The 144179-nt window shown below is 39.3% G+C and overlaps 2 protein-coding genes across 2 annotated transcripts; one reads left to right on the top strand and one right to left on the bottom strand.

The window, feature by feature from the left end:
- The first annotated feature begins 33805 nt into the window (after window positions 1–33805).
- On the top strand, window positions 33806–76131 carry RASGRP3 (RAS guanyl releasing protein 3). The gene is made up of 17 exons (XM_065891742.1): window positions 33806–33855; window positions 36645–36836; window positions 37900–38002; window positions 39796–39858; window positions 40403–40534; window positions 41970–42117; window positions 43578–43751; window positions 44136–44252; window positions 46232–46507; window positions 53696–53773; window positions 57180–57293; window positions 63145–63260; window positions 65835–65982; window positions 70915–70951; window positions 73198–73323; window positions 73670–74034; window positions 75596–76131. Exons 2-17 carry the CDS (start codon window positions 36767–36769, stop codon window positions 75602–75604), a joined length of 2076 nt encoding a protein of 691 aa, XP_065747814.1. The 5' UTR covers window positions 33806–33855; window positions 36645–36766; the 3' UTR covers window positions 75605–76131.
- A 28857-nt stretch (window positions 76132–104988) lies between these two features.
- On the bottom strand, window positions 104989–120036 carry FAM98A (family with sequence similarity 98 member A). Its single transcript, XM_065891137.1, has 8 exons — window positions 119962–120036; window positions 116875–117023; window positions 114589–114723; window positions 110903–111087; window positions 109792–109872; window positions 109137–109253; window positions 106890–107057; window positions 104989–106794 (listed from the first exon to the last, which is right to left on the bottom strand). Exons 1-8 carry the CDS (start codon window positions 120012–120014, stop codon window positions 106129–106131), a joined length of 1554 nt encoding a protein of 517 aa, XP_065747209.1. The 5' UTR covers window positions 120015–120036; the 3' UTR covers window positions 104989–106128.
- Window positions 120037–144179: the final 24143 nt, after the last annotated feature.

Here is a 144179-nt window from a genome sequence, read left to right as displayed (position 1 = left end):
GGCCTCCTTTTCTGTTTCTGATTAATGATTGTCATATCAACATACAAGGAAAAAATGTTTATGAAGCTGACATGTATTTTAGCACATTGTATGTTGATGTCTTATTTCTGTTACTAACTTTGAACCCTTAAAAAGGGATACATTTTGAAGCTTGTAAAAAATTTTTCATTTGTACTTTGGGCTCTCACATGTTGTTAACAAGTGAATCCCCTGAAAGACTGGTAAGACTGAGGGGTTTTTAGTCCTTTGCTGTTATTCTAGAAAAAGAGTCTATCTTCAGTACGGAGGGAAACTTCTGGTTTGATTAACACTGTAAATAATTATGAGACAAAATCCAGATATGAAAAATTGCCCACACAGGCTCTTCTATTGAGTAAGATCTCACTTATTAAAAATCAAAGTTGAAAGTTTAACAGGCTCATTATGGTTCAGAAATCCCCTGGGACATTTTAACTTTTTAAAATCTTTTTTGGATGTTCAGTTTGCCCAAAGGGCTTACTCTCTCTGTCATATCTCCACTCTACCCTGCTTGGGCACTGATTTGGGGAAGTGTCACTCTTACTACACTAAGAGGTCAGATACCCGAGGTTAGATACCACCCAAAGTCAGATAGTTTAAGGGCTTTCTTTGGAGAGAGGGACGATTAGGAAGTGGAGGGTGGAGGGGTTGGGAAAAGCAGCCCAGGTGAGAAGCATGAATTCAACAAAGCATTCAGGACGGTTTGCCACTTTTGTGAGCAACACAGGAAACAGCAGGCTGGTCCCATTTCCTAGCATACCAAAGGGGGCAGCAGCACATCTGTAAAGTGCTTTGTAAATTTCTATAATTTCTGTTTCCACTCTCATTCCCTGGCTGGTAATTTCAACAGTGCCCCCAAATGTTGACACAATCCAACAGGTAACTATGCGGAAGTTTGGTCTTCAGCTGCCTGAAATCAGTTCCATTAGCTCTTTAGATAAAGCTGCGTTTTTGATATTCCTCATTAACCCCACACACATCTGGCCCTCAGCATCACTGGGCACAGCAGCCCTGTCCTTTGAAACTAAACCTAAGCATCCTTAGGCTGCTAGTCTGCCCTCCTCAGAAGAGTCCACTTAGTCTGTGGCTCTTCCAACAAACTGGAGGCTGGGATGCTGAGAAAACGAAACCAAGATGGAGCAAAGTAAGTGGCAGATTGATGTAGTCTAGGGGCACCTGGAAAGAAGAGCTGCTGCCACCTGCTGTACTGCCTGGGGTTCCTTCTTCCTGCTGTTCACGTGTCCCAATGAAAACCTGAGGGAGATAAGAGAGCAGACGGACTGCCAGCCCATCCCTCCCAACGCCCTCCCCAATACAAACACATCAACTTTCCACTTGCAGTGACCTGCTCTCCAGGGTGACCTAACAGCTGTTTGGGTTTTGTCACTAAAAGAAAACAAATTATGGAATGTACTGCTTTACAGGCTAATGAAAGGGCTGAGCCAGCACAAGGGTTACGAGAAGGTTTGTGAATTAGGAGAATAATGATCTTCAGTTTCTGACCTCCTGGCATGCAGCGGCATTTATCAGGAGGTGCATGTGACTGGTTAAGACACAGAGCCCCAGCATGAAGGAAACAGCTGCTCGCAGAGTGCTCTGGCACTTGGCAGCTGAACAGGCAGGGTGCTGATGTGAGGAATACCGCGCCCAACCGCCCCAGTAAGTAACTGGAGAACTTTCTTCTGTGTGCGTGTGCGTGTGCGTGCGTGTGTGTGTGCGTGCGTGTGCACACGTGTTTTGCAAGCCACTGACAATTTTTAATTTTTATTTCCTTCTGGCACTAAAGGAGGTATTTTATTTGTTCCTGTTCCTAATAACCATTTGTCTTTTTACTGATTTTTTTTTTTTTTTAGAAACTGTTCTTTTCAGCAATGTTGTTTTCTAACTTTCAGGATTAGTGAGGCGTATTGCTTGATTCCTATCTAGGAAACAGCGAGTTTATTTCCTGGTATTCGGAATTTTTATGGTCCACGGTGTTTAGGTTCAAAGCCAAGATTCAGGTTACGAAGTAGAGACTATGAAGCGAGTTGATGACTAGATTTGATTTTAGTCAGTTTTATCACTGAAACTTTTTTTTTTTAACCATTGAAAATGTTGTTTGAGAAATAGCTTGTGAATCAATTGTATGTCTGACTGGACCATTCCTAGTCAATTTTGAAGACTGTCTCATTTAACTATGTGTAAAAATCTGCAATACAGAAAGCTGACAAAATATTTAGATTAGCAATTATATTTAGAGTTTATGCTTTCTAATTCTTTGAAAGATATACTTTATAATTCTTTTCTTCTCATCTTCTTTACTTTACAGCTTTTCTAACTCACTTTCATCATTTTACAGCTAAAATTTTTAGTTGTCCCTGGTCTTCCTTCTTTTAGATACGGGAAAGTTCATGTTTTTATAATGTGCAGGGTCTTTCTTCCTTGTTTATGACCTGGATCATAAAAGTGTTGTCTGAAGCCAATTATCAACTCTAGGGTGTGTGTGTTGGGGGCTGTCCTGGCATCCAAAACTGAGAGGACTTGTTCTTTCTTTGGTTCATTCGGCAGTCATGGAGCTTTCTCTTGGGAAAGCAGCGAAGCAGGCACAACCCTGGAACAAAGCTGTTGTTCACAGGCTTTTGTCTTTCCATGGTTGTCACCAGACAGAATGTTTAAGAAGAAAGGAAAAGGGGAAAGGGAGAGGGCAGAGCCCTGCATCAATGATGTGAACCTCTGAAAGCGACAGGCCTCTGAATCAGACCAGTGGGGGCAGGTAACCAAACAAGTTCGTTTTTCCGGATTGCCTGGACATCAAAGAGGGGGGCAGAGAGTGGTGTTTTGATTTAAATTCTGACCAAGCAGTTATTTTGCTTGTGAGAAACCCAGGGCACCCTGAAGTGTGCTTGTTTCCCCAAGTGACTGACAGATGGTCACACAGGCTCAAGCTGTACAGTTTGCTTGCAATTTCTGCCTGCAACACGGAGGGAGCACTGCTCTCCCTGCACCCCTGCCACCTCTCCTCATATATGGAGGATGGATTGAAAATGACATGCTGGTTCTATCCAAGTTTCCCTCAGCATGGTTGGTCTTGAGTTGCCACATCAGCCAAAGATCTGGGATGGAAGCAGATTCAGATGCCTGGCTAGTCTGGCATTGGGAGGTTTTTCTCCTTCTTTCCCTTAAAACGTAGGATTCACAAAACCTAGAATGTCCAATGAGAAAATAATATTTGCAACTCTTGTTCCTCTTTATGCCAGTTGGGTGAGGTCCTTGGGTCAGCCTGTGGCCACGTGGCCAGTGAGTTCCCTGTCTGACTGCAGGGCACCGGCTGCCCAAGGGGCCATTCTTTAGGGAGTTTGCTTCTGGTATAGTTAGTTTCCCTTTTTCTGAAGGCTGATAGTGGAAAAGAACTCTCAGGTGAAATTGTGTCTCCAGAATCATAGAGTCACACACCATAAAACTGAGAGGGTCTTAATGGCAATCTGAGTATCCTTTGAATTATAAAGAGTGTTGCATTTTTGAAAGCCCACAGATTATTTTGAAAAACCCAATGATATCTTGACTTTCAAAATGTTAATATCAGAATAACAGAGATAATTATTTTACATGCAGATAGTATGTCCCTAGAACCAAAGCTTTTAATTCTAGGATAGGAATTATAGAACATGCAACTTAATACCTTCATTTCAAAGATGAGGAAGTTGTAGAACATTTTTCTGGGTCCCAGTGCTAGTGAGTGGTAGAGCTTGAAAAGAGCTCAAGGCTTCTGCTACTACTACCATCATAATATTAACACTAATAGTTATAACTTACACTTATTGTACACTTTGCCAAATGATGTGCTGTACAAGTGTTATTTATGTTCATATAATCCTCACAGCAAGTCTATGTGCTTTATATAATTATTACAGTTTTATAGCTAGAGAAACTGAAGTTCAGAGACTGTAGCCACTCAGCTATACATGACACAGGCAGAAGTGACACCGAGATCAGACTCCAGAATCTGCACACATTAAACAAATAAAAGTGGAGCTCATATGCTAATCTCACACATTGAAGCTTAAAAGCTCATGAAATGCAAATGAGACTATTTCAGCACAATACAATTAGACACACAATGTGTGTTACGGCCCTTTCGAACTCTCCATGGCGGGAAGGGTGAGGTTTCCCCTTGGGACAGTCCAAGCCCAGGCTATGTAGCAGCACTGACCGGCAGCGTGTTTTTCTCCGTGAGAGTAGTTCACTGATGGCCCTCACATTGGTCAGAACAGCAATTGAGAGCTTTTTTATTTCCCAAGAATGCACTGCTCTCGCTGCCCCTGCTGGCCTTTGCCTCGTTTTTTCCTGTCACTCCTTTCCTTTGGAGGACAGCCACTCCACCCATGCCCCACCCCAAACAGCTGGCTTAGTGGCGATAACACTAGTGTCAGTCCTGTTCATTGTGTGACTCAACCTGGAAGGTTGGTTGTCCAAAGAGGTTGTTGTTGTTTAGGACTTAGAAGCAATGCAATCCTTCTCTCTCTTTGCTCCGTTTGTTCCCGGCTGTGAGAGAGGGTCGCTGGCCAGGGGACTGGGGGTGGGGGGCGGGGGGCGGGGGAGAGGAGAGATGTGCTTTTTCTCTGCTGACTGGGAGGCTACCTGCACCTGCATTTGTCTGGGTGCACACTCCTCCCCCCACCTGCCCCATAGCTGAAGACTGACCTTCTCACTTGTGGGCCATGAACCTGTGGCTTGCCTGGGTCATCAACCAGAGACAGAGCCCTGAGAAAAACCTACTTCTCAAACTCTTCTAAAAATTTAATTTAACTCTCTGTATTCTTCCATGTGGTTAAATGTCAAAATGAGGGCTGGCGATGAGAAAGAGCACTGAGTAAGTAGCAGAAGGGTCTTTTGGTCAATCAGGAGGAAAGTTTAGTAAGCAGAGCATTCAGGCATGTCTTTGAGAAAGTCTTCAATGTTTTTTCAAGGCTGTTATAACAAGATTACACATTTTGAAGACCAAGCTCTTTGTAAAAAGAAGAGGGAATTTTTCATCTACTTCTCACCTGCCTGTTGCTTCTAAACCTAAGCCCAATTCAAGAGCAGCCAGCAATACAGTCTGCTAACCCAGAGCCACTGGAAATTACCTCCAATTCTTAGCAATTTGTGTGCTGTGGTGGGTGTTAATATGGGGACTCGTGAGATGGATTTAGAATCGCAGCAGAATCCACAAGTCATACTCCAGACCTGGTTTGAAGCAAAATAAAGTGATTATTTTCGTGGGATCTTTTATAAGGAAACAAATTTTGTGATGCAGTGCTTGTTTTATTTATTTATTTATTTATTGCCAGCTTGTGTTCCAAAGAACCTGTTCCCAAAGAGTTAACTTCCTTGGGTCCCACTTTCTCTTTGTATTGGTTGCTCAGGCGCCCCCCCTGGAGTTGCTTAGCTGTTTGTGTGTCACATTCCCATTGTTTTATGGATTTGAAAGTTTGGGTTTCTTGCTTTCAAATGATCACAGTAGGGTACCTCTGGAGTCTGCGGTGTGTATCTGAGTTCACTGTGCTTTCATCTTTTTTGAGCCCATCAACTCTATCGAGAAGACAAACTCCTGCATTTTTATGGAACTCTTCCAGTATTAGACACTTTTTTGCACGTTGCCACAATCCTATGAAAGAGAGGAGACACTGTTACCATTGCTTACAGTGAGGAAACTGAGAATGAGAGAAAGTGAGTGACTTATCCATGGTCATGGGACCAAGCCCAACTAAATCCCCAGTTTTCAAACTCTGAATAATATCCATGGAATTGATCTTTGTGATCATAGGGCTATGATTTGTGTTATCTTCTCATGGGTGAAAGGTAAATGGATGACTGATTCATGATGTGCCATCTCACATATGTCCATGATGATGTTTCCAAAGCCTTTGAATATTTGGCTTCAGAAACAGGGTCAGCTTAGTTACAGACACAATAATATTTGCTTTGGTAATATTTGTAAAGGAACTTAGTGGTCATTTTCCTACCCTGCAGATCCAATGTGGTTAAGTTGGAGTCATATCGACCTTGGCATGATGTAATATTCAGCTTTTAGAAGGGATCTTGTTGTTTTTTGAGATTAAAAAGTATAGTCTGAGGTCCACTATGCACTCCCCTTACCCAACAAAACCATCAGCATTCTTGGAAGTTCTGCCTGGTTATAGTACCCTTATTCCCATGGGAAAATAGTGTACTCTGACCACCAGGAAGAGAGTCCCTGCCACCATTTCCCTCTGCAAAGTTATCTGCCCACAACTGAGAGAGTCTTAGCTTGCTAGACTAGTTGAGAATCTTCACTACTAGTCAATTTTCTGTTATAGCCATCCAGTCCATTGTGTAACAGCATAATCAGTACATTGGCAAGGTCCTAAAACTGACAGGGTGTGTTGCTTGATAATTTTACAGGGCTTAGAGGCAGAGGATGGGGAAAACAAGTGAACAGCTTAATGACAATAACAGCTATTACATTTTTTCTTTCTAAAGTAGCTTTTTAAAAATATGCATGTGAAAAATATCCTTCTTCAAATTTAAAAACTCCTGCATAATATTTAATTCATAAAATGACTCGAAGAGCATTTTCCCTTAGTGATTACAGTGTAATAATCAGAACTTTATGCGCCTGTCGAGAAAAAAAAAAAAAAGAAAAGAAAAAGATGAAATAGTGGGTTAAAGGCTTACCTTCCTGTGTTATAGTCTGTGGAACCTGAAGTAATATAAACTTAATGCCCCTATTGTAAGTGGAAAATTCAACTCAATATATGAATGACTTACACTGCAAATATCCCAACATATTTTAGGTTTCTCTGTGATCAAACTGGTAATTTTGTTTTCTGAAGGCTTCTCTATTTGCCAGTTGCTGCCCTATCTTTGTACTTCACTTAGTGTTGGTTTAGGTGAACCTGTCCCTACCTCACAAAATGTTCCAAGACCCTTGCATAGATCATTATGCCATTGGCTTACTTTAGTATTATAAGCGTACTCAGAGTTTCGTCTTTGAATGTGTTCCAGGTACAATGTTTGATTGAGGACTAGTAAGGAGGGAAAATATCAACAACATGGAAAAATTAAGTTCATAGTTAATTACAGAATTTCATTTTAGTCACCACTTTGCTGATGCTTAAATGTTGCAAAAGTCACAGACAAGTAACTACATTGGAATGTGTCTAAGTGATTTTAATTGCTTCTCTTTTCCCCCTCTGAGGTATCTGTGGTAGAGACTTTAGCAATTGATAAGCTGGCTAAATGGAAGGAGAAGAACTCAGGCAAAGGGTCCATCAATCAGCCATGGAATCAGACTCCATAGTTTTTAAAAACAGAAAAGAAAAAGGGACTATTTAGTCACTCCTCTGATTTGTTTTGAGAAAGTAATATTTTTCCTTTCATCCAACAACTCAAAATGGGCTAAAAGACTCCTTAGAGTCTTTTACTTAAGTTCACTTTGGGAATGTTCCACCTAGGGATTCCTTTTTAGGAATTGACATACTGTAAAACCACCCTGGTTTTGCAGAACTCTTTAGACCTAGGATCAAGGAGCTAGGAAGGACTAATGTTGTTTTCCAGCCACACTAACAACTTGCCCTGTAACTATGAAGAATGAACGTTCCCAAATCTCTAGTTAATATAGATTTCTGAAGCTCATAAACTATGCAAGAATTTAAAACAGTCTTAAATAGAAGAACTGAGTATAATTTCCATATTTGGTTCTGGAAAACTAATACTATAAGTTCAATTTTACTAAACTTTGCATTCTGCTCCACTTAACAGTTCTGCTTTTTAGAAGCAGATAGAATTTCATTTATGCATGGAATGACTGCCATTCAAAATCCTATAAGTTGACAGAATATTTTAGAGATCACTATTTTTTTATGGCTAGGACAGGGCTCAATCTGAATGGTGGTGCTCGAGATTTCTCTGTGGTCTCTTTCTGTCCCCAGTCACATCACTCTGATTCTAAGATGAATCTGTCTATTTTCCTTCTGTAGTAGGCATTTAAACTGAATCTGCTGCTGGGAGAGGAAAGAAACTGGTGTTTATTTTTACAACACCCAGAGGCAGACACTACTGCTGACACTTACAGAAGAAAAACTAAATTTCAGGGAGAATGAGGGCCTTGCCCAAGGTCACAAGGCAGTGAGTAGTAAAGCCAGAATTGTGGCCCTGGTCTTCATAGAAGCAAAGAGCATGCCTTTTCTATTCTATCACACTGTCTATATCATTATGTTTATGTTAAAAACTGATGCTCACTATAGAAAAGGCAGCCATTCTGTGGAGTCCGGATTCTGCTGTTCTTGTCATGCCCAATGCATAGCGATTTCCATTTGAAGCATGCTGCAAGACAAAGAAACATCCTAGGAATCTGGATTCAAGATGGGATTCTGCAGTCTCATCCTGTTTCCATTGTTGAGGTGTACCCTCAACTGTGGTGCTCTGTACACTGGCCAGGGCACCCCTGCAGAGCTAAGCCTCTGGCAACACTCAAAAATTATTATACTGTCTCAGATGATGACAGGTATAAAAAAGGTCATGACTCTAGGACCTGGCTGATTAACCAGCAGTGACAGTTTGCTTTACATTATGTTTGGTTTTTACAAGAAATGACACAATATTGGCACCAGGATGGCAATTACATTCACTCCATGAATTGTTTCTTGGGGCCATAGTCACAAGTAGATAGAAGGGCTGAGCAGAACTTGAAGCAGGACCAGTGGAACATATTTCACCTAATTTTAATTCTCCATGTTTTAGAAGAAATACCTTCAAACTCTTTGGAAGATGCGAGACCTTTGATTGACTTAAGCCACTGATGGTGTTATTGTGTAATAATTAAGGCTTTATCTTTTTAGCTACAAGGATCACTGAGAAATGTGTCATGCATAAAATTCTGCAACTATTTGGAATACTGTCTCACATCAAGTTTGTGGAAGAGGCTAAAATATTTGAAAAATGGTTTAGCGTTGTAATCCTCATATTTGGAAACTTCACTCAACCAGAAGTTATCAAAACCTCACTAAGTACATTCTAGTTTATGGGACCTCTTACATGGAAGTCAGAATTCACATTTGGGTGACAAAAGTAAAAGAAAAATCCAAACTATATTTTCCTATGATTCATTTGGCAAGTATTTTTAAACATATGCTTTGCACTGCATATTGCACAAACATAAATAATGGCACAGACTTTACAGGACATTACCACTTAGTTAAGCACACTGATACTTAAAAACATTATTACATCAAACATCTTACAAATATTTTTCTATAAAAGAGGTTTGTACAGTGTTCTATAGATGTCTGGGGAAAGGAGATGACTATATTAGGGTGAGTCAGGGAAGGTTCCTTAGGGTTGGTGACATTTGAACTGGGTATAAAAGGATAAGTAGTCATTGTTCAAGAAGAAAAAACTATATTTTGAAAGATTCCTTTCCAGGAGTAACATGTAACTTGGTAGAGCTGAATCATAGGGTACATGTTGGAGGAGGAACTGGATAAAAGGCTCAAAGATAAGGAAGTTCCAGATGGTTAAGGGTACTGTTTGCCCTTCTGAAGCATTTAGATATTTTTGAGAACAATTTAAAGTTAAAAAATATTTTTATTATAGAAAATTTCCAACATACACAAAAGTAGGCAAAATTATATAATGAGACCCCATGTGTTCATTACCTGACCTTAACAATTTTCAATAGTCAATCTTGTTTCATTTACATCCCCACCCATATTCTCTCTGTCCCATATTAGTTTTGAAACAAATACCAGACATTTCATCATTCTACCTGTAAATATTTTAGTATACATTTCTAAAAGATAAGTTCTCTTTTGAAAAATCCATAGTACCATTAATAAATGTAAAATAATTAACAATAGTTCTTAATGATTATTGAAGCTTGTCAAGTAAAGGAGTGATATGAATATATTTGCATTTTGGAAAGAAAACTCTGGAGGCAATGAGGAAGACAGGTTGGAGAGAAAAAATGCCAAAGACCAATAGAGGACTCCAGAGATGAATATGAATCAAGCCAGTGGTGAGGATGGAAGAATTTTCAGAATGTTTAAAAAGTAAAGTTGATAGTTCTTGAGAGCAATTGGATATGCAGATGAAGGAGAGGAGGGAGTTGAGAAAATTTTAACTTGTGTTAAACTTGTGTTAACTTGGAGATTTTAAACTTGTGTGGTCAGCATATGAATATGCCAATAACTGATGTAGTGTAGGGATTCCATGAAAAGAAATTTAGCCTGATTCTTCATTAGCCAGAGACTATTGGAAACAAATCCAAAAATATTTTCTTATTACCCTCAAACAAAACTTTGAGACTTGGACTACTTGGAGTAAGTTTGATTGCTCCACCTTAAGAAAGTCATTAGCAAAAATTGGAAAACATCCAGAAAATAGCATCTAAAATTCTCCAGGGGAGAAAGGAGCCACTTGGACAGCCTCATAACTGACACCTCTTTGGTTTATATATGACTGATAGTTATAAAATCATAAAGGCTAATGAACATGACTTATTCACCAAATCCCCAAACACTAAAAGTTTGAAAGATGTGAATTTAAAATAATGGCAGGGCCCAACAGATAAAAATCCAGGACCAGATGGCTTTGCAGGTGAATTCCACCAAACATTTAAAGAGGAGTTAACACCTATCCCTCTCAAACTATTCCCAAAAATTGCAGAGGAAGGAATACTTCAGACTCATTCTATGAGGCCAGCATCATCATGATACCAAAACCAGACAAAGATACCACACACACACATACAAAATTACAGACCAGTATCACTGATGAACACAGATGCAAAAATCCTCAACAAAATATTAGCAAACCGAATCCAACAATACATTAAAAGGATCATACACCACAATCAAGTGGGATTTATCCTAGAGATGCAAGGGTTTTTCAATCTCTACAAATCAATCAATGTGATATACCACATTAACAAATTGAAGAATGAAAACCATATAATCATCTCTATAGATGAAGAAAAAGCTTTTGACAAATTTCAACATTGTTATGATTAAAAAAAAACTCTCCTGAAAGTGGGCATAGAAGGAACATACCTCAATAAAGGTCATCTAAACACCCATATATAACACACTTCAGCTAACATCATATTCCACAGTGAAAAGCTGAAAGCATTTCCTCTAAGATCAGGAACAAGACAAGGATGCCCACTCCAGCCAATTTTATTCAACATAGTATTGGAAATCCTAGCCATAGCATTCAGACAAGAAAAAGAAATAAAAGGAATCCAAATTGGAAAGGAAACAGTAAAACTGTCACTGTTTGCAGATGACATGATACCATACATAGAAAATCTAAAGATGCCACCAGAAAGCTACGAGAGCTCATCAATGAATTTGGTAAAGTTGCAGGATACAAAATTAATATACAGAAATCTGTTGCATTTCTATACAATAACAACAAGCTATCAGAAAGAAAAATTAAGGAAACAATTCCATTTAGCATCACATCAAAAAGAATAAAATACCTAGAATAAACCTACCTAAGGAGGTAAAAGACCTGCACTTGGAATACTATAAGACATGTCTGAAGGAAATCAAAGATGACACAAACAGATGGAAAGATATACAGTGTTCTTAGATTGGAAGAATTAATATTGTTAAAATGACCTTATTATCCAAGGCAATATACAGATTCAGTTCAATCCCTATCAAAATACCAATAGCACTTTTTTACAGAACTAAAACAAACAATTTAAAAATTTGTATGGAAACACAAAAGACTATTGGTGGGAATGTAAACTGGTACAGCCATTGTGGAAAACAGTATGGAGGTTTCTCAAAAAATTAAAAATAGAACTACTGTATGACCCAGCAATTCTACTCCTGGGTATATATCCAAAAAACACCCAAAAAACACTAATTAGAAAAGATACGTGCACCCCAATGTTCCTAGCAGCATTATTTACAATTGCCAAGACATGGAAGCAACCTAAGTGTCCATCTACAGATGAATGGATAAAGAAGATGGAATACTGCTCATGCATAAAAAAGAATGAAATTTTGCCATTTTGCAGCAACACAGATGGACTTGGAGGATATTATGCTAAGTGAAATAAGTCAGACAGATAAAGATATGATATCACTTATATGTGGAATCTAAAAAATACAACAAACTAGTGAATATAACAAAAAAGGAGCAGACTCAGAGATATAGAAAACAAACTAGTGGTTACCAATGGGGAGAGAGAAGCGGGGAGGGGCAATATAAGCTTAGGGGATTAACAGGTATAAACTATTATGTATAAAATAAGCTACAAGGATATATTGTACAACATGGGGAATAAAGCCAATATTTTTAATAACTATAAATAGAGTATAACCTTTAAAAAATTGTGATTCACTACATTGTACACCTGTCACATATAATATTATACACCAGCTATACTTCAATTTAAAAAAGATTAGTTGACTGTAAAAAACATAAAAATAAGATATAAAATAATGGAAGGAATTTTTCACACTTTATGATGAAAATGTTCAAAGAAGAAGAAGTTGAAAGAATTGTATAGTGAATATCCATCTACTGCCAATTCAATTTTACCATTAATAATTTACTATGTTTGTTCTTTCACATATCTATCCATTTATTCATTCCTCTATCCATCCATTGGTCCATATTTTTTTTCAGTATTAGTCGTAGACAGCAGTACACTCCATTCCTCAACATTTCATCATACATATCATTAACTGGAGTTCAATATTTGTTTATGCAGAATTTATATTTTACACGAGAGATTAAATTTATACATTTGTTTTGCCAAAAGGAAAGGCTGTGATTCTAGAAAGATTAACAAAATTCATGGCTGATTGTTACTGGGTCATTTATGAAAACGAAAAGCTGTTTGAGAACCTCTTGATCCTCAAAAGTTGTTGCCATATGGAGCAGACACACCCTCCCACAAAACAGCCTTTGAGGCACCGTCAAGTATTGACTTGGCCAAACTACCTGCCTCTCAGTAAATGTTAATTGGATTTGAATGTGAAAAAAATGAGACCCAGAAGCATAAGCTATTTGCCAGTAAGTGATAGAGCTGGTAGGAGAATAAATCACCTCTAATAGTTTCACATTGAGCATCACTCCCTGCCTGGAACAACTCTGCAGAGTAACAAGGGAACAGAGTGGATGATTTATAAGTAAAAACTGTAATACAGGCAATGCATTCTATATAGAATCATCCTGAGATTATTCAAGGGGAGCCAGTATTTGGACAATGGGAAAGGAAGTGAACTGTTCTCGCAAAATAAGATTCTTTATTCACATATTGAAAAAAAATACCTCTGTTCATAAATATTTATCCTCTGATATCATCCAAAAGGAGTTAAAACAGCTTATGATAAACAGCAAAAATAAAATAAAATGAAACTCCAAATAATTAACATAGGAATAAAACAAGCATCAAAATATGCCAGTTAGTAGAGTGAGGAACAAGTTTAGACTTAGAAAGCTTTGAAATGTTGTAAATTGAATCAAATTCTGACATGTTAAATCTTGCCAGTTGGTTTAAGAATTGAAACTCAAGCTGAGATGATGTCTAGAAGATGTGTTTGTTCAAATGTTTGTTGTTGCTGAAGATATCTAAGATTCATTTGAAAACTGAAAAATTCAAATAGTCAGACATTTGTCTACACAAAAAGCAGACATTCTGATACTAGAAAAAAATTTTAAATGTTTGATTGACTTTTTCAGTTTCCATTTTGATGTTATGACATCTGTCTATATCAATGGTTCTTAACTAGGAGCAGTTTTACCCTCCACGGGACATTAGGCGATGTCTGCCAGTTTAGGGCTGTCCCTATTGGGGGTGGGAGTGGAATGCTCCTGGCACCTCGTGAGTAGAGGCCAAAGATGCTGCTAAACATCCTACAATGCACAGGCTGGACCCCTGCAGCAAAGAATTATCTAGCTGAAGTATCAATCGTACCAAATTTGAGAAGCCCTGATCCATATGAGTCAGTTACAAATCTTACTCTAACATGCCTTCAAAAAACTTTAGATTATTTACAGACGACATTTCTTCTCCGTAACTGCTGTTGAACAGTAAGTAGTGACAACCTAATACTCTTAATGAAACGCTACTGCATCATCACCAGGGCAAAAATAAGATGCAAAATGACTAGTCATTCAGAATAAGGTTCACGAAAAGCCAAGGTGAGTGGTTCACAACACAAGCTGACAGCACTCTTTGGTGTGCAAGAGCATCAAATGTTGTCAGGCAAGAATACAGATATTTAACTAACAGTATTTTTACTGTTAGTTGTTAATAGTACAACAGCAGTATTCCAAAGAATTAGGGCCACATTATTTACTGGAGCAGGAAAAAGGATCATTAGATCCTAAGTCATGGGACGGTTCATCCTGGGACATCTCCCTCTGGGACTTGGGAAGTTCATTTCTCTCTTCATTTTCTCCTTTTCAAAAACTCAGGAAGGAGATCTGAGGGTATTGGAAGCAGGTAGATTAGATAAACTCCTGCTGCCAACCTGATGATTATATGCCTCTGATTGATGTTATTCTCCTTCCTCTTACCCTTACCAATTGTATATACTCTACCTGTGTTTGCAACCATGTTCTCCTTCTTTCTTCATTCTTGTTACAACTGGCACCCATGCCCTCATCTTCAATTATCTCTTCCTCCTTCTGAATCTTTAACGTCTTCCTCTCTACTAGATCATCCCCATCAGCATCCCGGTATGTTCCAGCAACTCTCATCTTATAAAAAACCCCCTGATCCCCACATCATCTGCCAATTTCTCTTCATTCTAATCCTAGACAAACTCAATAAACTCACATTCTACACATGCTGCCTTTGTTTCTTTATCCCCCATTCACTCTTCAACTTACACTAACGTGACTTCTGCCAACAGCTCCGCTAAAGCTGCTCTTGTCAGGGTTACCAGTGATCTCCTTGTAGCAAAAATTTTAAAGCAGATAGTTTTCCATCCTTCTCCTATTTGACCTCTCAGTAGCATTCAACATAGTTGATTGTTTTAACTTCCACGAGTATGTTCTTCTCTTGGCCTCATGGCACAAAATGATTTAAGTTTTCCTTCTACCCCTCTGACAACTGCTCCTTAAGATGCTTTGCTGCTTTGCCTCTTCTCTCTGACCTTTAGATGTTGGAATGCCTGAGGCTTAAGCCTGGACTCTTTCGTCCTTTCTCTTTATACTTTCTTCCTAAGGAATCTGAGCCATTCTTATGGCTTTAAATGCTATTCACATGGGGTTAACTCCGAATTTTAAATTCCATCTCAGAACTTTTCTTGGAGCTCCGTATTTGTATAAATAATAGCTTCCTGAGACCTGCACACAGGAGTTTCACAGGCGTGTTAACATTAAGGCATCTTAAGCATTGGATTTCTTCCAGTATACCCACTCTCTCCATCCAGTCAACCTTCTCCAACTTGGCAAATGTAATTATGATCCAGCCAGTTTCTCAAGCCTTTCTTTCCCTCACATCTTTCTCTAAATTAATCTCCGAGTTTTGGCTCTTGGCTTAAGTATTATCTTTTCAAAGAGATCTTTACTTATCACTCATCTAGAATAATCCCTCTTTTTCTCTAGCTTACCATCTGGTTTGGATTTTCATTCATAGCTTTTATAAAAATCTGTAATGATATGCCAACTTGTCTGTCTATTTGTTTGATGTTGGTTTCCCTCGGTAAATTGTACAGTCCACTGGACAGGGACCTGATCTGTTTTATTCACCACTGGATACCCTGGCCCTGGCATAGTGTCTGGAAGGTAGAGGTATGTGCTCAGTTGATATCTGTTGAAACAATAAAGGACTTGGGATTGGGATACTGAACATAAAACAGACTCCTTTTTTTTTTTTTCCTGAGAAGGTAAGAATCAGGTCCTTTGCTGTTAGAATTATATTTTTAATTATATTAAAAGGTAGCATTTAAACATCACCCAGAGGGGGGAAAAAAAGAGAAAAAAACAAGTTATTTAATAAATGCCTGTTGATTGATGGATAGATTAACCAATTGAATATTTACTTAATTCCTTTAATTCCCATTTAGTTATAACATAGAGATAATACTATTAATTCTCTTTTCCAGAATTATTTTATAGGGCAAAGTTAGATTATTGCCCTTTAATCTCCTTTGAAGAAAGACATTAAACACATACAAAGTCCCATTTGAGATGGTGCAGAGATTACACATACTATCAATTTCTTTAGTCTGAGAACTGCACTGCACTAATGTCTGAACTCCTGTGGTTTGTGAGCCAACAAAATGTCGTCAGTCTAAATCGTTATACGCCCTATTTGAAAGGACACCATTTGACAGTGTTTTTGTGGAGTGGCTAGAATTATATCATTGTCAATGCAGCCTCAGAGCACTCCTCTCAGCTGCCCTGCCCTGTGGGAAGTATCTTATGAAGCTGGTGGACCACACAGAACAGTGCCTACCCACCACTTCCCTGGCTGATGGCATCTGGCCAAGGTACTGAAGGGTAATGGAAGTGAACGAAGTGGTATGAAGGAAGCAACTTCACAGGGAGGAGTAGGGGTAGTATTTCTAGACCTTGACAGGGGCATAGATGCCTCTGCAAAAAGGAAACCCTATGTTTTTTAATTGGATATTAAGTCTAAGGTGGCTCATGGACTCTTGGGAGGGTGTGAAAATTTCTATATCTCAAATTTTTGTGACTCTAAAAAGCCAGTGGTGAGAATCAGGGAATAATGTTGTGTTTCCTCTCCTTCTGCATTAAGCAACTTTATCTGTTTTAAGATATAAAAAAAATGACATCAGATGGTGCCACCTCAGGGAATACGGATTTTCCTGTGTCTTCTGAAATCCTCTAAGGCAATCATTCTCTGTGTGTTTGGGCAGTGGTTCTTTAACTTTCATTGATCACAGGCCCCTTTGAGACCCTCTCTCCAGAAAGAAGCTCATGGGCACAAAAACAAAATTCTGCGTATGATGTCAGGGGTTTTACAAATCTCTGATTCTTGGTTAAAAGCCTTGGTGTGGACTGAATGGTGTGCTCCCAAATTCATATGTTAAAGCTTTAACTCTCAATGTAACTGTATTTGGAGATAGGGCCTATTAAAGGAGGTAATTAAGGTCAAATGAATCCTTAGGCATGGGGGCCTAATCCAATAGGGCTGTGCCCTTATAGGAAGAGACACCAGAGTTCTTGCTCTCCACCACGTGAGGACACAGCAAGAAGGCTGAAAGCCAGGAAGAGAGTCTCACCAGGTACTGAATTGGCAGCACCTTGATCTTGAACTTCCTAGCTTCTAGAACTATGAGAAATTTCTATTAAGCCACCCAGTCTGTGATATCTTGTCATAGCAGTAGGAGCAAACTAATACAAGTCTCTATCCTAGAAACTGCTCTTCCCCTCAAAGTAGCTATGTTTATGGTCACGGATTCATGAAGGAGTGGAGCTGGGGAAGGGGCTCCCCAGTGAGCAAACTCTGCGTGTGGGAGAACTGCGCTGAGGGGTGTGTGGGAGCCTGGAAGCACAGGGACAAGATCAGCTGGCAGCACCAGGCCTGGCTCTCTGTCTGCCCTGGGCTTCATGAGTCCACACTACAGAGCAAAGTATGAAGGCCATGCAGAAGGATGATGTGCTCCTATGCTGGGCTTGGACATTTTCTATAGGTTCTCCTTCATTTCACTGGGCAGTTTGTCCATCTGAGCCCAGAAGCCCCCTTGAATTTCTTTCAAATATTTAATAAGAGGCAGGTTCCTCCTGAATACAAAAATCCCTTTTTGTAAAGTAGAGAAATCCTTTCCCCTGGAGTTAAGATTGGAGCCACCTGAGCCAAAAACAAATTGCTGGGAATGTGGGAAGTATTTGCTCCATCATTATCCCTCTTGAAAAAGCTGCTGCTGTCTGATGTGAATGGAATTTGAGGACAAGGACAATGAGAGCTGCAATTCGTAGACTATTTGGTCCCCAACCTGGGAGAGCAGGAACAGAGTCTCAAAGCCCGTAGCGGTGTTGAAGAAGCGAGTTTAGACTGGGGGAGTGGAGCATGTGCAGCTCTTTTCTAGAAGACTTAAAAAGAGAAGTCAAGGTTTGAGTGACCAAAGGTAACCAAGAAAATATGTGGGGTTCCACGTGATAAGAGTAAATGACTGGACAGGGTTTAGGATCCAAGCATCAGAGCCAGAGAGCCAGATGTGCCAAGATGAATTTTGAGTTCCAAGGCTCTACCTTCTCATTTCACCTTCACTACACGTCTTTACTCATCTCAGAGGTACCCAGAACTGCTTCTGATGCCCAGCATCCACCAACCAGGGATTTAAAACCTCCGTTATCATTTTAGACCCCTGAATACAAAAATTATTTTGACGAAGGGAGATGATTAGGTTGGAATAGTTTTTGCAAAATCAGAGAGTCAAATTCCCTTGAAATCAGACCGGTGAACAGAAATTCCACATCATCAATGCTGATTCATTTCTCCATATCTAAATGGCAAAAGAGCTGCTTCGTATCAGAAAACTCACACTTCCTTAGGCAGACGCATTAGTTCAAAATCAGCCTCTGAAACATGTACTTTTTATGTCCCAGGGACCCCACCCAGTATGAGCCTGGATTCTATGGAAGCTCTACTGTGATGGCATATTTTCCTTTCTCCCATTAACTCACTGTTTAAACTTGGGCAAATTATGTTATCTTTTTGGTCCTGGGCTTTCCCTTTATAAAGTGAGGCTGTTAACCAGATAAACAAAAGGTCCCCTTGAAAAGTGGAAAAACATCTCTCTGTCTCTCCTGTACCACAAGCTGTTTTTCTATTAGAACTACAGAGTTTCTCTGAATAGACCAAAAAAAGCTCCATCAGAAGACTTGAATGAGCAAAATGATGAAATCAGGTGTTTAGAGGCTAATCCTTGCAGCTGCACTGACTAGTAAATAACCCTCCCCTGATTGCTGGTTTCTTTCTTTAGAATCGTAAACAACAACAAAGGAAGAATACCAGCTCAACTTGTATAGTCCCTAGTCCAAGTGACTCATTGTCTAAGTGCTGGAAATGATCTTGGGAATTATCCACAGGAAATTATCCTGAGAAGTCCATAGTACCTCTGAGTTACTTGAATCTGACAGGGAGGAATAAGCTGTCACTAATTGTAGTCAACAAATCCAAAGCAGCAGAGAGAGGAAGTGGGAGAGAGTGAAACTAGATACTTACTGTAGTGTGAGGAATCTGAAAATGTATTTGCCTCTAAGCATGAGTAGGTACATATTTTTTGTATAGCTATCCCAGTATACATTCTATTTTACCATAATCTTTCCAGAATCTACAAAGTAAAGTGTTGAGAGGGCATTGGCACCAAGTCCCATGCTCTTTGGGAATCGTTAGTGAACATCTGTTTTGTTGATTATGAGAACTTTTCTTCTTTCTTTTTTTTTTTTTTTTGGCTGTGCTGTGCAACTTGCAGGATCTTAGTTCCCCGACCAGGGATGGAGCCAGGGCCCCCTGCAGTGGAAGCATGGAGTGCTAACCACTGGACCACCACGGAATTCCCCAAGAACTTTTCTGTAAAAGAAAAACATAGAAATCTGTGGAAATTGCAAAAGTTGGAGGTCATCTGGACATTTTAAGCATATTATAAGTGGAAATTAATAAGAATTTATTAGCCTGACCAGCCTTGACAAATGTTATAGAAACCCTCAAACTTACTTTCTTGCTTGGGCAAGGGTTTGTCTTGCAGTTTGAACCTACTTTTTTAATGGAAATAGGCCAGAAGGCATAGTAGTGGGCTTGTGACTCTTCCTTGTCTAATCCAAAAATAGGAACATTGTGAAAAGTCCTCCTTAGCATCTGTGATGTCAGGGGGCAGCCTGGTGGGCCTGAGGTAGGGGTTTGCAAAGGCAAATGTTTGCAGGGCCAAGAAGATTCCAGAATAAGTGACGTGGATTAGGGATAAAAAGAATTATCTTTGGGACAAGTGATATTTCACTTTCCTCTTAAATGTACTAAAAAAGAAAAGGCACATAGTGGGATGATAAATGGCCATGACACTTGGCCGCAGATTGGGGAGACAATAGAGGGTAGTGGAGAATTTGGGGAACTGGGAGGCTGTTGCTACTCAGTTCCAAACACATGTTGCCTCGTGGGAATGCAGCCCTAAAGCCGGTAGATCTGATGTTTCCACAAGAATCTAGAAAACTGGATTGTTTTAAGTGGAAGTCTGGGTTTGTACATTTTTGCAACTTTTGTGAGAGCCAATCCTGTGTGAGCCTAACAAAAAAGTACATCTATGAGTTAGATCTCTGTTTAGGAGGTCAGTATTTTATAACCTGCAGACGCTGAGTGAGGAAGAACTTGTTAACATACACCATCTTCACTTTGGAGAAAAAGCTAACACTTGTGGTTTATTATTTGTATGTCTTTAAGTAGGCTTTCTCAGATAAAGGGAAAAATGCAAAAGAGAAGGGCATTTGAGAACAATGTTTATAATGTGTATACAGCCACTATACTTTCATATCTAATTGCTGTAACATCAGAGCTAGAGTCCTTGGGTTATTACAGAAATCACGGTTTTGTGTTAAGACCCACAAGCATATCTATGTGGGATGTTGCTGATGTCAAGCATGACATCTGTTCAGTCACCTTGGTGTGAATATGGTTCTCAATAAAAAAAAAACCCAAAAAACTCATTGGAAAGACTCAGGTTGTTCCATATTATAATGAAGAGATGGAGGTTTGGATACATTATAAAACAGATGTTTGGCACTTTATAGACAACACATTATTGAATTAAAAACTCCTTATCCAAAATCAAAATTAGATTTTAGGAAAGAACCTATAATTACTGAAAAACAGAAACACTTTTACAAAACCTGGACTCCTTTCACATTACTTTAGATGCATGATGGTACTATATGTTGGTCTTGAGCATTCTTTGATTTCTCAGTGAGATACTGCTTCAGATATTCCAGTACTTTTTGCCAGTCATTGAAGTTTTTATGGTGGGTTTTTGCCTTTATCACCCAAACCAAGTTTTACTACATTATTATGGAGTGGTAAGTTAATGATTGATTTAAACATTTTCTTTTGTATTTTTCTGTTTTTAAAATGCCATAACTAATTTGTGTTGCATTTAGTAGTGAGGAAGTATCTTTTTACCAAGTTCTTGGTGAATACCTTCAAGTTTTATGTGATTAATAGTTAAAGAGGATCTAAGGTAAATAAATAAATACATGTCCAATCTCCTGGACTAGAAATTAGAAGCAATTGTTGAAAAGAAGTCACTGAAGATAAGATATTGTGGTGAGATAAAGATTGGCAAGGGTATAAAACTGTGTGAACATGTAGACTTGTGAAATCCCCACAAATTACCACAGAAGCCGATGAGGTTCTTGTTCTAATTTTAGCACACAGCTCGGTTTCACTTACTATTTCAACTCTTCAACATCTTTCTTGTGACAAGTAGATCCATCAGCAAAACTTCTGGTGGAAATGTTTTTGTGTAATACCCACTCTCAAGAATTGTTTTTGAGGATATTATTAAGCTGACATGTATTTCCATTCTGCAGAGGAATGAATGCAGTGTCAGGACTGGGATCCCATTCATGACTCATTGGTACACACGAGATACTGCTGGCATTTCTATATGTATTTACTGAACTCTCCTGGTCTCTTTGGGGGCATGTATGTGTCTTTGTATCCCCTTAAGTACATATCTTATGTGCTTGATAAATATTTCTTTAAAAAAATAGACTGTAACTGACAATAAAAATATAATAGGTTGGGTTGTATGTCCAGAGACAACTAGGTCTATCCTTCCAAAATAATGAATATTAGAGTCGGTAGCTGATTACAGAATCTTCATTTAAAAAATTCTGGGGACTAAGCCACAGTTGGTAGAAATGGAATTTAAACTAGTTCTCATTTCATTACCCAAATTTCTGGCCTATGCTTCCTTTCCCCCTTTTATTCTTTCTCTCTCTCCCTTTCTCTTTTTCTTTCTTCCTTCCTTCTTCTCTTCCTCCTCCCCTCCTTCCTTCCCTCCCTTCTTTCTTTCCTTCCTTTCTCTCTCCTTATCACTCTCTCTCTTGCAAAATGTGTATATATAGGTAAGATATATGTGACTTACGAGTTTGAGAGAGATGACATATATAGGAATCATTTTATCCCATAAGTTGAAGGCAGTTTTTGGTTACTTGCCAGGAAAATAATAAAAGTAGTTAACATTTATGAGAATATACTATGTGCCAGTGAATAAGCACTTTAACTGTATTAACCCATTTATTTCTCATAACAACCCTCCAACAGAGATACTATTATCCTACCACATAGAGAAAGATACAGAGACAGAGTTTGCCAAAGGGCACACAGCTAGAAAGCACAAGAGTTGAATTAGATCCCAATTGTCTGGCTCTAGAATCCAGGCTCTTAACCATTAAGCTATACTCAGAAATTATTAAATTATTAAAATGTGTGAAGCCTACACAGACCCCCACAGGAAAAGGCTACATTGGATTATGTCACATAGACCATCACAGAGGCCTTTTTAATTAATTTTTATGGGAGTATGGTTGCTTTACAATGTTGGTTAATTTCTTGCTGTACAGCACAGTGAATCAATCATACATATACATATATCCACTCTTTTTAAGATTTTGTTCCCATTTTGGTCACTACAAAGCATTGAGTAGTGTTCCCTGTGCTATACAGTAGGTTCTCATTAGTTATCCATTTTACACAGAGTAGTGTATATATGTCAGTCCCAGTCTCCTAATTCATCCCACCAGAGGCTTTTAGTTCTGATCTTTAGAACATGGTAGTCTCTCTCCCTCTCTCTCTATGTTTGTTGAGTAAGTAAATAAACACATAGGTACTTTAAGTCCAGTTTTAAGACCTCACCGTTCTGTTGGCATTCCTGCTTTTCCACACCTATCTGCTTTTTTCAGTGTCATTTTCTTTGCAACATTTTCTTTTCAGTGTTCTTTTCTCTGCTCAGTGCAACCTCACTCATGCTTCAAGGCACAGCTCAATTCTGTGAGTCATAACTTGTTTTTACTTCTCTCATGACTCTTTCATAATGCCCTGTGTCATAATTTCTGTTCATGTGTGTCGCCTCTTTAGACCCTAAGGTCTCTGAGATCAAAATCTGTACCTGATATATACTTGTACCTCTGCCATGGTGTTAATCGCACTGACACAGAGATAAGTATTTATTAAATAGATGAGAAAATGACTGGAAGAAGTGTTTGGTGTATTTTTATTCTCTCTAACATAAATCTGTGCTACTACAAATCTGGAGGCATGTCTTGAAATTCCATTATGGACATGTTAATATAAAAGAAGTAAATTCATTCAATAATCATAAGAAAAAGTTTGAGACAAGAATAAGGTTAAAGATGAAAATTGGAGAAGAAACAAGTTTGAAGACCATGTTGGAAGAATAAGATGGCAGAGAAAGATAACCATATAAAGATAACAGACATACTTCGGTGTTGGGGGCTAGAACGACAAGAGACAGGGTCTAGTTCTTAAGAAACTACTGGGGAGACAGAACCATTCAGTAACGTAAATCATACAAAGCCTAAAGGAAGTCAATACGTTGAGTGCAAAAGTCTGCCTGGAAGAATTGGGAGGGAGGAGAAGAATTCAAGTAGGCATTTGAGAAGTGAGTATGTGATTGCCATGCAGACATACTTGGGGGAGGAGAGGCATTCTAAAAAAAAAGAAAGAATATGTGCAAAGCATGTCTTAGTTCAGCCTTCTATAACAACAGTATCATAGACTGGGTGGCTTAAAAAACAAACCACCTTCATGAGTTAATTACCTCCCAAAGACCCCATCTCCAAATAACATCACATTGGGGATTAGGGTTTCAACATATGAATATGCGGGGGACTCAAACATTCAGTCCCTATCACATGGGCACTATAAAAAAGAAGTTCATTTCACAGCAAAAGGTAAAGCGAGGGTGAAGAAAGAAGAGTGAGGGTATGGGTGGACAGAGTGAGGGTCATTCATGAAAGGCTTTGTACGCCAAGCAAAGACTTTAGATTGAGTCGATAGGGGATGGTGGAAGAATTTTGGATAGGGAAGTTATGTGATCAATCTGATAATTTGGAAAGATTGATTTGGCACCAATAGAGAGGAGAGATAAACAGGAGGTAAGAGTCAATCTGGAAGCCTGACAACTAAGCATTGCAGTGGACCAGGGGAAAGGTAATGACAGCTTAAACCCAGGAGTGGCAGCGAAGAGGAAAAGAAGTGGAGGTATATGAGAAACTGTCCACGGACAGATAATCAGACTTGGACATGGAGGGATGATGAAAGAAGGCACCAGAAAATCTAGGGTGAGTCCCAAGTTTCTGGCATGGAATATTGGGAGAAAGGTTGAGCCATAAATCAAGGAAGGAAATATAGGAGATGTAGTAGTTTAGGAAAATGAAGAGGGCATATTTTTTAATTAATTAAAAATTAATTGGTATAACTCACATACCATTAGAATCTACATTTTTAAAGTGTATAGTTCAGTGATTTTGAGTATATTCACAAGGTTGTACAACTATCACAACCCAATTCCAGAACATTTTCATCACCCCCAAAATGAAACCCTGAACTCTTTTTGCAGTCACTCCCTATTCCTCCTTTCCCTCAGCCCCTGGCAACTGCTAGTTTACTTTCTGTCTCTACCTATTGGATTTACCTATTCTGGACATTTCATATAGATGGAATTTACAGTGTATGGCCTTTTGTGTCTGACTTCCTTAGCATAACTTTTAGAAGGTTTATCCTTATTAAAACATGTGTCAGGGGCTTCCCTGGTGGCTTAGTGGTTGAGAGTCCGCCTGCCAATGCAGGGAACACGGGTTCGTGCCCCGGTCCGGGAAGATCCCACATGCCGCGGAGCGGCTGGGCCCGTGAGCTACGGCCGCTGAGCCTACACGTCCGGAGCCTGTGCTCTGCAACGGGAGAGGCCACAACAGTGAGAGGCCCGCGTACCGCAAAAAAAAAAAAAAAATGTGTCAGTACTTCATTTCTTTCTATGGCTAAATAATATTCCATTGTATAGATAGACCTCATTTTGTTTTTCCATTGATCAGTTCATAGACATTTGGGTTGTTTCTACTTTTGGGCTATTATGAATATCAATGCTACGAATATTTGCATACAAGTTTTTTGTGGACATAAGTTTTCAATTCTCTTGGGTATATACCTAGGAGTGAATTTGCTTGACCATATGGTAACTCTATGTTTAAGATTTGAGGAACAGCCAAACTGTTTCCCAAAGTGGCCGTCTCATTTTACATTTCCACTAGCAATGCATGATGGTAAGATATGAAAACTTACCCAAAAGTTAAGTAAAACTCATCCAAAGTCACTCATTAGTAAAGAGCAGAGCTCAAACATGCCTCTCTCCAGAGCCCACTCTGTCCTCTACAGCACACCACACAGCTGGAGTCCAACACAGAGGTGGTGGTTGAATCTGTGGTTGTGGATGAGTTTACATGGAGAGTCTGAGGCAAAATGAAAAGGCGTAGAGGCCTGCGAGCCCTCAGCAGTAGGAGAAAGGTCTGCATATCAGACTGGAAACGTGTGACCTGAGGCACAGGAGGAAAATGAGGGAAGAGAAGATGCCAGGAAAACCATCCAAGGCGAGAATTTTAGGGAGGGTGTGGTGAAGAGGTAACACATGGCTGCTGAGGCTTAATCTAACTTCTGACAAAATGCAGTGACCTCTACCAGAGTCTTTTTGGAGAGGTGTGCGGGTGCGGAGTGGAGGGAGAATTGATTTTGGTGGTCCGAAGAGGGGATGAAATAAGCCAATTCTACTTGGCTGTGAAGGATGGGAAGACAGGAGAGATGGACAGTGGAGAGCTTGCATTCTTTGTTTTTGCTTGAGGCCAGGAAAGTCACCTCCTCTTTACTTAAACTGCTAACAATTTAGTTCCAGTTCATCAGTTCCTCCCTTGTTTTACAACTGTGCCAACAAAATCCTTGTTCCCATTTCTTTGCCCCCTCTAACTCTTTAACAGTGACTTTGTGAAAAGCTATTTTCCTCTCCCTCTATCTTTCTTTCTCCTCCTTTGCCTCTCTAGATCTAAAAATACCCATTAGTTTCATGTTTCTAGGAGTTACACAATTTCTGAAGGGTAATTTGGCATATAGGGAACCAGTGCTGTCAACCTCTGAACTTCTTGGGAATTCCAAAAGTTCTTTTCGGTATTTTTGACAAGTCTCCACCGACCTCCTTGTCCTCCGTGTGTAAATCTACTAGTAATCCATTTATAATATTGTCCTAATGGGGAAATATATTCTAAATTCTGAATAATGACTTTTCAAATATAGTTTGGGACATTTCATAATTTTAGGGCTTCCTTTTTTTGTTGTGTTAAATGCCCTTAAAACCTTTTCAAGTGAAGTTTTTTCGTTGTTGTTCTGACGTGGAAGGCAGAGTAATCTTATTTCTCTCATGTTAGGGATGATGAGAGTGAACCTTAGAGAAAGTAAGGTGAAATTAGTTAATGTCCTAGATGGGAGGAAGAGAGATATCACCATCTCTTGAGATTTGTTTTCCTTTTAGAGAAAGGAAGAAATGTTTGCTGTAGGAGAAAAATCTGAAATAAAAGAGAATGACAGAGTCATTAAGTGGCACCTTCTAATTATGGGCTTCAAGCTGTGTAAATTTAATTGAGAATACAGAAATAATTTAAAAAGCATTTTGGGGGGGGTTACTATATTTTACTTTTAATTGGTTCCAATAAAAAGTGTAGCTCCAAATCCTTGATTCAGAAGTAATTTCAAACTAAGAATTTACTATACCATAAAAGAATGCTATAAACATACTAGTTTCTGAACAAGAGCAAAATGTTTTCACTTAGATGATAACACTGTACGGTTTCACTGGATAAGGAGAAATTACTATTACATCTTCAAGTAGGTCTGTATCTATGTATACAGAAATTGGCATCAAAATGGCATAAGAAATCTAGTTTTTAAAGCCTATCAGTGTCAGTAGTAAAATTAGATAAAATAAATAATAATGGTGATGATAGTAAAGCATTGTACAGTCCCTGTCTTTTTGTGGTGCACTCATTTACTTATGCTTTTTTTTTTAAGCCAAAAACAGTTCAGAACTCAACGCATACCTACCCAATCCCAATCATTTTACTCTCACCAGCTCTTATTCTAATATTGTCTTATGTGTGTTCTTATTCTTCTTTTACGTGATGATAAGCTTTGATAGCAGGTTGGTAATATCTATCCTATACCCAATTCTAAAATCATGCTCAGATATTTCTAGCCACTTTGCTGTCTGACACAAGTGAATTTAGCTGGTATTTTTTGTTTTAGTTCTGTGACCCATAAAACTTAGCACTCTCAGGTGTCTCCTCTTTGAGGACATCTTCCTAGATCTGTTTGGTTGAATTTGGTCCAATTCCTATGCTCCTACAACATCTTGGGCATGTGTCTCTGACACTGGACTTAACAGGTTCATTGTTTTATAATAACCAGTTTATAATGTGTCTCCCACACAGGGATTTGGGTCCTTGTGAATAGCTCTTTACGTCTTCAGCTCATAACACAGTGCTGAACATTTAATGGGTATTCAATAATCATTGGCCTTTTAGCTCAATCAAACAAACGCCTTTCTCTGAGAGCTTGGAGATACTTTTGAAAACAATCTTTCATTATGTTACTGCTTCTTGCTGCATTCCTGTGTAGCAACTTAGAACTCAGGTTTTAAAATCCTTTCTTGGGGGTTTCCCTGGTGGCGCAGTGGTTGAGAGTCCGCCTGCCGATGCAGAGGACACGGGTTCGTGCCCCGGTCCGGGAGGATCCCACGTGCCGCGGAGCAGCTGGGTCCGTGAGCCACAACTACTGAGCCTGCGCGTCCGAAGCCTGTGCTCCGCAACGGGAGAGGCCACAACGGTGAGAGGCCCGCGTACCGCAAAAAAAAAAAAAATCCTTTCTTGGTATCTTCAGAGACAAGCAGCTTCCACTCCCAGCTCCAAGTGGTGATATGTGAGCGAGAGATTTTGTCCTCCAGGCTGTGTCTTCTGTTCACATCCTCTTGCTTCTTAAGAGGTTTTCTGTGTAGTGTCTTCATTCTCTTGGAGCCTCCTTTGTGTAGATTCTGTCCCCTGAGATTGTCATCTGGCCCCAGTGGGAGGATCCCAAGTTTTACTTAACCCATGCCAAGTACTGAGAATGCCCTCCTGCTCATGGTGGGCACATAGGCATGAGGGTGCTAGTGCTGATACTAAGTACTAAATGGAAGTCAATAACTAGCTCAGAGCTCATCTCACAAAGCCTCCTTGCATTTTTTTTTTTTTTTTTGGTAACAATTAAATAGCGAAGTTTAGCTGCATTTTATTTATCGCTGGATTTCTGGGGTGGGGCCTAGCCTTCCAAAGTTCATTGGGTACAGTGCTCAGAACAGTGACTAGATAGGAGCACTCAGTAAGATGACTTCCTCCTTCTCCTTCTCCTTCCTCATCATCACCATCATCATCATCAAACTCACTCGGAAGTAAATGAATAATCAAATGATAAGGGAATGTGACTTTATTTCAAGGCGTTTGGAACCAGGTCCTCCAAAGTATTAGTGCCACAAACAGGATTGTTATGAATATAATACTGGCATCTTCAGGAGAAGAAAATATTGATCTTAAAAAAAACAAACAAATCTATTTCCCCAAAGTTTAAAATGTTAATTTCTGAGCTAAGCCTTTCCTAGTTATGGGCCTTATTTGGGGGATATTATTTACAATTTGAACACTGGAGTTGCCGTAGTAGCCATAACCCTTCCGTGTGGTTGAATGTATCCATCTGGAAACCATCTGATTGCAAATGCTTCATATGTGTATATGTCGGTTCTCTTCCATGTTCGGCTACAGCCAAATGCCAGGGAAACACCTCCTTGGCTGGACTTTAGAATTCCATTGTATTTATTACTAGAGCTTCTTCAAGACTTTAATTTCTCATTCAACTCATGTCAGGTGGCTGTAAATGTGTTAGTTTGGTTGCCAATACTAAATACTGTTAACCAAGAAAAAATAAAATAAAATGCAGTTTAACCTTGTTACTTGTTACCAAAAAATGCAATGAGGCCTTATGAGATGCGCTCTGAGCTGGTTATTGACTTCTGTTCAGTGTCTGGTACCAGTTAGTCCCTGAATTGTCAGGCTTGCTGTACTAATGATGGTTATTCATTTGCAGACAATAGGGCCAGTGATAGAATGCCTAGAAGCTAAGCAAAGGGAATAGTAAACATTTGTTCTAGACAATGCCTAGAAATTGATCTAATAGGCACCCTTAACAACAGCTAACATTTTGTCTGGGTAGTGGAAAAATATATAAATTTTTGGAGTCAGATGGGCCTAGCTTTGCAACTTACATGGTAATATGATATGGACAAATAATTTAACCTCTCTAGGCCTCAATTTCCTCCTGTATGAAATGGTGAGACTAGCACTTAGCTTTCAGGGTGTTATAAGATTTAAACATAATATAGGTAATTTTCCCAACATCATGTGTATCACATTATATGCCACCAACAAGTAATATTTGTAGAAATTATTGTTTTCTAAAATCCAGGACAATGTTGATTATTAATGCTCCATTAATTTAGTAAAAGCTTTTCGTAGGGAAAAATTAATAAACAACAAGAGCTAACAATTTAAAACCCAGAAAAACCTCATGGTTACATTAATTACACCCATCTAAGGCAAGAATGAAAAAATTACTTTTAGATTTGAGAAATTCAGTATTATGCATGGCTATTCCCTCCTGTCAGCCTTAAATAAACTTCAGGGATATTGCTCCACTATCCATAAATGTGGGATACTTTCTTCTATGGGTCACCATTATGGCCCATTTAGAATGTTTTAATTTTGCTGTAAGCACTGGGCTCATTTTTTAAGTTCATACTATCCCAGTTGCTTTGTGATAGAATCAACCTTGATAGTGCTGGCAATGAGACTATGACAGAGCACTCTAGGAAAAGTAACTGATTGAAGGAAATAAAGTAGGAAGATAAATTCAAAGAACTGAGAGGTGAAGTTGAAAGAAATGAGAAAGAAGATTAAAACAAGACCAGTGTAGAAGTACCCAAAGAATGCATGAAGAGTGAACAACAGTAATGTATCTTGTGATTTATGACCTTTTAAAAAGTAACAGATAATGAGGGCATTGGAGACTGGGCATGGTGAGGCAGAGATACAGAAATATTGGCTGGGAGGGTAGAGAACATGGGAATAGTGGCTGAGGTTGAAGTTGCCAGAATGAAATATTCTGGAGCAAGTCAAAGGATGGGAGGTAAATTATTTCTTTATTATAATTTCCGTTCCAATAGTATCTTCTTCCACGTTTCAAGCAAAGCTAAGTGAGACTGGAGCAGGGACTCATGCCCTCATTTGGAAGTCACCTAGAAAATGCCAACCATGCTTCAGCTCTGAGGTTCATACTTACAGAAACTTATACGACTAGACTCTAACAACAGAAACTCAGAACTGCCTGGTCCATACAGGAGAAACTTGCCATGTGACTTGTTCCAGAAAAGTTACCTTAAATAATTTCAGAAACATGACACAAGTGAGTGATGTCACCCTAGGAACAAGGAACACTAAACTTCCTCTCAAAACAAACTCCAGAAGAAGAGAAACATCAGCCTTCTACTCTGGATGGAAATAACTCCAATACTTCTGGTTTCTTTCTTCTGCTCTTCACAGCATCTTTTGTTTATTTTCTCCTCTGGATAAATCTCAGATCTGTTTCCATCAGACCTTCCAGTGGACGACCTTATCTCCTTCTTTTTAGAGTAAATAGAAGTCACCAGACAGGAACCTCCTTGACTTCCTGCTATCAAAAGGATGAATATACCTGTATCTATACCCATTTTTTTCCTCTTTCATGGTGTCACATTGAAAGAGGTGACCCTCATCTTTATCCAAGGTAAATCCCTCCACCTGTGCATGGTCTATCACTCCTGTCCTCCCAGAGACCTTGTTATATAAATTCTCTTTCTCCTGCCCCTTAAATTTCCCTTTCCACTGATTCTTAGTACTTAAACATGATCATGTAACAGATATCCAGAAGCTAACTCAACATTCCCCTTAAGAGGTCTCAGACATCTCTAACTAAACACATCCCAAAGTGAATTCATCCTTTGCTGCCCCCTCCATGAACTTAACTACCCCCACCCCATCCCTCAATTTCTCAGTCTCAGGGAAATGGCTCCATAACCCAACCAAATGTCTAGCTGGAAATCTGCAAATTATCCCTGATTCCTCCTTTCTGCTGATTCCCCATAGCCAATAGATCAACAAATCTCATCAGACCTATCTTCAAAATATATTCTGTGACCAACCGCTTCTCTCCATCTCCATTTCCACACATTGATTTCTCTTTCATGGATGGTTATAATTGACCACCAGCTGATTTCCCCATCATCAGTGTAGGTCTTTACTAATCTCTCCTCCATACTGCAGATGGAAGGATCTTTAAAAAATCCAAATATGACCATGCCGTTCTCCTACTCACCTTTAAAACAATGGTTTCTCATTGCCCTTCAGATAAAGTCCATACTCCTTAATATAGCTTACAATACTGTTTATGAGCTATTCCTACCGAACTTTTGGTCTCATCTCTTGTCTCATTCAATACTTCAGTCATTCTAAATGTCTTTTAACTTTTCTTGATTACCATTTTCCCACCCACACTTGGCCTAGCTAAAACTCCTCTGGCTCCTAGACTGTATTAGTGCCCTGCACTTTCATAGGATACTTTATGGTAATTACTTGTTTTATTCTTTGCTGGAGTATAAGAGCAAGAATTGTGTTTGTCCTGCTCACCAATTTATCCTTCTCTTTGCTTGTCTGCAACTTCCTCTACCAGTCACTCTAGTAGCTTGCTTGGTATCTGGTGTCTAATAGATCCTCAGTAAGTATTTGTCAAATAAATGAACTGTCTTTCATAGTTTTGTCATTTCTCTTACTGAACTCAATAATCTTGATTCTCCTGTGGCGTCTCAGAGAATATAATGACAGCACTTTTATCTCATGTCTGTGGTAAGAAAGGAAGATTAAGCTTGAGTGTTGCCAGAATAACAAATGCTATGACACCCTTGTTGTTAATCCTTAAAGTGTAAAGGTTTGTAATAATTACCACTCATTTTATCAAAGGATTTAGGCATTTGGAGAAACCCCATGTCTCCATATGAAGGTCATATGAGTGTAAGAACATACACATGGTTATTTATCTCTAAAGACAATATCTGCCATTAGGAGGGAAAAGTATTCAAGAGTTTTTGTTTGTTTTTTCTTACAATAGAGATAGTGCTATAGACAAGACTATCTTTGGAAGTTCTAACATGGCCATTATAATTTCAAAACTATTTCTTGAATAGATATAATATTTCACCTTATACATTTTGCAATCCTAGAGCCAGGAGCAAACTTCGCTGTTATTTTGGTGTATTTCCTAGACACTGTCTGGGAATTTAGTCTACAACATCTCTGACAGTCATTACCTTACTTTGGCTTGAGCACTTTCGGGAATGGGATTCCATTGCTGATGAGGCCACCTGCCCCACTACTAGATGCCCTAGTGTCACAGTATTTTTTCTCCTATTTCCTTCTCCCTTCTCTAAACTAACATTTCTCTTTCTGTCACTTCTAAATGTTGATCTTCTACTTCACCTTAAGTCCTCAACTTAAAAGTCTTTAAATACTGGAAGAGAAGAGGAAGTGTGGACAAAGGGAGACACCTTCCCGAGCACCCAGTGTTTTGCAGGATTGACAGTGGGTACATTTATGTTGCATCACTAACTTCTTAAACAATCTAGTAAAGTAAGTAGCGTTAATGGCGTTTTACTCAAAGTAGTAAAATTCTCCCCATTTGTCTATCTAATGTTGAAATCCAATTTTTAAAAACTTCTAAATGTTCTGAGTCAAGAGCCTGGGATGCTAATTAAGATCTGTTCGTGTATAGTTGCATGGAATTGGCTCCTTTTCACTATTTCTAACATTGAAAGCATGGTTCTTATTGTCCTAGGCAACCTCACAATGTTTTTGAGTCTTCACCAGTCACGTTAATGGTCTTTTTTGCTGCATGAAGACATCATGGCCTTTGGAAATCACACCCAACAGAACTCTATTGCCCTTCTGAAGTGAGACCTTCTCTCTTAGAAATAATTCAAGCCCTGGGGAAATTTTGGCTTATTGCGTCCTTTTCAGATTTGTGAGAAAATGTTTATGCTGAGGAGCAATAATTTTCAGTGCAGCCAGAGCGTACCTATCAACACAAAAGCAACTCCTAAGCCATCAAGAGACTAAACAACCTGGACTAAAATCACATTGACATTCTTGTTGAGACAGTCAGGAGTGATTTATAGTCAGAGCTTGATGATCACCACAGCAAATTGTTTTAGAGATTTATTAACATTCCGAAGTCAGTGTTTGGAAATCCACCCATAGAAGTATATTTGGACTAAAATAGTATTTTACACTATGTGTATAAATTTTGGTTTGGTCACACATCATTTTTAATAGGCTGAATGTTTTAAAAACAATTTGATCTTAAAAATATCATGGCACCAAATAACTACTTCAAATGTATTCTCTTTTTGACTAATTTTGTGGGTGACGTTTAGACAAAAACCACTTATAATTGAAGGGTTTGGGAAATGCTTTAAAACAATGTGGATTATTCAGTGTTTCTATTATCTAACTCTGGGGATTTCTTTCTGTTCTTTTATCAGGTTCTCCAAAGTACTCATTATTCGAGTTGGGTAAACCAGTTCAGCAGACTGAGTCCCCAGTGCATTTTCCAGTGATGATAACTGCCCTTAAAATTCTTTCAGACCTGGGTATCTACCTCTGTGAGACCAGTAAGTAAGTGTTTCTTTAAACTATTTTAGATTATGTAAGAAACTCACCAAAATAATTATGCCAGAAATACTAAAAGAAACATGTCATGGTATTAACAAGAGTCCTTTGAATGATGAGATTATGGGTAAATTTTTTTCTTTCCTTTTTCATTACTGTCATATTTTAAATGATGAATGTATATTGCCTTTGCAATAAAGAAGCTTTACTTTTGAAAAAGCAGTTGTAGATACAATAATATCCACACATATGAAATGAGATCTCAGATGACAGAATGCTAAGCAGAGACACAGACACATCTACTGATTGAAGAAACAGATTGCAACCGGAGAGGCCCATTTGGCTCTCAGGTACTGGCTTCTTTACAGATCACAAATATAACTCCAAACATGGTGACAGGTCTTTGGTGCCAGGTTATTTCTAACCTCTTGTGGAAAGTCAGTATCTTCCCCAAACAAATTAGCTGAATAATTTTGGGTTTGACCTAAGAATTAGTTTAGTTAATCTAGGTTGTTTGGTTCTAAGTAATACATTTACTATTCAGTAACAAGAATTAACAAGATAAAAAACCTTCCTGTTTATACAGGAAGGTAATCAAACCTGTCAATTGTCCATTGTTGACTTTTCTTGGGATTGACAGAATTTACGTTAAGGAAATCAGAGAAATGCTGCCCCAAAATGTCCTGGAAGAGGTACCAAGTTCTTATTATGAATAGAGTATAGGCAGATCCTATCACATCTAGAAGGCTAGCAGAAAGTCTAGAAAACTTCTGTCCCAGTGATGTTTACTAAAAGCTAGTTTAAATAAGTAAAACAAACTAAAAAACAATCCCTTAAAATTTTATAGTATCCACTCGTACAAATATATACATATTCAAAGACAAACTTTTTACCATTTTTATTTTATTCTTTCTTTATCCATCCATCCACTCATTCATGAGTTTAGCAAATTCTTTTTTGGGTATCTTCTATATGAGAGGCAAAAATCTTAGCAGTTGGGCAGTACACCAGAGAACTAACACAAAAATTCCTGCATTCATGGAGCTTACGTTCATAGTGCTAGAAAGATTAAAAAGTAAACAAACAAGTAATATATAGAGTACGTCAAGTGGGGATACGTGTTATGATGAAAAATAAATCCAGTAAGAGAGGTAGGGCATGCCAGTTGGGAGGTGGGCTTGGAGGGAGAGTGTTGTTTTAAATTATGGTGGTCGGGAAAGGCCTTACCAATAAGGTGACTTGGTTAAGAGATGTAAGAGTTGGTTCTAGACAGCTTTAATATTCCCATTCCAGAAGTGGGACAGCATTGACCCAGTGTTTCCGTTATTTTTATGACACATGAAATAATCCTTCTTTTGATGCTCTAAGAGTAGTACCTTTTGCACAAGAGTATGTTTCCACCTGATTTATACAGCTGGTGAACAGACTTATTCAGATGTCACTCTTCAGTGGTACCACTAAACTAATACAGCCACACATATGGACCTTAGTTTTTTTTCTATTCATTCTCGTGTTTGCCTTCTGAAGTTGACTATGAGCCCATTGAAGGCAGGGATAAGACAATGATATGCTCATCTTGGCAGCCTCAATGCCTTGCCTAGTGTCTAGCAATTGTCAGGTGCTCCATGACTACCAGTTGAACAAATAAACTTTGAGAGTAAAATCGACATTGACTTTAAACAGTTCATGAGTGAATTCCCAATGGCCACGTTTACCTCCTAAACTATCCACAGTGGGTAACTGTCTTACATCACGATGACCTCTCAATTTCTCTAAGCCTTATATGGAGCTGGCATCAAGGACTTGCTCTGTAAAATAAAATGATGGTATGTTTCCAACAGGGATACTTTCGGTATAAGCATCTCTTAGAGGTTGTTTCTAATCCCACTTTCCCCATGACAGTGCTATAAAATGGGACAGCTGTCATGCCAACATTTTTCTACTACTTCTGTGACAGATAATCTGGTTTATATCCTTCTTCTGAGATGGTGTGGAGTGCCATTTTTCACACAAGATTAGGGGGCAAAATTATGACAGCCTTATGATATCCCCACTTGGGAGAGCAATAAAAGGGAAAAAGGGAAACCAAAAAACTTTATTTTATAATTGAGTCCTGATTCAAGGCCATAATAATTGTATGGTTTTGGACCAGTTGCTAAATCTGTGTGAATCCCATGACCTTGTCTGTAAACTGGAAATAATAATCTACCTTACAATATCGTTATGAAGATCAAGTTGTATAATATATGCAAAGCATTTGGTGTAGTGCCTGGTACATAATGTGGATGTTCAGTAGATTATTGTTAATATTTTACTACTATTAATAATACTGTTACTGTTAGAGAAGTTATGCAAATAAGATTTTTTTTACCAGTTGTTGAACGTTTACATGATCCCTGAGGATAACGCTCATCAATATATTTGCTCTTTAAAGTTATCTCCCTCTATATACTTGTAATAATATTAAACCAAGTAACGCTTATAACAATGTACTCTTGAATGTCTTTATCACTTAAGAATATGAAGTGTAACATGTTGTATCAAAAAAATTTTTCAGCTGCTAAATGGGATGGTATTTAATAGGGAACGTTTCCGTGGTTTCAGAGCATCATACATGCTAAGGAACAGATTAGCAGGCATTTCACCATCATGGTGGTTCACACAATCTCTGTCACTTTGATGCTTTTCTTGCAGAAATATAGTCAGTGGAAGTCATTATCTTTTCAGGTAGGAAAGTCATGCTTTAACGGATAGCAGAACTCTAGTCTGATACTTTTTTCTTCTTGTTTCTTTAGAGTCTTGAGACTCTAGGACAGAGACCACCACTAGGCACAAACATCACCTGTTTGCATGATTATGGAGATGGTCTACATGATGTTGAAAATGCCCCTAGTTTTTTGACAACGGCTAAATAACCATGGGGTCAAGTGGACTTGGGAAAGCGGCAACATTAGATGAACTGCTGAGCACTTGCATTGAGATGTTTGGTATGAGCCTTTTCTCCCTTCTGTACATCTTGCTACTCTTACTTCCCCCTGTTCAGATGTAGGTGTTGCCGTGGAACAGAATTCAATCTCCATACCTTGGTATTTAAAGCCTTTTTGATTGACCCCAATCTGTCTCCCCAGTATCACTGCCCTCTGCATTTCCTTCCCTTTACTGCCCACAGCTGATACCCCAGCCATACTGTTCACTTAATGTTTCTGGAACATTCCCTACATCTTTCTACCTCCATGCCTCTATCATATTACTTCACTGAAATTCTACTTCAGAGCTCATTTCAGATGTCACCCTAGATGTTCATAAAATCATTCCTAATCTCCCCTGTCAGGAATGCTGATTGCTTCCTCCACTCTCCCACAGCCCTTTATGACTTTCCTCCACTCTCCCACAGCCCTTTATGACTTTCCTCCACTCTCCCACAGCCCTTTATGACTGTGGTATATGCTGCTGTGATAATTTCTTGGTCTTTTGGCTTAGACAAGAGTGAGTTGCCCAAGCTCCTGCATTCTGCCTTTGTGTATATGTCTTGTATCTCCTACTAGGTTGTAGACTTTACAGCTATATGCCTTTTATGTTGTTCATCTACCTCAGCATTTTGGATTATTCCTTGCACAAACAGAGTCACAGAGGAGTTGTTTGTTGAACTGATTGTTATAGAAAGAGTTAAACCAGACAGAAAAGGGTTGCCAGATAAAATACAGGTTGCTCAGTTAAATTTGAATTGCAGATGACCCACATTTTTAGTATAAGTATGTCCTAAATAGTGCATGGGACATACATATACTAAAAAATTATTTGTGGTTTACTTAATTCAAATTTAACTGTGTCATGTATTTTTATTTGTGAAATTTGGCAACCTTACATCAGAGGAAGGGTGAGACCTACCCACTTAATTTGCAAGGAAATACCAGCAGAAGTAGGAGGAAAATGATAATGGGGTCTACAAGAAAATTTTGACCCTGATGTTTCTCTACTGATATTAGAAAAAGAGAAAAGTAGTATGTACTGTCGTCTCCTCACCTCTCATTTTATTTTATTTTTTAACAGATGACAATGGAGAGCTGAATAATAGTTATTTGCCAAGAATAGTTCTACTTATGCACCGATGGTATTTATCTTCCACTGAGTTGGCAGAAAAACTTCTCTGCATATATCTTTTCAACTACTGTGTAATTTTTACAATCATAAATCAAGTTCTGTATTTAGATAGAGTGTCTAACCACAGCCAGTAAATGAAGATGAATAAAGTCTTCAGTCGGTTATCCAGCTGTTTTGTGAATATATATACATGTCTAGACAAAACATCTGGATGATTGACCAAATAGTTAACTATCCATCTGGATGTGTTGACTCTGCTTGGAAATAATCACTAGATATAAAATGAAACAGGAGCTGTAGACTGAATGTTTCTAACTTGTCTTAAATATTTCTGCTGTTAGTATAATGAAAGAATATTTAACACTGATTCAAGAGCTAATTTATTCCTTTTAGGAATGCAGAATGGTGGACCTAGAGGATACAGTTTAGACATATGGAAATGCCAGCCAAAATAATATGATCTGGCTCAGGCATAAACACCACCTAAATTTTCACACTTCCCTTGCTGGCAAGACACAAGGAATATTCTAGCAGGTTTATTACAATTTGTTAATTGATATTAATTTTAAATTTTCTTCTGATATAAAAGCAAAAAAAGAATCCATAGTTAGAAATCCCATTCTATAATAAGGGCTTTTAGCAGTCCACCACTTTTGTACACGGTACAGTCCTAAAAGGTAGTTAAAAGCCAAATGACTGAAAATGGCTACAAAACAGTCACACATTTATACGGAGGTTTTATTCCCCGAGATCTAATGTTTATTATATAACCACTAATGTTGGTTCCTACAGTCTTTGCCGGCTGCAAGCCCAGGGATCCCGCAGATGAGTGAGAAGCTTTGCAGGACAAGGGGAGCCTCAGAGGGAGAGGGTCCATTGAGTACTATTAGGGCCAGCGTGGCTTCCATCTGCTTACTTCAAGCTTCCTCCACTTTCTACTTCTTTCTTCCAACATGCATGGATGTTAGAGAAGATAAGGGGACATTCACCCTGAACAGAGGTTCCTGGAAGTGAGCAAGATACTAGTACCCAGTGGTCCAAGGATTCCACAGGTCCCACTATTGAAGGGCAGTACATAGAGAAGGATGGAGGGAACTGACTCAGTCTGGTCCATCCCGCCTCAGGATCCAAACAGTGTCCAAAAATGTGCCCACAAGCAGCACCCTCATCATTAGTATGTCTGCTGCTATATGAAACACAAATAGAAAGGGATATTTAGACACAGTAAAGTTTAATATCTGAAAGTACAGATTGTATGAAAGCTGAAACTGCCTATGCATTAACATTTCTTTGGATTCCTTGCTCACTGCATATCCATGGTGCCTGGCATATAGCAGGAGCTCAATATATGTTAGTTAAAAAGAGTATGACTAAATAGACTTGAAACTAAATCACAACACGACATGTGTATTAATATACCCAAAAATGACATTTTCAAATACTAAAGAAATTAGAGTACTTATATAAAGCATTAATCCTATATATAAAATCTTTTTGACTAAAATGGTACTTTTATGTACTATTGATTTTAAATCATCTATAGTTGGTAGTATATTTGTAATTACAGTTGACAGTCATCACTTGGTACTTTCTCAGGAAGGTAAAACTAATTTTATAAATGGCTTCTCTTCCAGACCAAAACAATACATCCCAGAGCAATAATACATTGTGTCAATTATTTAGCACTGATGTCATCAGAACACACTTTTCTCTCCATTTGAAGGTACACATAACCCTAATATTCCTAGTACGGCCCTCTTATTAGGAATTCATCTAAATTGATCAAACAGCTGCAGGTCTGTGCAAAGGAAACAACGTGCAAGGATTTTTCTTTAACGAGTGTACGTATCGAAATGCCAGTGGAGAAAGCTGTGATGAATTTCGATTAAAGATCTGTTACTTCATGAGGTAAATATTTACGAATTTAATTGTCTTGTGGTTTCTAGTTCTGCGATTGTTGACAGTTTCCTTTTCACCATACAACAGACCTAGTCTGACAATAGAATCGACTCAAGTCCCCCTTTTATTGATTTTATTAAAACTGGCCCTTCTCTGTTCCTGGGAGTAGAATTCATCTTTCTTTTGGACTGTAGATCAAGCAGTGGTCAATGTGATTAGGGAATGAAAGCAGCTCTTAGAGTACATTCATTTTTTTTCTACTCCCTCACCGTACACATTCCCACCTACTTGCCATGAATTGGGATAAGGGTTTCTTCTCAGCGGTGGTTCTGAAGAGAGAGAAAGAAAGGCTCAGGGTGGGAGTGGTGGATTTGAGTCCTTGATTAAAGGAGGGAAGAGGGAGACTCAATGTGATGGATGAGGGATGGGAGATTGCTAATTTGGCATGTGGTCTTGATGCATTGTAAAATGTAATCTGTAAAATGATACCATGGTTTCCATAGAGGTCTAGCTTGAAATCTTCCAGTTGTCAAAAATACTTGATGCCTTTCAGGTACTGGATTCTGAAGTTTCCCGCAGAGTTTAATTTGGACCTCGGTTTGATCCGTATGACTGAGGAATTCCGGGAAGTAGCTAGTCAACTAGGATATGAGAAACACGTCAGCCTCATCGACATATCCAGCATGTAAGAGTGGCACAAGCTTCTTTCAAACAAGATGAGCCCACTGTTTGAGGGAGGGGGTAGTGATGACCCCACTTGACCTCCATCCATACCATTTCAGAATCAAGGTGTGCTTCTCTGAGGAAAGCTTTGATGCAATGAGCACAGTCCCATTGGACAGAGTTTCTCTCTCCAAGCTTCAATTTCTGTATTTGTAAAATGGGGATTGTACTTTCTCATGGGGTATTATGAGCATCCAATGAATACCTGAGATAATACGTGAAAGCATTTGGCATATAATAGATGCTCAGTACTTGGTTACTGAATCTAGTCTCCTATACCCTTGCCACTCATAGTGTGGTCTGTGGATCAGCAGCATTGGCATCACCTGGGAGCTCAACAGAAATGCAGAATCTCAGGCCCCACCCTAAACCTGCTGAACTGGAAACTGCATTTTAATAAGATCCCCAGCTGATTCATATGATCATTCAAGTTTGAGATGCTCTGAGGTCAGCCTGAGGCTGTACAAATGTTGACCATAGTTGTGCCATGAACTCGTTAGCTCAGTGGTTAGGAACTTGGTGCTAATTAGGCTAGCATTTTATATTGACTAGCTAACTTTGTAGACAAAACTATTTTAGGCCTGTGAGTATGGTTAGCCATATTGCAAATATGTGCTCTTGTGTCCTAGGCATTCATACTCTAGTCTCTTTTCCTAGAATACTTCTTCAAGAGTGATCAATGGTGAGTGATCCAGGGGTTATTAGGGATGTTGTTAAAAGTAAGGATTATTCAGCCTGACTCCTCTACTTACTAGCTGTGTGATCTTGGGTAAAATTTTAATCTCTCTGTGCCTATATTTTCTCATCTATAAAATGGGAGTAATAGTAGTAATACCTGGTACAGTTGTTGTGAAGATTTAATGAGTTAATACTTGTGATTATAGTGGTGCCTGGGACATCTAAGAGTTTGATAAATGTTTATACTAAAAAATACAGATTATTCAGATTATTCATTCCTAGTAAATCAGAATCTCTGGTAGTGAGGTCTAGGTCTCTGTCTTTATAACAAGCTTTTCAAATAATCCATATGTTGCTGAAGTGTGAGAACCAGCTTTTTTTGATGGTTTCCATCACCATCTATATATTGATAAACTCCAAAATTTATATACCTAGCCCTAACCTCTCCCTCATGATCCAAACCTTACTGGTCACAGGAAAGACCAAGTAAGGGATTCTGGATGAATCAGTGCAAACCTACCCTGTATGGAAAAACAACTTGAAGTTTATATTCTATTGGCAATGGGTCAGTGGTTTTCTCTTCAAATATGAAGGACTGGGCGTGTATTTTGCACAAGCCCCTGGAAGCAGGCCAAGAGTTACACAGTCAGTAGGTTAATAACTTCCATTGAGTGAAATGAGCTTTCAGCACATTGACCAGACTCACTCTTCTTTTATAGTCCTTCCTATGACTGGATGAGAAGAGTCACACAGAGGAAAAAAGTATCCAAGAAGGGAAAAGCCTGTCTGCTCTTTGACCATCTGGAGCCCATTGAATTGGCTGAGCACCTCACTTTTCTGGAGCATAAATCTTTTAGAAGGATCTCAGTAAGAAACTGGACACTTACTCTTCCAAGGATAACAACCACCATGCCAACTTTACCAAGAGCTGCATTTTCATACTCTGAAGTGTTGGCAGCCTCTGTCACTGTGCTCCACTGGAAAAGTGCCCTTAACTCACAGGAACAATCCCTTTTAACCAAAGATAAATATTATCCTGTCTTTATTTTATGGCTCAGGAGCTATATTTCTGTTGCTATTTTCAATGTCTCCTTTCATAGGATTAAAGCATGATTTTCTAAATATTCAGTGGAGATTTAACCATTCAAGGTTTATTTAGCTCTGTTGACTTCTCCCAAGTGAACATGTTTAGCTGGGCCCTTCATTTTGGGAGAAGAAATATTTATTTAGGTTGGGATATGTATAAATACCTGATTATGGATATAGGTTGAAAATAGGAATTGTAAGCTTTCAGGAGAATCTCAACATCAGGTTGTTTCTTTCTCAGGGATGGATATCCTGGATTAAATTTTTCTTTCCTATTCTGTCTTGATAGAGTTCCTCCTCTGCATCCCTTTTCTTCCCCCTGACTGTGATCTCTTCCTAGCCACCTACTCACTATCCATTTGTTATGATATTTCCACAATGGTTCACAAACAGCCTTTGTATTTGTCTAACCAAGCTCTGGGGAAGTCACTCCTCCTTTTCCAAGATGCCAAAGAATGAATTACGTTATTGCTTGCAAAGAAGAACATGAGGTTAGAAGTATGGATTTCTGAAAGACTGATTCTTTTCACTAAGTAACCCTACTTGGAGAGGACCTTTTGATTCCCCACAGGCAGGCCATAAGAGGGAATCCCCTGCTCTGTTTATATGGTAGGAGGCTCATATGTATCTGATGACATCCATGCTGACTTCCTGAAAATGTGTCAGTTTTGCCAAAGAGCAGCCTTACTCAACTTCTGTTTTTTCTCTTTTCTTCTTGAAAACACATTGCAAACTTATTCTGACTTGAAATTATAATATTTATATTCATTTCCTCTTCTTTAATGATGTATGCCATTGTATCTCGAACTTGCCTGACCATTGGAATCACCAGTAGTGGGTGAAAAATGGAGATTCTTAGGTTATTCCTCTGGAACAGTGATCCTTTAGGTCTGACATGTTCCCCCAAACCAGTATTTTAGCAAATGCCCCAGGTGGATCTTATGATCCAGCAAATTTTGGACTCACTGGAATATGACTTTGAGTCTTGTCCCTTCCTCCTCCCATCAACACTGTGGTGTGTAATAAGTGTGCATCTGGGTGTGGAAGAGTGAAATGCAGCAAAATAACATGTTAAAGATACAGATATATTCAAACTTGTAAGATGCCATTATAAATGTGAAATGAAAGAAATCGTTTTGCTGTTGTGAAACATTATCTCACCCCTTCCATGCAACATTCTAATTTATAATTTTTTCAAAGACTCCATTATAATTCAGAGTCTCTGAATCTTCCTTTACTAGTTCACTGATTATCAAAGCTATGTCATCCATGGCTGCCTGGAGAATAACCCAACCTTGGAGAGATCTATTGCTTTATTTAATGGAATCTCTAAGTGGGTCCAGTTGATGGTTCTAAGCAAACCAACCCCTCAGCAAAGGGCAGAAGTCATCACAAAGTTTATCAATGTTGCCAAGGTATGTATGTCTGTTAATTAGACTGGGATTCTCAAAGGATTCTAGATATTCATTCTCTCTACTGAGAAAAGTCGTTGAAAAAATTTGGAGTTCACAATATAAAAGCCAATTAAAATACCCATAAATGTCTAATGAGCAAATATACTTCTCTCATGCAAGAAGATTGCTTTTAATTGGCCATATTTGGAAGCATTTAATGTAGCTATTTTTCTGTGTAATGACTGATATATTTTTCTAGTGGATTTCATTTGTACTTCATTTTGAATTGATACTATTTTCCCTACATCCTTGTTGTTAAATTGTAGGACTTCATTTGTACCTCAAAAAGGTCAGAATAATTCAAAAATTGTTACAAAGTATTGAAGTTAACCTTTTCTATTGCAGAAGCTCCTTCAGCTCAAAAATTTTAACACCCTGATGGCAGTGGTAGGAGGCCTTAGTCATAGTTCCATTTCCCGGCTCAAAGAGACCCATTCTCATCTTTCTTCAGAAGTTACAAAGGTACAGTGGATCAGATCATAACCCAAGTAGAAAGTTCGTTTGTAAATTGTTTGGGGGTAGGATGATCCTAACAAATGTCACTCAGCATGGGAAAGTTTTCTTCTTAGACAATAGGAGGTTACAGCCATACCACCTGGAAAAACAGATTAGAGGTGGCAACAAGTGTCCTAATAGGAATGCTTTGAACACCGTTAACATATTGCAGTTGTAAATATTCAAAAAATATGTGTTTGGTGCTTACTATGTGATAGGCATTGTGAAATACATGGGGGTTACAAGGCAAATATGACAGAAATCATTCCTACCGTCCTGTCCTCAAATGAAGTCATTGAACACCTGCTCTCTTCATAGTACTGTGTTCAACACGGTGGAAGACACAAAGGAAGGGGAGGCAGAAAGAAATCTTCTGTATAGAAAGCCCTCAGATTTATAGCTCAGTTTTCAGGGATAAAAAAAAAAATTAAGCAATGATTGTTTCCCAAACTGAACTTTTTCTGCCATATTTATTTCCAGACCACAGTAATATTTCTCCTTATTGAGCAAAAAAGAACATTTCATCCTTATGAAAAGATTTCCTTGTAAGCGTGTACTTTGTTATATCAGTAAGGACACTTTCAGCTGTAAGTTAAAAAAAAAAATCTTGGAATTGCTTAAACAATAAGGAAATGGATCGTCTCACATACCTGAAAGTCCAGAGGCAAGGCCAAGTCCAGGCATGGTCTGATCAGAGCTCTGACTCAGTCGCTCTGTATTCCTCTGAGTATGAGGTTTTTGTTTTAGTTTTTGTTTTTCATCGGATTGGTTTCCCTCCTGATTGGGCTGTCTGCAGCAACGGGAAAATTATGCTTTCTTGTTTATGAAAGTTGGAGATAGGGAAAACCTCTATTCAGCTCCACACCCATGGAATAAAAGACCTTCTTTTTTTAGACAGATTGGACCATCTCAAATCACATGCCCACCCCTGGGCCAATAACAGTATCCAGAGGGATACAATGTACTGATTGGCTTAACTCTGTGTTTCTGAACCAATCACAAACCAGAGGGATGGAATTATGAAGATGGTAGATCAGAACCCATCCTTGGATCTGGGCACGGAAACAGCGTCATCCGAGACACATGGGAAAGAGTAGACTGATCAAAAGTAGACACACGGGTCTATTAGGAAGGTATGGCTGCCGTTAGGCAACCAACAATAGCTTGTGCATATAAACAGGAGAATATAAACCACAGAAGCACTGCTGAGTGACCTCAAACACTGCACCCTTTCCAAGTATAATGGGGCTCATTATGTGTTTCATTTTCCTTTAGATTAGTAATGAATTTCCAGTAAAGAGCAAAACATATTTTAAATGTTGTAAAGAATAAGAATTCAGTGGAGGCTCATAGAAGCTTGCAACCACCAGTATGTCTTCAAAAATTATTTATTTGAACTCCTCTTTCTTACAGAAAAGAAAACTGAGGTCCCCAAAAGTGAAGTGACTTGCTTAAGGTCACCCTCCTAGTTAGTGGCAGAGTCCAAAACCACAGCTATCTCACACATCAGTATGACTGTTCCTACCCCATACTGGCCCCTTCAAGTTATATCTTGAATGCAACTTTCTTGGAACAACTAGGAAATTTTAATATACTACATACTTCAATACAATACATGCTTGTATTTGTGGATTGTAATATTTCCATGAATTACAAAATACTTATATATACATGATGCTATTTAACATCTCAACACCCCTAGTAGGTAGGCAGAGGTGTGGGCTATTTCTCTTTTGACGCAGAATGGAACAGGCTGTCCAACTCATAGCCAAGCCTAGTACATTTTTCTAACTTTCTTTTCCCTGGTTAATATTTCCCTGCATCAACGTTGGTGCAATTGATACTTCTTTCAGTAGGTGAGGAATTTCCTAGCCACACACTGTTGGGCCTGAGGGTGGGCAGAAGGGAAGGCTGTTTGAAAATACTACTTTTCCATCTGTTCCCAGAACTGGAATGAAATGACAGAGCTGGTCTCCTCCAACGGCAATTACTGTAATTACCGCAAGGCCTTTGCCGACTGTGATGGCTTCAAAATCCCAATCCTTGGCGTCCACTTGAAAGACTTGATAGCAGTCCATGTCATTTTCCCAGACTGGATGGAGGAGAACAAAGTGAACATTGTGAAAATGCACCAGCTCTCCGTTACCTTGAGTGAACTGGTCTCCCTGCAGAATGCCTCTCACCACTTGGAACCCAACCTGGATTTGATCAACTTGCTCACGGTGAGTCCAACGGACTGGAGTTTGTGCTAATAACTCTCCTGCACCTCACTTCCCAGGGTATGCAGGAAGATCCATGCCAGCAATTCACAATGGGGGTGGGGGAGGGGTTGAATTCAGGGTCAGTAGATGGGAAGAAATCTCAAAGGATGAAGGGAGGGAAACACACCTGTAACCCAAATGACTTGAGACACCAATCTCCGAGCAAAGAAAGTTCCCTTTGCTTTGAGGGTCCCAGTCTCAGCCTCCACGGCTCTGGCTTCTGCAATTCTTAGAGAGGCCCTCCAGCCCTGTCCTCAGTGCCTCATCACACTCATCTAATTCATCACCCCCTTCTATATGCCCTCAACTCATCGGCTTCTCTTGATCCTCACTGCACTGCTGTAGTTGAAGCCTGGAGTAATTCGGGGAGCTGCTCTGAGATCTCCCTCCCCGTGACCCCCACCAACCTCCCCAAACCACCAGATACAGGTCCCAGGCTGCCACTGGAGCCCTTCATGACTTGTTTTCTGACTATCAGTTTCTCCTCGTTTGTCATCACCTGATCCCGCATCACACCTGCCTTTGAGGAATGTGGGACTTATACTTTCCACCACAAATTGCTGCCTTCTACTTTCTGGCTTTGCATTTTCTTGGAAAATTCCTTCCTTACCCACCCCCCAACCCCACCATGACTAGCTTAAATTCAAAAGCCTCTATCTTTCTGGAGCATTCTCTGTTTCCTTCCAAAGCAGTAAGGCATCTGTCACATGTGTTGCCCTTGTACCTTGTACTTTTTTATCTATAGGAGGTATCACTTGACATTAGATTTTTTTTCGATTTACCTGCCTTATACATCGCCCGTCCCCAGCACCTCTCACAGTATTGCATAACATCTTAACGGAAAAACCTGAAAGAACTTTTTGGCCCACCCAATACCTGGCATATTTAGGAGCTCAGCAGATGAACTGGGTGCTGTATTTGGGAGTGGGTTGGAAGAAATTGACCTACTGCTCATACGTTTTGGCCTTGGTGGCACACACCATTAGCTGGTCTCTAGGTCCTAGCACTTTTAGACACACAGGTGTGTAGCAGAGAACATTTCCCATTGGCTGCTTCTTTGTCAGGGGGAAAGAGGCATAAGCAAATTCTCTCACCCTTGCTTAAACAAGTGGAGGAGCAACTTCCTTGTTTGGGTTTATGACACTGTAGCATCTGAAACTTGGCTGCAACACCGAATTGACTACTTTCCTCCAGTGGCCATGGGGAATGAAAACAAGAAACCCTCTGGAACTCCAAAGAGCTAAATCCTCTAGGACTGCTGCATTGGGATAAGAGTGCAGTTCCTAGACCTTCTCACAAACTGTTCCTAGAACACAGAATTGTTTACCAAAGAAGAGAACCCCTAGGTGTAGGCAATAATGGTAGCTGCATTCTTAGTATAAAGCAGAAGTGGCCAACACACAGAAGCACAAATCTCTTGGGGTTGAGTTTGTGTAACAAATAGTAAACACCCAGACATTCTCTATTAGGGTGGGGGAACCTCACAAAAATCCAGGCAGCTGCCTTTATTAACCATTTGCCATGTAAATCTGTTTCCATGAATAAGTGACCAGAGTTACAGCCCCAATCAGACTGTAACCCCACAGCCACAGGTGATGTCTGAAGACCAGTCTCAGGGGGTAGCCTAGGCTCCAAGTGTCTGTGCTCAGGCTGCCTCCACGAGCTAGGGGAGAACTTCATGAGCAGCTGCCTATGCTGGGCAATTCCTCATCTGGATAAAAAATAATGATGGAGTAGGGAAAAGAAATTTGAATTGTAAATGCAGCAGGCAACATCAGGACAGATATTTGAGAAATACTAAAGGATTTGGAATGAAATTTTGGGGCTGCAGATGGAAAATCTGAACTCCAGAAGTAAAAGCTAAGAAATAATTCATTTTTGCTGGAAACGAAAGAAAAAAGAAAAAGACTCAATCTCTCAGTCTCTCTGTGTATCTCTCTCTCTCTCTCTCTCTCTCTCTCTCTCTCTCTCTCTCAGGAATTGAAGGAAAATTTAGAAGCCACCAAGCACCATATTTAGTCACAGCAGCATTGTATAGTATAGTGTAACATAGTGGCAAGAGTCTCAGATGGGAGACATAACTTTTTGTCCTGCCTCTGCAGTTACTTAGCTTTGTCTCCTTGCTAACTAGTCTTGACTTTGGATTTTTCCTAAAGGGTTTTGTGCTCATTTGTAAGATCTCATCCAGCTCTAAACTTCTGTGGTGCTAGATGTAAGGAATGGTGGAGCCTTGGGACTAAGGAACCAAGTGTCAACTTAATTCTGTGGTTCCGGCCCAGTGGCTCATCAGGATAGCACAGTTCCACAGATGAGCACAATGGTCAAGCCAGTTTCTATTTAAAGCCAAAAGCCCTCCTCTCTCCCCACAACCAAGGAGAAAGTTCGGTGCATTCATTCTTCCTGGCCCTAGGCAGATTAATCTCCTCAGAATGAGAATGGAGGAGACTCCCAGGAGGTGTTCACTGGAGCCCAGTGAGCATTTCATGAACCACATACACGTTGAGATTAGAACCATACGTTGACTGCAGCTGCCCAAATGCATGTGAGGTCGTTCTTATTAAGCACAGCATTGAAGGGGTGATTCTTTTTGCTCCAAGACTCTAGGTCAAGTTTCTGCCTGAAGTGACTGCTTCTAAACATGGTCCCAGGTGAGGAAGCTGATATATGATTGAGAGCCCTGGAAGAAAGAAAATGAGAACTCTTAAGTTAATGAACAATTACTAAATGCGTGCTCTGTGCAGTAGGCTGTATAGCAATGCTTGAACTTTCTGTAATAGTTGATTACAGTTTTCACAGCACTTTTCACATACATTTCCTCAGTAGATTCTCACACATACCCTGTGATGTAGCCTGGGCAGGTCAGAGGGTGTAACATCACCCCTGCCCCTTCCTATTTTAGAAATGAAGAAGCTGCGATTCATAATGGACAAAAGGCTTGCAAATAGCCAACTTCTGAATCCCAGTTTGTGGCTCTCTCTCTCTCTCTTCTCTCTGATGGACATTTACTCTGTAATGTGGGAATATTGTTGACATTTACTTTATTTTGCGTCTGTGAAAATTAAATAATCTCTCTCCCTCTTCATGGGTGTGTAAAGAAAGAGTTAATTACAAAATGAAATCTATGCGAGCAGGGACTATGTTTGCCATTTTTATCATTGTAATCTGAGCCCCCTGAACAGTACTGGCACATGAAGGAAAGAGGACCACACTGCCAAACTGTTGGGATTTGGATTGTTCCCCTTTTTAGGGAAGATCTGGAGAAGACATTTTCCACTGTGATCCCAATTCATGTAACCAGGAGCTTTTAAACTGATGCTTCTTGTTTCATGGTATACGAAATAGTCTGATTTTTTTCATAGTATTTTTAGATCTATCAGTTACATTTACCATTCTGAGTATATGCAAATTACTGGAAAGCCCCTGTATTTTTACAATCGAAGAAGAAGAAGAAGAAAGAAGAAGAGGAGGAGGAAGAGGAAGAATTGCAAAAATGGTGAATGGAGATAGTTTGATGGCCAAGTGTGTGTTATTTTACAATTCTCCAGTCAAGACAATGTCGGTCCTGAGGTGCAGACTTAATCCACAGCCATCTTTGCTGATAGGCTTGGATGTAAAAGCAACAACCTGCAACAGTGACTCAGAACATTTTTTAGAAACAAACAAGCTTAAAATATGTTAGACACAAATAAATATTTTTGAAACCCCATTGACAAGCTGCCTATATTATTTAAAAGTAGAACAGATCACTTTGTGCAGGGCCGTAAGGCCCAGAGGAGATCCGAGAAAGCAAATAGGATCACGGCTTGGAAAGCAGAGAGATGGCTAGAGTTAACCCAGAAGGCGGCTCTGCACTCGTGGATGAGGACAGTGGCATTTGGCTGCTGCACTGATTGGGAGCCAAACCCTGCAGTTTCAATCTGTGTGGCCCTCTGAACAAATCCCATTGGACACCATTAGCTCATTTAATCCTCACAACAATCATGGGAGGGAGCTATTATTGATGATTCCCATTTTACAGATCAAGAGACAGACTCAAGAAGGTTAATGACTTGCCTAGGTTCATACGACCACTAATAAATGGAGAGCAAACATTGGGAGAAAACAAAAATATTTCCATCATAGAGTCAGATATCTGTCCCTGTGACATATGAAAATACTCAGGGATGTTCTGTGTCTTTTGAAAGAGCATCTCCCCTATTTAGTGTGTGGCTTATTTGGGTTTCTGGTTGGATGTTCTTGCACTGCTGGCATCTCCTTTCCGGCAGATGCCAGTGCTGTCATCAGAGGAAGAGTCAGGAGGACAGGAACATACTCATCAAAGCCCGGATTAACTCCTGACAACAGGACATCAAAAGGAAGAAGTCAGTCAGTTTTCTGTCTATGTCACATTCACAGTGCAAGGTAGCAAACTAGGACTGGGATTATGGAGGTGGAATTACAAAGGTACTGTCTCCTTTCATGAAGCTTAGAGACCAGTAGAGTCTTCTGTTGTGGAATTTACAAAACAGTGGGCAACTGCCCATGGCAGATGTGTTTTATTTGGCCCACATGGAATCATAAAAAAAAATTTGTTATTAGTTGCCAGTGCTTAAAAATGAGGATATTTTATATAAAACTCTAGATTTCTGACTTCTCTTGACAAATTAGATGTGGCAATTGTCATCAAACTGACAACAATTTGCCTTAGATGAGTAGTGGCTATCTCCCATTCATCAGTGATCACACCTTCCCCTATTGCTTCCCTAACCCAGAGATCCAGTGTCAAATTCCACTTATCAGCACAAATTTTTCTTATTGTTGAACTATGAGGAGAGATCCCCAAGTTAATCATATCTGCAAAACTCTTTTACCAAATACATTGTTATACCAATGTCTCTATCACAATATCCCTTTCATGCATCTCCCTTCACTCTTTTATATGGTGAGCTGGTTCCTCAAAGCATTTGTTTTGTGACATGCGGACAGTTCCTCTCCTGAAAAAAGGCAGGGCCCCTGGAGGTAGAAGTGACTGATGTTCAGAGGAAGGTGGATACAGTGTACATTCTTTGTGAGCATGATTTTCATGATCTGAAATGATACTGGGGCAATTTTATAGTAACGTCAATTTTATTATGCTTAAAAAAACCTTTAGATGACAAAGTCTAGATAATGCAATACATGACCAGATATATGAAATCCTTAATTTAACTGCTGTATTTAGTAGCTAGAATAGTGACTACAATGGTCCCCGCCATATATTAGGTGAACAATAAATATTTGTTGAATGAATGATGCAAAAATGACAGTTTATAATGCCAGTTTCTTTTTTTAAAAAATGAGATAGAACAGCAAGATAAATCCTTGAAAGACATCCTGTGCCTCTGAGTTTTCTCTTGCTCCTAAGCACCAGGCACTGAGCTGGAGATAAAGGGATCCTTGATGTTACAGGCTAGGACCAGGGACAGGTGTATAAAATAAGACTTGGAAATGGAATAAAGCCTTTCACATTAAGACTTTATCTTTAGACAAAATATGTCAAAGGAAAATTTTCATGCTTAAAATGGTCAGAGAAAGGACAGGGCACCTGGTTCTCTTCCCTGTTGATAAAATGGTATGATTCATCAGGTTCTTAACATTGAAGGGCACGTGTGGGAATTATCCAGGCTTATTTTAAATCTTATGACTTCTGTTTTAGGTAAGTGGGACCATGCATTTTAAGGTTTTGCAGATTTTATCCACGCAGTTTAATCTTCATTTACATTCTTATCCTTGCCTACCCTAATCTTTCTCTCTGTCTTTATTTCTCCAAGTCCTCCCAGTTAGGTCCCAGTTCACAAGTTCCTCTGTGAATCCATCCTGATCATTTCTGTCCTCAGTGGCCCCCACACATAATAATAAGAGTAGTTGTAACAGCTATAATAATAACAATAACATCAACAACACCAGATTACATTTCCTGAGATTTCACTGTGTACTAGGTCCTGTGTGAAATACTTTACATGCATTATTTCATTTGATCCTGATAAAAATCCAATTAGATAGGGACTTTTGTGATCATTTCCATTTTACAGAAGTGGAAACTGAGTGTCAGAGAGGAAATAACTGGCTCAAGGCCACAGAGCTAACCAGTGGCAGGCTCAGAATTTGAACTCAAACCCACTGGTCTCCAAAACCTCTCCCTCATGCTTTACACGCTGCCTCCCTGAAAAATTCCTATAGCACTTAGAGCGGGGCAACTTCCTTCACATTCAGCATGTGTTGCCTTTTGTTGATGTGAATATATCTTTTTGTGTTCAGGTCCTATTTAGTCAAATAAAGTGTCTGGCCCTTGAGGGCAGGAATGATTTTATACCATTTTATGTCACCAGAACTTAGCACAATGCCCTGAAATAATAGAAACCTATTAATTGCTCCTTCATTTCTGCAGTTCTTTAGTCAAACCTCCAAGACACCATTTATTCCATTTCCAAGTCTTATTTTATACACTTGTCCCCGGTCCTAGCCTATAACATCAAGGATCCCTTATCTCCAGCTCAGTGCTTGGTGCTTAGGAGCTACTCAATAATTATCAAGAAAAATTGAGGGCTTCCCTGGTGGCGCAGTGGTTGAGAGTCCGCCTGCCGATGCAGGGGACATGGGTTCGTGCCCTGGTCCGGGAAAATCCCACATGCCGCGGAGCGGCTGGGCCTGTGAGCCATGGCCGCTGAGCCTGAGCGTCTGGTGCGTGTGCTCCGCAATGGGAGAGGCCACAACAGTGAGAGGCCCGCGTACCGAAAAAAAAAAAGAAAAAAAAAGAAAAATTGAGTCAATGGTTCTTGTTGATGCTGATGACCACACTAGGTTTAACTTTTTTCTTTTTAAAATTTCGTTTTCCGGGACTTCCCTGGCGGCCCGGTAGTTAAGACTCCGCGCTTCCAGTGCAGGGGGCATGGGTTTACTCCTTGATTGGGGAACTAAGATCCCACATCCTGCGTGGCCAAAAAATAAAATATTAAAACTTCTTTAAAAAAAATTTCATTTTCCACCTCTGCATGCTATCTTTTTAATGTTCTATATTCACTCAAGTTATTGGACATTGAGCTTAAGCATTCAGTTTGGAAAAATTTCAGTAATGTAAATAAGTAAATAAATGATTCAACATCCTTATTTATCCCTTCTAATTTGTTGTAGCTTTCTCTGGACCTCTATCACACAGAAGATGATATTTACAAACTATCACTGGTGCTGGAGCCTAGAAATTCTAAATCGGTGAGTAGTGTTTTCTCTCTCAGGTTCAGTGACAAACACCATTATTTTATATTTACAATAATTGACCATTACAGTAGTGCTTTGTGATCTAAAGATTGAAGAATTAAAAAATCTATATTCTTCCCATTTTACCAATGGAACAGCTTAGCCCTGACAGATAATTATTTCTTCACATTAGAAGCTAACAAAGAAGAACATCATTTCCAGTTACTCTGTTTTATTGTTGATCTTCCATGTTCCCTCTGAGAACCTGCCCCTCCCCCCAAAAAGAAGGAACAATAATTTGAATGACCATTCTAGGCTTTTTTTTAAAAAACTGATTCTACATAAAATTAGATTTAATAAATTTTAAATACCCTAATCATAATTCACAAGTTTCTCTACTAATGATTCATCCAGCTCAGAATTTCAGTATCACATTGGATAGAGTCTCACTTAATTGATAGCTGACTCTTAGTAAAGAAACATTATATAATGAGTTGAAGAAACTGAATTACTGAATGTACACTGCTCATTACTCTTAGCAAGCGGACTGTAGCTCAGATATGCTTTGCACTAGTAAAAAAACAAATATCTGGGTGAATATGAAATTTACAATGAGGATGAGGTTTGCATGTTGAAAAAAAAATTTCTGTCTGCTTCTTATATCCTGAGATCTGTTTTCTTATGAAGGTCTCATTCATTACCTCCGTACCAGTTGAGTTCTGTGGCATGTTGCCAGCAACCCTAGGGCCTAAGTCTGTCCATCTATTAATACCTACTACCATTCTGAACCATCGAACTGAAAAAGGCAGAATGACTGTGAATGCTGTTCACAGTAAACGCCAGGTGGGAGACTATGAACTTGAGTCTGAGTCAGTTGACCTGGTAGCATCTGTTCTTAAAATAATGTCTGTGGTGGTCCATCACCATGTTCCCCTCCCTGCCAGCCCCAAGAAGCCCATTTCTTGGGGACACTGCAGAAGGCAGCCATATGGGAAGATACAGCACAGGAAAAGGGAGGGGTTAGGACCAGACTCTTCAAAGTTCGCGTGATGAAGAGAGAGCTAGAAAGAAAAGTAATGTTACTGAAAAAAAGGAATTCGTAAGCTCCTCCCTCATTCCATAGCTTTGGTGTGATGAAGCTGTCCTGTACGTGCACACACAGCATTGCCACCTCCTGACGCCTTCCTTTACCTATAACTAGGCACCTTAATTGCCACCTGTTGGTTGTTGGATGCCTGGCAGGTCATAATATATATGTTATCTCATTAACTCTGTTAAGGAAACAGAGTCTGGTGAGCATAGGTGTCTTACACGGACCACAGAGCCAGTCAGTAGGAGAATTTGGACTGGTCTCAGGAGTCTGCCTTCACCGCCTGTGCTTTTTCTACAGCGTGATGCTGCCCATTATTTTCCCACCACCCCTTGTTCAGAAACAGGGTAAGAATGACCATTTTAGCACACATGCCTGATTTGTGCCTTTTAGATTTACTTTGGTTTATTTTCAGGATCAAGTTTTACCAATTTTTGGAGACATCTCCATCCAACATAAAAAAGTCTTTTTACCTCTTGTAAAAGCAGAAGCTTTCAAAGCCCCTTCCAAGTGCTAAAATCCCATGAATCTATGCAAACACATTTCCCAATCCCTTTCTGTCTCTTCTCTAAGTGGAATGTCACCTTATTTTGTATTTAGTGTTCAACGCATACTGGTAACTAAGAACAATTTCCCGTCAGGATTATATTCCTGAGAGTCTGTAGCTTTAATGTTCTTACAGTTAACACTGGCCAACCTCACCTAGTTAGTCCCAGAGCTTCTCAACCTTATTCTGTTCATGGCACCCTTAGTGCCTCATAATTTTTTGTGTTTTAATTCATGTCTCAGTTTTTTCATGCTACCTCTAGGTCAGAAGAAATACCTAACAGTTCCACTTATAGAATAGTTAGGTCCAAGCAACTAAATATGTATAAACATTGATGTTCTAATGGCTTATTACCTGCCTGAAAAAATAATACACACAGATTGAAAAAAATAACATTTTAATTTCATTCTTAAATAACCACAATTACTAATGGATATGTGTGCCTGTTGGGCATGGTACAATTTCTTAAATCTTGGAATCAGATTGGATACTGTCACCTTTATTGCTTGTTCCACATTGATTTTTTGCTTCTCAAGGACATGATATCATTGATAGAAATGTGGCACGAGCTGATGGGTGAATTGCGAACTATTTCAAGCTGGTAGTTCGTGTGCTATTGACAAATATTGAATATTGCTGTATTTCCCTCGGAAGTTTGAAATATCTTTTGGTAACCCTCTGAGTTCATCGCAGCGCTCCAGAGGAGGGGTGTGCCTTGCTGTATAGTTTGGGAACCAAGGGTTTAATCCTTTATTATATCAACAAGATGAAAGGCTTTACCGAAAGAGCCGAGATGTGTGAGCACATGTGTGTGTGTGCATGTGTGTGTGTGTGAGAGAGAAACTGTGTGTGAGAGTGACCATATTCAGATGGCAGATAATTTTTTGTCCTGTTTGTAGCTCACAGCAGCACCCACCTCACAACATTGGTAGAGGCTTAAATCCGTACAGTTACGCCTCACCTCCTCTTGCAAAAATGGTTATCCCCAACTCGGTATCAAATTTAAAAACAACCTGCGAATACAGGTTTGTATGCATGCACCAGCAAAAATATTTCATCATATGAGAGCCCTAGGGAAAGGATACGAAGTGCACAGCACTCTTGGCTCCCAATAGGATTGTGTTTCACACTTGTGTTGTGTAAGCGAGTTATACATTATTGCTACCATCTTCTCCACATTATTAAGTGAAAATATCTTGCACGAATGTGGAAGAACCTGTGGAGGAAACAAGTTCACCAAAGCGGGGCTCAAGAGAGCTAATGATTAGCCAAACCGTCAAGAACTGATTAAGCATATTGAGAGATGCTGGTAAGATGACATAAACTTGGCTGTGCACTGCTGGCCACTTGCTGCACACACCTAATTTATCACTAGCACTGACTGTTAAAGAATTAGATAACTGGTGTTTTATGTGCTTTGTATTATACAAGCAAAAAATTGTATGGATTGTTACAGAGATGTTTAAGGGTGTTTTAGTAGTATCTGGGGAACTTGGATAGGATTTTTGGGTGAGCTGGGAGAGCAATATTTTTTTCCACCTAAAATAATACAATCTAGGCTGCTGTTAAACAAACTATGTATTTAGTTACAGATTAGATTCTACAGACAAAATATTGCATTAACAAAATTTTCACTGATGTTTTCAAAATATTTAAGTACTACATAAACAGAAGTTTTTACTGATATTAATATGCAAAACTTATATGGCTTTCTCAGTGTCCCTGGTCCAAATTGCTCGAGACCCCAGATAAAGTTGAAAAATGTGTGTGTTTTCTGTCAGCAGCCTACCTCCCCTACGACGCCCACCAAGCCCGTGGTGCCCCTGGAGTGGGCCTCAGGCGTGATGCCAAAGCCAGATCCTACAGTCATCAACAAGCACATAAGGAAATTAGTTGAGGTAAGTGGTTGAGGGACAGTTAAATGTGAGCAGTTAAAAGGAGGCCCCTTTCTCTTTCCAGAATATTCTCGGGTTGCCCAGGAATCAGATGGAGTCCATGAAAACAGCCCTCTAGCAAGTAAGAGCAATTCAGCAGACACTTAGCTCTACCTGGCACTGGCTTCTGGGGAAGAACCTCCCAGGAAGTCCCCCTTTCCCCTTCCTGTCTGTCAGTTCTCACTTGCCCAAATACTCTCAGCTACTTAGAACCCCTCACTTCCCCAGGCATTTGACACTTCTGTCATTGTCCCTGCAACCCAAGGGACTGTTTGAGGATTAGAATCTACTCATTAAAACCCACATGGGGGGCTTCCCTGGTGGTGCAGTGGTTAAGAATCTGCCTGTCAATTCAGGGGATACGGGTTTGAGCCCTGGTCCAGGAAGGTCGCTGAGCAACTAAGCCCGTGCGCCACAACTACTGAGCCTATGCTCTAGAGCCCACAAGCCACAACTACTGAGCCTGCGTGCCACAACTACTGAAGCCCACATGCCATAACTACTGAGGCCCACGTACCTAGAGTCCATGCTCCACAATAAGAGAAGCCACCCAATGAGAAGCCCATGCACCGCAACAAAGAGTAGCCCCTGCTCACCACAACTAGAAAAAGCCCTCAGGCAGCAACAAAGAACCAATGGAGCCAAGAATAAGTAAATAAATAAATAAGTTTATAAAAAAAAAAACCCACATGGGTCACTATAAAATGCTGGATAAATTGGTTACATGAGGGTAGGAAAAAATACTGTAAGTTGAGTAGTTTCTCCAGCTGTATATATTTGGGGGTCTGTGACACCGCAGCGCAACAGCATTTAGGTCAGAAACATCACTTAATGAAGGGCAAGATTGCGTCAGAATTTTCCATATTAAAAACAACAAAAAAAGAGTAGATGCACCAATGTGGGAAAGATGGAAATATCTCAGACACTAGAAATTGTGATTGTTGATTAAACATCTCCCTTCATGGACTAGTACATCCTCAAATGCAATAGGAACAAGTCTTTGGGATATTATGTGCTTTTTGCTGGGAAAGGACGTTTACAGAAAAAGAATGTTCTATATCTTGGATCATCCATGGAACTATGAAGTGCTGAAAGAAAAGTTGCATGGGGCATGGGAGTCAGGAAGGGGAGATTAGAAAGGGTGAGGGAAGGGGATGAGACAGCCATAAGGTCCAGTGGAGACCATGTGATGATGTGGTAGTGACAGACCCAACTTGGAGCCAGGGAAGGTGGGCAAAGGATCTGGGTGCATGGAGTTGCAGCTCAGGAAGGTCTAGAATCAGGAAATGAATGACGTATTTTTTCCTCTACTCTCTCCTCTGCTTTTCTCTGAATGCTCACTCCATTCTCTGCAGACAGACTTTCCTTGCTCCACACGAGGAGCCTCTTTCTCCCCCACCCCTTTGTACCTTACCTCTTTTCTCCAATTCCAGTTTCATGGGGGAAGGTTGGCCCAGTTTGGTTGGATTGAGTACTATTGATTTAATTGAATAAATGGCTGGGTTTCATTTGAATTTCCATAATGAATTTTATTCCAAAAAAATCTTGTTCTCTCAGTATAAATACGGGTATTGAACTATAAATCGTAATCACTCCATAATAGTTCATTTTTAAGCAATTTTGATTATGGATAAGCATTGATAGTGAGACTTGCAAAAAATTCAGTTATTTATGGATAAACTTGCAATGGGTGCTAAACAATCATATTTTTAATTAAGTAATTTGTTCATTTATACTTTGCCTACTTCCCAAAATACTCCTGAAGCAGTTGTGCCCTAAGGCAATACAGATAATATATAATAGAAACCACAGGGGAATTGCCAACAAACACATGAAAGAATGTTCAACATCACTAATCATTAGAGAAATGCAAATCAAAACTACAATGAGGTATCACCTCACACCAGTCAGAATGGCCATCATCAAAATATCTACAAACAATAAATGCTGGAGAGGGTGTGGAGAAAAGGGAACCCTCTTGCGCTGTTGGTGGGAGTGTAAATTGATACAGCCACTATGGAGAACAGTATGGAGGTTCCTTAAAAAACTACAAATAGAACTACCATACGACCCAGCAATCCCACTACTGGGCATATATCCTGAGAAAACCATAATTCAAAAAGAGTCAGGTACCACAATGTTCGTTGCAGCTCTATTTACGAAAGCCAGGACATGGAAGCAACCTAAGTGTCCATCAACAGATGAATGGATAAAGAAGATGTGGCACATATATACAATGGAATATTACTCAGCCATAAAAAGAAACAAAATTGAGTTATTTGTAGGGAGGTGGATGGACCTAGAGTCTGTCATATGGAGTGAAGTCAGAAAGATAAAGACAAATACCATATGCTAACACATATATATGGAATCTAAAAAAAAAAAATACGGTTCTGAAGAACCTAGGGGCAGGACAGGAATAAAGACGCAGACATAGAGGATGGACTTGAGGACACGGGGAGGGGGAAGGGTAATCTGGGACGAAGTGAGAGAGTGGCATGTACTTATATATTCTACCAAGTGTAAAATAGATAGCTAGTGGGAAGCAGCCACATAGAACAGGGAGATCAGCTCGGTGCTTTGTGTCCACCTGGGAGGGTGGGAGGGAGATGCAAGAGGGAGGAGATTTGGGGATATATGTGTATATATAGCTGATTCACTTTGTTATAAAGCAGAAACTAACACACCGTTGTAAAGCAATTATACTCCAATAAAGATGTTAAAAAAAAAAAAGAAATCACAGGGGAAAGAGAGATTGCTTCATTATAACTGGACTCTAAGTCAAATGTTTGCATACATGTGTTTGCAGGGAGAACTTACAAACTTTTTGAAAATCCAATTTAGCAGAGGGCAATGGAAAATTCTTTTTTCTTTTTTTTTTTTTGTGGTACACGGGCCTCTCACTGTTGTGGCCTCTCCCGTTGCAGAGCACAGGCTCTGGACATGCAGGCTCAGCGGCCATGGCTCATGGGCCCAGCCGCTCTGCGGCATGTGGGATCCTCCCAGACCGGGACACGAACCCGTGTCCCCTGCATCGGCAGGTGAACTCTCAACCACTGCGCCACCAGGGAAGCCCAGAAAAATCTTTCTTATTTTTCTCTGATTATAAAGAAAGCCAGGGCAGTCCACTGGTTAGGACTCAGCACTTTCACTGACATGGCCCCAGGTTCAATCCCTGGTTGGGGAATTAAGATCCCGCAAGCCACGTGGTGCGGCAAAAAAATAAAAAAATTAAAAAGCTGAATATTAAAACATTTCAGAAATAGAAAGTTTTACTGTCAGGACTTGATGTCTCTTCTGTCTAGGGTTAATCACTGATAATTTGTAGATCATCTTGTATGATTTTATTCTCCGCCCCCATACACACACACACATATATACATGTATATCTTTGAGAAAGCTTGTTCAGTTATTTCCTTAGAACAATTCCTAGAAGTGGAATTGCTGTGTCAGAGTAAGCACTGATTGTCCTCCAGAAAGATTGTGGCTATTTGCTTTACCAACTTGATAAGAGAGTGCCTATTTTCTCATAACCCTAGGAAATTATCAATTGTTTTAATGTTTTCCAATTTGAGAGGTAAAAAAAAAGTTTCATTAGTATTTCCATAATTACTAGCAGAATTGAATGTCTTTCCATGAATGTATTGTCCATTTGTATTTTTACTTTGGTGATCCTCTGTTTTCCTTTTGTGTCCTCTCATAAGTGTTGCAAATGATTTTCTCTGTCGTTTATATTTAAATTTGTTAATTGAGTTTTTTTGATTCAGATATTTTGCATTTTATTGTAATGAAATACTTTTGTTTATGACCTCTGACTTGGATGTCGTCCTAAGAAAGGTCTTTCCTACTCAAAGATAATAAAACATGAAAAATATTTTTATCTATTTACCTTTGGTTTTTTATAACTTAATTTTTACATTAAAATATTTAAGGCATCTGGAATTTAGTTTAGGGGCAATTTATTTTATAAGATTATCAGCCATTTAACTCAACAGCAATTATTAGATAACCCATAATTTCCCTATGGATTTGAATAGATACTTTTGGATATTCTGAATTCTTACATACATATGGATCTGTTTCTGGACTGTACTCTCTGCAGTAAGTTGCAATACCATGTTGTTTTGACTAATGTATCTTTGATTTCTGATAGGGCACATTGCCCCTCATTACCCGTCATTGTTTTAGTTGAAATATAACTGACCTTCTAGATGTTCTAGGTGCACAACATAGTGATTCAATATTCCTACACATTACAAAATGATCACCACAATAAGTCTAGTTACCATCTGTCACCATACAATGATATTAAAATATTACTGACTATATTACCCATGCTGTACTTTCCATCCCGTGACTCGTTTATTTTATAACTGGAAGTTTGCACCTCTTAATTTCCCTCACCTATTCATTCATCCTCCCACTCCTCTCACCTCTGGCAACCACGTGTTTGTTCTCTGTATCTATGAATCTGTTTCTGGTTTATTTTTTTTGTTCATTTGTTTTTTAGATCCCACATACAAGTGAAATCCTATGATATTTGTCTTTCTCCGCCTGACTTATTTCACTTAGAGTAATACCCTAAGGTCTATCTATGTTGTCAAAAAATGGCAAGATTTTCCATATTCCATTTTATTTATATACCACATCTTTATCTATTCATCTATTGATGAACACTTAGGTTGCTTCCATATCTTGGCTATTGTAAATAACGCTGGAATGAACACAGGGATGTATATATCTTTCAAATTAGTGTTTTTGATTTCTTTGGAAAAAATACCCAGAAGTGGAATTACTGGATTGTATGATAGCTCTGTTTTTAATTTTTTGAGGAACTTCTATACTGTTTTCCATAGTAGCAGCACCAATTTGTAATCCCAACAACAGTACATGAGGGTGCCCTTTTCTCCTCACCCTCACCAACACTTGTTATTTGTTGTCTTTTTGATCATAGCCATTTTGACGGGTGTGAGGTGGTATCTCTGTGTGGTTTTGATTTGCATTTCCCTGAGATGAGTGATAAGTGATGTTGAACATCTTTTCATGTGTCTGTTGGCCATCTGTAAGTCTTCTTTGGAAAAATGTTTATTCAGGTCCTCTACCTATTTTTTAATTGGGTTGTTTGTTTTTTGATATTGAGTTGTATGAGTTCTTTGTATATTTTGAATATTATCCCCTTATCAGAGATATCATTTGCAAGTATCTTCTGCTATTCAGTAGGTGGCCTTTTCATTTTGTTGATAGTTTCCTTCCCTGTGCAAAAGCTTTTTAGTTTGATATAGTCCCAGTTGTTTGATTTTGCTTTTGTTTCCCTTGCCTGAGATCATTACTCCTCACCTTAAACAAACAATTTTAGGTTATTCTCAACATGTTCACTTCTATAGGAACTTTAGAATCAATTTGTTCATTTCAAACAAATTCCCACCGGGATTTTGACTGCATTACGTTAAATGTATTCTTTGATTTTTGAGATAATTTAACATTTTAAAGTTTCATTTTCTATTGTCATGGTACTGGGATTTGTGAATTCACCAAGCCTTGCTCCTACTCAACCCTGAGGTCTCAGTTGAGACCTTGCTTTCTCCAGGAAACATTTTAAAATCTCCCTTCCCCACTCCCCCAGCACTCTGTCTTTATCCTCAGCGTTGCACTTATCTCATTATACCATAAAGGCATCTCAATTTTGTTATCTCCCACTAGATTCCAAGCTCCTTGATAGAAAGAATAATATGCTAGTTATCATTGCTTTCCCAGTAACAATTCAGAGGCTGATTCGTAAATAGTCATTCAATAAATATTTGCCTTTCCTTTACAGTCTGTGTTTAGAAATTATGACCATGACCAGGACGGGTACATCTCCCAAGAGGACTTTGAAAGTATAGCTGCCAATTTTCCCTTCTTGGATTCCTTTTGTGTGCTGGACAAAGATCAGTAAGTTTAATTTTGTTTTATTGTAATGCAACTGTCCCGAAGCAGAAAATTACTACGAAAGAAGAACAGGGAAACCTTTAATTTATGTCTTGACAGAGTTGATCCTAGTGTATTGATGAAAGGTGTCTAAGGTGTTTTTTCACTGATTTTTTTCTTGGTGTCCACAAACATGACTGGCTGGATGGAATCACAGGGCAGACCACATCATCGGTGTTAAGTACATGTGTTCACTTACAAATTAGCCCAGCTCTCCATTTCCGATATTACTGCTGCAACTTAGCTAGTTCATCAACCCCAAAACCTCCATCAAAAAAGAATAGAGACTAAATATAGTTAGATCTAGCATGGTGGAGTCCTCAGCATCAGTGCACCGGGGGCAATCTTAAAAGTCATCAAGTAAGTAAGATCTTTTTTTACATTACTTACGATCTTCAGGAGAGCAGGTGATGGCTGCAGATAGCCAAGAAGTGTTTATGCTTTGTTTTTTCCTTTGCTAGTTCAGAGGTTGTCTTGAGAAACAAAGGAAAAAATATATTTCTCTTTGGCTTCATATGATTCATGGGAGATTAAATAACTTCAGAGGCTAAAACCTGGATCATTAAAAAAATATAATGATTAAAAAAAAATTTGCCAAGAAACCCTGGCATTAATAATTTTATCACTTCATTTTTAGTTATGTGAGATCAGTTCCTAGTTTAAAAATCATCTGTAATGAAATGCTGGATTTTATATTGGTTAAATGTCCAAGTTATATCACATTAAAATTCTCTAATATTTTTGTTGGTGTGAGAATTAAACGAAAATTAAAGCCTTGGTACTTTATCATAAACGTCTTAAAACCTTAATCCATCTTCATTGTATAACAGAGAATACTTTCAAAATAAAATTAAGTTATTAGAAACATACACTTCCTTTATAAAATAAAACTTAAGTTTTATTTTATAAAACTTACTTCCCACTAACTACCCACTTCTTCCCTCAGTTTGTTTCTGTCAGTGACATGTTCGTAGAACATGAACTTAAAATCACTTCCCAGTCTTCATTTTGTTTCTCTGCTGGTTCTTGTTTGGAACAGAGAGTGTCCCAGCAGATATATTTTTTTTCCTAAGAAAACTTTTTTCCCCTAAAAATGAAGGTTTAAAGTATTCATAGCTTACATGATTTCTTTTGTCAGACAGGCTTAGATATGTTGATTTTGAGAGAAGAATGGACCATCCAGGAGAAGATTCTAACAAGTTGTCAAAGATATGGTGCCAAGATTCAGTAGAACGGTTAGGGCAAGAGATGTAGATTGTTAGGTCTTCAGCCCAGTCGTGTTAGCTGGAGTTCCAGGAGTGTGAGCACAGTCTGATGGGAAAGTTTAGAGGAACATGAGCACGGGGACGCAAGGAATGCAGCTTCAGGGACTCCTCTCCCCACGTGCAGCAACTGAAAGGAAGACATGGATCCTGCAGAAGAGCTGGCAAAGGGGGCACATAAGAGGCAGGAGGGAAACCAGGGCTACATGGAATCACAGGGGACTGTGGAGGAGGGAGTGTCAAAAAGGAGGAAACCTGTCCCATGTCACATGCTGCCAGGAGGTCAAGTTCAAGGAATGAGAAAAGGCCGCTGAGGATGTCACTGTGACAGTTTCAGTAGAATGGTGGGTTAGAAACCTGATTATATGGAGGAAGGAATAATTGAAAGAAATGGAAAAAATGTCTAACGAGTACTCTTCTTGAAAACTGCAGGAGTAAGAGAAGAAAAAGGGAAAAGACAAATGTTGGAAATGGAGGCAGGATTGAGGAAAGACATTTGTAAGGAGGGGAAGTCCTGAGTGTATTTGTAAACAGAGGAAAGAGTGGGTGACAAGATGCAGCAGGAGAAACATGGTCCTGGAGAGGCTGGAGAGTGGGGGAGGGGAGAATGACCCCAAGAGAGGACTGACGAGATATAAAGGAATTCTGAACTGGCATGGAAGGGTATGGAGAGAAGGCAATATGCAGCTCCCTTACACCAATGGATTTGATCTTTTTTGGTAACCAAGATGTCAGGGTGTGTGGTGGTAGATGCAACCAGAGTTTCTATGTGGAGAAGATCTGGGAGAATCACTCTAGTGAATGATCTGTGAGCCAGTAAGACATGAATGAAAAGATTACCAATGGTAGTGGCCTGGATGACATCAGGCAGAATGAATATGAGAATGGTTGGTCCAGTTTTCACAGTTTTCTGCCTTTCTCCAGCAACCTGATCCTTGCAAACTCTATTGTGAGGCAAAGGCTAGAAAGGAGATGTCTTTCTGGAAGCTACTACTTGGTAATGAAGAAGACTTTCTGTGCTGCAGTGCACAAGCCACACACACACACACACACACACACGCACACATACATATCTTCTGCTTGCTAAGAAAGCCTTTGACACTGAAAGCTGTCCTTTGAGTTTCTCTCTTTTCAGATGTGACAGGAAAGTGAACATTCCCCACCCCCCACCCTCCGCTTTTGTCCAGAAAGGTTTGGGAGGTGAGTGATTTAAGTGTGGCAACTACTTAGCAACATGGTATTCAAAGATCCCTCTCTTCTTTGATTCTCTTCACAGGGATGGTCTAATTAGTAAGGATGAAATGATGGCTTACTTCCTGAGAGCTAAGTCCCAACTACACTGTAAAATGGGACCGGGATTTGTCCATAATTTTCAGGAGATGACCTATCTCAAGCCAACCTTCTGTGAACACTGTGCAGGATTTGTAAGTCTGTTTTCCATTGCTTTCTCTTCTATGTAGTGATTTGTGCAGTATTCTGAGAATGTGGGAAAATGATACATGAACAGAGTCCATTGTCTGCCTTAGATCCAAAGTAAAACATGATGGCTCCCTGAAATTAAACATTCAATTAAAAACAAAAGCAAGATCTGCAGATTTAGCTATGTTCTTTCTAGTAATGCAGGGCTGGAGAAGACAGGGAAGGTTGGTGAAGCGTATTAACTCAGGAGAGCAGTTTGTCTGTTAATACCTGCCAGGGAAAAGTTCTGCCCAATAAGCCATGGCATCCATCACTGAGTGCGATTAAGTGGTATATTTATTATAGCCAGTTCCTCTCAGTCCTTGTTTCATATGGTGTCAGTCACTAGAAATCTATCATGATATGGCTCCATAATTCATAACTCAGAAAGGAAAAAAAATCTTTTCGAAGAGAAGATGGTTATAATAATAAATAACATTTACTCGGCATTTGACAGTAATAAAATATTTCCTGAGGGATTAGTGTAATTAATCCTCATAACTAGCCCATAAGGTGGGCCTTTTACTCTCCGCATTTGCATATGAATGTAGAGAGGTCCAGAGAGGATAACTCAAGTTTCCCAGGATTTCACAGCCAGTAATGACTAGAGCCGGGACTCAAACTCTAGTGTTCTGGCTCTACCTACACCACTGCAACAAATGAAGGTTGTACACCTCGCTTCCCCACATCTGATGATCCTTTAGCAACTAAGGTCATGTTTGGCCCTGGTGTTAAACAAAGACCCTCGAGCTCTGAACATCTTCTAGTTGATATCCAAGTAATGTAAGATGGAAAATGTAGTACTCTACACAAGGGTAGCCCAGCAGCCAGGTGAGTGGCATTTGTCCAGATGCCAGCTCAGTTTTGTTAGCTTCATTCAGCAGTCATGTCCCCCTGTGGACCCGTATGGAATTCGTAGCTGATATCATATACACTCCCATTAAATTACATTTTTCGCTTTCAGTCTTGAATAACTGGCTTTGGGGAGCCAAAGGGCAGGCATTTGAATTCAAGCACACACCCCGCTGAGAACAGGTAAATTAGAGGCAGTGGTTACCTCAAAGATGGCCCCCCATGATCATAGAAGCTGCTGTGATCAAGGGGCAAGGCAGCCTAACCAGCTCTCTTAGCCCACCCCAGGGAAAGAGAGGTTCTCCTACCAGCTACACCACTGGGATTTCATCACCTGGCCATTTTATCATCAAACAAGTACTTTTCCTTCTTCATGTATCTCTCTTCTGATGGGAATTTTTGCCTGTATCTAGACCTGAAAAATGCTCAAGTGGTACGGAGCCATGTGTAACTCTCTCCTGCAGAGTGAGGCCCAGGGAATCTGTTTGGCCCTGGCCTGGCACAGCCAGAAGTCAGGCTGAGACATCTGACCCATGGTGTGGTGTGAGAGTTGGTAGGTCCTTATCAAATCTCAAGGTCTTGTCTCTGCTCTCCAGTCCTTCTGGATGTCTCTCCCTTCCATGGAGGCTCTGATTCTATAGAAGCAGCAAGGTAGGCTTTCTTGGGAGCTTCCACACACTTCCCTCCCCAACTCATCAGAGCGGATTTGCTGGCGCTAGGTTTTTGATGCAGCTGTGATCAGGTCGAAAGCTCTGGACTTGGAGTCCAGAACTCTGACTTTGAATCTCAATTCTGCCTCTTATTAATCTATGTCCTTGACCAAATCATTGATCATCTTTGAGTCGCTGTTTTCCTATCTGTAAGAGGGGGTTAAGACTTACCTGCCACGTTGTTGTAGTATTAAATGATATCAGACATGTTGCATACCACAGAGCTCAGAGTGAATCTTTCTCTTTTTTTAGTGTTCCTTTATGCTTTTGGAGTTTTATCGAAATTAACTAATTCAGAGTTTTAATATCCCTTTTTATTTTTCAAAATATACTTAATTTCCTTGCTATAATTTGAATTGATCTTTACTCACACACCTTTTTTAAAAAGCTCTTTGGTTTTCAAAGGGATTTATAAATACCATGCTCTAGCTGGGTCATTGAAAGGAACTGTGGGGGAATAGAAGGAACTATATTTTAGTGCTTGGACCACCTGCTTTTGAAATAAATTCCATTTTAAGGGTAAGGAAGACAAATAGACACTGCTTGACATACATTGATTTTAGAATTAGAATTCCAGAGCTGAAAGAATTTTGCTAATTCCCTTATTTTGAGCTCTGGAGAAGTTAAGTGACTTCCCTAAGGTCACACGGATCACTAGCAGCAGAACCATGACTCATGTTTAGTTCTCCTTACTCCCAGTCGAGTGCTCCTCCCACCACAGTCACTCCAAGTCTTACAGCAGCCTCAGGTCTCTAAATCAGAGACTGTGGGAAGTACCCTCTCCTGTCCTTGGCTGGCACGCTGACCCAGAGCCTCTTCGTGCCTCGTGTTGTCTCCTGCTTCTTTTTTTTTTGCGGTACACGGGCCTCTCACTGTAGTGGCCTGTCCCGCTGCGGAGCACAGGCTTAGCTGCCATGGCTCACGGGCCCAGCCGATCCGCGGCATGTGGGATCTTCCCGGACCGGGGCACGAACTGCATCGGCAGGTGGACTCTCAACCACTGCGCCATCAGGGAAGACCCCCTGCTTCTTAAGTAAGCATTAGCAAGCAACGCCCTGACTTGCCTGCCTCATGGGACTCATGCTTGACTTCATCTTCATCAGCAGTTTCTGCAGCTATGCTAATAACGTGCCATAGCCAGAGATTTGGATGCTTCTTAAACCTTATCCTTTCTCGTCCTAGATCAGCGGCTTTTGTTCTGATCACACACAAAACTCCCAGGAGCAATGGCTTCCTCTCTTTCCCTGAAGTGACATACTCTTCACATTCTTCTTTTCCTACTTACTAGCTATGAGATCTTGCCAAATGACTTCACCTCTCTGTAGCTTAGTCTCCTCATCTGTAAAAATGAGAAAATTATTATTACCTATCTCATAAGGATATTGTGAGCATTAAATGAATTGCTACATGGGACTTCCCTGGTGGTGCAGTGGTTAAGAATCCGCCTGCCAATGCAGGGGACATGGGTTCGATCCCTGGTCCGGGAAGATTCCACATGCCACGGAGCAACTAAGCCCATGCGCCACAACTACTGACCCTGCGCTCTGGAGCACGCGAGCCACAACTACTGAGCCCACGTGCCACAATTACTGAAGCCTGCACTCTAGAGCCCATGCTCTGCAACAAGGGAAGCCACCACAATGAGAAGCCCGTGCACCGCAACGAAGAGTAGTCCCCGCTTGCCACAACTAGAGAAAGACTGCGTGCAGCAACGAGGACCCAACGCAGCCAAAAATATATTAATTAATTAATTAATTAATTAAAAAAATGACTTGCTACACATAGCTTAAAACTGTGCCTTTCACATAGCAAGAGTTCATTAAATGTTAGCTATCATTGTTATTTTTCTTATTACTATTACCAAGGGCTCTGTGAGGAAACGATTTCTCATCACTACAAAGTTTCCCAGATGTGGGACCTTGCAAGTTATTTAACTTCCTGCATCATCACACTCACCTTTTATAAAAGGGAAGCAAACTGGATTATCGTAAAGATCCTTATAGCTCTGACAGATGTGATTGGCCTACCCACCCACTTTCCTTTTCTGTACTGACGCCTCCCCATCCCTTTTCCAGTCATCCTAGGCACCTGAGGCCTCGCTTCCAGTTAGTTGTCTTAATAATCCTTCCTGTCTCCAAGGCAAAGTGTTGCCCTGTCCCAAGAGGCATTTGCATCTTAATAATGTTTTCTGAAGGACCAAATAACTTTTAAGGCTCAAAGGAATCACTCTCCACTGATGGAATTTCCTTGTCAGAAAGAGAGTAAGGAGCAACTTTCCCAAAGCCTTGAATCCCTTCACATCAGTAGCTACTCTCCTAGGGCCATGATGCCCACACTCAGGGCATTGTTCTGCTATAACACATTGTGAACAACACTCCCATCAATGCCAGTAGCCCACCAGCCCTCTTTCTTTCAAAATTATTTTATTAGGTAGATATCAGCCACTTAGCCTAACCACTCAAAGTGTAGAAATGGAGCTTCTCCAACTTGAGCTCAGCCCGTTTAATTCATCAGCACTGTATGTTCCTGATGCCCCTGGTTCCCACATGCAAGAGCTGCAGGAGGCCTGGAAAAGGATGTGGGAAGTCCCCCTCTTCACAGGGATTACAGTGTGGCAGAGGTTTGTGAAGACACCACCACCAGGATGATGCCCCTGAACCGCCTGGGCAAACACTCCCTTGTTAAACTGTAGGCCCTCACATCTCTCCTGAGACTCTCGTCACTTCCTACATCCTACTCCTTACTTGGTTGGCAGAATCTGAGCCTTTTCTGCATCTCCCACAGCCCCAGCACAGGCCAAACACACAGCAAATGCAGAGAATAAATACACAAACAAATGCAAAATCTTTTCCTCTTCTGTATTCTTTCAAGGTAGAAATGCTTCTCAGAAGAGAATCAAGCAAAATCCAAACGCTTTAGTGGGATGCATTGCTTCGGTCGCTTAATTTACCGTAGGGGGCGCCAAGAGCAGCTAGTGTGATTTTCAAAAAAAGCAGAGGGAGCCAGGGGCTATCAAAGGCAGAGTGACAGAGTCTCCCTGTGCGTTTTGCTGAGAGCGCATTATGCCAAAGTCCAATAAATGCACCAACCTCAGTTTCCCATCCCAGCTCCCGTCTGGCTCCCAGAAAGAAAAGGGAAGCAAAACTCCTGTTATTGCCCCAGCTGCCGTGGGCTGGGAGAGGGTCCTTCTATCTGACAGGAAGGGTGTCAGGAGCAGCTACATCCTGTTTGTGCTCTACCAGGCATCACGCTTCCCAGGACTTCCTTCTCTGTGGCCTTGTTTTCTTTCCAGATTTCTCTCCAGATTCCCTGACATTACTTTGTCTTTTGTTACAGCTCTGGGGCATAATCAAGCAAGGATACAAATGCAAAGGTAAATGTTACTTTGTTAAACTTTTTATTTTATTTTATTTTATAAATTAATTTGTATTGGAGTATAGTTGCTTTACAATGTTGTGTTAGTTTCTGCTGTACAGAAATGTGAATCAGTTATACATATACATATCTCCCCTCTTTTTTAGATTCCCTTCCCATTTAGGTCACCACAGAGCATTGAGTAGAGTTCCCTGTGCTATACAGTAGGTTCTCATTACTTATCTATTTTATACATAGTAGTGTATATATGTCGATCCCAATCTCCCATTGTTAAAATTTTTAAATGTGACTTTTGGGGCAGGAATCGTATTTGTCTGAGGGAAACTTTAAAGCTCTTGGCAACACAGAGAAATTGGGGCTTTGGGGCTACTGGCAACTGAAGAGTTAACGGTCCAGTAAAGGACTCCCTGAAGTTTTGGAGATCCCAGGCTGGAATTTTACCGCTTGTTACAAAGAGCAAGGAAACCACACTTATTAGCCCACACACATCTAACCCCTATCTCTAAGATGTCTTGCCCATCATCAGCACACATTTAAGGTGGGAATTCTGAGGAGGGCAAGGCTAACGGAAATACTGTATATAAGAACTTTGTCCTTCAAGGGAAAAAAAAAACCCATGCTCATTTCTGCAATACATATGCATTTCTTTCTACTCTCACATAGCTATTCCTTTCTCTACTAAATCACAGATGATGATGAGAAAAGAGGAGATACATTTGCCCCTTTCAATGAATTTGTTCATATACTTCCCCCATTTAATTGAAATTTATAGCAATTGAATAAATATATATTTGATAAATGCAATAGGAATGTTTGGCTACTTGTAGATGTATGATTATTACACATTATTGGTGTTCAGAAAACTGCTGGATATTTTATGCAGACTGTTTATACTGGTTCTTTTAAGAATCTGGTAATGCTCTTGAAAAATATAATAAAGCCACAAAATGAAATATCTTCATCACAGCATGCCTTCAGATTAATAATGTTCCCTTGTGATGCCTTTTTTCTCTAGCTGTCTTTCAGTATTTGGCCCTCATTTTACATGGACAGGGAACTTCCTTGAACCTCTATGGGAGCCACCTTTTAGTGCTCAAAAAACAAACAAAAAAACCCTTCCCTTTTGTTCTCTGAATCAGTTGACTTAGTCTAACTTGAATTTTTACTTTCAAGCAGCAGAGATACTGGTTTCTGCCCCTTATCCCCTAGACACACACAGACACAATTTTGTGAAGATGAAAATCAATTAAACCCTAGGATCTCTGTTCAGATGGTATTTCTCTTAAAGACATATAGAGTGAAAAGTCTAATTAAAATAGACCAGACATGTCATTGCAATTTGATCTTTCCCTGATGTTATTAAAAAACCATTTGAAACAAGACCATTTAGGGGAAAACGAGTATTGGAAATAATGAGAAAATTCCTCTTTGATGGTGAGAGAAATATACCCTATAAAATGATCATATCTGTTCAGTGATTTCAGAGAAATGTAGGACCCTCATCGTATGAAGTAATTGTGTTGCTATCTTCCAAAGTGGCCAAAATTTTGTACCCCAAGTAGCAATTAATATCTACCTTCTTAACTAAAGCATCTAATGGGAAGGCCACAGAATCTGCTGCATGCCATTTCCAAGCCATAGTCAAATCTGAGACATGTTTATTGAGCATATGCTCACCTTGTCTTCTGCTTCTATGCCAAGAAAGGAAGCAAAAGATATAATCGCTTGCTCTGGAAAAGATTTTGGGAAATGAAGAAGAATAGAAAATGCAGACAAATACTGAATGGAGGGACACCTTGCTGTAAATATTTAGAGGCAACTATAGGTCCTGGGAGAGACTAGATGCTGAGGCTTCTCACCCTCATTCTGGCTCAGGGAGCCTCTTTGTGGGGAATCCATCTTGGTCTGGAGAAGAACCCCAGTTCCATGTAATTTGCATTTAATTTTGGGCAAAGGCAACTCCCCATTCAGGCTGTCCCTGCTTGTTGCTCCCCAGCACTTCAGTGAACTGTGTAGAAGAAGCAGCTGAACAAATATAAGAGAGAACTTTAGGAACCCCAGGAAGGGAAGAGAGTCCCACTGGCCCTTTTACTAGCCCTAGACACACCCTGTGGACCTGAGATTAAACACAGAAACAAGGGTGGGGGAGGGGAGGCGTGAGAGCCCAAACGCCAACCTGGAAGCCTGGTCAGCACCTGACATGTGGTTCACACTAATCACCTGTGATACTTTTGGTTGTTTCAGACTGTGGAGCCAACTGTCATAAACAGTGCAAAGACCTCCTGGTTCTGGCCTGCCGGAGATTTGCCCGGGCCCCCTCCTTAGGCAGCGGTCATGGGTCACTGCCTGGAAGTCCTTCGTTGCCTCCAGGTAATGTCCTCAACTTTCTTTCCTACTGCGATTTCTCTCTGCTCACCTTCCATGCCTGCACTTTGGTTGGAGTCTGGATCTAAAGCTAGTCAGAGCCATTATAAACATAAAGGTCTTCAGGGTAAGCAGCAGTGGCTAAAGACCCTTGAACCCTACATGCTCCTTTTGGCTTTTGGGTCTCAATAACATGCAGTTCACCTGAGGTCAATTTCATTTCACCTCTGGTCTGTTCCTCTAGGACCTTACCCGTAGGACTCCTGTTGTTTGCACCCACTTTGACGGTTTGCTGAGAAGCAGTCAGATGTATGATTATTCACAATAATCACAGTAATCTTTCCCCTTCCAGTGCAGGATGAGGTTTTCGAGTTCCCTGGCGTCGCAGCTGGACACCGAGACCTGGACAGCAGAGCCATCACACTGGTCACAGGCTCCTCTCGCAAGATCTCCGTGCGGCTGCAGCGGGCCACCACCAGCCAGGCCACCCAGACCGAGCCTGTGTGGTCAGAGGCTGGCTGGGGGGACTCAGGGTCCCACACCTTCCCCAAAATGAAGTCCAAGTTCCATGACAAAGCAGCAAAGGACAAAGGCTTTGCCAAGTGGGAAAATGAGAAGCCCAGGGTGCAGGCTGGTGTGGATGTTGTTGACCGAGGCACTGCGTTCGAACCAGACCAGGATGAAGCTGACATGGTTGAGACCAGACAGGACGGTGAGGTCAGTGCTGGTCAAACCACAAATAAAATCAGAAGAGGGAGGCTGAAAGCAGCTGAGATGAGTGTTATAGTGAGTCCACAAGGCAGCCTGGTAGTTTTGAAAGCAGAATGGTTGGGAATCAAGACATATCACTTTTAGTCTTGTCTTTGGCTAGTTATGTGACTCTGGACAAATGGTCTCTTCTCCTTGGACATCAGTTTTATGATGCATAAAACTGAACCGAATGGGTTCTAAAACTCAGTGAAGGTTTCTGTGTCTGTATACTGACGTGATGTCCAGGGACCCTTGACTGTTGCTTGTATCCAATATAACAGTACGCTCTACCCATCAGCTTAGTTTTCCAAGCTAGAATCAGGGTCCAAACTCAGAGGAGGCAGTGAAAGCAAAAGACATGTAGATAGAGAAGGAGAGCTGGAAACTCTTGCTCTTACTTAAAAAAAAAAAAAAAGGCTTTTGACAGCATCATGGAGGAGAGGGTGGTGAATATCAGAGACATGGGGACCTCAGGGTTCTATGTGTCAGGCTTTGCCTCCACACAAAAAGTATGTTCAAATCAACCAAAGCAAGTTGGGAAACATATGGAATTTGTTAGAACAAGCTGAAAATATAAATTGATTCAAGATGGACTTAGATAAATTTATTAGTCAATAGTCCATAGTGTATTAAGAAAAAGGATTTGGGGAAATTGGTGTCACATTCCTAACCTGAAAGTAATGTCATGGAGGGAAGCCATTGCCTCCCTACTGAATCATTTTCATAAACAGAATATTAGGTTAGGTAGAGACCCTACTGGATCAAGCCGGTGCTCTTTTTTCTCATGACTGGTCCTCCACATTCCACCTGTCCTCAGGAGATCTAAGCGCACAATCTCCATAGTTTCCTATGATGGGAAAATCGCCAATGACCTTTAACCAAAATTCCTCTAGTTCCTTCCTCATCGAAGACAATTAGTAAGGATGCCGCACATGGTCTTCAGTAGTATGAAGTTTATTGTAAGTTCCTTCTGAGCCATTGTTTCCTTTCTTTTAACACCAACTTTTTTTTTTTTTTTGTGGTACACGGGCCTCTCACTGTTGTGGCCTCTCCCATTGCGGAGCACAGGCTCCAGTTGCGCAGGCTCAGCGGCCATGGCTCATGGGCCCAGCCACTCCGCGGCATGTGGGATCTTCCCAGACGGGGTCACGAACCCGTGTCCCCTGCATCGGCAGGCGGACTCTCAACCACTGCACCACCAGGGAAGCCCTAACACCAACTTTTAAAACAGCTTTATTGAGATATAATTTATGTACTATAAAATTTACCCATTTAAAGTGTATAATTCAATGGTTTTTAGTATATTCACTGAGTTGCACAACCACCACTACAATCTAATTTCAGAACATTTACATCATGTGCTTCGTGGACTACATGATCTTTTATTTCCCTCTATAAATCTTGAGTATACAAGGCACTGATCATTTGAGATGTTCCCTTGAAATTATCTGATAAACTGCTTTCTAGGAGTAGTCTGATTTTTTTAAATGAGATGCAGCCATACAACAGGTTCTGATTCGTATTGCAGGAAGGCTGACTTCAGGCTGAGGACACTGAAGGCAACTGTGTTGGCATTTGGAAGGAGCAAGATGAGACGCTCTGAAGAACACTCCAAAACTCAGGAAGTTATCTGAAAAGATATCTGGACATTTACTGCCTTGTGACACTGTGGTATCTCCCTTATTGAACTATGGGACAGAGGACTTACCCTATGAACTATTTATTTCCTCCTTCCCTGCTCCTAGTGAGGTGCCACAAAGACTGTGTTATGTAGTTGGTAGTTTTCTCTCCTATCTTTCTCTAGAGCCATTTATATACGGGTGAAATGAAAGCTTTTGTGCATGTACTTGATATTCATTCTCTAAACTCAGACTTTGCTTTTTCTGTGAGAATGTTACTTCCGTATTTTTATAAACTTTTGAGGGGGGTGTTTAACGAGGAGTCGATTTAGGGGTCTTTTTGTGTGCTTTTTGGACGGGACCAGGACTTATCTTTTTGAGGGACAAGGAAGCTCTTCCAGACTTGGAAGGCAGTGGTTCTTCTAATGATGATCTGCTGCAAGGAGAAGCTGTTTACATTGTTCTTACCATACAGTTGCTATTATAATGTGTAACAAGTCGCACTTCTATAATCATATAAGTCTTGCCAATTCTGCATCACTAGGTAGCTATGACACAGTCATGAAAACTATCCTAATATTTATCATTGTCATGGGGGGAAATTAACTAAATACATGTCCCATCTCACTAGGTTTAGCCATCTTTCATAAGACTGCTATTAAGAAGTATGAATAACAATTTAAAAAATCAATTCAAGTTTTTGGGAATAAAATTCAGGAGAAAAACAAACCATCCCTCAAACCCCTTACTGAAATGCAATTTTTAAAATTCAACCAGCAATTTTTAAAACCTCAAAATAGTTTTGAGAATTTTGTTTGTTATAAAAGAAAACTTTTTGGTTGTGAAAGAGAGCTCTCGTGCTCTTCCTAAGAAATTGCCATCATGATTAAGAAGAGTCATAGAAAGCAAATCATCACAAACCACCTTTGATTAACATTTCATTTAAACTTTTAAAGTATCAATATTTTGAATATCTTCCTTTGACCCAACATTACTAGACGTGGGTCTGCTTCTTACATGATGAGAGAAGAAAGAACTTGGTTGAAGATGTTCAAAAATAGAGATGGGTTTGAGCCTATGGCTGAGGAGAATGACCTGCTACCAAGTGCCCAGTCAGAAACTGGACCCACAGAGGTGCACTGGTCTGCATTTGGTAGTTTAAGTGTATATAATCCACATAAGACTGAATTTGTTTCTTTTGGGGCAGTGGCTTCAATAAAAAAAATGCCTTTCTTCTCATTTTCCATTAGGTAAATGAAGACAGTTCTGTTCAGCAAACACTTGTTGAGTACCTGCTCTGGACAGGTCCTGTGTTAGATGCACAAAGAGGAACAACTCTTCATCCCTGCCCTTGGGAGCTGAGAGCCCATGGGCATTTAAGGCAAGATGACTCCTTAAAATAGAGTTTCAAATTCGCTAGAACTGACTTAATCATGCCAAACAGATTCAGAGATCAATTTGCAGAGATATTGCAAGTTAAATGAAGTTATTAGGTGAGGGAGTTGTGATTACGCTCAAAAATGTAAGAACTCACCATTTGCGAGCACCTCAGAAAGCAAATAGCCTTCCCCAGTGTTGGTTCCATGTATATATACTCTCTATTCCTATTCATAAATGCAATGAAATACATGTTAACAAAATTAAAAAGAGAAAATGGCAATTTAAGTACAAGAAACCCTTCTTCTGTGTGTGTTTTTTTTGTTAATGAATGTTAAGACTATTCTTTTTCTTCTCAAAGCAGTTATTTCACTTGCCACTTAGTTTGGGTTATTTTTTATTTTTCATATATAAGAAGAGTTTTATAGGATCAGCCTTCCTGTTACAATGATACTAAATGAACCTCGAGTAAAAACAAACCAAAAAAATAATAAAACTAACATATTATGTGTATATATGTACGTAAACTATTTTTGTATATGTGTGTATATATGTGCTTATATGTATACACAGGCACGCAAACACACACACACACACACACACATACTACTATTATTACTTTGCTGAAGAGGAATTCGAGTCCATAATAAAGCTGCTTTATAATTTTGATTATATCATTTACTCATAACCAATGGTGACTCTGATGTTTCCAATATGTCAATTTCCCATAATCAATAAAATAAGTAAATTAGGCAAACCCATGGTGGAGCAAAAAGAACTATGATGGTTGGTTCCTCCAGACCTTCCTTTTGTAGGTTTGATGATCACTGTCAAAGCAAAAACAAAACCAAACTCTTAACAGTGAATATTGGGAGTTCCCTGGTGCTCTAGTGGTTAGGATTCTGGGCTTTCACTGCTGTGGCCCGGGTTCAATCCATGGTCGGGGAACTGAGATCCCGCAAGCTGAATGGCACAGCAAAAAAAAAAAAATAATAATAATATTAGATACCAAGAGAGGAAATGTTAGATACTGCAACTGGGTCTTCATTGAAGGATGTGCTAATTGTATTGATGCTTTTTGAGATCTGCCTGAATCAGAGAGTGATCCTAACCGGTATATGAACATTTTATGTTGAGTGGTGTTTCCTGAAGCAATAATGTCCCCAGATTTCCATGGTAAAACAGCCTCTCCAAAAGACAGAGAGGTTTGCTGTTTAACAATGAAGGCAGGACTCCTACAGAAGGAAGTACCAAACTGTTATTGATGGCAAGAAGCTTAAGCATTCCTAAGATAAACACCTTGATTTTTGACTGAGGAGGTAAATTCAGTCAAATGAGATTCCCACAGCATATCTTTGGCATGCAATCCACAGCCAGATTTAAATCCCATCTATGCTAGTTGTAGTCATGAGATCCTGGGCAAGTCATATACATCTATTTGAGCCTCAATTTTCGCATTTGAGAAGGAGAGATTTTACCACCTTCTTCAACTACCTTATAGAGTTGTTGTAAGGATGAATTCTAATAGTACATGTAGAAGTACTTTGTAAAGACCTTATAAATTAATATTATTTTACAGTTAAACAAGGTTCTTCTCTACAATTGTCTTCAGACTACATGTTTACATGGCTGTGTTCTTTGGAGGCTCTAAATCCAACATTTAACTAAATTTTGTGTCAAAGAATTAAAAAAAAGAAATATTCACAGGGGTTTTTCTTACGCCTGGCACTGTGTGTGTATAGGGTCAGTTCTGCTCTGTTTTCTAACATTAGCTATTCTCACTCTGTTTGAAAATAGGTAGACAAGATTAAGAAACCAAATGGGTAAAAAGTAAATAAGCTTAGAGAAAAATAGGTCAAAGTATAAATGTGCTTAAGAGGCTGACTCTTGGAAGAATTTATTTTACTACAGGGAGACAAGGAAAATAAAAATTAACTTTTCAAATAAAAAGGACTCCATTTATTTGACAACTAGAATGTATTTTATAGCGATTGAAGGTGGTAATGATAGGAAACTACTTGGAATTTAAGGCTCATTCAGGAAATATCTTCCTCCATGCTTCATCCAAAACTTGCTTGCTGAAGTTTAGAGAGTACTCAGACCTCAAACAACAATATTTATTCTCTTTTTAAAATGTTAATGGCAAGCACGTTGGAGTTCACATCTATTTAAGTGACTTGCAGTTTATACATAATAGCATAAGGAAAGCATCACATGGGGCATTCTATAAGGCAGTTGACCTGAATGCTTCAAAAATAAAATGTCTTAAAAAAAAAAAGGGAAAAAGGATGAAAGGAGCAGTTATGGATCAAACAAAACAGAACAGAATGCAGTGTTGTAAACCTTGATTGGATTCTGAACCAAATAATAAATAAAGCAGACATTTTTGGAGGGCAACTGTGGAAATTTAAATGTGAACTACATATTAAATGACATGAAATGAATGTTAATTCACTCCAGTATAATGATTTTATGGTTATGTAGGAGAATGTCTTTATTTTTAGGAGATAGCTGGTGAAGTAGTTAGGGCTATTACAAGTTAATCACTAAAGGGATGTTCCCTATCAGCTTAAATTATACATCACGGCCCATCTCTGGGAAACCTGCCTCCCAGGTAATGAGCCTTAAGCTAAAATACCTTTGTTTAGCTCACAGGAAACATCCTGACCAGGCCCACCTGTGAATGACTGCAGGCAGGAAGAAGTTAACACACCGCTTCCGGAGGCGGACCAGAACCAGGAAATGTTTGACTTTACTCCCGCCACTTTTAGTATAAAAGAAGCCTGAATTCTAACTCAGGCAAGATGGTTCTTTGGGACACGGGTCTACCATCTTCTCGGTCTGCTGGCTTTCTGAATAAAGTCGGTATTCCTTGCCCCAGCAAGTCTCTTGATTTATTGGCCTGTCGTGCAGTGATCAGTATGAGCTTGGACTTGGTAACAAATTTTGGTGCAGTCAGCCAGGAGCCTTGCTGCTCGTGGCTAGCCAGCCCTGGTTGGGGAATTTTCAGTTAAGGCCCTAGCAGCTGCAGGGGTCACTTGCCCTGAAGATCCTCCTTTCAGATTTCCCCAAAGTGGCACTGGTTGCCCCAACGCTTGGCAGTTGGAGCAAGGAATCAACACTTGGGAGTTGATGGGTTCCAGACAGCAGGTAAGTCACTCTGGTGAGTACAGTTGGCACTTTCTTTCCTCCCTGGGACTTTTTCTCTGGAATAAGCCAATTTATTTTGTATTTGAGCGGGGTACACTGTTGATGAGAGAGAAGAGTTGTTGGACTTTTACCCAATTTGTGAACTGGTTCATTTGTTTCTTTGGATGATAGCATTTGTGTGTATAATTTGTGTTTTGCTTGTCTTGAATTTCTGTCTTTAAAAATGGGGAATGTTTCAACTATCCCTAAAGAAAATCCTGTGTGGCACATTTTGGATAAGTGATCTGATTGTAACTATGAACCCATGGGTGAGAGGAAGATGATATTTTTTTGTAAAAATGTGTAGCCATAGTACCTGTCAGGAGTTTAGGCAGGGTTATCCTGGGGCCCTGTGCACCATGTACTGCTACTCTTGCTGTGTTAATTAAACAATTTATGGTCTCCTGTGTCGTTGGTGTATGTAAAACCCCAAGACCAAACTTGAGGGTTTATTTAGGATTTTCTGTTTGTCCTTTGGATTTTTCCTTTTATTTTGTTTGGTACTGTTTCTCCATTTACAGCCAAATCAATTCTGTGATATTTAAAACTTTTTTTTTAAACATCTTTATTGGAGTATAATTGCTTTACAATGGTGTTTTAGTTTCTGCTGTATAACAAAGTGAATCAGTTATACATATACATATGTTCCCATATCTCTTCCCTCTTGCATCTCCCTCCCTCCCACCCTCCCTATCCCACCCCTCTAGGTGGTCACAAAGCACTGAGCTGATCTCCCTGTGCTAGGCAGCTGCTTCCCAATAGCTATCTATTTTACGTTTGGTAGTGTATATATGTCCATGCCACTCTCTCACTTTGTCACAGCTTACCCTTCCCCTTCCCCATATCCACAAGTCCATTCTCTAGTAGGTCTGTGTCTTTATTTCTGTCTTACCCCTAGGTACTTCATGACCTTTTTTTTTTCTTAGATTCCATATATATGTGTTAGCATACGGTATTTGTTTTTCTCTTTCTGACTTACTTCACTCTGTATAACAGACTCTAGGTCCATCCACCTCACTACAAAAAACTCAATTTCATTTCCTTTTATGGCTCAGTAATATTCCATTGTATATATGTGCCACATCTTCTTTATCCATTCACCTGTCGATGGACACATAGGTTGGTTCCATGTCCTGGCTTTTGTAAGTAGAGCTGCAATGAACATTGTGGTACATGACTCTTTTTGAATTATGGTTTTCTCAGGGTATGTGCTCAGTAGTGGGATTGCTGGGTCATATAGTAGTTCTATTTTTAGTTTTTTAAGGGACCTCCATACTGTTCTCCATAGTGACTGTATCAATTTACATTCCCACCAACAGTGCAAGAGGGTTCCCTTTCCTCCACACCCTCTCCAGCATTTATTGTTTCTAGATTTTTTGGTGATGGCCATTCTGAATGGTGTGAGATGATATCTCATTGTAGTTTTGATTTGCATTTCTCTAATGATTAATGATGTTGAGCATTCTTTCATGTATTTGTTGGCAATCTGTATATCTTCTTTGGAGAAATGTCCATTTAGGTCTTCTGCCCATTTTTGGAATGGGTTGTTTGCTTTTTTGTTATTGAGCTGCATGAGCTGCTTGTAAATTTTTGAGATTAATCCTTTGTCAGTTGCTTCATTTGCAAATATTTTCGCCCATTCTGAGGGTTGTCAAATGGAGGAAAGAATCAGGAAAAAAACCCAAAAAAACCCTGTCTGTTCTTGTCCAAGAGTGGGACATTCCCAGGGAGAAGAGAAAGTTTCCACTTGACTCCTAAAATCACCAAAAGCTACAAATAGAAGTGTCTTTTCCATAAATACTAGTAAAAAGGGTTTAGCCATCTAGACAGGTGATCCTAATTTCTCCCATCTGCCAGAAACCCAATTTGAATCCAATCTCTTTTGTAACTGATGCGTTTTACATTGTTATACCTGATTCATGGCTGAAATTTTGGAATGGGAACTATGAGGTTCCTGTGTTTGTATGTGTGTTATAGATGCATGACACTGCCAAAATTAATTTGTAAAAGAGCTCTATTTAATTAGCTTAAAGGAAATTAAGCACTTATATAAATACTCAAACATAAAAGACTGGCCAGAATGAATTTTGGGTTCATGTGATCTAGGAAATATTCAGTATTGAATTAATATATGGTATTAAAGTTAGCTTAAGCTTGCTTGTTTGATTAATACAGACATGTCTTTAGAGTCATCAATTTAGGTATAATACATTTATGGTACCTAGGTCTACTAGAAATAAAATAAGACCTTATTATTCCTGTTACAAAGTTTGTCAGCAAGAAAGATAACAATATGATAAAGCTTTTAAGTAAATAGAGGTAAATGAGGTAAGAGTTTTAGATAAACTCTATAGGAATAATTATGTTTTGGGAATGTCTAACTAAAATAGTCTCTCCAGATTTTCATAACTTGAAACTAAACTAAGTTAAATGAAGAGAATTCATTGACTATCTGGGTCATTTCAAATAGGATAAAATATTAGAACATTAATTGCTGGGCAGTCTAAGTTTACCTAACTTTGCCTTCTTAGGAGAGGAAGACTAAAGCATACGTTTGTCAATCAGGAAATGCTAGTATGACAAACAGATATGGATATTCATTGTTTTTTTTGTTTTTTTTTTTTGCGGTACGTGGGCCTCTCACTGTTGTGGCCTCTCCCATTGCGGAGCACAGGCTCCGGACGCACAGTCTCAGCGGCCATGGCTCACAGGCCCAGCCACTCCGCTGCATGTGGGATTTTCCCGGACCGGGGCGCAAACCCGTGTCCCCTGCATCGGCAGGCGGACTCTCAACCACTGCGCCACCAGGGAAGCCCTCACTGTATTATTTTTAAGGCTTTTCTGAAGGTTTGTAGTTTTTTTTTTTTTAAATAGATTTATTTATTTATTTTTGCTGTGTTGTGTCTTCGTTTCTGTGCGAGGGCTTTCTCTAGTTGTGGCAAGCGGGGGCCACTCTTCATCGCGGTGCGCGGGCCTCACTATCGCGGCCTCTCTTCTTGCAGATCAGAGGCTCCAAACGCGCAGGCTCAGTAGTTGTGGCTCACGGGCCTAGTTGCTCCGTGGCATGTGGGATCCTCCCAGACCAGGGCTCGAACCTGTGTCCCCTGCATTAGCAGACAGATTCTCAACCACTGCGCCACCAGGGAAGCCCAGGTTTGTAGTTTTTAAAAGTTGTGGGGAAAAAAAAAATTACTGCTTCTCTTACTGGAATTCATCAAAACAGCAACAATGAGAATAAAAACAAACAAACAAAAAAGCCAAGCTCCATTTGCAGAGAAACTAGAAGAGATCTGAAATACTAGGCCCAACAGAGGAAAGATAAAAGCATCAGAGATTGATCAGAGAGGCTTGCAGGAGAACATGGAGAGAAGTTGCTGTAGTGGAGAGGGATTTAACAGCTGCAATATAAAGAAACAAAGAAACAGCAGGCAGCGACAAATACCCCTCTCAGCACAGAGGGGCACAGTCTGAAGTGCAAATCCTCAATCCATTGTTTAAAACCAAAGGAGTGGATACCAGCAGGTGGTGGTAGCTTCCTGAATCTGGTCTGGTTCTGAGAAGCAGTAGGGAAGGAACACACAGATGGAATATTGGCAAGAAGTGATCTGTCTCTAAGATAGCAAACTGCTAGAGAGTCCTTCTGATGGAAAAAAAAAAAAAAAATCCCACAGTTGCCAATCCCTGCCAATTAGCCTTTGGTAAGCAAAGTTACATGTAAAACCTAGGATCATAAGACAAATTTCACCTGGCCTGGATATTATCCTGGCTTCTTTCCTACAGGAACTTCCTACAAATTTTGGATAAGAACTCAAAATTAAAATGGTTAAGACAAAACAAAAAACCCAGAACATACTAGAGGGAAAAAAAGGATAGTTAAATGTGAGACCTCTCACCAGAAAAACAAACAAACAACGCTGTTGCAAAGCTAAGAACTAAAGCCACTTAATGAATTCCTGATCCCAGAAACCATGATAATAATAAACACTTATTTTTTTTATATCTTTATTGGAGTATAATTGCTTTACAATGGTGTGTTAGTTTCTGCTGTACAACAAAGTGAATCAGCTATATGTATACATATATCCCCATATCCCCACCCTCTTAAGCCTCCTTCCCACCTTCCCTATCCCACTCCTCTAGGTGATCACAAAGCACCGAACTGATCTCCCTGTGCTATGCAACAGCTTCCCACTAGCCATCCATTTTACATTTGGTAGTGTATATATGTCAGTGAATGCTTATTGTTTTAAGCTACTAAGTTTTAGGGTGTTTTATTACACAAAATACCCTACTTGGTGATTAAACCATAACATTTGGATTATCTTCTCTACTGCACAGAAATAATTTGCACCTCTATCAGATAAAAATCATTTGCATCTTAACAAATTTTCTTCAAGTTAGCATCTGGGCCCTAATCCATAATAAATAGTATATCAAACAAAGTTACATTCTCCTAGAAGAGCTTTTCAACCTCTGCACTACTGACATTTTGGTGTGTATAATTTATTGTTGGAAAGGGGTGGGGGCTGTCCTGTGCATTGTAGGGTATGCCACTAGATGCCAGTAGTACTCTGTCTCCCCTCTGAAGCTGTGACAATCAAAAATGTCTCCAGATATTTCCAAATGTCCTCTTTGGGACAAAATTGCTCTTGTCTGAGAACCACTGCTCATGCATCAGAATCATGTGGAGGTCTTGCTCAAGCACAGATTGCAGGACCCCATCCACAGAGTTTCTGTCAGGGTGGGGAGGGCCTGAGAACTTGCATTTCCAATGAGTCCCAGGCAGTGCTGAGTGCTGATGCTATTAGCTGAGTACTGCATTTGATAATTGCTGCTCTAGGAAGTCAGCTAACTCTTAAGCCGCTCTTTAGACACTGCTCTAGAATGACATCCAAAGGACAGTGCAGCCATCTTTTGCCTTATTTCCAGGTTCTGGATGACTTTTCTTAGTAATTCTTTCTAAAGAAACATAAGGTGAATCCAATTCTACATAGTTATAAAGGTAAACACTGGAACAAAACTCTAAATCTTTCTAAATATCAGAATAAATACAAAAACCAAAACAAGGAGATTCTCTATGACTTGTTATAAAAGTAGAAAACAGAACCTAAAATAAGACAGAACTAAGTTCAAACATATCTGTCATATAAATGTAAATGGGCTAAACTCAACGATTTTTAAAGAAGATTCTCAGACTGATAACAAAGAAAAATTCAATTCTATTATGTGTACATGAGACTTCTTATGAGTGATTCAGATGGTTAAAAAAAAATAGGCAAAGATATAATGGGCAAATGCAAAGAGAAAACACTAATAAATATAATATCATACAAAATTAAATTTAAGGCAAAAGGCACAAAAAGAGAAAAAGGCAGGCTGATTTTTAATGCTAAAGGATACAATTCACAATGAAAATTTAATAATTGAGTATTTTTGCTCCAAATTACAGAGCATCAACAGTTATAGAACAGGAACTAAAGGCAATTCAAGGAGAAATACACAGAAATATATTAATGGCATAAGACATTTATTTTCACCTTACTCAGCACATGATATACCAAGCACCAAGTACACAAAAAATAAGTTGCTAGACCTATGCCATCTAGTACAGTAGCCACTGACCACATGTGGTTATTGAGCACTTGAAATGTGGTAAGCCCAAATTGTGGTGTGCTATATGTATAAAACGTGTCAGATTTCAAAGACAGTGCACAACAAACAAGCTAAAATATGTCATTAAGAAATTTTGTACATTGATTATATGTTGCAATGATAACATTTTGATATAATGAGTTAAAATTATTTTTAATAATATATTTTATTTACCATTTTTTTCACTTTCTTAATATAGCTACCATAAAATTGTAAATTGTGTATGTGACTTGTGTTATATCTCATGTAGATAGTGCTGCTCCAGAAGAACTAAAAAATCAACAAGGTAAATCTAAATAATGGAAACAGCTAATACATATATAGTGGTTATTTCATTCTAGACACTGTTCTAAATGCTTTGCATATTTTAATCCTTACAACAACGCTTAGAGGTACATGTTATCATTATAGCCATTTTACAATGCGGAAACTGAGGCATAGAGAAGTTAAGTAATTTGCCTAAGATTCCAGTAATGAATCTGGGATTTTGATCCTGTTAGTCTGGCTTCAGAGTCTGTACTCTAAACCATGATGTTAAAAATTGATATATATACAGGGAGGAGCTTCAAGATGGCGGAAGAGTAAGACACAGAGATCACCTTCCTCCCCACAGATACATCGGAAATACATCTACATGTGGAACGGCTCCTACAGAACACCTACTGAATGCTGGCAGAAGACCTCAGATCTCCCAAAAGGCAAGAAACCCCCACGTACCTGGTAGGGCAAAAGAAAAAAGAATAAACAGAGACAAAAGGATAGGGACAGGACCTGCACCAGTGGGAGGGAGCTGTGAAGGAGGAAAGGTTTCCACACACTAGGAAGCCCTTTCATGGGCGGAGACTGCGGGTGGCGGAGGGGGAAAGCTTCGGAGCCGCGGAGGAGAGCACAGCAACAGGGGTGCGGAGGGCAAAGTGGAGAGATTCCCGCACAGAGGATCGGTGCCGACCACCACTCACCAGCCGAAGAAGCTTGTCTGCTCACCCGCCAGGGCAGGCAGGGGCTGGGAGCTGAGGCTTGGGCTTCGGAGGTCGGATCACAGATAGAAGACTGGGGTTGGCCACGTGAACACAGCCTGAAGGGTCTAGTGCACCACAGCTAGCCGGGAGAGAGTCTGGGAAAAAGTTTGGAGCTGCCGAAGAGTCAAGGGACTTTTTCTTTCCTCTTTGTTTCCTGGTGCGTGAGAGGAGGGTATTAAGAGCGCTGCTTAAAGGAGCTCCAGAGACGGGTGAGAGCTGCAGCTATCAGCGCGGACCCAGAGACAGGCATGGGACGCTACGGCTGCTGCTGCCACCACCAAGAAGCCTGTGTGCGAGCACAGGTCACTATCCACACCTCCCCTCCTGGGAGCCTGTGCAGCCTGCCACCGCCAGGGTCCTGTGATCCATGGACAGCTTCCCCGGGGGGAACACACGGCACACCTCAGGCTGTTGCAACGTCACACCAGCCTCTGCCACCCGCAGGCTCACACCGCACTCTGTACCCCTCCCTCCCCCCGGCCTGAGTGAGCCAGAGCCTCCGAATCAGTTGCTCCCTTAACCCCATCCTGTCTGAGTGAAGAACAGACGCCCTCAGGCAACAAACACACAGAGGCGGGTCCAAATCCAAAGCTGAACCCCAGGAGCTGTGCGAACAAAGAAGAGAAATGGAAATTGCTCCCAGCAGCCTCAGAAGCAGCAGATTAAATCTCCACAATCAACTTGATGTAAACTGCATCTGTGGAATACGTGAATTGACAACAAATCATCCCAAATTGAGTAGGTGGACTTTGTGAGCAACGATATATATTTTTTTTTCCCTTTTTCTCTTTTTGTGAGTGTGTATGTGTATGCTTCTGTGTGTGATTTTGTCTGTATAGCTTTCCTTTTACCATTTGTCCTAGGGTTCTGTCTGTCAGTTATTTTTACTTTAAAAACATTTTTCTTAATAATTATTTTTTATTTTAATAAGTTTATTTTATTTTATGTTATTTTATCTTCTTTCTTTCTTTCTTTCTTTTCTCCCTTTTATTCTGTGCCGTGTGGATGACAGGCTCTTGGTGCTCCAGCCAGGCGTCAGGGCTGTGCCACTGAGGTGGGACAGCCAAGTTCAGGACACTGGTCCACAAGAGACCTCCCAGCTCCACATAATATCAAACCGTGAAAATCTCCCAGAGATCTCCATCACAATGCCAAGACCCAGCTCCACTCAATGACCAGCAAGCTACAGTGCTGGACACCTTATGCCAAACAACTAGCAAGACAGGAACACAATCCCATCCATTAGCAGAAAGACTGCCTAAAATCATAATAGGGTCACAAACACCCCAAAACACACCACTGGATGCAGAACTGCCCACCAGAAAGAAAAGATCCAGCCTCATCCACCAGAACACAGGCACTAGTCCCCTCCACCAGGAAGCCTACCCAACCCAGTGAACCACTGGGGGCAATCACCAAAAACAATGGGAACTATGAACCGGCAGCCTGCAAAAAGGAGACCCCAAACACAGTAAGTTAAGAAAAATAAGAAGACAGAGAAACACACAACAGATGAAGGAGCAAGGTAAAAACCCACCAGACCTAACAAATAAAGAGGAAATAGGCAGTCTACCTGAAAAAGAATTCAGAAAAATAATGATAGTAAAGATGATCCAAAATCTTGGAAATAGAATGGAGAAAATACAAGAAACGTTTAACAAGGACCTAGAAGAACAAAAGAGCAAACAAACAGTGATGAACAACACAATAAATGAAATTAAAAATTCTCTAGAAGGGATCAATAGCAGAATAACTGAGGCAGAAGAATGGATAAGTGACCTGAAAGACAAAACAGTGGAAATAACTACTGCAGAGCAGAATAAAGAAAAAAGAATGAAAAGAATTGAGAACAGTCTCAGAGACCTCTGGGACAACATTAAACACACCAACATACGAATTATAGGGGTCCCAGAAGAAGAAGAGAAAAAGAAAGGGTCTGAGAAAATATTTGAAGAGATTATAGTTGAAAACTTCCCTAATATGGAAAAGGAAATAGTTAAGTCCAGGAAGCACAGAGTCCCATACAGGATAAATCCAAGGAGAAACATGCCAAGACACATATTAATCAAACTATCAAAAATTAAATACAGGGCTTCCCTGGTGGCGCAGTGGTTGAGAGTCTGCCTGCCGATGCAGGGGACACGGGTTCGTGCCCTGGTCCGGGAAGATCCCACATGCTGCGGAGCGGCTAGGCCCGTGAGCCATGGCCGCTGGGCCTGCGCATCCAGAGCCTGTGCTCCGCAACATGAGAGGCCACAACAGTAAGAGGCCCACGTACTGCAAAAAAAAAAAAAAAAAAAAAAAAAATTAAATACAAAGAAGAAATATTAAAAGCAGCAAGGGAAAAACAACAAATAACACACAAGGGAATCCCCATAAGGTTAACAGCTGATCTTTCAGCAGAAACTCTGCAAGCCAGAAGGGAGTGGCAGGACATGTTTAAAGTGATGAAGGAGAAAAAACTACAACCAAGATTACTCTACCCAGCAAGGATCTCATTTAGATTTGACAGATAAATTAAAACCTTACAGACAAGGAAAAGCGAAGAGAATTCAGCAGCACCAAACCAGCTTTACAACAAATGCTAAAGGAACCTCTCTAGTCAGGAAGCATAAGAGAAGGAAAAGACCCACAATAACAAACTCAAAACAATTAAGAAAATGGTAATAGGAACATACATATCGATAATTACCTTAAATGTAAATGGATTAAATGCTCCAACCAAAAGACATAGACTGGCTGAATGGATACAAAAATAAGACCCGTATATATGCTGTCTACAAGAGACCCACTTCAGACATAGGGACACATACAGACTGAAAGTGAGGGGATGGAAAAAGATATTCCATGCAAATGGAAATCAAAAAGAAAGCTGGAGTAGCAATTCCCGTATCAGACAAAATAGATTTTAAAACAAAGACTATTACAAGAGACAAGGAAGGACACTCTATAATGATCAAGGGATCAATCCAAGAAGAAGATATAACAATTGTAAATATTTATGCACCCAACATAGGAGCACCTCAATACATAAGGCAAATACTAACAGCCATAAAAGGAGAAATCAACAGTAACACAATCATAGTAGGGGATTTTAACACCCCACTTTCACCAATGGACAGATCATCCAAAATGAGAATAAATAAGGAAACACAAGCTTTAAATGATACATTAAACAAGATGGACTTAATTGATATTTATAAGGCATTCCATCCAAAAACAACAGAATACACATTGTTCTCAAGTGCTCATGGAATATTCTCCAGGATAGATCATATCTTGGGTCACAAATCAAGCCTTGGTAAATTTAAGAACAATGAAATCGAATCAAGTATCTTTTCCAACCACAATGCTATGAGACTAGATATGACTTACAGGAAAAAAATCTGTAAAAAATACAAACACATGGAAGCCAAACAATACACTACTTAACAACCAAGAGATCACTGAATAAATCAAAGAGGAAATCAAAAAATACCTAGAAACAAATGACAATTAAAACACAATGACCCAAAACCTATGGGATGCAGCCAAAGCAGTTCTAAGAGGGAAGTTTATAGCAGTACGATCCCACCTTAAGAAACAAGAAGCATCTCTAATAAACAACCTAACCTTACACCTAAAGCAATTAGGGAAAGAAGAACAAAAAACCCTCAAAGTTAGCAGAAGGAAAGAAATCATAAAGTTCAGATCAGAAATACATGAAAAATAAATGAAGGAAACTATACCAAAGATCAATAAAACTAAAAGCTGGTACTTTGAGAAAATAAACAAAATTGATAAACCATTAGCCAGACTCATCAAGAAAAAAAGGGAGAAGACTCAAATCAATAGAATTAGAAATGAAAAAGGAGCAGTAACAACTGACACTGCAGAAATACAAAAGATCATGAGAGATTACTACAAGCAATTATATGCCAATAAAATGGACAACCTGGAAGAAATGGACAAATTCTTAGAAATGCACAACGTGCTGAGACTGAACCAGGAAGAAATAGAAAATATGAACAGACCAATCACAAGCACTGAAATTGAACCTGTGATTAAAAATCTTCCAACAAACAAAAGCCCAGGACCAGATGGCTTCACAGGCGAATTCTATCAAACATTTAGAGAAGGGCTAACACCTATCCTTCTTAAACTCTTCCAAAATATAGCAGAGGGAGGAACACTCCCAAACTCATTCTAGGAGGACATCATCACCCTGATAGCAAAACCAGACAAAGATAACACAAAGAAAGAAAACTACAGGCCAATATCACTGATGAATATAGATGCAAACATCCTCAACAAAATACTAGCAAACAGAATCCAACAGCACATTAAAAGGATCATACACCATGATCAACTAGGGTTTTTCCCAGGAAGGCAAGTATTCTTCAATATATGCAAATCAATCAACGTGATACACCATATTAACAAATTGAAGGAGAAAAACCATATGATCATCTCAATAGATGCAGAGAAAGCTTTTGACAAAATTCAACACTGATTTATGATAAAACCCTCCAGAAAGTAGGCATAGAGGGAACTTTCCTCAACATAAAAAAGGTCATATATGACAAACCCACAGCCAACATCATCCTCAATGGTGAAAAACCGAAACCATTTTCACTAAGATCAGGAACAAGACAAGGTTGCCCACTCTCACCACTATTATTCAACATAGTTTTGGAAGTTTTAGCGACAGCAATCAGAGAAGAAAAAGCAATAAAAGTAATCCAAATTGGAAAAGAAGAAGTAAAGCTGCCACTCTTTGCAGATGACATGATACTATAAATAGGAATCCTAAAGATGCTACCAGAAATCTGCTAATCAATGAATTTGGTAAAGTAGCAGGATACAAAATTAATGCACAGAAATCTCTTGCATTCCTATACACTAATAATGAAAAATCTGAAAGTGAAATTAAGAAAACACTCCCATTTACCATTGCAACAAAAAGAATAAAATATCTAGGAATAAACCTACCTAAGGAGACAAAAGACCTGTATGCAGAAAATTATAAGACACTGATGAAAGAAATTTAAGATGATACAAATAGATGGAGAGATACACCATGTTCTTGGATTGGAAGAATCAACATTGTGAAAATGATTCTACTACCCAAAGCAATCTACAGATTCAATGCAATCCCTTTCAAACTACCACTGGCATTTTTCACAGAACTAGAAGAATAAATGTCACAATTTGTATGGGAACACAAAAGACCCCGAATAGCCAAAGCAATTTTGAGAACGAAAAACGGAGCTGGAGGAATCAGGCTCCCTGACTTCAGACTATACTACAAAGCTACAGTACTCAAGACAGTATGGTACTGGCACAAAAACAGAAATAAAGATCAATGGAAGAGGATAGAAAGCCCACAGATAAACCCACACACATATGGTCACCTTAGCTTTGATAAAGGAGGCAAGAATATACAGTGGAGAAAAGCCAGCCTCTTCAATAAGTGGTGCTGGGAAAACGGAACAGCTACATGTAAAAGAATGAAATTAGAACACTCCCCAACACCACACATAAAAATAAACTCAAAATGTATTAAAGACCTAAATGTAAGGCCAGACACTATCAAACTCTTAAAGGAAAACATAGGCAGAGGACTCTATGACATAAATCATAGCAAGATCTTTTTGACCCAGCTCCTAGAGAAACGGAAATAAAAACAAAAATAAACAAATGGAACCTAATGAAAGTTAAAAGCTTTTGCACAGCAAAGGAAACCATAAACAAGACGAAAAGACAACCCTCAGGGGCTTCCCTGGTGACGCAGTGGTTGAGAGTCTGCCTGCCGATGCAGGGGACATGGGTTCGTGCCCCAGTCCAGGAAGATCCCACATGCTGCAGAGCGGCTAGGCCTGTGAGCCATGGCCGCTGAGCCTGCGCATCTGGAGCCTGTGCTCTGCAACGGGAGAGGCCACAACAGTGATAGGCCAACATACCGCAATAAAAGAAAAAAGACAACCCTCAGATTGGGAGAAAATATTTGTAAATGAATCAACAGACAGAGGATTAATCTCCAAAATTTACAAACAGCTCATGCAGGTCAATATCAAAAAAACAAACAACCCAATCCAAAAATGGGCAGAAGACCAAAACAGACATTTCTCCAAAGAAGATATACAGATTGCCAGCAAACACATGAAAGAATGCTCAACATCATTAATCATTAGAGAAATGTAAATCAAAAATACAATGAGATATCATCTCACACCAGTCAGAATGGCCATCATCAAAATATCTACAAACAGTAAATGCTGGAGAGGGTGTGGAGAACAGGGAACCCTCTTGCACCGTTGGTGGGAATGTAAATTGATACAGCCACTATGGAGAACAGTATGGAGGTTCCTTAAAAAACTAAAAATAGAACTACTATATGACCCAGCAATCCCACTACTGAGCACATACCCTGAGAAAACCATAATTCAAAAAGAGTCATGCACCACAATGTTCATTGCAGCTCTATTTACAACAGCCAGGACATGGAATCAACCTAAGTGTCCATCGACAGGTGAATGGATAAAGAAGATGTGGCACATATATACAATGGAATATTACTGAGCCATAAAAGGAAACGAAATTGAGTTGTTTGTAGTGAGGTGGATGGACCTAGAGTCTGTTATACAGAGTGAAGTAAGTCAGAAAGAGAAAAACAAATACCGTATGCTAACACATATATATGGAATCTAAAACAAACAAAAAAGAAAAAAAATTATCATGAAGAACCTAGGGGCAAGATGGGAATAAAGATGCAGACCTACTAGAGAATGTACTTGAGGACACAGGGAGGGGGAAGGGTAAGCTGGGACAAAGTGAGAGAGTGGCATGGACATATATACACTACCAAACGTAAAATAGATAGCTAGTGGGAAGCAGCTACATAGCACAGGGAGATCAGCTCGGTGCTTTGTGACCACCTAGAAGGGTGCAATAGGGAGGGTGGAGGGAGGGAGATGCAAGAGGCAAGAGATATGGGGACATATGTATATGTATAACTCATTCACTTTGTTATAATGCAGAAACTAACACACCATTGTAAAGCAATTATATTCCAATAAAGATGTTTAAAAAAAGAAAAGAAAAAATCATGCTTTCTCACTTTTATTGAAAATAAGTATATTGGAAAAAAAACTGATATATATACATATTAACTCTGTCTTCTGAAAACAGACTACATCTCCAGTTCTATCTTCTTCAATGAAACTATCACAAAAATTGACCATATGTTAGGTCACAAGGAAAACATAAGTAAATTTCCAAAATTTGCAAATAATAGAGATAAAACTTTATCATAATACTATAAAATTAGAACTTAGTGGCAAAACCAGAAAAATAAAATCTCTAAAATCCAGAAATTAAAATAAAACAAAACCCACCTCTTCCAAATTTTTCAAACAACTCTTAAATCAAAGAGGAAATTGAAATTTAAGAATTTATAAGAAATGATCATGAAAACACTATACATACTTCCTATAGGTTCCACATAAGCACTACTCAGAGGAAAAGATAAAGTCTTAAATATATGAATACATTAATAGACAAGAAAGGATAAAAATAAACCAATACTTTGCTCAAATCTAGACCCAAAAAAGAAAAATGAAAACCTAGTTAAAATGGCTAATTTCTAGGAAAATACAATCTGCAAAAACTGACTTAAGAATAAAAAAGTGGAGTCGTTGAAAAGCTGCTTTTCAAGGTTATCATCAGACTCAAATAGTTCTACTAGAAAATTTTATCAAACTTTTAAAGTATAGATTAATTCAGTGTAACTTACATTGTTCTAGAACACAACAAAGAGTTCTAAAAACTTTAAAATAAACATAATATTGGGCTTCCCTGGTGGCGCAGTGGTTGAGAGTCCACCTGCCGATGCAGGGGACATGGGTTCGTGCCCCGGTCCGGGAAGATCCCACATGCTGCGGAGCAGCTGGGCCCGTGAGCCATGGCCGCTGAGCCTGCGCGTCTGGAGCCTGTGCTCCGCAACGGGAGAGGCCACAACAGTGAGAGGCCCGCGCACCGCACAAAAAAAAGAAAACAAAACATAATATTGACACCAAAACCCAATAAGAATTGCCCCAAACAAGAAAACTGGAATAATCTTATTTATGAATATCAGGGCAAACCTGAAATATTTTAAGCACAGTGCAAAATATGAAGGTTCATACCAGGAATTTAAGAATGGTTCAGTATTCACTTATCTATGAATATGTGATTACGTTAATAAAATATAAACAGGAAAATTATATGACCATCTTAATAAATGCTAAATAAACATTTGACAAAACTCGACACATTTTGATTCTAAAACTTTTGAAAATAAAAATAGATTAAAAAAATAGATGAAAACTTCTAAATGTGTTTAAAATTTATCTATCTCAACCACAAACCAGCAAGATACTTAGAAAACACTGTAAGCATTGTTACTAAAGACTCATCTAAGATAAGAAGGCCTATCATCATTATTATCTAACATTCATTGCCTTTGAGAGGTGTTAGGTAATACAGAAGATAAAAAAGAAAACAGGAGTATAAATATTTTAAAGTTGGCAAAATAATCACTTTGAAGTGACCATATTGAGAAACTCAAGAGAATCAACTGAAAACTTACTACAAACAAAAAGAAAAACCAATAAGATAGTGGGCATTAAATTAACAGACAGAAATAACTGTCATAAATACAGACAGTAATCAGAAGACCTCATATACAAGTGACAAAAATAGTTAAGATATCAAGGAATAAACTTAATAAGAAACAAGCAAGCTAAACTTTAAAATGCTCCCAAGAAACACAAAAGAAGATTGGTACCTTGGAAAGGTACCAAGTTCTTGGAGAGGAAGAAAACATTGTGAAGATCTCAGTTTTCTTCCAAGTGAACCTTTGAATTTCTTACTTCGAACCCCAGAAAACACAGGGAATTTTTTTTGCGTTAGCAAGTTGATTTAAAGTTCATAGGAAGAGAAACAAACATGAATAGCTAGGAAATATCTGAAAAAGAGCAATGAGGGAATACTAATTAGCCCTGTCAGATATTAAAACATAAAGTAAAACAGTTTATTACAAGGGTATGAATCGATAGAAATAGAATAACAAGTCCAGAAACATCAATAGAAGTAATATGGTAATTAAGTATGCGCTAAAGTGGCCATCTCATATCATTTCAGAAAAAAATATTACTCAAAATAATTTAAGACAACTGGGTAACAACCTTAACATAAACTTGGATTTATTGCTCAAAACTTATACCACAATAATTTCCAAATGAATGAAAGATTTAAATGGAAAAAATTATACCATATTATAAACTATTTAAAATTATTATCTTGGATTGGGAATGCCTTTCTAAATAGGACACAGTACCCAGAAGCCTTAAAAGAGAAGATTGATAAAACAGCTGTGTAAAAAAATAAATAAATAAAAAGTCTGAGTGGCTTATCCCACCAAAATCTAGGTCCAAAGATAAACAAAAAATGTTTTAGAATGTATGAAGTCATATCACTAACAGAGCTAGTTAATATATAAAGAGCTACAAATGCATAAAACAAATTCAACATCCTTGTTTCAAATAAAATGGGCAAAGGAATTGAACAGATAATTCACACCAAAAGAAATCCAAAGGACTCATGAAACCACGTTACCCTCCTCACTAAAATGAAATGTAACTTAAAACTACTCTGTGATAACAGTTTTCACTCATCAGATTCAAAAATTTCAAATACTTTCTTCACATGAATGTGGGGAAATAGACATTCTATTCACACATCACTGCTGGCAATGTTAATTTGTGGAATCTTGATTGAAGACCATTTTGGCAATATTCATCAAAACTAGAATTGTATTTTCTTTTTGACTTAGTAATTCCATGTCTGGGAATTTATCCTAAAGATAATAGTGATAAGAATACCAGTAAGAGTAGTAGCAGCAACTAATACTTACAGCATTTACTGTATGTCAGGCGCTTTTCCAAGTAGTCTGCATAGGCTGATTCACTGAATCTTCACAATAACCTGAGTTCTTACTGGTAAGAAACCTGAGGCACAGAGAAGTTGAGTAACAGGCTCAAGGACACACAGCTGCTGGGGTTTGAAGCCTGGTGGAGCCAGGCTTCAAACCCCAGCAGTATATCTCCAGAATCCAGGCACTTGCTTGTGACTTCTCAAGATATGCTTGGACGTAAGAGAAATACAAAGTGAACTAGGCTTTTCAAAACAGTATTGTTTGGGATAGGAAACAACTGGAAATAATCCAGTATCCATTAATAAAGCCTTGGTTAAATAAATGATTACATCCACATAATGTAATACCATTCAGATGTTAAAAAAAAAAAAAGAAACTCTATGAATTGATATGGAAAGGTCTCCAAAATAAATATTAAATAAAAATCAAGGTGAAAAACAGTATGTATTGCATGCCATCATTTGTGTACAAATGGGGAAAAGAATGAATATATTTAATCTCTTTGTATGTTTAAAATATCTCTGAAAGAAGACACATGAACACACACACACATCCCCCTAACAAATTAGATGTCTGTGACAGTAGAACTGTGTGGCTGAGGGGCAAGAGTGAGGAGATTTCTTTGAATAACTCTTTTCTACATTTTGAATTTTGATCCATGTGTTACCTATTCAAAAATTAAATAATAATAATAATAAAAGAATGGTATGGACCCTCCTCAGGGTCTGTGTCACAGAGGAACAAATTGTGGCAAGGGTGAACAAGGGTGACAAATGCCTCCTTGCAGCAAATTCCTAAGAACGACTACAGAAGAATGCATACAACACATTTAATAAACACTTAAAGAAATAGAAAAATCATAGAATTGGTTATTAGCAGAATGGAGATAAGAACAAATTTTTTCAGCTCCTAATATAGTCCCCTTTCCAGTACATCACCCATCACTCTTATTTTTCCCATAGCTAAAATGACTTCAAAGGTGGTGTTCTATATACTCCAAAGATAGTAGAGATTATATTTTCAAAAAGGGGCTGGTCTGGCGTGTAACACACAGTGAGAGATCTCTCTGGTCCAGGATGATGCCCTAGTAATGAAGTATTCCTCAAAGCACACATGAAGACATTTATCAGTTAGTGGTCTTTAAGCCTTTCTGCTCACCTGCACATTTTTAAGTTTATATACAAAATGTTTTATCATAAATTTAAATGTTTGTTTTTGGTAAAATGAAATGAGTTTTGACTGTGATCAGAATGCACACCTCATGACATGATTTGGTAAAATCAGTTCTAACTATCTTATTTAAGACATAAGGACCCCTGAATCTGAAAGAAGTCATTTAACATTTTATCCATGAGTTTTAATCCAATGTGTCTTAATAGATTGGTTTTTGTAAAATAGTCTATATATTTAAAAGAATTCATATAATTAACCAATACTCTTTTGGGTGTTCTGAACTCAGAGTGTCCCTAGACAGGCCAGTTTGATCCTTAAGGGAAAATAAGTAAAAAGGGATTTAAATGACTAGAATGCTTTGAATAGATTTTAAAGGAGGCCTCCTTGACCCAGTATTTTGAATGATCTCTGTGATTGGTATCCAGAAGGTTTTATACTCTGGGGGAATTCATAAGAGGAAGATGTAGGATGTATTTTGGGATTTTTTATTTTTATTTTTGCAAAGTGGGAAAGCTTATTTTCTCAGCTAGTTTTGAGAAAGAGTACTTGTGGAAGATGAGGATAGAAAATGTATTCCTTTGCTAAAAGTAGTCAATTCAAGCAGCATATCCCTTGCAATGACTGTGTATTCTTGCTTATACCATTTTGGAAAAACATGCCAAACCACAGACATCAACCTACCTTCTTATTTTAGCTTGACTTTGATGAAAACAAACTAAAAAAGATGCTCACCTAGAGGGAACATTCAAAAGAGATATAAGAATTCTGTAACATGAGCCCACGTGTGATGAGTCTCCTAATCTTCAACTCACTCCCTTGGTTGTCCTTGATGATGCTGTTACAAGGCTGCCCTGTTCTACAGACACTAAATACATCAGGAAAGATTCTCATGTTAGACCAAAAAAAAAAACTAAAAAGCAAAAGACTGTCCATCATAGATTCTGTATGTGAGGGCAGTTGCGATATTTTAGGCTGTTTTGAAGTTGTAGAAAAGAGAACTGAATGCTATGCACTTCTTTACAACATTTGCTCCAAACTTGAACCAGGAAGGGAAAAGAGATATTCTCCCTTAGGTTCTGTTTAAGTTGTTCCTGAGTACTAATTACCTCTGTATTGATAATTGCTAAATACTGAGTGCACATTACGTATCATACAATGTGGTAGGCACTTTACACAGATCATCACACTTAATCTGCACAGCTATTCTTTGAAGGTGGGAATTGCTATCCAGATTTTCCCGATTGGAAGATTACTTATGGTTTAGCTGGTTAAGTAACTTGCTCAAAGGCACAGAGCTAGTGCACCAGAGTTCTGAATCCAGATCACCTGCCTCCATGTGCTCTAAATGAATTGTTAGGCAAGTATTTCTTGCAATCACCCACTGCTTTTGGATTTTAATACAGGTACACATTTCCTTGCCCTAGTTTGTTACAGAGCAAGTGCCTCTAGGGGAGGCTTTCCATTACTTTTGTTTTTCCTTAGTAAGCACTTCAATAACTGGGTAAGAAGTTAATTGATAGCAGCCCTACAAGATTTTAAACGGTTATAGGTCATCATCATTGTTAATAAGATTATAAAATAGCCCTCGCTCATCCCTTTAGGTTAGGGTTTACTTTCTACTTGTTTCATTCAAATTTTTTCATTAATTACTTTTTTAAAAAGATTTATCTATTTATTTTTATGGCTGCATTGGGTCTTAGTTGCAGCACATGGAATCTTTGTTGAGGCATGTGGGATCTTTCATTGTGGCGTGCAGGCTCTTTTTTGTGGCACACGGGCTTCTCTAGTTGTGGCGCACAGGCTCCAGGGTGCATGGGCTCTGTAGTTGTGGTGCAGGCTCTCTAATTGAGGTGTGCCAGCTCAGTAGTAGTTGTGGTGTGCAGGTTTAGTTGCTCTGTGGCATGTGGGATCTTAGTTTCCTGACCAGGGATCAAACCTGCATCCTCTGCATTGTAAGGCGGATTCTTTACCACTGGAACACCAGGGAAGTCCCTTCATTAATTTCTGATAATTGAGAATTAGTTAGAATGAAACACGTTTCTCTGTACTTTCACATTAGTGTAGTTGACCTGTGATTGGTCTTCTATACCACACAACTGGTCTCTATTGAGAGAGAAAGGATTCTGAAGCAGGTAAGCCTTAGGAGACATTAGAGATGGTGTTGGCTAAGGCCTAAGTAAGTGCAGGAAGCTACGTATAACGATGAGTAAACCTATCTGCTCTGAGGATCTGATGGTACTTTCAGACTTTTCCCTAAGAAAACCTGACAAATCCAAACCATCTTATAAATGCCTCATAAAAAATAGCATTAAGTTACAGTGAAACCTAGTTTTACTTTGAATTCCTAAAGAATTCTGCAGTTGACACTTTTGGGTTTTTAAGGATATTCAATCACTATATTTTCTTGAAAACTTCCTTGGCTTTTTGTAACCTTTCAGAATACATTTCACCCAGCCAAGTTTTATATTGTTATTTTACCGTGTCCTTCCCATCTCAGTGAAACTTCCAGAGCTAGTCTCAACTTACTTTCTCACCTCTCATTCTTTCCTCAAACTCCAGAAAACTGGCTTCAGCATTTATTCTGAATGTGCTCTTGAAAAGGTCAGGAGATGTGGATATTTTAAAGACCAGGTTCGTTGAATCCCTGTAGCGTCTGGAATTGTTGGTTACTGAGCTCTGGAGCCTGATAGCCTGTGTTTGATTCCAGCTCCCCTGCTTACCAGCTACATGGATGTGGGCCATCTACTCAACCATCCTGGGCTTCACTCTCCTTATGTGTGGAATGGGGGTAACAGTAGTACCACATTGCTCTTGATGAAGAACACAGCAACTGCTCTGGTTTCCTTTTACTTCTGTGACCCTTCTCCATCACCCCTTAAATGATTATTCTCCAAGATTCCTTCCTTGGTCCAATGCTCTTTTTCCCCTCTTGAGTGATCTAATACAGAATCATTATTCTATTGAATGTTCCAATGCAAAAGTCACTGGCTGCTGATCATTCCCAAATCTCCATCTCCAGGCATCTTCTTGAGTTTCAGATTGAAATCATCACCACCTCTCCCACTCTGCATATACCTCTCCCACTTATTATATTCTGATTACAATTAATGGTATTGTCATCCAGTCACACAACCACACAAAACTAGTCATATTAAATTTCTCATTCTCACTCTAACCAATAAAGCACTATAATTTTACCTCCTAAATATTTCCTGAATTTGTCCTTTCTCCATCCCTATTATTATATTAGTTTAAGCTTTAAGCTTGTTTCCAATCTTTGCCCCCCCCACCCCTTAAATCTACTCTCTACTTTTTAGCCAGTGATTTATATAGAACCCCAAACTGACCACACTACAAGCCTCAGCATACTAAGGAACATAAATTAAGTCCAAGTTACTTAGGAAAGTATGTAGTGCCCTCTATTACCTGGCTCCTGCAACCTTTCCAACTTTTCCTGCCAACTTCCACCTCATATGAGCAATTCTGAACACTGAGCTAGGCTAGTACCCTGGTATAATGTTCAGTTTTTATTATGCCATGCTACAATGACCTATTTCTGACTCTGCCACTGGCCATTTTCCAAGGCAGGGACTTTCTCACTTATCTTTGTGCTTCAAATGCCCAACATAGTGCCTGGAGTAGAGCAGGCACTCAAGTGTTTACTGAACTGCAGACTTTTCTTCTTGAGGGAAGTATAACAACATAATTCAACAAGTACTGGTCATTTTCATAGATTTCCCCCCCAAATTTTCCCTCAAATTCCTAGGGAACGTTAAATTTTTTTTTTTTTTTCTATTTCCACCCTAGGTTTCTTCATTTACATTTACTGGGCAGTGAATGATTTAGTATGGAAGTTCTCACACCAACAGTTATGTTTATGCAACGTCTTTAGCAACATAATTTTGCAGGTGACTCAAAGCACCCAAGGTGAATGAATGAGTTCAAACACTGACATGCATACCTGCTTCCATCAGTGATTTGAACCCTAGGAATACACTAACATATACAAATGTGGAAATGTAGCACTGAATAACACATAGCAGCATTTCTAGTGACTATAATCATGTTAGTGACGATTGAGAAAAACAAGAAAAGCAGGGGAAAAAAGTTTCACATAACGTTAGATACCCTGTGACAAATTTATTTTTTAATTTAGGTAAACATAATAGTCCTTTCTGTTAAAAAAACAATTGAATCAAATATTATCCAAATTACCTAAGGGGGAGATGATTAAATAATACGCACACATTTAAAATTTATTTTCAAAAGGATTTAACATAGGCAAATAAAGTATCCAAAAAAGGTAGGATGGCCACAACCTAAAAACATCTAAGTGTAAGAATGTAAGCAACTTGGGCAGTGGAAAAATTGATCCTTGTACAACAGAGGTTTGAACGGCAAAGGTCCACTTAAATGTGGATTTTTTTCAATAAATATAGTACTACACAATCTGCAGTTGGTTGAATGCACGATGCAGAACTGTGGATACTGAGGGCCAACTATGGGACTTGAGCATCCTTGGATTTTGGTAACCACACAGGTCCTGGAACCAACCCTCTGCGGATACCAATGGACGACTGTAGATGAACTTCCAACTGCACAGAGGGTCAGAAATCCTAACCCCCACATTGTTCAAAGGTCAACTGTATATAGAAATTATTTTAAATGCTTTCCCTCAGCACGAATTTAACTCTATTCCAGTTGGACATGATGAGAAGGAAGATATTTCTACCTCTACCCCTCTTGAAGTTCTTGTGGCTGGACTAATAATAAAATTAACATAAGACAGATTAACAGGAGAAAAAGAAATTAAGATTTTAATTTGTACACACTGAGGTTTCACAGAAATGGAACCTAGCCAAAGGAGGCAGCATTTATACTTTTTAGACAAAATTTAAAAAAAATTGTGAGGAATTAACAGGATAAAGAAACTTAGGATTTGGGCACTTAATTAGTGAAAACTCTAAATAGAGTTTGGGCTTGGGGTAGTAAATTAAAGAAGTTACAAGGTTTGTTTATACAGACTTCTCAACCCGAATTCCGTATCTCCAACAATAAGGGTGTCCTTCTATCTCCAGGTGCAGGGAATGTACCTTTCACATGAGAGACTTACTTCTTGCTTTCAGTGAGAAGGAAAGGAGGGTCAGAGTGTCCCTCTGGCATTGGCCATTTCTTAACTAACTTTAATTCAAAAATAGTCAGTATGCCATTGTGGTGTACTTTGGGGGTGGCCTGTCTGGAGCCCCAACAGACACTAGCTCAGCTTGGATCCAGAACAAGAAGTGAAAATGATAGTGGCATACCTCTGATAATTTTCATAGAGACGGTTGACATCCTGTTCTAGTTACTGAGAGAGGAGGAAACAAAGCACTAACGAAAGATACTGTCTCAGTCTATCTGTTTAAGAAATAATATTTTAAGAGTCCATATATCAAAAATTCCCTAAAAATTTTGTTTCTTGTTTCTCCAAGAAATTCCCACATTCCCTATGCCAGTAAGTCATTATTTTCCACAAGTAAAGTTATGAATGTGTATAAAATCAACACTCTATGGGCTTCCCTGGTGGCGCAGTGATTGAGAGTCCGCCTGCCGATGCAGGGGACGCGGGTTCGTGCCCCGGTCCAGGAAGATCCCACATGCCGCGGAGTGGCTGGGCCCTTGAGCCATAGCCGCTGAGCCTGCGCATCCGGAGCCTGTGCTCCGCAATGGGAGAGGCCACAACAGTGAGAGGCCCGCATACCGTAAAAAAAAAAAAAAAAAGAAAGAAAAAAAAAATCAACACTCTAACAACCTAAGAAGTTTATTTTAGTATAACAAAACTAACCAGTGACTTGAAATATCCTCTTTCTAGAGAACTTAATATATGTCAAAGAAAAGAAACTAAAAGACAATTCTTTTACGGGTTTATAATGTGAAAAAAAAGTTCTCATTTGAAGCAGAAAATAAAGTGCATTGTGAAGAAATGTATATTTGTTTTCTTATACATGCTCATGTATGAAAAGTAATCACATGAAAATCACATATGAAAAGTAATTCACTAACCATAAAAATAAATCAAAATTATATGTGTCAAAAGAATGAAACATATTAAGTATATTGTGGAGTCTGAGGCTAGAAAACAGACTAAAGCAAATGCTAAGGTATGTGTTAAAACATTCTAAGATATCATTTTAAGATACGAAAACTTGACAATTTTATTTCTAACAGAAAACTCCTATACATACTAAACACATTTAACAGCATAAAGCAAAGAGACGAATACTTAACAACTTTCAAGACAGAACTTAAAATCTTTAATTAAGTAAAAGTATGTTAAATTGTCTTCAAGTTTGAACATTTTAGAATGGTAAATGCCAATCAAAAAATCTAATAAACAGGTAAAAGTAACAAAATGATCAAGGCTCTTTTCAGCAATCAAAAGAATGTGTTTATCTCAACAGCAAACAGAATTATTTTTAATGGTAAGCCATGAGTTGATTCTTTACTCTAAAAAGCCCAATTTAGTAGGAAAAGGAAATACTATTTCTTTTTACAAACATATATTTATATTTTCAATTCACTTCATTCAAAATGTCGCTCATTCTTAGGAAGAATGGAGAAACAAATAAATAAAAAAGCCCCCTAAAAGATCAGGGCCATTAATGGATCTTTGCCTAACACAACTGTGCAACTGTGCAGCAACAGCTACACCTAGGGGCCAGGGATAAGTAGTGAAGTTTTCCAGCTATAAAGTTATAGTAAAAGGTAAATTTGGAAATAGCTATTTTTCAACTTACTTAAGATTCTAGAGTAAGGGTTATCTTTCACTACAAATTATGTTTCAAGGAAACACTTGAGAATCTTTGGGGAACAAAGGCCTTAGTTCAGAAGCTTGAAGCAAGCGTCCCGAATAATTCAGTTTAAAAAAGTGGCTAAAATAAAACTCAAACCAAAGAGAGAACATACAAATACTTTATTGCTCACCTTTCACACAAAGCACACCTCCAGCCATTTTCTTTCACAGCTTGACAATATTTACGTGTACAAAAACCCAGCAAGAAGCGTCATGTAGATTTCAGTAAAGGTGAGTGTCAAACATCAACGCAGCCAGGCTTTTGTTTTCTGCAGCAATAATAAAGGGCCTCCTGCTCTAAGCAAAAATCTGTCCTCTTACTTGGTAGTGCATTTTTTCCATTACAAAAAAAGTCTCCTGCCCAAAGCAAACTAACTTGTATTTGCTGAGCCAGTGGTATTAACTCGTGCATAAAACAAATTTCAGTTTGCTGTTTCTTCTAGCAGATTTCAAGTAAAAATAAGGTTGAAGGAGGAACTTGTTTTGAATGGATGCAGGTCAGTTTGAATTGCTATACTTAACTAAATGCCTACGTGTACTATAGGTTCACAACTTAGTTTGCTTTTATAATCTTTATAGATTTTGGCCGTGTTCAAGATTTTCAGAGTTGAGCATATGGTACAGTATTCCATCGAAAGGATAAGGCTACTGAATGTGCTATCTGCAGAAGAGCTCATTTAATAGGAACTGACCTCGAAGTTCTATCATGAAGCAAATGTTGCATAACCTCTCAGAATAAAAAGCCAATCAGGGCAGAACTGTGCTTGGAAAATAGGCATTAGAATACTTTAAGGAAAATACATATAAATGGATTGTTAATATGAGGAAGGTTTCCTAGTTGTAAATCTAAAAAAATCTAGGAGAATCCTCATTTTTCAAAACTGCATATTGAAAACATGAAAACTACTTACTCAAGTAATTTTGTTCAGAAAAATATGCATGTTCTGACTGTGGAATTAGTCTACTGGTCAATTAAAGGCAATTTTAATTACCTTTTAAGAAATTCTTCATACAAAGGAGAGATACTGTATGTGTTTCTCAAATAAACAGCATTATGTAAGTCCATTAAAAAAAAACAAAACCCAAAACGAACAGTATTGTATGAAGACCTACAAATGCTTATGCCAAGCAGGAATCTGCCTGTCACCTGTGGTCTCACATTAACTCAAAAACATTGCTGGATTCAGGATTCTGAAACTAAGTTTCTATTACTTGAGCTCTAGCAAAATGTAAGGTTCTGTAGCCTCAACTAGTATAATGTCTGCCCTGTCCAAATCCAGAATGATTATACTGATAACCTCCATGCTGGAAGTGCTGTTCAAACTGTCCCCCCTGGTGATAATTCTGGCTCCCTCTTCCTCCCCAACCTCCTCCCTGGCCTGCGCGTCCACCACCTCGGCCTCCGCGACCACCTCTCCCTCCGCGACCACTGCCTCGATCACCATGATGCCCTCCATCTTGGTATCTACTGTCCTGCTGATATCCACCACCCTGGTATCCACTTCCTGTATATGTAGATGTTTGGAAGCCACCATAACCACCACCCTGGTAGCCACCACTGTGGCCACCGTGATAGCCACCCGGCTGGAAACCGGAATCTCGGTAACTACCATCTTGGTAGCCACCGCCCCCTCCACTCCCTCCGTCTGTCCAGCCTCCTTGATGCTTATTTCCTCTTCCTCCCCCTCGGCCACCGTGGTCGTAGCCACCACGTCCGCCCCTCCCCCCTCCTTGTTCGTGACCTCCTCGCCCTCCGTATGAGGCATGTTCATAACCACCTCTCCCTGCTCCGCGGCCTCCTGCTGGCTGCTGGGTGCCATCCTGCCTCTTCTGCCATGGTGGCATCTCCGGGGGTGGAGGTTCAATTTCATTGGGCCTACCTCCTCTGTCAGGAACCCTGCCCATCAACACCTATGGGATAAGAAAGACATTTAAAATTTTGAATTACTTTATTTTATAAACAGAAATAAATGTATTTGAAAGAAAATTAAAGGTACTCTCATCACCTTATTGATGGCACAGGCAGTCTTTTCTCTTATAGAGCCACTGCTTGTCCTTAAAATCTTTGACAAGTCTTGTCTTGCAGCCAAAAGGTGGGCAACAGAAATAGTACTTTTAGGAGATAAGACTGAGCGTTTTGGCTGGTAAACCTTCGCTAATTTTTCTGTCTGACTCTGTGAAAGAAAGTGTTCAAAGACAAATGTCAATTTTCAAGATGACATAGAAACACTGATATTAAGTAAGATTTCCAAAATGTCTGATGATAATATTTACTAGGCTCCAGATGACAGAAGTTACATACTCACCATTGCTCCTATCTAGTGAAGAACTAACTTAAGAGTACAGCTTAGATAAAGCCCCTTTACCCCCGTATCCCCAAGGAATGATGGGGGGAGGGGGATATGGGGGTAAAGGGCTTCCCTTTTAAAAGGACTGTGGGACAAAAAGGTTCCCCATGCCATTGGTCTCAGATCAAACACCTTCATTTTATCTATTTAAATATAAGAATGGAAACCCATTTCAACAATTTTGCTTTAATTTTCTCATCTGCTTACTATGAGATAAAAAAAGTTACCCGTGACTAATTTGAACTAATTATGTTAACATCATACATATTTCTTGCAAAAGTGATCCCCCCATGTAATACTTTCCTCTATTATAAATAGTAATTAAGAAAAAGAGTCTACTTTAACCACTTAGTAGAAGTACATTTAATGCATGTGTAACATAAGACCACAAAAGATGAATGAACAAAGGATATAAAGAGCAAGTTAGGGCTTTCCTGGTGGCACAGTGGTTAAGAATCTGCCTGCTAATGCAGGGTACACGGGCTCGAGCCCTGGTCTGGGAAGATCCCACATGCCACGGAGCAACTAAGCCTGTGCGCCACAACTACTGAGCCTGCGCTCTAGAGCCCGCGAGCCACAACTCCTGAGCCCGCGTGCCTACAGACCACGCTCTGCAACAAGAGAAGCCACCACAATGAGAAGCCCCTGCACTGAAACGAAGAGTAGCCCCCACTTTGCCGCAACTAGAGAAAAGCCCGCGTGCAGCAACAAAGACCCAACACAGCCAAAAACAAATAAATAAATAAATTTATTAAAAAACAAACAAATAAAACCCCAGAACTGTAGTGTTAATGCCTTGGGTCAATGCACACCCATCAATCATTACATGCTTTTCTAGCTGAGAGTTGCAGGTTTTTGTTTTTGAAGTATATGTATTATGCCGAGAGTAAAATGACTGTTTTTATCAAAGACAACTTTAAGAAAGTATTGGTATTTCCTCAACAGTCCCAGAAGAGAACAGTTTATTCCTCATGTTACTACTGACTCACTGTGAGATCTTAGGCAAAACCTTCCATGTACCTGGCTCTCCATGTTTTTAGTTGCAAAATAAGGGGAGTTAAAACTGATCTCTAAAACCCCTTTCCAACACTAAGATACTGTTAACTCAACAAATATCTACCCCATCAATTTAGCAGCTAAATAGGATTATGCTATGGTTTAAAGATTTTAGGTGAAACTAATGTATTAGGAAGATAACTGGAGAACTAAAGAAAAACATTTTCTCAGTCAATTAAAATTCAGAGAAAAATCTACTTTTAAAAATGAATGCACTATTAAGGGAACATCAAATACTAACATATTTGGACCAACCTCCACATAAATTCAATAATTAGCTACATTTCAGGGTTCTAAGAAGGTCAAATTAATCAACTGCGCCTATTAATTAACACTTACTGATAAAATAGTAGATATTTAATAAATACCTGTTGAATGACCAAGACAATGGATTATTTTATTGAAGTTGAAATAAAAAAAAGTCTTACCAGATTCTCCAATTCCCTATAAATGGATCATAATATTTGGTCCTCCAAAACAGTATTTCTAATTTAATTAATTTATTTAATTAGCAAGTTAAATTGCTAGCTTAAAGTACAGTAAACAAATAATTGTAAAATTTATTATTTTTAGTAATTTTCAGATACTCTCCTTTTCTCTCACAAATGGGAACTCCCAGTAGGGTTTATAACATATAGCTTTGTTGGAAAATATTAAAAAATTGAAAAATAAATGTTTTTATTATTGCTGAATGGCTGAAAGAATTGCTACTCAGTAACTCACTAAAGAAAAACTTCTATGTGTGTCTCCTATGTATTTCTCTTATAGTCTCCACTGTATCTAAACTGGGCTAGGAATGTTTAAGGATCATGTCTATAAATACTTTGCTCTTTTAAGTGATATGTGTACCTTAGCTCTGTCAGACCAGCCAAAAGACTGGACAGTGACATCCAAACGTTTTATTAGCAGCTTTCTCCGAACTTCATATTCATTGGCTACGGCTTGGTTAATTGCTTCTATCTTTTCCTGAAACAAAATTAAAAAGACCAGTTAGAATTTAAATCTGCTTGACCCCCTATTCCAAAAGGGCAGAAACTGTATCTGTTTTATTCACAACTGAATCCCCAGCACTCAGCACAAAATGAATTAGGTTATTTAATAAATTATTATAATAAGGTAATGAAATGATAGGCTGTCTCAAAACATAATAAAGAATATGTAGAGTACAAAATTCTCATTTAGTTTTCCTATAATTCACTGTGTGAAGCTCAGCCCAGTGAAGTTTTTGGCTTGAAGGCAACCCATTTGGCAATTAGAAACATGCATCATACTGAACTTCAATTTAATCAGCTGTGTGAAATATTTACAAATTATGAAAGAAGCGCTTCTAATCTTACATAAATAAAATTATTTTGGATAAATCTTAAGATTAACAAAAATGATTCTAAGGATGTCCACCTAGGAAACTACATATTAGAAAATACAACTTCAAAAACACAAACATAAATATCCTGAGATAGGTAGATGGCTCCTTACAAAGTTTACTCAGATGATTACTACTCACCCAGTGGGCCGGTCCCATTGGCTTCTTCAATAAAGGCTTTCCCACATGATTAGGTGGAACTTTTGCTAATGTTTCCTTTAACTGACACAAAAACATAAATGAATGAATAAACAAATCTAAAAGTAAAACACATCCTCCTCATCTTCCCAATTCCCATCATATCTTGCCATCAAAAGAAGATTCCTGACAGAGGCAAAGGAGGAGGATGTTTTGAAATGTACAAGACCCACACGATAAAGACACTCACTTGACCCACTCCTCACGTGTCTATGGAAGCATGAGTCCTTCACTGCACCTAGAACAGTGCCTGACAACAGTGGGCATTCAATGTGTATTTGCTGAATGAATGAATGAACACACAGAAAAATATGGACTATGGATACACTGCTGCTCCCCTGTAGAGTTCAGCCAAATTTGTGCATCATGGCATCCATCTACCCCACAATGCAAATGTACCAATTCTTAGAGTCCAGCAGATATGCATACAGAGAATAACTCTGCTATAACAAATATCATTCTCTTCTGTTCACTAATTTTTAATTAAAATTGCTTGTTCCTAATCAATTATATAAAAACTCTTAACTGTTGATAACATGTGGTATAAAATAATTCTGACTTATTTTCACATACTAGATTATATTAGCAGTCAACATATCTAGTTTGCCAGTTGAAACATGTAAGGCTCGAAGTGACTGGATTAAAATCCCAAAATATTTGCATCCTTTTCTGTCCAGTCAATGGGGAGAATGGTGGTAACATTTAATGATAAGGACCTTAAAATTAATTGCATCAAAGTTCAATGATAAAATAACTTTTAAATGGATGAAAGTCCTAATACTTTTTACATTATTTCTAGCTTATTTCAGTTTATAAATCAAAGTGCAAAGTTTCCTTTTTGAAAAAGAAACATGCTAATATGTTAAAAAAAGAAAACAGTAAAATACCAATTTCTCTTGAAGGTATCTAGGACTTAAAACCCAAAACTTATTTAGTAACAATTACTTAATAATATGCACATTAGGTTCCCATTAAGAGAAATTAACTTGCTTCATTTCAAACAACTGTAGGACTATGCCTTTAATACACTACAATCTGGTACTAAAGGTCTTACTTTTTTTTCAATCCCGCTGAAGAATTGGAACATAGTTATATTGGCTGGAGGTTTGGACATTCCTAGAGCAATACATATGCCTTTCAACTCTTGAAAGACCTCACTACCGCCTCCTTCTTGAGCTTTTTTTGGAAGAGTATTCACACAGAGCATTCTGGCAGCTTCTAGTTCTGAGATGAGGTATGCTGAAGTAAACAAAATAAGATTTCAAAATGAGATACAGCTACAATTAATAGTCATAAGTCTGGAGTCACAACTCTATAGACCTAATGATATGTAACTTTTAAAGCTGCAAGAATGGATAAAAACAAGAAAGGAAAACCATTTTTACCTGCAAATGATGTAACATATAAACTGGTTCTGTAATTCAGTATTTAACCAATATATGTTTAAAGCCTGATTTAAAAGCAAGCAATTCTTCTTTGAAATCAAAGGATCAAGGTAGATCACATCTTAAAATGTGGATTCTTGCATTTCACTATTAAGGAACCTCCAGAACAGGGGCTGGCATCTGTTAACAAATTTGCAAAAGGTGGCAGGTGGCCAATTTTTAGCAACAGTTAAAAAGTTATTATTATTATTATTATTTTTACTTCTCACAACTGATACACACCAGTGATGCAACTATCCTGCCCTCTTACCTTCCAAAACTCAGGTAGTCTGTTTAAGACCAGAGTGAAAGAACATTTTTTAGTAGTCAAAGCTTCACTTACAAGCGAAGGGGGAAAGGACTAAATTTCCAAACATTCCTTTTTCATGGTCTCCAGTAGCCTAAGGTCACCCTCCAGCTGTTCACAGAAAACCCTCTTCCATCTATATTCTTCTCAATATTCCCTTTCCTCCTATGCTCCTCATTCTCACCCCCACCCCTGGGGAAAAAAAAAACCAAACCCAAAACTTTCTCATCATTTCTGGACAGTCCTTTTGTATCAATATCATCACCTTGTGTGTTGATTTCAGGCAGGTATTCTGAGGGCTGCAATCTGCTTCAGGTAATTCAGTTGAAGGTATAAATATTCAATCTTATTACTTTAACCTTCCTAAGGACATTTAACTTGTTATAAAAGATGTTTAATAATCATTTGGATCTCAGAAGTTCAGGTTATGTGACAAAGTGAGAACCTTCTGACAATGTTAGGAAGATAGTTTTGGAAAAAGACATTTTCTGGGCTCTTAAGCCTTATTATAAGTATAAAAGAATGATCAGCTTGAATATCTCATTTCCTACACCCAAGGTGTAATGTGAGAAGTACAGGGGTCATAATTTTGGCAGATCATTTCTGAAAAGCTGCCAAATCCTATTCTAGAATAAACACAGCTAAGTTTCTGGAAAGGTCTTCTAAATGGGTTTGATAAAATCTTAACATGTTCCATATAGCAAACTGTATGAGTTAAAAGATCGAAACAGTAAAACCCCAATGTCATGAAAATAACCATGTTTTTGCAAATAAGGTTTTATTGGAACACTGCCACACTGATTCATTTACATATCATCTATGGCTGCTTACATGCTACAACAGCAGGGTTAAGTAGCTGTGACAGAGACCTTATGGCCCACGAAGCTGAAAATATTTACTATCTGGCCATTTAAGAAAAAGTTTGCCAACCCTTGCTCTAGAAAATCATATATTATATGATTTAATAAATTGGTCTCTAAATTTGGAACAACATAGCTCAGGCATTCACAAAATTAGTTTACCAACACAATTACCATTGAAAAACATTAACTGTAACTGATGTCTTCAAAGTACCAGGAAAGGCACTATAAGTATTATACATAACAAACAAAAAAGATCTCTACAGACAATCTAGTTAGGAATAAAGAATATATGCATCAAAGACATCTGACTAATTATACCTAAGGGAAATATCCTAACAACCGCAAAGGCCAATGAACAGCCACAACAGTTCTTAACCTGATACATGACAGTTTTTCAGACACTACAGACTATTAGAGAATAGACTATTCTATTTTACTAACAATTCTAATGAGGTTGGTTTATTTTCCCCCTCAGAATGCAATATATTAGAAGATTCAAATCAGTAAGGTAAGGGTGCTGGAAGAAGCAAGTAAAATTATAGCATTGAAATGTGACAACTGATGCTTGGAAAGATGAGAAATATTTATACAGTGCGAAAAGAGAATGAGTATGTGTACATAAATGCATACTAGCATGAGAGAGAATACAAACTAGGGAATATTTTCAAAAGGGGAAAGAGCAGAAGCAAAGATAAAGAGGAGGAAGGGAGCAGTGTGTATGTATGTACAAAGAATTCGAAGAGCAGAGTAACCTTTTGTTGATTTAGTCATGTAGTTGAGGAGCAAATAGTTGTATATTCTTGAAAAGCTTTTGAGGGGTGATAGCACATTAAAATACAATTATGACCCTGAGTCCAAAATAATAATGTTGAGGACACTCGCTTAAGAAACAGGAAAGAGTTAAAGGCATTTTTATAAATATTTATATTCCAAGTGGTTTTTATAAGTATCAGTACCAAAAAGACCAAACTCTGAGCTCTTTGGAAGAATTACGTATTCAGGGTCATTACTGAGCTTTCCACACAGCTGTTGTCTTCCTATGTAAGATAACATATTCTAAGTGCCAAATATCAGGTATTGGAAAGGAAAAGCAGTGCTACAAAGGAAGATTCAGTGAGTATACTGTGGCTGAGCCAGTTATTGAAATTATACAATTTGAAGGATAATGAATGCATGCATTAGAACTATATGCAGCAATATCAATATCTAAAGCAATAACTAACGTTTTGTATCTATCCCCTGCCCCCATACCCACCCAGTAACAATCATTTGACGAAGGGGAAAATAAGAAAGTGATTTTGGAACACCTTAGTTCCTAAGTATAATGGCTGTGAACACACTTTTTTTTTTTTTTTTTTGTCTGAACCTTCAAAATTGGAGTTGCATCATTTTACAGAAGCCAAAGTTCAGTTGTATCAGTTAACCAAAGTTTACTCTAAGCGCATCTCAGAATGCGACAAAAATTCTGAGTTTAAGACTACTGGTGGTGTTTATTGGAGAGTTTATATAAGGCAATAAAATTTGTGAGTCTACTTACTGTTTCTCAGGGTGAAGAGAGAAATAGTAGTTAGTATATTTAAAAAACATGGAAGGAGAGAATTTTTCATAAAAATTTACTTCCCAGAATGATCAGTAGTACAGGAACAATCCAAATAGTATTCCAGAAATGCTTACATTGTAATTTGACATCTTTACAAACAAAACCAAAATCCCCAAACAATTACCCAGCCACAAAGAAATATCAACAAAATACTTTAAATAATTACATTTACCATTTACTGCACCTAGAATGGTTACTGTCCTCAAATAAATTAATTTTTAAAAAATCTTCATTATTCCCACAGTATCTTCCTAGTTTATTTTAAAATGTGTTTCTAGTCTAGAACACTGAGGTGTGGTGATCACACACTTGTATAACCCTCCAGCACTACCTTTGGTCATGTTAGGTGAAGCACAGCAGGCTGAGCACCACACCAAATTTAAACCATAAAAGAGTAGCAATTACAAAACAACACTGCTACCAGCGCATGGACCCATCATTAGCTTCTTAGTTAGAAATTTAACAAAGTTTTCTTTACACCCATTTATTAGCCATGGAAAACATAAATAAAAAATAATGACTACATTCTAGTAGCCATGAACTTACTGAGCAAAAGGAGGCAGTTCTTCTGAATGAGAAGGCGCTTGGTCACATCCCCAGATGTCAGTGAAAGATATGGACAGTTCATCTCCCCTAGTAGCCCACTCACCTCAAGCTGGAATTCTTCAGCTTCACTTGGGCCTTTTAAGAATTAAAATAATCTTATTTAATAAAAATTATTGTTTTCCCCATTGACATAGTAATTATATATAAATTGAAAATTTTAATAATATTTTCCTAATACAACTTCCTGTCTCTTCTAATTCATCCTTTCTCACACCACTGCCAATTTGCCTTCTTAAACAGTTTTCATTAGGTTATTGGCTTGTTTGAGAACCTTTCATGGCTTCCTAATTTCTACCTCATCCAATCTAATTTTTTCTGTTTGCCTTTAAAGATTCTTCATAGCCTCTCTGCTTGCCCTTCCCAGTATATTGTTAGGAGTAGTTCCTACTACATGTATATAGTAGTTACCTACAACCTCCACAAACATCCCCTCTATTTGTGCCAGGCCAGTCTCCTCACTGTCCCAGGAAATGGTCAGTCTCATTTCTACTTGCGTGCCTTCACTTAAGTGACTCCTGGTGATTGATATGCCCTCTACTCTCTCCTGCTCTATCAAACCTCACCTATCCATCAAAGCCCAGTGGTCTTGCTCCTTGATGAAACCTGCTACACTCACTGATTTCCTTCCCCTGTGAACCACAAAGTGAAGTATTTAACTACTGTTCTAATCTCCAGTTGTTTCAGTTGTGCCTAAAATTCCCAGTTAGACTATATTTGAAGATGGCGAATATGATTCGTGTTTCTGTTTTCTCATAACGTGTCAAGTATAGCGTTTACTGGGTGAACCAAGGAAAAGCAATGCTCGTTCTTCTTTACTATTTTGATAGTTCTCTAACCAATATCACAAAGGGGTAAAATTTAACTAACAAACTTTGAGAGTCATTTGATTTGAGTCCATTTTCTCACCTATAAAATGGGAAGAATGTATTATCAATGTTTTGCAAACTGTGTTCCATGAACTTCAGTTCCAAAGAACTCCGTTAGAGGCAGCCGGGGAGGAGAGAGCTGTGTTCAAACTAGTCCCTCTCAACTTCAACTAAAACAGCCACACTTTTTACCTGTTTTCTATTGACTTCTATAAGATGTTTTCATTTGAACAACAGGGCTCCTGGTTATAAACAGTTAACACCGTATAGGTGTTTTCAAGGGCACCTACAATCTCTGAAATGTTAGGTCAAGAGGCAGCGTGAAGAACACTGGCTCCCAAACTTGACTGCTGGGGACTGAAGCACTTACTGGTTGTGTGACCTCAGGCAATGTACTTAACCTCTGTGTTTCCTTGTTTAACGTATAAAAGAGTAATAAAAGCTGCCTGGTAGGGTTGCCCTGAGGTCTAAATGAGTTAACACTAGTAAAGTGCTTAGAATATGGCTAGTGCTCAGTAAGTATAAGCTGCTGCTACTACTGTTACACTATACTCTCCTTAATAATTAGAATTGGATGCCACTGATGTATACACATTAAATATACTAAATATGCAAGAGTGAGCTCTTCGAAATGGGATTCTGTGGGGGGAAAAAATGGAATTATGTGTATAGTTCTCCATAAGGGTGGATTAGCAGGTGGGCATTTTTCTTTATCTCCTGTTATGGGTTTACCTATGATAGGAGGGAACCAGGTTGTGGAGTATCAGATTCCAAGCTTTTGCCTCTTTCTCAGCATCAAAACTAGCGCTCAAACAGTTAACAAAATTGGCAAATGTAAAACAGCTCTCAACACCATAAATCTGATGGTGCTGGATCTAGTTTTGATGCATCTAGTGATACATTCCTATGACACGGAAAGCTTCTTAATGAAGTATTCTTTCTCCCTATGTATAACAGAATTAGAATGCATTTACTTTACATGCTATATGTACTGGAATTTGGTAGTCCTCAGAGAAAAACGCCCCAATTTCTAGTTCTAGCCACCAATTTAAGATCTCACAACTTTTTACAAAGAATGAAAAGTTCATATATACTTGTCTCCATTTTTCTGTGTCTCAGTAATAGGGTCTTTTCAACTTCCACAAATTTTTAACAGTTGTATGACTACATTCCAGTTTTTCAACTTCAGAATCACCTTATCTCTAAAAACAATGGAGGAGAAAAAAGCATTTGGTTTCTTTATAAAATTTTTTTTACATTTACAAAGAACTTGAAATTTCAGCTGTAATACTGATAATGTTCACTTGACAATACAAACTTTATTTTTACATTTTGCACCTAAAACTGAATGTTTACTTACTGTTAGTTGCTTGCACATTTTCGTCTAGTTTACAGAGCACTCTTAATTCAGACACCAACCAAGCACAGAGTTTGGTAAACTCAGGGGAACTGGCTCCAGCAGAGACTGCCTGAGACAGAGCGCCATCTTCTAACAATGGACCCTTGTAACTGGTGAGTAAGAAATTATACTTCAGAAGAATATAAAATCACATCTAATACATTACAGATACAATGTATTTACATTCTTATTTGTATAATTAAGCAATGGTTTAACAAAGATAAATTACAATGACCAGTCTTTAAACTTGCAAATATAAATAAACTAAACCATTAGAAAAAACAAGCTAATCCCCTCAAAATATGTGAATATTGAATAGAATCACATGTACTAAATTATGTCAACCTCTGTACATTCACTCAGAGCTCTTATGTACAAAGGTTTACTTTCTTACTTTAATTGAATTAGTATTAAAACTAGATTATAAGTGATAACTAGTTATACTATAGTTTACTATTTCAGAAATAAAACTTAGGTTATATTTTCTAGAAATTTTTCCAGAAATTAATTAGATTTGGTTTTTAATGATTTTCTTTAAAAGCAAAAGCTTTCCAATTATTCATTTATTTCCTCCTTCTATATTTAATGATAGTTAAGATTAGTAAGACTTACTAGTACCAGAGAAATGTGAAGTTTAATTTAATAATTGCTGGTGAGTTGAGGTTTGGGTAAACGGGTGCAACTGAATCCCAATTCTTTGTAAGTGATTCAAATGTAATTTTAAAAAATTATTAAATGTTCAAACATTCATAAAAGACAATAGTAACAATGAACCTCAATCTAGAAAGTAGCTAGAATTAAAGATTTTATCATTCTCAAGATAATTTTAAAATACATATTCTTCAGGTTATTTTATCTTCTTTTAAATGTAATATTGATAAAAGCACTTATTAAATATGATACATTATATGCTTAAGATAATTCGATATTTAGAGGTATAGAGATGTTAGAGAAATGATAACAGTCAATCCTTCTAAAATATAATTATATGTTTATATATTTAATGGGACAGAAGAAATCTCACACATAAAATGAGATTATATATAGCCTGGCATCTAGATTCAAAACCACATATTACTAGACAGTGAAATAAAAAAACTAGGCCTAGAAATTTCTCCTTGTGTTACACATTTAAACTTTATTAATATATTCTACAAGTAATTACTGAATTCCTACTGTGTACCAGGTTAAAAATGAACGGTCATTTATTTCTAATAGTTCACAGTAAATCCTTGAAAAGTACACGTCATTCAATTAAGGCTAAATTTTAATGACTGAATGCCACCAAACTAGGCAGTTATGGGTTAAAATGTATAGTCAAGTTTTCAGACTATCCATGGTTTACATTACAACCCAACTCCATGATTTATTTAACTAGAGTTATTATAGTAACAATGACTTTTATAGTACCCAAAAGAAGAAAAACATAGTTAACAGAGGATAAAAGAATGGGAAGAAATGGCATCCATCACCAATTGTTAAGGGACCTCTATCCATGCAGAATGACTACATTTAAATACAGTTTATCTCCATCCTCTCTCTACTCCTCCTTCAAGATTAATCTTAAGTGTCAATTCTTCTAGGAAGCTTAGGACTTGTTTCCTTTCTCAGTTTTCCTTCCCCATTTCCTGTCCTTTTCCTGGCCCTCCTCAGTTCTCCTCACAGCATATTTTCACAGTGTGAACTTCTCTTCTACCTCACTCTGTACCCTTAAGTGCTCAGATCAACACTGTCAACAGAAAAAGTGTTCATCAAAAATGTTTACTGAATGGTTTCATGTGGGAAATTCAGGAATTTAGTCTGAGAGGTCCACCAAAAAGACACCATTTTGCTGAATGTGACTTTTACTTAGGCTCTTTGGGCTCTCATCAAAGAAATAAGCCGCCCAAAGTCCAGAATAGTCATGACAATTCAGAGCAAGTTCCAAAGAAAAGAACAATGATAATTCATGTTGACAAAAAAAGATGATAAGCACTACCATTTCCTTTCATAAAAATCTGTTCCAGGACAAGTTACTTAAATGGGCAGATTTTGGGAACCCAAGGTATCCTTTCCTGAAGAAGAAAGGTTTCCCCCAAAGGTTTCCAGGGCATGAAAGAACCTCGGGGAAGGTTTTGATAAGGGACTTGTTACTTTATAAATATGGTTACCTAAATCTGTTTTTCTTTTCTTTCTTTTTTTTTTGATACCGTACCTGTAGGCAAATATATAATCATACAGTTTCTTTCTGGAACCACATTTAGCCCAAGAAATTCTAAGTTCTCAAGTTTTAACAGAGTACACTGATCTGGGTGACCCAGTGAGATAAGAATCCCTATTTCCAGCTTCTAGATACTGATAAATTATGGTTGAGTTAACTGTCACGAGGAGAGACAAAATGCACAACAAATATGCAGACTTGGTGGGTGAAGATGCCGCTAAGGGTAAGGGCTAACGGTGGCTCAATGAAGGAGTGTCAGAGTCAAGGAAAACTGCCAGTGGTTCCCAGGAAGGTGGTGACAGGTTAAGTGCACAAGTGAGCTAGCGGGCGGAACGTATGCAGCGCACGGACTTGTGGCTGAGGGCATCCTGGGCACATGCATACATGACTGGGCAAACCAGATTTTTTTGAGAGTAGGGGGGTGGGGTAGGAGTAGGGGCTCAAAACAGGAGCAGAAAGTTTGGAGAACAAGTAGGAAAACAGATAATTCACTTTGGCAACCTCCAGAGTGAGGGAGTAGGGCAGGAGAATGAGGCGCAAGGAGAGGACCTCGGGGAGCGTGGTGGCGAGAACCAAAACCCAGACAATGACACGCATGACTGACAAACGCTGCGGGTAACTCGGCTGCAGGAGGCACAGGGGAGGCCTAAGGTGTCGCAGCTGGAGGGCCGCGACCCGGCAGGGCAGGCAGTGGACGTGGCATTGGGGTCCCGGAGCTACAGGGAGGCGACAGTCAGGAGCCACGGGGTGCGGCGTGAAGAGGCAGGTGTCTCTGACTGGGGCGGAGGAGGAGTTCCCGGGGCGCCGGTAGCGTGGGGTTTGGGAGACCCGTGCCCAGGCAGTCTTACCCGAGATCTTCCAACGACTCCAAGATGTCAGTCTCCATGAGGTCACACTCCATGCTACTGTGGTATTCAAATTTCCGAGTCGTCAGGCTCCCCTCTTCGCCGGTAACTCGTAAACTCGCGCATGCGCTGCCTCCCCGGAACTTCCAAATCGACAGCGGGCGCCTCAGCCGCTGCACTGCGCATGTCTGGAGCGTGCGCAAGAAATGTGGTTCCGCCTGCCGTCCCGCCCCGGCCGGCTAATGGGTGGCCCGGAGACACCGTTTGCACATGCGTATTACTGAATAGTGAAGCTAGCGGCCCCAAGAAGGGCAGGAGGACTGGCTGCGTGGCAGCTGGGCGTGGGGACTAGGCGAGTCGGGGAATGCTCTTTCTCCTAATTGGGTGTACGCATGTGCGAATCTTGGGGCAAGGCAGGCGGCGTAGGATCGTCGTGGGTGGGGAGGGTCGTAAGACTTGGGTGGGTGCTGGCTGTGAGTCTCAGGAGCTCAGTCACCCGAGTCGGTGTCTGCAGCCTGCTGGCATGTTCTACCTTTAGCTGTGGGTTATGGAGAAACGGGAAATTCGTGCGCTCCGGTCTAATTCTTTAGCACAGGGGTAGACGGGCCAAATGCGGAAAATGGCCGATAACATGCCATTGTATTTCCCTGTGGCTGTAGTAGCTGTATTTCAGGGTTAGGGAGGAGTCAACTTTCCCTTGACACGAATGTACTCATGAAGTTGTTTCATTCCTTCCCTTTACATTCTTTACTTTGCACCTTAAGCCCTTCCCAGACACTAAGCATCTTATTTTAAAGGGGGAACGGAGGTAAGAGGAGGTTTTCACTCCGTATCAATCTCAAATAGAATAGATTTAAATTCACGCAGTTTAAAGAGTAAATAAATTTTTGTTGTACCGTTGTTGATTTGGCAATATTTGGCAGGGTGTGACACTTGGTTCACGATGGGTTGTGGTTTCTTTGCAGTTACTGGCTGGGGATGTGCTTAGAAATTATTGAAAAAATGAGAAAATTTGTTTTCAAAGTGATGGCATATTTAGAAAATTATATTTAACTATAAATTGGTATACGCTGCACTATGTAGGCATTTTTTAAAGTTTTCACATTGATACCAGTAGATTTAATTTTGTAGTTCTCATTTTCGTGTCTAATGGATAAATGCTCCCTATCCTTAATAGTACCTTTTAAAATTCCTTATTTTGCGCCATCTGGAGTGGGGGGAAGGAATTAATATTTATTATGTACCTAGTGTGTGCTTGACATAGTATTACTTCCTTGATCGACATTATTTTATGCAAGCACCATAAGGCTGTGTAAGTATTACTCCCATTTTGCAGATGAGGACACTAAGGGCTCAGTGGCTTAATGGTCTGTAAAAATGGTAAGGCCAATAAGGACCTGGCTCTTGAGACTGAGGTATCTCTAAATCCGTATTTCTTCTTATCTGACTAGTCAAATAAGGATTTATAAGCAGGATATGAAAAGATAGGAATATCTAGCTAGTTGAAAAAACAACTTATTCAACTTATGTATGCTTGTATATCTTGTGTATAATTACCTTACAATAAAAATGGAATAATTATAGGGTTGGTGCTAAACAAAAAGTAATTCTTAGTGCAAAATCAATTTGGAGGGGGAGTTTTCATTCTTGACTCACTTTTCATTGTAAGTTATAACATAGTATTTGTGAGTGAACAAATGATGACTCCCCTAAATATATTATTCTTCTCTACCTAATGCAAATTGTTAGAGTAAATGGAGCGTAGCCAACACAAAGGTTTTTTTTATTATTTAAAATAATTCTATAAAGGACTACTGCAATGAAATCAATGCTTTTAAAAGTAAATATTGCCATCATTTCTATAGGATCTACTAGGAACCATTTGCATTTTGTTTTGAAAAATTTTTTTTTTTTTTGTATTGTAACCTGGATATCTAAAGACCTTATTCAAGCTGAATTATATGAAAAAAACTCTGATCTGGGAGTTAGGAACCCTGGTTTTTGCCTCAGTTCTATATAAGAAAGAGTTTTCTAACATTTAGAGTTGTCTAAAGTCCATCAGATTATCTTTGAGAGATGAGTTTTCTGTTTAGAAGGTGTTCAACAAGAAATAATGAATAATCTTAGTTTACAGTCCAGCCTTTCCAAATATTCTTGTAAAGAGTAAAGAGAAAACATTTTATACTTGTGAAAAAAATGTAATCGAGAAAATTGAAATGAAAATGACTTTAGTTTTCAGAGGAACATCTTTTTATGTCATAACCTTAAAGAAGATTATAGGCAAAGTTTTGAATTATGTAGTAGTTAAATTTTTATGCAGCTGAGATTCTTAAGAAAGTTACTTCTAAAATTCATAGAAGGGTAATTTTTATAATGGCAAGTAAGTTGGTACAAACTTGAATATAAGATTTGTCATTTGTCATAGAATGGTTTCTCAAAGTTGATTAAACAGGCACCTAAAATAAATAATTTTTTCCTCAATTAAAAGTCTGAAAAAATATATAGGGACTTCCCTGGTGGCGCAGTGGTTAAGACTCCATGCTCCCAATGCAGGGGGCTCGGGTTCGATCCCTGGTCAGGGAACTAGATCCCACATGCATGCAGCAACTAAGAGTTCGCATGCCACAACTAAGGAGCCTGCAACTAAGACCCAGTGCAACCAAAATAAATAATAAAATAAATAAATAAATATTAAAATATATATATATAGCACTTTCCAGTTTTAATGAATTTGCCCTTAGAATGACTCTCCAACAAGGAGAAAGTAAGAAAGACCCTAGATTTGCTCATGAAATTAAAGTTTGTGTATGCTGCTAAAGTCCTTTTCAGCTTGCATGGTGAAAACAGTACTTTTTCCTCCCTAAATATTAGCATGTAGAATTAATCTTGTAGGGTCTCAAATACTCTTATAGGCATGCCTCGGAGAGGTTGCAGGTTTGGTTCCAGACCATGGCAATAAAGTGGATATTACAATAAAGAGAGTCACATGAATCTTTTGGTTTCCCAGTGCATATAAAATGTATGTTTACACTATACTGTAGTCTATTAGGTGTGCAATAGCATTATACCTTAATTTAAAAATACTTTATTGCTAAAAAATGCTAACCATCATCTGAGCACTCAGCAAGTCATAATCTCTTTGTTAGTGGAGGGTCTTGCCTTGATGTTGATGGCTGCTGACTAATCAGAGTGGTGGTTGCTGAAGGTTGGAGACCTGTGGCAATTTCTTAAAATAAGACAACAAAAAAGTTTGCCACATCAATTGAATCTTCCTTTCACAAATGATTTCTCTGTAGCATGTAATGCTGTTTGATAGCATTTTACCCACGGCAGAACTTCTTTCAAACCTGAAGTGTATTGTTTCAAACCTTGTCATTGCTTTATAAACTAAGTTTGTGTAATATTCTAAATCATTTGTTGTCATTTCAGCTATCTTCACAGTCTTTACCAGGAGTAGATTCCATCTCAAGAAACACTTTACTCATCCATAAGAAGCAACTCCTCATCTGTTAAAGTTTTATCATGAGATTGTAGCAATTCAGTCACATCTTTGGGCATCATTTCGAATTCTAGTTCTCTTGCTGTTTCCACCACATCTGCAATTACTTCCTCCACTGAAGTCTCGAACCCCTCGAAAGTCATCCATGAGGGTTGGAATCAACTTCTTCCAAACTCCTATTCATGTTGATATTTTGACCTCTTGCCATGAACCACAAATGTTCTTCATGGCATCTAGAAGGGTGAATCCTTTTCAGGATGTTTTCACTGTACTTTGCTCAGATCCACCAGAGGACTTACTACCTAAGGCAGCTACAGCCTTACAAAAATGTATTTCTTTAATAATAAGACTTGAAAGTTGAAATTACTCCTTGATCTATGGGCTGCAGAATGGATGTTGTGTTTGCAGGTATGAAAACAACATTCATCTTATTGTACATCTCCATCAGAGTTCTTGGGTGACCAAGTTCATTATCAATGAGCAGTAATATTTGGAAAGGAATCTTTTTTTTTTTTTTTCTGAGCAGTAGGTCTCAACAGTGGGCTTAAAATATTTAGTAAACCATGTTGTAAAGAAATGTATTGACATCCAGGCTTTATAATTCCATTGATAGAGCACAGGCAAAGTAGATTTAGCAAAATACTTAAGGACCCTAGGATTTTTAGAATGGTAAAAGAGCACTGGCTTCATTTTAAGTCACCAGCTACCTTAATCACTAACCAGAGAGTCAGCCTGTTCTTTGAAGCCTTAAAGCCAGGCATTGACTTCTCCCTAGCTATAAAAGTCTTCTGGCATCTTCTTCCAGTAGAAGGCTGTTTCCTCTACATTGAAAATCTGTTGTTTATGGTAGCTACCTTCATGAATTATCTTACCTAGATCTCTGGATAACTTGCTGCAGCTTCTACATCATCACTTGCTGCTTCACCTTGCACTTTAACATCATGGAGATGGCTTTTTTCCTTAAAACTCATGAACCAACCTCTGCTCGCTTCAAACTTTTCTTATGTCCCTTCCTCACAGAATTGAAGAGAGTTAGGGCCTTGCTCTGCATTAGGCTTTAATGTAAGGGAGTGTTGTGGCTGGTGTGATCTAACCAGATCACTAAAACTTTCTCCATATCAGCAATAAGGCTGTCTTACTTTCTTATTGTTCGTGTGTTCACTGAAGTAGCACTTTTAATTTCCTTCAAGAACTTTCCCTTTGCATTCACAACTGGGCTAACTGTTTGACACACGCGGCCTAACTTATGGCCTCTCTCAGCTTTAGACAAGCCTTCCTCACTAAATTTAATCATTTCTAGCTTTTGATTTAAAGTGAGAGGTGTGTGACTCTCCCTTTCATTTGAACACTTAGAGGCCACTGAAGGATTATTAACTGGCCTAATTTAAATATAGTTGTGTTTCAGGGAATAGGGAGGCCTGAGGAGGGAGAGAGACAGGGAGGAGCTGGTCAGTGGGGCAGTCAGAACATACACAACATTTACTAAGTTAGCCATCTCATATGAGCACAGTTTGTGGCAACTCAAAACAATTACAATCAAAGATCACTGATCACAGATCACCTTAACAAATATAATAATAATGAAAAATTTGAAATATTGCAGCAATTACCAAAATGTGACACAGAGACAGAAAGTAAGCAAATGCTGTTGGAAAAATGGTGCTGGTAGACTTGCTTGAGGCAGGGTTGCCACAAACCTTCAATTTATAAAAACGCAAAGTGCGATAAAGTGAAGCACAATAGGATGAGGTATGCCTGTTCACTAATAAAGAATGCCTTTTTTCAAATCATGCCTCTGGCTGTGATAGTATACTTTCTAAGCCCTGGCAATTTTTGAAAAATATCACAAAGTTTGAGAATAATATCTTGCCTATATTTAAATTGAGGAAGATATAGATATCTATATATACATAGATATAAATCATATAGATGTGGATATAGATAAATACAGACATAAACAGGTCTTTCCAGAATAAAAGCTCCAAACTTGATTTTTGTTCTTTCCCAAAATGTCTTCAGCCTAGCTGCCATGTTCTGCCAACCCATGAATTAGGCACATAGTGAATTACACAGACACTGGTCTAATTTGGATGCAGTAAGAGTTTATTAAACTCTAGCCCAGAAGTGATAAACTAGCATCCATATCAGGCCAGGAGTTGTGTGGGGTTTTGGCCTAAATAATAACTTGAAGAATTTGGAGTCATTATTTAAAAGTTTGGAGATATTATCTAAAAATCTGAATTTCTGGGTTTTCTTAAAAACATAAATCAGATGACTTGGCAGCACCAGGTCCTTCATGCCCAACAAGGCAGCTGTTGGCTTGGGTTGAGAAGGCTGCCCCTTTTAGATGGGACATGAATCTACTCATTCTTTGTGGTTTCTGGACCCTATCACTCGCACAATATATCATATGCACGTACACCCAGCAATTTACTTTCCCCCCTGAGGGTTTTGAGAAGTTCAGTTTTATTCTTTTACTTCTTAATCATGTTGACCACTTCTCTTACCCTATCTCTCATAGGGCTCTCCTCTTCCTCCTCTGCCCATTCTAGTATAGGGGAAGAAAATTTTTTCCTCTACCGTCTTAGGTTCATGAATGGGGCCTACAAATTAAACTGACAAAGACAGATTAACAGGAGAAAAGGCACAAAAATTTTTATTGATGTTGTTATTATTATATACACATATTTTAAAAATTTATTCATTTATTTCTTTATTTTTGGCTGCATTGTCTTCGTTGCTGCACACGGGCTTTCTCTAGTTGCGGCGAGTGGGGGCTACTCTTGGTTGCGGTGCGTGGGCTTCTCATTGCGGTGGCTTCTCTTGTTGCGTAGCATGGGCTCTAGGTACGTGGGCTCAGTAGTTGTGGCTCACAGACTTAGTTGCTCCATGGCATGTGGGATCTTCCTAGACCAGGGCTTGAACCCGTGTGCTCTGCATTGGCAGGTGGATTCTTAACCACTGCACCACCAGGGAAATCCCTGTTGTTACTATTATTAATGCTCATGGTGCTTCAGAGAAATAAAGTGAAAACCCCAAAGAGATGGTTAGATTTCAGAGTTTATATACCACTTTAGTGAAGAGTGATACATAGTGAAGAAGTGAGTAAACAAAAGGAAAGGAGGTTGAGTTTCTAGGGAGGATAAATTGTGGGAAGGTACATGTATGGGGAAAGTAATAGAAGATCAGCATTATTTTAGTAAGGTTTATTTGTGTAGATTCATTCCACAACTTTCTTTCTTCTTCATGGCCATAAAACTTCCCCAGAGTGGAGATTTATGACACTCCTAGTTTCTTAGAAGTTTCTTCTTTTAATCATTTAATGGAAGCTCTACAAAGACTTCTTTCTGCATATGTTGATTCTCAGTTGACTTCAGCTCAGAATAATCTATATGCCTGTCAACTGAAAAATTGCACAACCTAAAAGTTGAGACCTACGTTTTATTCAGCGGACTTGCTGAGGACTTAAGCCCTGGAGACAGCCTCTTGGAAAGCTCTGAGGGACTGCTCTAAAGAAGAAAGGGAGGAGCCAGGGTATATAGGAGTTTTTGCAATAGAAACCGGGTAGTCAGCACATCAAAAGATTACTGTTAATTAAAGAAAAAACACACATCTCAAGTTAACAAATTTAGTGCTTTTCCCTGTATGAGAAGATGCAAGAGTCTGGGCTTGATGAAATTACTCCTTTGATATGCACCTCAACTATCTAGAGCCAGTATCCTGTTCTTTTCTATCCTGAATCCCACTGGGGGCAGCTGTAGGGGCTGATGGTCACTACATCCTTTGTTTGCTGATATGGCAGGTGGCATTCTTTGTCTACATGCCACACTCATTTTGGGGTGGCACATTCTGATCTCCTTCACTGGTCATATGGAACGTCTGCTCTTCACTTAACACATCTTGCCATGCTACATCTCTATACTGTGTATAAGTTGTTTCCTCTGCCTGAAATCCCCTTTCCCTCATTCTCTGTTTGACAGATTCTTCCTGCCAATCTTTAAGACTCAGTTTGGGGGAAGCCTCTGACTGCTTTAGGCACTCATTCTTTACCTTCCAAAGCTTCCTTAGTACTTTGTCCCAGGTAACATTCCTGCTCCAGGCAAGTGCACAGATGCTCTTTGGTCCCTCTGTTGCTTTGTTTACTTTCTACCCTGTCCTCAAGGCTGAGCTCAGCTTCACTGTGCCACAGAGGTGTTCCTTGACTGTACCAGTTAAAATTAATTTTCCTCTTCTGGATTTCTAAGGTAGTGTGCCTAGCTTGACTATCATAACCATCTGGAGGACTTAAATGGGCCCTGGGCCTCATCCTGAGCCCTGCCTCTGATAAGTCTTATGTCAGTATTTCTGGGGTTAGGTTTAGGAATCCATTTTTCTTGAAACCACATCAGATGGTTTCATAATTAGTCCTTGATAATTTAACATTTCTTAATGTTATATTTTTATGTTGCTTATTTAATATGTTCTGATCTTTTCTATCCAGTTGCTATACAGCCATGCACATCCTACATATTTCTTAGTACACCGATGCATACACAATAGGCATGAAAAATGTAGATTCGTTGATTGACAAGAAAATTTTCCCTTTCTCATGACCAGATTTCGCTTTCTTCTGAAAGAATAAAGTGATTCTTTGCAGGGAATAAATAAGTATACAACAATGAATTATGCTCTGAGCTCTCGGATCATCCTGGAACTCAGTCAATGCCTATTTAAAACTAGGCTATTCTGGTAGGACGATTTGTTCTCTACTGACTTAGATTGTTATTAGCAACTTTGTCTTTCATCCTAGTGTAGTGATCCATTATCTTGTGGGGGGTTAGAATCCTCAAGGAGACTTTTCAAGCTCTCCCCTCCCTGCATAAGAGTTCCCATGAGAATAGCAGCATTGTGATGAGAAATACTAGTGATTGGGAGTGTGCTGTGAACAAAACAGGGCGAAAGCAGGATAAAGGCTATAAATCGCTGTCCTAGGGAGAGCTTGTCAATATGGCATTATGATTAGATTAGTGAACTTGAGGCTGATTTTGAATGTCCTCAGCAAATCTTAGTTTCCAGTTCTTTAATAACAGTTATATACTTAATTTCTTTATCACAATAGGATCATTGTTTATAAATACAGTAGAGATAAGAAGAAACTATATTTTAAGCAGAAGCATTTATATTCAAATCCCTGTGTTGGATTACTTTATGTTTTGGAGAATTTAGGTAAAGTCACATAAATTTGACTCTGAAGAGAAACTTTGGGCATCATTCTAGACCAGCCCTTCTAGACCAGCACTTCTCAACCACCTGCAAGAGAGAATTAAGCCCTAATGCTTAAGGCATCCATTGTGTGTGATAATTTGCTTCTCTCCTATGTGTCTACAATGCCAGCTATCTATGTAATCATACTGGGAGAAAAGAGAAAAGAGTCACATTTTCTCTGGGGCTCAAGTCTCTCCTTTGCTTGAGAAAGGCTAAATTATCTAGATCCCAGTGGTTGTCAAATTTGTGTGTTTATCAGAATGGACTGGAGGCTTTTTAAAACACAGATTGTCAGGCCCCACCCCTAAAGGTTCTGATTCAGTAGGTCTGGGATGAGGCTCAAGCATTTGCATTTCTAATGAATCTCCAGGTAATAGCTGACGCTACTGGTGCAGAGACCATAATTTGAGAAACACAGATCTAGAACAACTCTTACATTGTTTAAAAAGACTGATGCGGGCTTCCCTGGTGGCGCAGTGGTTGAGAGTCCGCCTGCCGATGCAGGGGACATGGGTTCGTGCCCCAGTCTGGGAAGATCCCACATGCCGCGGAGCGACTGGGCCTGTGAGCCATGGCCGCTGAGCCTGCGCGTCCGCAGTCTGTGCTCCTCAACGGGAGAGGCCACAACATGAGAAGCCCGTGTACCGCAAAAAAAAAAAAAAAAAAAGACTGATGCTAGTCAGTAGGAAACCCACACATACACAGCTGAAACAGTTTAGTGAAACAAGACATAACCTTTGCTAGCACCGTTTTGTTTTTTCTTTCCTTTTTTTAAAAAAAGGAAACTCTATTCCCTTTATTTAAAAATGCTGGTTGGGAGCCAGTAAATTGATCTTTCAGGTCACTAATAAACAGTGTGAAAAGCAGTGGATGAGAAGTCTGTCTTTTCCAGCTTCAGCATTTCACTCTATGGCTTAACCACCCTCATTTTACAGCTAAGTACAAGAGGCTCCAATCACAAGAGCCTGAGATGGCTACTCACTAAGGATTCAGACACATCTGGTGAGCCTAAGGGGAAGGTGTTTGGGACTCAATTAGCAAATACCTGAAGCTGAAGTCTTGCCTTCGGCATCCTTTAGCAGTGAAAAACCAACATCCAGGCATTCAGCCAGACTGGGTAAAGAACTCACCCTAAGCAGAGGGCATGGCTCTGTAGAAACTTAGTCAGAGACACTGACCAGCATTTGTCCAGGAAGAATGGTTCTGAACATGTTATAGGGCAATAACACCTACATGGACTTTTGACTTGGCTCAAACGAAAACTGGGCCTAATTCATAGAGTAGGAAACGAGAGATAAAGAACTATAAGGAATTTTTTTTTAAACCATTATAGGGGTATGACAGACATTTAGACTACAAGGAAGCTTTGTTAAATGACCTGAAGACATGATGGGGTTGGGGGAGAGGAAAGGTATTTGTTCTTTTCTTTGCTCACTTTATTAATCAGAACTTGGACATAGGAAAATTATGGATGACAACATCAGTAGTATGGGAACAACATCTCCATCAGAAGTGATGCCAGGAGCTATGTTAAGAGAGGAACGGATTGCTACCTGGATTTCACTAACGAGGACTCTCTTTAGAATGAGGATTTTTCTTGAGATTCAGAACCTGTGATTGTTCCCTAGGCTAATGTGCCCTGGGCAGTATATTTATTTAGGAAAGAGAGTTCTCAGTTGTGTGAACTGACCTGCTCCAGGCCAGGTGTAACGATGAATTGATACCTGAATCCATACCCTCCGATTCTCAACTTAGTGCATTTGCATTTTTACTGCTATTATTATTTGTTTGTTTACCTTTTGAGCAGAATGGACCATGGAAGCATAGCTTGTCCCCCATAAGTCCCTGCCTGGGACCCTGACTATCCCTCCATGTTCTCGAATCCAGACCCAACTAGGAGAGCGCGGATCCTGTGTGGGAGCGGCACGCCCACGCGCAGTTCCGTCAGCGCCCCGCCCACGGCATCCGGGACATTTAAGCCTGTGAGAAGAGAGGCTCTCTGAGGCCCTCTAAGCCCCTCAGGAGTGGTTTTTGGAGCAGCGCCTTATCTGCAGGGCACTCCTGAGGCTGAGCTGCGAAGGTCGTTGGAGTCCGACCTTTCTTAGCCCCGCGAGGACACACAGGGCCCCTGTGGAAGTCAGGTTCCTTAGTGTCTCTTCTCAGCGGAGGGCAGAGTCCAGGCGTTCCTGTGAGATGTAACTTCAGGAAAACAGGTAACTGTTTCGAAGCGGGGTGGACCTTGGCATCGCGGCGTGTCCTTCAGAAGTACCTGCTTGTGGTCCAGTGTATTCCTACGAGGCCTGGACCCGGGAACCATCCCAGGGCAGCCTGAACGCTGAGTCCTGCAGCCCCTGACGCGCAGCTCGCGCTGGGGCACCAGCCCTCAGGCACCGGTCTCTCCTGGCCTGTTGGGCAGGGCCTGCCTTCCCCCAGCAGGCCGTCCTCCTGGGGCTGCGGGTCCCCTCAGGCCGCCGTTGATGAGGAGGTTTGAAAGAGGGTTACCCTCAGGTTACCTCAGGCCTGCTGATCTTATTGGACTAGGGGCCTGTGTGACACTCCTTTGGTTTTTAATCTAGGGTGTTTTCTGTAGTAAAAATACTTCTCTGATTGTGAGGTAGAATTTATTGTAAGACACTCTGTTAATATAATAATAGATTTTTGGGAAAGCAGAACAGTACCTGACAGAATGCAGATATCTCTGGTGGTAGCTCTATTCCAGAAATAGGCCAGCTATGTAAATTCTTTTAGGTAGTTAGAGGGGAGGGAGGTCAAAATTTCTTCCTGAGTCTTTTGGGCCTTGATTGTTTTCAGCTGGAAATAATACACATGCTAAAGAGACATTTTGGGGTGGCAAATTTTGTTCCCCTACACCCCCTTTATAGTCGTTTGTTTGAATAAAGTCTACCTTACCATCATGACAAGTGTCATGAATAATTTTTTTTCTTTAACAGTACTAGGGTGTGGATGAGCTTTGGAGGCTGGGAGGATGATAATCCATGTTATTCAGTGGTTAACCAGTTGATAAAACTATTCCCTGCTATAACTTTGGAGACTTATATCTAATAAAGTTTAGTTCTAGGGAATAAGATTGGAAAACAGACTATTAGAAGCTTATTTAGGTTTCTGTTGGCTGCATTTGCAAGGTATTATTCGAAAGAGATGAACTCAGTAAAGAATTGCTATGTTTGCAGTCAGCAATGAAAAGGAGCAGGGAAAGTCCTCAAATTCAGGGACTTAACTCTTGGAAGAGACAGTTGCTTCTCAATCTCAACTAGAAAAAGCCAGTACTAAAAAGGCTTCTGAGCATTCAGAACCAATTAAAATTCAGTCTTGTGTCAAGCATTAAACTCTCCATGTTAAAGCAGTGGAACAAACTAAGATGTTTCAAAATAAGCATCTGCCTAAATTGTCTTGCCCAGTAAATCCCTCCAGTGACTCAAGGAAAAGAGATTAAATGTGAGGCGCTCCCCTGAAGCCTTATAAACAAGGTACATGTGGTTAATTTAAGTGAGAGTGTCTTGAGGTCAAGAAAGCAAAGGAATGTAACCATTCTGAGAACTCTGCCTGGAAAAATAAAAATAAAATTTGGGATGTAGAACTGATAGGAATCGAAAACAAGAGACCTGTTGAAAGGAGTTAGTTTGGCAAAGGAACCACACACCTGGTCAAAGAAGCTGTGACTGATTTAGACTTAACTACGATCCTGGGTCCTGAACCTTCCATGGACAGGAAGCAGCCTGAGAAAGATGCTGAATACTCAAGGAGGGGCTTTGACCCAGTCCTACTTCAGGTGTGGCTAAGGAGGAGGATGAATAGGAAGAGCCTCCCAGAGGGTGGACCTGAAGGTCATGGAGGCAGTTTCAGGGGCTTCTTCTGTGCCTTTCCCACCATAGTGACTCTTATTCTGCACGTCAGAGAGCCATGTGACTCTTTCAGCTGCTGATAAATCCATCACTGTTCTACACTCAGAGGCCAGGGAAATGAGTAGAGGGAAAACTGGAGGTGGATTTGAGCTATGACTCCATATGCTTCCCCCATAAAGGGCAGTGGGCATGACGGCATTTTGGTTCCCTTCATACTGGTATCAGCTGGGACTCTGTATCTTACAGATCTGGGTATTCCCTTTATGTATAGTTATTCTGGAATACTATACACTGGAATACTATACAGAAGCAAGAATGTGCAAACCATAACTACACACAAAATCAGTGAGTCTCAAACATTGAAAAACAGAAGCAAGATACAGAGTACTAGTGTGTGTCTATTTATAGAAAGATCAAAAACAGGCAAAACTAATCTATCATCTTTGATATCAAGGTAGTAGTAACCTTTGGGGGGTTAGAGACTGAGAAGGGAAAAAACATGGGCTTCTCAGGAGTTTGTAAAGATTTATCAGTCTGTACATCATAACTTATGTATTTTATGTTTGCTATGGTATAAATGTTACTTAAGTCTTTGTGGGTAAATCTACAGCTATGTATTAATTTCTTTAGGATATATACTTAAGAGTAGTATTATAGGGTCATAGAGTAGTTGTTTAATGTTATTAACTACCAAGTTTTCCAAAGAGGTTGTAGCATTTTACATTCTTATGAGGAATAAGTGAGAATTCCGTTGGCTTTACTTCCTTGTTATTGTCAACCCTTGTTATTGTTTGTCTTTTTCACTTTAGCCATTCTGGTAGCTGGTCTTGGTTTATCTCATTGTGGTTTAATTTTTATTTCCTTCTGGGCTAATGGTATCATGCACCTGGATATTTAAAACAGGGTCTGGCACAATGTAAGCATTAAAAAAATATTTAATGAATAAACGAATTAGATATCAGGAGGTTCAATATTATGCCTTTTATTAAATATGATTCTGTGTCCTAAGCCACAATTCATAGCACAGTGCAACATATGGCTTTTCTTCGTTATTGCATGTAAAGTTCCTAAAAGCAGGGTAGTTTTTTAAAAATTAATTAATTAATTAACTTTTGCCTGCGTCAGGTCTTTGTTGCTGCGTGTGGGCTTTCTCTAGTTGCGGAGAGCGGGGGCTGCTCTTCGTTGCGGTACGTGGGCTTCTCATTGTGGTGGCTTCTCTTGTTGTTGAGCATGGGCTCTAGGCGCACGGGCTTCAGTAGTTGTGGCATTCAGGCTCAGTAGTTGTGGCTCTCAGGCTCTAGAGCGCAGGCTCAGTAGTTGTGGTGCACGGGCTTAGTTGCTCCACGGCATGTGGGATCTTCCCGGAGTAGGGCTCGAACCCATGTCCCCTGCAGTGGCAGGCGGATACTTTTTTTTTTTTTTTGCGGTACACGGGCCTCTAATTGCCGTGGCCTCTCCCGCTGCGGAGCACAGGCTCCGGACGCGCAGGCCCAGCGGCCATGGCCCACAGGACCAGCCGCTCCGCGGCACGTGGAATCCTCCTAGACCGGGGCACGAACCCGCGTCCCCTGCATCGGCAGGCGGACCCCCAACCACTGCGCCACCACGGAAGCCCATTATTATTTTTTTTTTGGCGGTATGCGGGTCTCTCACTGTTGTGGCCTCTCCCGTTGTGGAGCACAGGCTCCGGACGCGCAGGCTCAGCGGCCATGGCTCACGGGCCTAGCCGCTCCGCGGCATGTGGGATCTTCCCGGACCAGAGCACGAACCCGTGTCCCCTGCATCGGCAGGCGGACTCTCAACCACTGCGCCACCAGGGAAGCCCCTGCATCACTTTTTAAAAAAATTTATTTATTTAATTTTCATATTCTTGGCTGTGCTGGGTCTTCATTGCTGTGTGCAGGCTTTCTCTAGTTGCAGTGAGCGGGGGCTACTCTTCATTGCGGTGCGCGGGCTTCTCATTGGCGTGGCTTCTCTTGCTGCGGAGCACAGGCTCTAGGTGCACAGGCTTCAGTAGTTGTGGCACGTGGGCTCAGTAGTTGTGGCTTGCGGGCTCTAGAGCTCAGGCTCAGTAGTTGTGGCACACGGGCTTAGTTGCTCTGCAGCATGTGGGATCTTCCTGGGCCAGGGCTCGAACCCCTGTCCCTTGCATTGGCAGGTGGATTCTTAACCAGTGTGCTGCCAGGGAAGCCCCACTTTTTTTTTGGCCACATCGCATGGCTTGTGGGATCTTAGTTCCCCCGACCAGAGATGGAACCCGGGCCCCCAGTAGAAGCACGGAGTCCTAACCACTGGACCACCAGGGAATTCCCATCATTGGATCATATAAAATGCTATGGGAAGAGAAGTCAGAAAAAAATAGTAGCAGTGGAGATGGAGGTGGTTGAATATACATGCTTTCAAGATGGCAGCTTGTGTTATGGATGGTACAGCCTCCTATTCTCAGTGCTACTAAGTTCAAACTTGCCTTCCAGTCTTTCAGTATCCACTAAGTGAACTGTCTGAAATGGTAAAACTGCTGATATATTGAGTTTGGGCTTTTGACCTGTGAGGCCCCTTGAAGTTGGGTCCAGTTTGAGAGGCCAAGAAAAAGATGAACATGTGATGCTCAAACACCTTTTCCAGTCTGTACAACCAGCGTTAGCCTCTATTCCAAATGTCAGAATACCAATAGCTAATGTGTTGAAGACTCACAATGTTCCAGGTGCTGTTTTTAGAGCCTCACAAATACTGTCTCACTTATGCCTACAACAACAGTAAGAGATTTGTACAATTATTATCCCATTTTACTAATGAGAACATCGAGACATAAGGAGGGTAAGTATCTCTCAATAGCCAGTGAGTGTCAGAGTAAGAACCGTGGCCAAATGACTCCAGAAGTACACTTTACTGTCTTGCTCTCCATTGGCAGAGAGGTCCTAGAGGAGAGAGTTGGGAGAAAGCCGGGAGGAAGGGGTCGCTAAGGTGAAAGGAACAGAGAAAGATGGGAGCGTGGAGATGCTGCACCTGCTTTAGACCCTCAGATCCTGTCCTTGAGAGTAGACAGCTCCCCAGAAGGCCTGGTTGTCTCTGCTGGTTATTCAGAGGTGCCCTGAGAGTGGGATCTGGGTTCCTGGAAACTACTAAGGAACTGAGGCTTACGCTTTCTCCTTGAAAGTGACATTCTTTGGTAAATTCATTCACACTAAGAAAAACCCAAGTAAGGCCACACCTCCTATCTTTGCTTAATGTGTGCCTGTCCTCACCTTGGCCTGTCCTTGCCTAGTTAAAGCCACCTCTTTTGTTTGCATTATAACCTATCCTTTAAAAAATACTTTGCATTAGCATTTATCTTAGTAAAAACTGCCTAATTGTTTTCACTTTGCTAAAGTAATAGAAAACCAGAGCATTGATTCATTAATGCATTTGTTAAGCATTTACTTAGCATCCACTATGTGGCATCCGAAGATCCAGGGCCTGAGTTACTCTGGTGCTCCCCTCGCTGTCTGTCTGCTAGAGGAGACCAATAGTTATTCACAAATTACTGGGTGGCATTTGGTACTTGAGACTAAAAGCAGAATCTGTCCCAGTAAATGTCTTGGTAGTTTGTCTCATTATCATATTATCTATCAGATCTAAAACTATCATATTCTAAAGTAACGAAAATTCTCAAAATTTGTTTGAATTGCCTTGACTTTTCCTTCTGCATTTGAATTTTATGGAACTTCATTTTTTAATTTCACTGATACAAAAAGAGATACTTCAGAATTTGTTTAGTGTTGAAAAGTGATAAAGAAACCTGAGAAACATATATTCTAAATGCAGTTCTAAGATAGATATTTTAATCAAAGCTTTAAAATATTTTGTTAGCCCAGAACTATTGATCATTGACTGCCCCTTCCACCTTCCCTTCTATTGAAATTTTCTCTGCTGTTGCTAAACCAGCAACAGGATCTTGTGTCCTCCCACATCAGTTGTAGTTGACTGTGTGAGGGGAGAATACATGACTTAGGAATAATGCCCCCAAGATCTGTAGCCTCATGTGAAAAGATGAGCTGGGCCAAGCATTTTTCTCCTTTGTGAATTTGGGATTGGAAAACTGTAGAACTAAGACTGAGCAATTTGGCCATAGAGACAGATGTGTAGAGGGCTTCTGTGGTGTAGCATGGCCGGGGGCCTGAAGTTAGGGGAGTGAAGTGAGGAAGCCACTCACTCAGAAGACCTGAAGAGAGTAGCTGTTTTCTCATCTTTGTGGATGAAGCTGCAGCTCAGAGAGCTTGAGGTAAATTATCCAAACATGCAGAGCTAATAAAGGAAAATTGTTTTCATGACTTTCTCTTCTTATATCCTTTCTCTTCCTATAAAAGTAAAACAAAACAAAACAGATTAAAAACCCCCAAGCCCACAAACCCCCAAACCTGGGTAGTACTGATGAAATAAAATTCTAGGAGAGGAGTCTCCGTCTTTTTTTGCCTATGATCTCTCTCTGTCTCTTAAAATGCTTAGAGGCCGTGTACGCATATTTTTCTGGTTTATCTAATTTGTATGTCATCCAAAGTAATCTTAGAATCACCAACCTAGTAAAATGAAAGATTAATGCTTTATTTTCCTTATTTCACTTAGTACTTGCTCTATCCATTTTTATCCGTATCTAAGACTCTATTCATTTCCCACCCCGTTTCTACCGGTAAAGTTGATATCTACAGCCTGATTTTTGCTTACAGTTCTAGTGAGTGCAAGCGTTTCTGTTTAATGAAGGAGGCTCAAAAAGAGAAGAACGACAGGTTCTTTCTGTGCTGCAGCTTCTGGGGGAGAGAGAACTTTCTGTACCATTGAAAGCAGTCAAATCTAATTTGATAAAGCACTAGAAACATTCACTAAACTCACAGTCTTGCTTTTTTGTGTGTAGTAAAGAGATTTCTGTGAATATTAATAGTTGTTGCTAACTTGTTTCCTACTAATATAAATCTGCCCTTGGAAGCAAAATTGAAACAAAGGGAACTTGTAAGATTCCAAAGACCTTAGAAAACGGTGCCATATCCTGTGAAAATAACCTTGAAAGAGAAACATGTAATTCAGATAGTTTTTCGTACTCATTTTTAAATTTTTTACCCTGGTTATAATGTTGAAATTGACATCTCTCTATTTCCAAAAAGGAAAAATAATTAGAAGATGTTTTTCTCAAATTGGTGGCACTTTCTTTTCCCTCATGTTGGAGGGTGGGTGGGTATGACTGCTAGTTTTTTTTTTTTTTTTTTTTTTTTTTTAATGCGTTACGCGGGCCTCTCACTGTCGTGGCCTCTCCCGTTGCGGAGGACAGGCTCCGGACGCGCAGGCTCAGCGGCCATGGCTCACGGGCCCAGCCGCTCCGCGGCATGTGGGATCTTCCCAGACCGGGGCACGAACCCGTGTCCCCTGCATCGGCAGGCGGACTCTCAACCACTGCGCCACCAGGGAAGCCCGACTGCTAGTTTTCATCATTTAAAAGTGATGAACAGTTTTATTTAACAGTTATTAGATATGCATAATTTATTAACTCATCTTTCTGAAATGAATCTGACCTGTTTCACCTGCTTCAGGAAAAACATTACTTCATACTCTTCATCCTCACATACCTTATTTGTCAAGAAATCAAGTATCTCCCATTGTGGCTTTTTAATGCCCTTCCCAGTTGTCCAGGAACCCTTAGACCAAAGCTTCTGTCTTTCCTCATGCCAGACAGAGAGCAAGGTAGGAAGTCCAGTCAGCCTGTTAGCTGCCTGTTCAGATGCTGTTGCTGAGTTCTGTTGCTGAGTATCTTGCACAGCCTGATGGACTTTTGTCTATTCCTTCAGTGATGCCTTTTTTGGCATAGATCCTTGCAAAGGCTGAAGTTAGTGCCCTGGCTTGGTCTCCAAGCTTATGTTGACATAATCAGCTGTTTTCCCCACAGCCTAACACTGTGCCTCAGTGGATCCAGATGGGCTCCACAGTCGGCCCCACTCTGTGCTAGGGTCAGTTCCCACTGTTGGCTGAAAAAAACCAAAAATGCAAAACCTAAAAGTCGAGAGTTATGTTTTATTTGGGGACCTTACTGAGGACTGAAGCCCGGGATATAGACTGCCAAATAGCTCTGAGGAACTATTCCAGTGAGGTAAGGGAAGAACCAAGATATATAGGAGTTTTTGCTGAAAACAAACAAACCCAAAACCCATGTGGTCAAACAAAAAGATTACTGCTAATCGTAAAAACCAGACATCTCAAGTTAATGTTTTTGTGCTTTTCTGTGTATGGGAAGATGCAAGAGTCTGGGCTCATTGAAATTATTCCCGTGATATGCATCTTGACTATCTAGGGTTGGTATCCTGTTTTTCTCCATCCTGAATTCCCCTCAGGGTGTACCATCACGGTGGCTGCCTTGGTGGTGGGCGACGTTTGTTGTTTACTGGAATGGCCGGAAACAGTCTTTCTCCACACCACACTTTGCCTTTTACTCAAACCTGCTCTGCTGACTACCAGCTCAGACTCCTCATCCCCCCATAGTGATTCCACTTTGGGGCTCTTGATATCTTTTCCCACCAGTGGACTACACGCTAAGCCACTCTGATCTACCTGGGTCATATGGGGCTTACGTATCTTCCAGGGGTCTTGGGATCCTTGAATAAAATTGTCAACTTCTCCTGAGTGCTACATACCAAGGGGTCTTGGGTGGGAGGGCCTTTATCAAGCCTCACAGGTTTCTCCCAGGACTTGGCTGCATGCCTGCCTTTTACTTGCCTCACAAAAAGAGCTACCATTCAAATGATAGCCCACTTAACAAGACAGTTTGCTCCTAGATAAGTTATTCCTCAACTTTGGATCCGGAGGCAGCTGCCATAATTTAAATGTTTTCCTCATCTGAGGCACCAAACACCTTGGCCATGTGCTACCAATAATAGGTGATTTGAGGGCATGCAAAACGAGGCATGAACTTTTGAATTTGTGTGTATTCATGTTGAGTAGAATTTTCCCCAAATTCACACCAAAACAAATTGGACCTCTGTCCTCTACCCTCTCATGTTTAGTTCTGGAGGCTTGCAAATTAAACTGACAAAAGACATGAGCAAGAGGAAAAAAACGATGCATACTCATGGGAGTGCTCAGAATGAGCAACTCAAAGGGGTAGTTAGAATTTGGGGCTTATAGACCATGTTAATATAGGAAGGGGAAAAAAGCATTGGGAAAACAAATGACTTCTTAGAAGGCAGGCAGGAAAAAGGGAATTTATGGAAGTCAAATGACTTTTTGGAAGGATAAATGGGCTCTTAGGACAATAGATGGGAGGTATAACAGGTTTGTGACAAGATCTTGTTGGGTGTAGTACCTACTCTTGAGTCCTAGTCTCAAGATTGGAATTGCCCCCAGGGAAGGGATTGATGACAATCGAGTTCTTTTGGAAGTCTCTGCTTTTAGGCAGATGAGGAATTTCAGGAACTTACATGCCTTCAACTCAAAATAATTTTTATGCCACAGTGGCATATTTTGGTATGGCATGTCCTGATCCCTTTCAAAAAGGATCAGATCATTTGGGCATTATAAAATATAACTAACTTAAAAAATATAGAGAGGATAATTTCCTGTTCCTTCGAAGAAAAATATAATTCACTTTAAGAAAGTTCAATTAAAACCCCCTAGAAAGTCAACCATAATTAATTTTAATCCTAAATATGTTCATCATGTCGACTGAAAAAAATGCACAACTGAAAAGTTGAGAATTATGTTTTATTCAGCGGACTTGCTGAGGACTGTAGCCCAGGAGGCAGCCTCTCATATAGCTCGGAGGGACTGTTCTGAAGAGGTGAGGGAGGAGCCGGGATATATGAATTTTTGCAACAAACACCAGGTAGTGGGAACATCAAAAGGTTACTGTTAATTAAACAAAAAACATCTCAAGTTAATGAATTTAGTGCTTTTCTAGGTATGGGAAGGTGCAAGAGTCTGAGCTCATTGAAATTATTCCTTTGATGTGCACCTTAACTACTGAGGGTCAGTATTTCTCCATTCTGAATCCCCTCCGGGTGCACCGTTGGGGGCAGCTGCGGTGGCTGATGGCTTGTTGGCCACATCTTTTGTTTACTGATATGGCAGACAACATTTTTAGTCCACAGTCACAATGGGTCTTGGACAAAGGAGCTTTACGACTTAAGAGTTTCCTTTACTGTGAAACCTCAGCCAGTAGCAGGAATAAATTCTTATGTCAGTGGACCTTGACTGATATCTCTCACTGGTCAATTCCATGGTGCCTCACAGTATAGGAGAGAAGAGGGGGCTGGTGGTCCACGTGGCACATTGGAAGTGAAAATGCAGTTGCCTCACAGGATAAAAGCTTGGTTTCTTGCTTTTAATTTTTGTACTCCTTGGTTTTTAGTTTTTAGTCATTAACATCTAATAATATTTTTTCCTGCTTGATAATTTTTGTCTACTTGATATCTTACCAGGTTGGTTTATTTTAGTCTCTACCAAGAACTGGATGTATAATATATTTTTTAACCTAAAAGGTAAAATTTAGAGAAAGTATCGTTTTCAAGTTAATTGTGTGCCTGTGGATCCAGAGAAAACAAAAGATTAGTTGACTGAACCCTAATGAAGTGGAAAATATGTGTGTTTTGTATTAATAACTATGAGCCCCAGAGCCTGTGTGGACACTTGGTTTTTATTCTTTGCTGCAGCAGGTACTCAACAATGGCTTTGGAATAGTTTCTTTGTTCTGTGGCCAATGAAGTTTTCCTGCCAGTGGCAGATGGCAATTTATTTTTAAATTGACCTGGACAGGGATACCTTTTTTTTTCTTGGTTCTGGTGATGATTTTGGGAAGACAGACCTCTATGGAATGTTAGTTCTGGCAGGTTGGATTTTTCATGTAATCCTAATTGGAAAAATTGGAAATAATGACTGAAAGTAGACCAATAAATACTTCCCACAGGGGAAAAATCTACTCAGAGTTGTTGTTAATGATGTCAAGGTCTCCAGCATCTTCTATAGCTGATGATGGTTATAAATTCAGACTTCTCTCTTGTGCCTTATCCTGATAGATATGCTTTGAAGCCCCTACTCCCGTTGCTTCCACAAGGCCCTAAACATTCTTGCATAACTGGTATCTCATATTTATGTTTCCTTGATGACTCTCCTGAGCCAATAACAGCATCTGCTCCCACAGTTTGCAGGGCATTAAAACAAGAGCTCCTCTCAGCACTCTGTGATCTATGACGGACACTTCTTATCGACTGCATTTTAATAAGGTTCTCTCTGTGCTTCTAGGTAGCAATGTTTTCTACATTGTGGCATTGACAGATAGAGGCTCTCCTCAGCTCTGTTCAAAAATTCATAAGACAATTAGTTTACAGCTTGAAATAATACATTACATTTTCTTTAGTTAGATTTGTTTTTATCAAGAGAGGAAGATTTGCTGTTTGCCTAGAAAGGACTGAATTGGTTCTGTTCTTTGTTAAAACACTGAATGACACTTTGGCAGTACCTCTGTGTGTGTGTTTTATTCATTTTTAGATAAGAAGAAATTTACTATGTAACTTATGCTACATAAAAACTTTTATATAAAACAATTCTGTTGATCCAAGCTGTGCTTTGAAATGATCATTCATTTTATGGGAATTTTATTTCTGGAAATGACATTCATAACCTCATATTAATTTACTTCTTATAAAGTTATTTCACAGCACTGAAGAGGTAAGTCAGAGAAAGAAATGATTTAAGTATGTACATTTTCCCAAATGTATCCAAGAGCCATTGTTTGAGTATTGCTGTGGAATCTTATATAACAAAGGAATCTTAAACTATTCATCTTAGAAATTATCTTAAGGTAGTGTTATAGACTGAATGTGTCCACCTCAAATTCATGTGTTGAAATTCTAACCCCCAATATGATGGTATTATTAGATGGAGCCTTTGGGAGATAATTAGGTCATGAGGATAGGGACCTCATGAATGGGATTAGTGCCCTCATGAAAGGGACTCCAGAGAGCTCTCTTGCCCTCTTTCTTCCATGTGAGGACATAATAAAAGGCTAGCAGTCTACAACCTGGAAGAGGGATCTCACCAGAACCCGACCAAACTGGCACCCTAATCTCATGCTTCCAGTCTCCAGATTATGAGGAATAAACTTCTGTTGTCTATAAGCCACCCAGTTTATGGTATTTTGCCATAGCAGCCTGAATTGACGAGGAGAAGTAGCGTTTCCCTATGTTTTTCACAGAACAGTAGTTTAGAGACCTGTCAGGTTCAAAGAGAAAACATGGTGAGGAAAGCACATGGTCCAAGAGATTTATAAAGGTTAAAAAAAAAAGTAGAAAGCTTTTTTTATTGTAAGATTTCACACCCCCTTTAAAATGTTAATGTGGATTGGTGTCTCCAAGAGACAGTTCAGTTATAGTGCTTCCAAAAGTTATTTGACCACAAATTATTTTTTTCCGATGTATCCTTTTGTGAGGTTCATGATTAATCAAACACACATGGGTCTAGTGTGGCTTTAGTGCCTCAGTGGAAGAATATGAACCCAGAAGAGGAAACTGATCTACCCAAGATGTACCCAGATGGTGAAGTGCTGACTCAAGGCTGGAGCCAAACTCTCTAGTCTCTGTCTCTAGTCTCTGTTTCCATGACTCCCCATTGGCTCCACCTGGTTATGCTCTCTGACATGAAGACCACAATTAGAGTAGTTCCTGTATAATTTTTTTCATGACACGCTTTTTGCAATATACATTAAAAAAAAAATCACTTTAGGCCAGAAGGGAGTGCCAGGATAATTTTAAAGTGATGAAAGGGAAAAACCTGCAACCAAGAATACTTTACCCAGCAAGGCTCTCATTCAGATTCGAGGGAGAAATCAAAAGCTTTACAGACAAGTAAAAGCTAAGAGAATTCAGCACCACCATACCAGCTTTACAACAAATGCTAAAGGAACTTCTCTTGGCAAGAAACACAAGGGAAGAGAACAAAAGAGGAAGGAAAGAATAAAAAAATCACTTCATTTTTTAGAGCAGTTTTAAGTTCACAGCAGAATTGAACAGAAGGTACAGTACAGAGGTTTCCTATACATCCCCTGCCCCCACACATGCATAACCTCTTTCACTATCAACATCCCCCACCAGAGTGGTGCATTTGTTACAATAGGTGAACCTACCTAAACACCTCATTATCACCCAAGTCCATTGTTTACGTTAGGGTTCACTCTTGGTGTTGTACGTGCTATGGGTTTGGACAAATGTATAATGACATACATCTAAAATTATAGTATCGTATAGAGCAGTTTCACTGCCCTAAAAATATTCTGTGCTCCTTCTGTTCATCCTTTTCTCCCCCCTAACCCCTGGCAACCAATGGTCTTTTTACTGTCTCCACAGTTTTGTCATTTCCATAATGTCATTTGGTTGGAATCATACAGTAAGTAGCTATAGGAGAGGAAAAACTGAACTTTTTTCCCTCTACCCTTCTAGGTTCTCCAGCTGGGGCTTGTAAATTAAACTGACAAAAGATAAATTAGGAAGAGAAAAACAAGTTTATTAACATATGCATTGTGCATACACATGGGAGCCCTCAGAAATGAGAAACTCTAAGCTGTGGTTAGAATTTGGGCTTATATATCATCTTAAACAGAAGAGCAG

Source organism: Phocoena phocoena, chromosome 14 (assembly GCF_963924675.1).
Source record: "Phocoena phocoena chromosome 14, mPhoPho1.1, whole genome shotgun sequence".
Taxonomy (NCBI): Eukaryota; Metazoa; Chordata; class Mammalia; order Artiodactyla; family Phocoenidae; genus Phocoena; species Phocoena phocoena.
This window is presented reverse-complemented; position numbering and strand designations above follow the sequence as displayed.

What these genes read in the sequence shown, in the direction of transcription:
- FAM98A (XM_065891137.1), bottom strand. Translation starts at nt 120,014, where the DNA reads ATGGAGTGTGACCTCATGGAGACTGACATCTTGGAGTCGTTGGAAGAT. An exon ending in AAATGTGCAAGCAACTAACA is followed by an intron (nt 114,724 to 116,874) that starts GTAAGTAAACAT and finishes AATTCTTAAAAG; the next exon opens with GCCCAAGTGAAGCTGAAGAA. An exon ending in TCAGCGGGATTGAAAAAAAA is followed by an intron (nt 109,873 to 110,902) that starts GTAAGACCTTTA and finishes TTTTTGTGTCAG; the next exon opens with TTAAAGGAAACATTAGCAAA.
- RASGRP3 (XM_065891742.1), top strand. Translation starts at nt 36,767, where the DNA reads ATGGGGTCAAGTGGACTTGGGAAAGCGGCAACATTAGATGAACTGCTG. An exon ending in CACTTGCATTGAGATGTTTG is followed by an intron (nt 36,837 to 37,899) that starts GTATGAGCCTTT and finishes ATTTTTTAACAG; the next exon opens with ATGACAATGGAGAGCTGAAT. An exon ending in GCAAGGATACAAATGCAAAG is followed by an intron (nt 70,952 to 73,197) that starts GTAAATGTTACT and finishes TGGTTGTTTCAG; the next exon opens with ACTGTGGAGCCAACTGTCAT.